Genomic DNA, 144,179 nt, shown 5'->3' on the forward strand with positions numbered 1-144,179 from the left:
TGGGTAGAGCTTCCACGCCGTATTTCTAGGTTTGGAATCAGCTCTGGAATTTTGGGTAGAGCTTCTGCACCGTATTTCTAGAGTTGGAATAAAAGTTGTATCAAAATTAAATACAAAAGAACTTAAATAAAAGTTCTGTACTAACCTGATATGGATGACGTGGACTCCGTCAACTTTAATAAGCTTGGTTCAATAAGCTCGGCTCGGTCTATTCTTTTCCTTTCCTCTCTCCTTTTTTTTTTTTCTCTCTGTCTCTTTTTTGTAAAGCCTTTGGAACAAATATTTTACTTCATGGGTTCTTCCCTATTTTGTTCTGGGGTTTTACAGTGACCCGGGGTCACTATTTATAGAGGGGAAGAGGGGTAGTGGTGTAAAAAGCCCTAAAGAGGGCCAAATCCGTGTAAGCCCTTCTCAAATCTGTGTAAGGGCTTACACGGATTTGGTAAGTCCTTACAAATTCATGTAAGGCCTTACATGGATGTGTAAGGTCTTACACGGATCCTCCCTGTGTCATCCCGTTGTGTGGTGAAAAAGATATTTGTCACCCCGTTACATATTAAAAAAGTACGTGGCACCTCGTGAGGCTTTCAAATACCCTGTGGCACCCTCTTACACCTCTAGATACTCCCCTAGACTGGGTAGCTACTCCCTAGCCTAGGCGACAGTAGCCTTTGGTGGAAATCTTATCAAGTAGGTTGGTCGGCAAGATAGGGTTTGGTTTAGGGTGGTTTGGTTTGGTTTAGGTTTAGGTTTAGGTTGGGTTTAGGATTTGATTTAGGGTTCAATTGAGGTTAGGGGTTTTGGTTCAGGTTTAGGGTTTAGTTTAGGGTTTAATTTAGGTTATGGTTTTGGTTTGAATTTAGGATTTGGTTTAGGGTTTAATTTAGGTTATGGTTTGGATTTAGGATTTGGTTTAGGGTTTAATTTAGGTTATGGTTTGGATTTAGGATTTGGTTTAGGGTTTAATTTAGGTTAGAGATTTTGGTTCGTGTTTAGGATTTGGCTAGCTTAGGGTTTTGGTTCGGGTTTAGGGTTTAATTTAGGTTAGGGGTTTGGTTAGGTTAGGGTTTTGGTTCGGGCTTAGGGTTTAGTTTGGTTCAGCTCTAGTTTGGTTTGGGCTGGTTTGGTTCAGGGTTTGGTCTGGTAAATCTCCAACGATTTCTCTTTCCTTCTTCTATTTTTTTCTTTATTTTCTCTCTCTTCTTGTGCAAAAACCCTCTTGGATGATTTTCTATTCCTTGCTTTGATTGATTTGGACAATCTTCTATTTTAATTGGAATTTCCATCCATGCCCTTGGCCTTTAAGTAAGTGAAAAATAGGAGATCTTCAACCAAATCTCCAAGAAAATAGGAGAGAGAATGTCTTCATCACACAACGGGGAGGAGAGAGAGTGTAGCACCCTCTATGTGGGTCCCTCCATCTTTGTTGGCATCTTGGAATGTCTCTTATACCCCTAGGACAGCTGCAAAAGGACTGGGCTTGCATCTCGGTTCTGTTCCGGTCTATTATTCTTTTTCTAGCCTGAAAAGAATAATCACGTGTACGGGTGCCAAAACGAATGTGTACTTTTAATGCAACACGTCCATCTTACTCAAAATTTTGTCCCCTTCACAGCCATACAAGAAATGGGACATCTTTACGTGTAAAATTGGAGATATGGCATCTGATAGTCCCTAAGGCCTCTTAAATACAAAACCTACAAAAAGAGAGAAAAATCCAAGGTAGCTCCATTCTAAGTATGTAAAAATGCATACTTTACAACCTAAGATTTCACACATAAATGTGTTCATCACTGCCCACGAATGAAGTGACCGGTATGGACAATAGTAGGGTTCCTCCCTTATATAGCCTAACCCAAAACAGACCTTAGGCCTGTTTGGTTAGGGCCCTTAATTAAATTAATTAATTAAAACCCTTATATCTCCATGTGGACCCCACTTCCAGCTCACCGGAGAGATGGTGTACAATCAGCATATGGACCCCTATTTGTGAGGTAAATAGAGTGCGTTGATGTGTAGGGCTGTGGGCCCCACAAACAAAGGATGCAATTTATTCTGCAGACAAGCCCTCCGGCAGGTGTCACTGGATGCCTGGTGGTCAGGCAGGTGACCTATCGGAGACAATAAAACTTGTCAACAAGTAGCCCTAACCGCTTGGCTTTCCAGTCTAGTGGGAATATGGCCTTGTGTATACATTTTTAGCCATTTTATCCCCTTGTTTGGCATAGTTGTACTACCAAGTATTCCTCCTTCAGTGCAAAACTTGTACTGGCCTAATTGGTTAGCCAGTTGCCCATAGTGCCTGCCAGGTCCAGACACTTGGGCTCTCAAATGCTTTTATACAAGGTACCACATTGCCTTCTTGAAAAAGACAGAGTCCTTCTTCTTCCACCTCTTAGCCAGCATGAATTCCCCTTTCATGCGAAAGAAATTGTGATCTAGCAAGAACCATTTGGAGTTGTTCAAGTGGGTGGCAAAGCACTTAAGATTAGATAAACAATAGATTGACTGATTACTACTTGTCAAAATGTATATACATACAAGTATACTGAACAGTGAGAGCATTACTGATCTAAAGACAAAGGAGTTCCCCTTTCTACAGTCTCTATCACTAAGCACTTAAGATTAGATAAACAATAGATTTATTGATTACTACTTGTCTCACTGTATATAACCTGACAACTAAGGGACTGTCAAGATTGACCTAAGATATTATATTAATAGCAACAAAAGAAGAGCTTTGTCCTTTAAACAATGCATTTGGGAAAGTGTTGTTTTATTTTGTCAAACTGGGAAACTCCACTGATACAAAAATTTCAGCAAACCCTTGTTTGAAAATTTATAATTGTCAAAGGAACTTCGGAATAAAGAAATCCAAAACTCGGACAAAAGTAATCTAAAAAAATTAAAAAAAGATTTGACACCAAACTATTCCTGGTTTCTTCAGCATAAGTTAATGGTGCCTCAATGCTCAACCCGTTATATGTTTCACTACAGTTTAGAGATCCACCCACAAAGAACTTAAACCCATCATAGGTGAGAACAACAAGACTAAAATTGAAATATTAGTTTTGAAAACCAAATCACATAACGATTAACGATTGAAACTTACAAGATCATCCCCAACTTAAAAGTATTTTTGAAAGCAAAAGGGGTCTAGGGTTTATTGCGATGGACCATTTCTCCATATCTCTAAGCGATTCTTTCATACATTGTTTACCTCTGAACTAAATCAGTTTCAATGATCAACACTATAATAGCGTATCAAAAAGAAAAATAGAGATCGTGTGCGATTGAGGAAATTTGAAAAGGAAAAAGAAAAAAGAAAAGAATGAAGGAAAGAAAATTGAATACCTTCAACTTGCAGAAGCCACAATTTCCATTTCCCCAATTCCTCTTATCCTCTTTGAATGAATGCCCAAGGCCCACGGAAGAAAGTAGGGGTATTCACAATTCTTCACTAGTTCTGCAAGGTTTCTCCTAGGGGTGTCAATTTTGAGCCCACATCAGCAGGCCCAACCGAGCTAATCACATTTATGGCCCGACTTGAACCAACTCATTGTAGCCTGACTGAGCCCGACCCCCTTTAATCCTACATAAAATTCCTATTTTTCCACTGATAATAAGAGACCAAGAGAGCCAAAATTACAAACCTCATCTAGATCATAATAGGATGCTTTTGGTGAATTCCTTTGAATGTTAAGATTTGAGTCATATGACACAGTCACACACAATAATGGAACTTCCATCCATCACATTGTCGTGATGGAACAGATTCTTCTTGTGATTGCTTGAGAGTTGAATTTTTATTTCTTCTCAAGTCACAAAGTTTGGCACTGCAGATTTGTATCTCATTTAGCATCTTTGGGGAGGTCTTCTTTTGCAAGGGCCTCCCTTGTGTTGTACTTGCTTTTCCAAGTAAGAAAGAAAGAAAACCCACATCGACATATAATGATTATAATCCACTTAGAAAGTTCACAATTTCAATTTATGGAAAAACTTGCTTAGAAATTGAGAAAAATCCAATCAATATTTCTTGACGAATTTAGTAATGTCAATTTTCTATGGTGTCATAGTTCTTATGCAAGATGCAAACTTCCAGGGTAACGTTAATTTTCTAATATAGCCAATTTTGTAATGATACATCTATGGCCTTTAACCCACTTAAGAAAAGACTTTTATGTTAGGCACGTTTAGAGTCCGTTTAGACTTAAATAGATTAGTAGCCCAATTAAAGCCCGCTTAAGGTAGCCCAATTAAAGCCCGACACTGACTGGCCCAATTATAAACCACACCATGCCCCCCCAAAGCTATGTTTGTTTACTTAAATGGGCATTCACAGTGCAAAGCTTCCAAGTGGTCAAGCCCAGTTAGGCCTGACCGAGACCAGCCCAGCCTAACTAATTGACACATCTAGTTCCTTCTACAATAGGCGTTATTGCTGACTAGAAACCATGCTAGCAGAAAACTTTGTGGAGAAGCATCATAATTTTAGGTGCCAGTTCTGAGATGAGAAGGAGATAAGGAGAAGAGAACGAGACCAGCTTTGAGATGAGAAGGAGAGAATGAGAGAAGGAGAAGGAGCAAAGAACAAGAGTCTACAGATAATTGGCAGGGAAGAGGGAAGGAGGAGATGAGGAAGCGAGTCTCAAGTCTCTCACTATTAGCTGCTCTGATAGATTTTCCAAATTTGTTTTACCGACAAACTTTAGGGCAAAATTTCCATTCAATTTTTCGGAAAAAAATTTTACTTGAATGAAAATTTTCCAAACTAAAAAGCAAACACTGGAAAATCTAATTACAAATTTTATTGTTTTACCAGCTATTTTACGTCAAAACAAGTGGAGCCTATGCAAAAATTTTTTATATATAAGGCTCCGTTTGTTTCAACATAAAATGTTACATGTGAAAAACTTTACATGTAAAATCCTACAAGGAAACTTTTCCATATTGAAAAAATTTCCGTTGTTTGTTTTAGGTGATCAAATATTATGTAAAATTTTCCCACAAGATTGTTCATGCAACAACTTGGTGCGACTGTTGATTCAATTATTTTATCAAATACTCGGTGTGCATCTTTGATTCTCCTTACTTTGAAGAGGTCACAACATAAAGAGTAATTCAAAAATCAATCACTTTAAAATATTGAATCTCTTTAAACTAAGAATTCTTAGGAGTGATAAGACCCTCCTGCAAAACATGGGTAAAGCTCCTCTTTATTCTCCTCCAAACCAAAATTTCATTTCAAGTTATCCAGTCATTTGAACTCATTGGCCTTAATAAAACTCTCATTAGAAGACCCAAATCAGAGAAAGATTTGAGAGTGCTGGAGAAGGTAAATTCATCAGCAATTACTCACTCAATAACTATCCTTCCAAAAGTCGTACAACTTCTTTGGTTCTCTAAGGCGAATATAAGCAGAAATCATGGAATTCCAGTCGACTATGTGCCAATGGGGCATTTCATCGAATAGTTTACATGCATCATCAATATCTTTGCACTTAAAAATTGAGTCTCAGATAATTTTTTCGTTGAGTTGGACATAGTTATCATAATGGAGACAAATACTAGAGAAGTGAGATCAAAATGGAGCTGTTGTTCAAAGAATCTGTTGAGGCCTACGGATTCCTTATCGAAAGTTCTCTATATATATCCAATTGTCATTTCAAGAAGAACAATTAATTTGGGAATTCATTTTTCGACTCCACCTCACACAAACATTTCATGCATCTTTGCTTCGTACTGCTCGTGAACATTCTTGATTGATCCTCTCGAGCTCTTAAGCTTGGATTCACTTGTAATGAGAGATGTCACCACCAGCAGCACCTCATCAACAGGCACCAACACCGGCATCGGAAGAGAGGAAGTGAGGAGAAAAAGAGGAGGGAGGTCGATGGAAGTAGACAAGGTTTCTTGCAACCAAGCGATAGGGGATATCAAGATCAAACTCGAGGTCATTAGCGGCCATTAGCTCTATGCATTGCTCTACAAAACTATTGAGTGATCGGGGAGACATTTACAGGCAAATTTTCTATTTAAATTTGTCGACCCTTTTCTGAGAAAATGCATACGTTCCGGTAAAATTTTCCTTGATACAAATTTTACAAAGTCGAAACACAAACAATGAAAAAATTTATTTTATTGTAAAATTTTCATTTTCATCTATTTTACGTCAAAACAAACAGAGCCAATCCTGGCAATGTGATGCAAGAAACTCTCAGACTTGTGCAATCACAAAAAAAATCATGTTATCCCTCCCCTATGTGCACTCAAGATGCTCCAATGCGCCCTCTCATTGGCTGGTGCATCTAGCGTACCCTGCGCTGGACTTTTGGTTTTTTTACATCAACCTAGGACAAGGGGATTTGCTTGTTCTTCTTGACTGCATAGGAAACCACCAGGTGACACGTGGAGATATATCCATAATTGGAAGACTGATTTCTTCTCGCCGGAGCTAAATGGAGATCAATTTGTCCTCGCGGAACGGAGACAAAGATACCACCCAGGTCGCAGATCGAGAGAGAGAGAGAGATGGGTTTGGAAGACTTGGGAGATTTGGCCCTTCATCTCATCATGTCGAAGTTAGATGCGAAGGAAGCAGCTATTTTGTCCTGTGTGAACAAGAGGCTTAGGGTTTCAGCCTCGGAGGAGAGACTTTGGCGTAAGTTCTGCGCCGATGATCTCGACCTTTTAGCTCCAGAAGACCCTGATGGAAACACTGTCCCTTCTTTCAAGGTCTGTATCCTGCGTTTCTTCCTTTTCTGATTCATTTATTTCATCGGTTTTTTCCTTATCACAGTCCGAAGGAATTCCTTCGTTGATTGATTCTCGAAAAATTCTTTTTATTTATTTCCCCTTTTTTGAGTGCTTATATTGTTTTCTGATGATTGTGTTCTCTAACAGAACGGGATCATTTTCTATAAAGAAGTGAATCATCGATGGAATTAAATTTAGCTGTGCATTACCCTGTTTCATTCAAATCGGAATGCTTGAATGGGACTCGGTAGATATGGTTAAACCTACCTGTCAAATAGGTTTAATCTGTTTACCAGGATATCTGATCAATGGTATGACGTTTCATCAGGTCAATCAGGTTATGTGGTCCCTAAGTTGCACTTACCCACGAGAGGGGTATGGTAACCTGGTTTACCAGCTGGACCATCTGGGCTATTGCAATTGCAGTTATCCAATACTTTAATTTCAATTTAAATGATTACTAATATAATCATGTGAGGGCTTGGATATCCGGGGGTAAAATTCTGGACCAAATATTAGTTCATTATGGCATCTCAGAACTGTTGCCATTCCCAAGACTTAAAAATATTCAAGTCAAGACATTGCCACTGTGTTCTGTGGAAACTGACATGACTGCAGATAAGTTTGGACATGGATACAGAATGTTAGAAGGCAACTCCCCAAATCTAGTCTTAGGGGACATATCTTTGTCAATTTAATTGATCATCTATGATTGACATATTTTTTTTAATCTTCCAAAATTGGTTATTGTAGGGTTCCTTTCCAAATATAATGATGCCATAGGATTCATTTTCAAAAGCACAGTGCTGAAAATATGTCCATTAAATTCCTAAATAAATTATTATTTATGCGTATGATTGCATGGCATTGATGGGTTGTGGTTGTCCATAGGTTTTTACCTTAAATATTTTCATGACTAGGGACAAAACTGGGATTTGGTTAAAAAAAAAAAAAGCAACCCAGTGCACGGGGCTTCTGCTACTGCAAGGTTTGGGATTTGGTTCAATGGTCATCATTTTTTTTTGGGTGAATAAAATAATTCATTGCCAAGAGGAAAAGAAAAATACAGCCCCAATCAGAAAAAGGGGGGAGGAAAAGAGGAGACAAAGCTTAAAAATGAGAACCATTCCTGATGATGGAGCTGGGCAGCTCCCTGGAGTTTACAATATGATGATTTCTAGAACTGGGGGAACAAGTGGTACAGATCCGGGAGGCTTTTGCCTTGACATCAAAGGAGATGGAGCCCCAAATCTTATTCAAAGAGCGAGAATTGGAGGTCCATTTCTTGTGGTTTCTTTCCATCCACATTTGGTTGATGGTGGCGTAGAAGGCGAGCTTTCCCACAAGGTCACAGATTGATTTACCTTGAAAGGTCATATCCATCTAAATCCACTCCCTTTGTAGAGGAAGAATTCTTCTGTTTGCTGGCCAGCATTTGGAGAGAACCCCTTTCTAGATGGAGTTGGAGACAGGACAAGTGAAGAGGTGATCAATATCTTCTGGCTTATTTCCACATAGGATACATATAGGGTCAACAGGGATACCTCTCTGAATAAGGAAAGCTTTCGTGGGCAAGGCTTTGTTGAAGACTCTCCAGAACGTAAAGCTCTGTCGGGGGATGTGGCGAGGGAACTATATGAGTCTGTGCCAGGGAGTGATAGGGTTGTGGGTCCTGACAAAATCCCAAGCAGATCTGGAGGAGAAGAGCTTTAAAGCAGCCGGAAGCTAAATGATAGAGTCCTTTTTCTAGGATGGTTGGATTGGGGGGGGGGGAAGGGATCTCCAAATGGCATCAAGCTTTGTAGAATGACTTGGGGGGACCATCTCCCGGAAGAGATAATATAGGCCACAAGAGCGTACTTGGGAAAATTGGAGCTGTAGATGCTTTTAGCCGAAATGGAGTGATACAGGATTCCATTGGGGTGCCATGGATCAAGCCAGAGAAGAGTGGAAGCTCCATCGCCAATTTTGGTGGAGATAGTTGAGGAGATTGAGGGCCGGGTATCTAAGATATTCCTCCAAACCTTAGAGACATCCACAAGCATTTTCATTGTCCAAAAAGAGTCCTTTTTGAGGTGGTTTGAATACACCCAATCTACCCATATACTCTTATGTTTTGATATAACTCTCCAAGCAAGCTTGATTGTACTTGCAAGGTTGACATCCTTTATTCTTTTTAATCCCTGACCTCCTTCATTTTTTGGGAGAGACTCGAGACCAACTAATGGGGCGAAGGAATCTGGAGCACTCGCTTCCTTTCCACAGAAAACTGCAAACATAGATTCAAGCTTGGCAATGATGGATTCCGGGAGCCCATATATACCCGACCAGAAGATATAAGAGGCTTGGAGCACAGATCTTATGAGCTCGAGACGACTAACAAAAGATAAAAGCTTCCCTTTTCAAAGTTGGACCCTCTTCCTAATGAGATCCAACATAGGAGTGCAATGATGGGCGGATAATTTGGCTGGAATGAGAGGGAGCCCTAGGTACTTCACCGGAAGGTAGCCCAAAGAGAAACCTGATTGGTGAAGTAGGGAAGCTGTTGCTGTGTTAGAGATCCCAGCTAAGAATATGAGAGATTTGGCCAGGTTGATACAGAGGCCCGACATGGTTGCAAAATGAGATAAGCAATTCATGATACTTTGAAGAGAGGAGGGCTCAGTTTTGGAGAATATCATCAAGTCGTCAGCAAAAGCAGGTGGGTAAGCTTAATAGCTTTGCACTTGGGAATGGTAGAGATGAGGCTCTAATCTGTGGCCACTTGCAAATTTCTAGAGAGGACTTTCATGGCTAGGCAAAAGATGCAAGGAGAGAGGGGGCATCCTTGTCTGATTTCCACTGAGGAAGCAAAATAACCCGTCGGACTGCCATTAACCAATGCAGAAAAGTTAGGGGAGGCAATGCAGTGGTGAATCCAATTGGTGAAGATTGGAGGGCAACCCATACTGGATAAAACCGAAGTAATGTAGTCCCATCTGAGAGAGTCAAAAGCCTTGTGGATGTCAATTTTCATGAGGGCTGTTGGAGAGTGAGCTTTTCTATCAAATCCTCTTGGAAATTCATGGCAATGAATAATGTTATCCCCTATACTCCTTGGAATAAATGCCGACTGATTGTTGCTAACCAAAGAGTCATCCACTTTCTTGATTCTGTTTGCTAGGATCTTTGCAATGAACTTATATAAGAGGTTGCATAGGGAGATAGGCCTGAAGTCATTCATAGTGTTAGCATCCTTTTTCTTAGGTATGAGGCAGAGGAAGGTGTGGCTGATCCCATTGAGGTGGCTAGGGTTGAAAAAGAAACTTTTAACAGCCCTGGTCGAGTCCTCTTTGATGAGGTCCCAAGAGGAGGAAAAAAATCCCATATTGAATCCATCTGGGCCAGGAGCTTTGCTTGCTTTGTGGGATAGGATGGCATTTGTGATCTCATCATCAGTTGGGATAGACCTAAGTAAATCAGCCATAGGAGCCGGACTGAACTTATTCAAAAGGCGAGTTGGAATTTGAGCAGTAGGAGAAGGAGCAGGATTGAATAATTTCTTGAAATAATTTGCTGCCTCATTCTTGATCTCTTCCACTTTGTGAACTTGGATCCCTTCCGAAGTGCTTAACATGAGGATGGAATTAAAATTGTTCCTTGCTTTTACAGAATTATGGAAATAGGCTGTATTTGAATTCCGCAATTCTAGCCAGTTAATCCTTGATTTCTGCTTAAGGAAACTCTCTTCTTAAGCCAAGAGGGAGGAGAGAATTGTAGCCTCAGACTTCTCTTCCTTAGCCAGAGATTGATTGTGGCGGTTCGATTGCAGCTGAATTTGGATAGAAGAGAGCTTGTTCCTGCACACATTTACTTGAAAAGAGATATCCTCGAAGGAGTTAGTGTTCCAAGCTTTAAGAGCTAGCTTGACATTTTTCAGCTTCTTGGTCAAGCTAAGAGGGGCATGGAGAAGGCATTAACAGGCTTCAACCATGCCTCCTTAACAATGGAAGGGTAGTTTGGATGAGATGTCCACATCAAAAAATTTGAAGGGTTTTGGGCCAAAGGATGTATAAGGATGGATGGTAAGGAAGATGGGACTATGGTCTTAAATACCAGAGGGCTCAAAAGAGGCATGAGAGGAGGGGAAGGAAGTGAGCTAGGCTTCATTCACTAGAAATTTGTCAAGCTTGCAAGCAATGCGGGATTGACCTGACCTTTTGTTATTCTAAGTGAACTTGTTTCCAGACCATCTAAGTTCGTTAACAGTGATATCTTCAATGCAAGCATTGAGAGCATCAATACTATTAGTGTCTAAAGTTCCCCCTCCTTGCTTCTCATGAGAATATCTTACCATGTTAAAATCCCCACAAATCTCCCAAGGATGGGATCCAGTTTGATTTGCTAGCAGCCTAATATCATTCCAGAGGCTTTCTCTGCCAGCCATATTGTTGGAGGCATAAATGGTAGTTAGATAAAAGGAGTTGCAGGAGGTATCTAAAATATGGAGGTGAATGTATTGGGAAGAAGAAGAAATAAGGGAGACATTCAATTTATCTTTATTCGACAAGAAACAGATGCAACCATTGGGATGACAAGAGTGGTTTGAGTGGAAAAGGCAAGAGGGAGCAAATGTGGTAACAATTCTGGCCATGGATGGCTCCTTTCTATGGGTTTCAAGAAGGCCGCAAAAAGAAGGCCGCAATTCTTTTAGAAGAGATTTAACTGCAGCGTGCTTCGAAGGGGAATTGAGACCCCTGGAATTCCACACAAGGCCGTGGGACATTAGGAACAGGTTGGAGAAGGCAACATCTGCTCCACAGTGGGCCGTTGCACTTCTGTCAAAGGACGGGATCGACTTCTTCTCTGGTAAGAGTGAGGGGCAAGGAAGGGAGAAGCATGCGATAGGGATTGGGCAGGGGGCATAGCTTCAGGCACAGGGGCTTTGGGATGCTTGGATTTTTTCCTTTTTCCAATAGAAGGGGAGGTGGTGAAGTCGGGTGAGGAAAATGTGTTTTGGGTAAGAGTCTGATTTTGAGGATCTAGATTCAGACCCATGGGTGAAGGGTTTGGGTTGGCTGAAAGAGAATTTACATTCTAAGGCTGGTTTTGGTCATGGGTTGAGTGCTTGGATTTTGAAGCCTGAGGGTCTTGGGGAGGAGAAGGGATTATAGGGCATGGTTGGTAACCAGGGCTGGGCTTGACAGTGAGCCTGAATGAGGGCTCTCAAGGATGGAGGTTAAAATGTTTAAGGGGGCTATGGGTCTAGGCAGGGCCGAAGTGACCATGGGGGCAGGCCCAAACGAGGGTGCCAAAGCAGGAGAGGCCAACTCAACCATCTCAATCTGATGTGGCCCGACATTCCTTAAAAGGGGGGCTTTAGTCACAGAGCTCATCTCTTTGGAAGATAGCGTGGCGAGCCTCGAGGGGGAGGGTGACGATGGTGACGTCGACTGAGAAGCTAGAATCTGAGTCTTCAGAGGATGAATTGTCATCATCATCGTCCGAGGAGCTTGCATCGGTTGCCGAGCCAGAGGATTGCAACGTATCCTCGTCGGAGGAGGAAGATGAGTCTAAGGAGGCGGCAGTATCTTCCAAAGCAGGGCCGACAAGAGGGGGTTCATGCAAGTCGATTTCTTTATCGCCTGATGGTGTTGGATCATCAAGGCAATCGGTCGAGTTAGCCAGGATGGAGAACCTGTTCTGTCCAGCGGTCGCAGTTAAGTCAAGGAACGATGGGTCCTCAAAGCGAGTCTTGTTGGAAGTTGTAGTGGTGGATCTTTCAGGGGCTCTGACTTGGGCATAACCTCTTCTTCCTCTCCCTTTACCTCTAGTCAAAGGACGAGGAGAAGGATGGGGCCCAGGCTCTGACATTTTTGATCGATCACGAAGACCCACAAATTTCTCAAGTTTTGTGAGCAGCAGATCATCGACTCGAGTTGGAGTGGCTGCCCGAGAACAGGAATTCGAGCTATGCCCAAAGACTTTGCAACCATAGCAGTGGGGAGGCTTCCAGTTGTAAGAGACCCGGTGGAGGAAGAAGTCGCCATCCTGAATAGATTTGGAGGAAGGGAGCTCATCGTCAGTCTTCACCTCAATGCAAATGTGAGCGGACGCAAGTCTTCCTTTCTTGTTTGTTCAAGCATCAGTGCAGAGTGGGGTACCAAGAACCGACCCAACGACACTCAATCCCTCCGCACACCAGAAGTGCAGGGGAAGACTCGGGAAGGAGACCTAGATTGGCAAGGATGTGAACTCAGAATGATTCAGCAACAGATGCCTATGCCAAGGACGGAGGAAGATAGGGGTTCGACCAACCAGCCAAGGCGCACCTTCAAGGATTCACGAACGATCAAGCTCCTCAGAGAATCTAAAAAGGAAGAACCCATGGTCAAGAAGAAAGCAATCAACAACTCCAATAGGATGCCATTGTTTTAGCAGGAAGAGTTTGACGCTATGAAAGGGTGGTCTTTTGCCAAGGAATTGCCCCAGGAGAGAAGTATTCCAACGAGATGCCTCAGAGTTGAGAAGACCCTTTGGACACACAACGACTCGGGAATCTCCATGAAGGACAGGGAGGACAAAATGGAGGGGGAGGCTTTCTGTAGGGGGAGGGTTGAAGACTTGAAGTGGGAATTCTAGGGGGCTGTTAAAGGGGGAGGGGAGGAGGAGGGTGATGGAGGTAGAGAGGGAGAGGGAGAGGGAGAGGGAGAGGGAGAAGGGTATGGATTAGCAGAGGGCTAGTGGAAGGAATTTCCGGCGTAGGGAAAGTCTCGGCAGAAGGGTCAGCCATAGCCAGAGGTCAGGGAGCAACCATCACGATAAGAGTTGAGATGGCAAAGTTTATTTGGCTATCTAAAATTATATCTTCTCTTTAGGGATTCCCAATTTAGGGTCAATGTGATTAAACATTTTTTTTTTAATTAAAAGAGAGAGTTGTTCAATGTACACACAATGAGTGTCGTTGGGTCGATTATGTCATCATATCGTGTATTTGTGTGTGCGCATGAATGTTGGTTCAGGGACACAAATATGAGTACATATTCTGTGTACATTAAACTTGATCACATGAGAATCTTAAACGTAATACTATCAATTGTTCGAGCATAAGATTCTCATTAGTAGTCTTCAATTGGTCTTCAGACCTGAGAGGTTCTGATCATTGCAACTAAGCATTTCGGGTTTTGGAGTACCAACGGTTGATGTCCCTTGGATTATATATAGGTGCGTTAGATTCATGGTGTTAGACTGCGGACGAAAGAGATGCTTAGAAAGAGAGAGTATTTGGACATGATTGGATGAAAATTCGGATCCAGTGTCGTATTTTATAAAAGTTTTGTAATTTTTTTTTTTAAATATTAACATGTATTAATATAATGCATAACTAGTTTGCAAAATGTTTTGGAAACATTTTGAGATACCCAATCGGAAACTTAGATTCTCTATATGACATTTGACAAACTTGGGTCGTGATAGTTATTGTTTCCAAGCCTAGAGGTTTGTTATTTGATATTTTTTAAGTGCAGAGACCTTGTCGATGGTCAACTATCACAACTTTGGGAGGAATAATAGTTATATCCACTTGTAATGTACTTATTGGTAAATGTCTTCAATTAGGAATTGTCGACATTATCCAATAGGTATTTGTGGTGGATTTTCTCATTGGAATTATACTTTTTCCCATTATTAGTGGCTGAGGACCATCACCGGTAGAGTAACCACAAATGTGAGTAACCAGTATGCTAGGTTAGTTCTCCTACCCCATTTCCCCCATCCATTTTGTAGATTGGGTAGGTGGGTGGGGGGAAATCGGTTAGGGTTTTCCTACTTTAGCTTAGGTCTTAGAATGGGTAGGAGAGAGAGATAGATATATAGCAAGTAGAGAGAGAGAGAGAACTCTCCCCTTTTCTTCCTGCTCCCTTGATCTCCTCCTTCCTCTTCTCCTTTCTCCCTTCTCTTGCTCTTGAGTTGGTAGGAATGAAATGAGTGAGCAAGAGGTTCTATTTATAGTAACTTAATTTACATAAGGGTTGTTTGGGGAAATAATGAGTTTTCACTCATTACTGGGTTAATCCCTAATTTGTCACTAGCGGCCCAACTCGGGGTGTCCCAATGCATTAGTCCATCCCCTGATAGGTTGTACCAATTGTTGGGAGTGGTTTGAGGTGCACGTGTGTGAGGGCTTGGGCCCGAGGCCCACGGCCAAATAATCTAATTTTTTCCAGTACCCCATCGGAGGGTGTTCACCGGCTGGTGTCCATCCACCGGTGACCATCAGCCGGTGTGGGCTGCTTTGGTCCACTTTGGGTGGAACAAGACATGTTGGCTGTGTGGAGGGCTCCTTAGGTGTTTGCAAGTGTGTGGGCCCTTTCTTGGTGCATCTCACTATTGGGGTTCGGTAATTCCCTTAAATGGTAGAGGACTTATACTAAATTGCTTCAGTTGTTTAAAGCCCTTCCACTTGTCCCGGCATGAGTAACACTTGCAAGTGGGATTAGTCCTTCCCTCATGGCAGAACACGGATGCTAGTAGTTATTGGTATTGGCACTATCTTGTGATTCACCTGCAGCTAGTCACACAAGGATAGTCAAGGTACGTGTATAACACCTATATAGATAGGTAACTTCTAAGGAAGGGAAAAAGCGTAAAATTAAGTAACTAGGGTGAAAACGTAAGGAAACTAGAAAACCTTGATTTGCGTGACCAAACTTTGCGGGTTCCATTTAGGGCCTAAGTGGATGAATTGGGAGAATCTCTTCGCCGGGCCCAATATTGTTCCAGCCAATTGTTCTAGAACTCGGCTGTTTTTGCCTCTAGAGTGCTGGCTGTCATTTCCGAATTGGGGTTACGGCCCCCGTGATCGTAGCAGAGTCAAAAGTTAGGGTTCCAATAATATTGCTGAAAAAAGCTGAAAATTTAGGAAAATCAGTCAATATCTTCGGCCGAACCGTGTGGTCTTTTGCCGGTCCAAATGCTCTAGGAACTCCTCCGAGTCCTCCTCTACATCATCAAAGCTTGGTGTCCCTTTTCTTGTCCTTGTTAGACCCTCCAAATATGGGGCTGCAGTGGCCCACAGGTTTGGGAGATTTGAGGGTTCAATTGCTGCTCAGAAAACTAGCCTTCAATGGCTGTCGCAGGTCTCGGTAAAAATCTTAGATCTCAACAACAGTAGAGTATGATGTGGGCTTATAGATAACCTTCTAATAGAGCTTAGACAAACCTAATAACACTCAGAAAATATAAGACTAAGAAAGGGTGGAAGGGAAGATCGATGGAAAAAAGGTGGATAGTGGTGGCTCTCTTGACTGGGTCTCTCACCCACAACTCTTTCGGTTATTTAAGCCTATCTCAGGACCATACTTGTGCAAGCAAAGCTCAGAATTTCATTGAATTAGGAACCTACTCCCAATTGAACCACCATGTGCCTTGCTGCCTAAGTCTTTGAATAAAGACAAAGTAAGCCTCCAAACTGAAATCGGTAGAGGGAATTTAGTCCCTACAGCTAGCTTCCATTAACTTGGGTTGGCTTGACCAGCTGTGGATCGATTGGGACTGGTTGTGCCTGTCTTAGGTTTATTTTTCCTGTTGTATTTCAGTCCACTAAATCGATCTACATCATCTCCCCCCTCTTAAAATCATTCATCTTCGACGAATGAAGGAATGGCATGTAAGGCTCGTATAGATCTAGATAGAGACACTTGAAGTTGTCGGCATGGATCCACGTGCAATCCTTGATAGGTTTTCCCTTCCATTTGGCGAGGAAAGAATAGTATCCTTTACCATCTCTCAATGTAATAAAGTTATTGCTGAGCACATCTTTAGTTTCATCATCATTTGGGGTGCAAATTGAGGGAGCCATGGTGTGTGTTCAGTGTCACCCTTGTTCGTATGGTGTCCCACATAAAAAGTAGGTTAATTGCATTGGAATGTTGCTAATCTTCATGTCCATTGGTAACTCCAACATGTAGGGATTAGTACCGATGTGTTTTAGCACTTTGAATGGTCCCATTTTCTGAGGGTGTAGCTTGTGGTTGGTACCTGCAGGAAAACGTTTGGGAGTAATGCAAACCATCACCATGTCACCTGGTTGAAACTCCATGAAACGATGATGCTAGAATGCGGTAGCTTAGTAGCCTTTATTGGTAATGGCACCTCCTTAATATGCCTCAAGAACTCATCCATATCAGTACTAACTTGTGTGTGAGGGGGTAACGATACCAAATCCATGGGTCTTTGAGGTTGAAAACCGAGCACAATCTCAAAAGGTGTATGTCTAATGGTATTGATGACGGAGCTATTGTCCGCAAAATTAGCAATATCAAGTATTGAAAGCCATGTCTTCTCATGATCACAAACAAAACATCGGAGAGTATTATCGAGGCTTCGATTCACCCCTTCTGTTTGACTGTCCGTCCATGGGTGGAATGCCAAAGAGAATTTCAACTTCGTATTCGTCTTCATTCATAGTGTCTTAATACTAACAAACTTCACATCATGATCAAAGACTGGATTCTGGCAATCCCTGGATACATACCACCTCTTTGAAGAAAATATTGGCAATGTGGTTCTCATCAAATGTCTTTTGACCGGGTATAAAGGGAGCCATTTTCGAGATCCTGCCCACCTAAAAAAATATGGAGTCATGCTGCTCACGTGTCGGTGGTAAGATGAGGAAAAAGTCCATGCTAATATGTAGCCAAGGTGCATGTGGTACGTGTAATGGTGTGTAGTCTCGTATTTTGCTTGTCTTCTTTGGCAAGTTGACATGCATGACACCAACGTGCTGAATTTGCTTCTGTAGATGTGGCCAATTGTACAAATCAGCAACTAGAGAATGTGTATTATCCTTGCGAAAGTGTTCCCATTCCCCCTCCATGTAGCTCTCGTACTAAGATGCTGCCTCAAGGATGTTTTAGGAATGCATAGACGCCTTTCTAGGGAAAGATATTTATCATGCAATGAATATTTTACATCACTACCTCCTTGTAAAATTTCAAAGAGTTTAGTTAAATCAGCATCCAGTAAATACTCATCTTTTATGTGTTCAAGACAGGTGTTGTGGCTGTGAAGGTATTTATTAGTAGCACTTTACAACTTGATGCATCGGCCACTTGGTTATCTTTTCCAGCTTTGTACTTCAAGGCAAAAATAAACTCTTGGAGGTAGGCAATCCATTTGACGTGGCGATTACTAATAGACCTCTCAGAGTGTAAGTGCTTGAGGGCTTCATGATCAGAGTAGAGGATAAACTCTTTGCCAAAGATGTAGGGCTTCCAATGCTTCAATATTTATATCACAACATAGAATTCCAAATCATAGGTGGAATACCTTCTCTTTGCATCACTAAGCTTTTCACTATAGAAGTCAGTAGGGTGTCCTGCTTGCATCAACACACTACCAATCCCAAGATGGGATGCATAGTTGTTACGACGTCAAATCGATTCAAGGCGGTGGAGGGGTGGCTAATCGATTTGGCGATGAATCGCCTGTTTTGGTGTTGCCATGGCGGTCAAATCGCCCATGTGTCATTTTTTATTTTTTCTATTTTCTAAAATTATTTTGTATGCTATTTTTTTATTTTTCCTATTTTTTAAAGTTATTTACCATGCTACAAGCCTAGAATATATTCCTTATAACATACAAAACCAACATTAAGTAACATCAAATCATCAAAAAATCAACATAGCCAAATCGTGTCATAAAAAATCAACATAAATTATTGACTTATACAGTTATACATCAAGTCATCACTCATCAAGTCATAAAAAATCAACATGTACATCACACAAAACTAAAAAGTAAAAGGCTAACATGTGACTGAAGCTTGAAAGCAATGATTGGAAGTGAGTGAGCAACCTGAACAAAGTAAAAGGTATATATGTCAATATATCATATATGAATCAGAGAAATATATTTGGAAACCTAAGAATAGATCAAATGATAAGATAAGTGGCTAACCTGTTAAGCTATTAATGACTTACTGAAGCAATGAAGCTTGATAGCAAATGAACTCAACATAAAATAAAAAAAGAAAACATAACTAATCATCCAAGTTCAAAGTTTAAGTTTAAGTTTAAAGTTTAAAGATTAAACAATACATAAAATCCAAACAGTGAAACACAAATAACTTAATTATCATAATCATCTAAAAAATCAGTAGATGGCAGATTCCCTTGTTGTCCGCTAGAAGCATTTGTATTTTCACCAAAGTTATCTATGACATCCAAGTCATCATTCACATCATCCTCTTCTTCCAAATCTTCTTCCCCATCTGATTTTGATGACTCCCTAACAGCCCTCCCTCTACCATGGTGTGTGTAGCACATATTTCCTCTGGAGGTTGATGATTGAGCTCTCTGTCGATTGGGCCCCTCCAATGTTGCCCCCACTGCTCTACTAGCAACGTCCTATGTGAGATCAGCATTGGGATGGGCTACATCATCCACTTGCTCACCAATCATCCACTCACTACTCCAATCTAGTTCGTTAAGCACAAGTGGATCATAATTTCTGTTATCGAGATGCCTTTGTTGAAACTTTTCTTTTTGGCGGCGATTGTATTGAACATAGACTAGATCATTCAAATGTTGATGTTCCAGCCTATTCCTCTTCTTGGTATGAATCTGAATTCATAAACAATAGAGAATAACAAACAAAGTTATTTTTCCAAAAATAAAATGTCTAAAATATGAAATAGATGTAATACCCAGCTCCTTACAAACTCAAATGTGCTTCAGTTGCGCCTGCAACCAGAAGAGGAGCAACAAAGCCCTAGAATACGTCTTGCAACCTTTGAAAGCTCAAAAGCATGACCTCCAAATGAACCCCACCAAGTAACTATAAAAAATAAATATATATAAAAATAGCTAGATTAATATTTAATATATCACACAAACAAAACAACTAAACAATGTACTTATTAGGACTCATGGTTGCCCGTGATCTAATCACCATATCCAAGGCAAAACCACCTCGAGAATATCTATACAAAGTGGCTTGAGTATTTATCTTGTCTTGTAAAGCTGGTTCATGTATCATTCTTTCAATGACTTCATTAAATGCAAGCTGTAGAGAAGATATAATTTGGTAGCCACCATCATCACATTCCTTATAAGAAAAAAATTTGCCAGGATTAAGAAATAGTGCTGCTCCATACAAAGGACGCCCCATCTGAATCTCCCAACGCCTATTAACAATATCCAACACTTTCTTGTAGTGCCTTTCTTTATCTCCAAAATTTTCTTTTATTTTCTTTTTTGCCTCATCCATGGCAAATTGAACCTCAGGCATAGAAGGCCTCTCATCACCATCCACAATCCTCAAGACAGTAAGAAGTGGCTTTGAAGCTCTAAGACAATTTTCCACACCATTCCAAAATGCTACAACAAACACCGTCTCAACCACTTTCTTCCTAGCCTCGGTCTTTGCCAAATTAGAACTAGTCCATTCTTCAGAAATAAACAAATGTCTTAAGTCATCTTTATGTTTTAACAAGCTTTGAAGTATCAGAAATGCAGTTGCAAATCTAGTAGCTGTAGTCCTCACAAGATCTCTCCTATTTGTTCTAGCCCTCATTGCATCAAGAATGCGTGTGTGCCTGTAGATGAAGTTGGTTACTTTTATTGCCTTACTTATCACATTCCTACTAAATTTCAAGAATCCTATTTCCTCCAACATCAAGTCAATGCAATGCGCTGCACAAGGAGTCCAATATAGCTTTGTCCTCTTCTGCATCAGCATTGTACCGGCTAATTTATAAGCCGATGCATTATCTGACACAACTTGCACAACATAGTCCTCACCAATTTCTTGAACTTTGTTGTCAATCAATTCAAACAACTTCTCTGCAGTGCAGTTTGAGATATACTAGATGCATCAATAGATTTCATAAAATAAGTCCCCTTAGGACAGTTAACGAGGAAATTAATTAAATGCCTCCTCTTTTATCCGTCCACCCATCAGTCATTAGAGTGCACCCATATTGCTTCCAATACTCTTTATATTTATTCTTCATCTCTGCAGTTTTATCCTTTACTGCCTTTAACAATGGCACTCTCACTTCATGATAACATGGGGGTTTATATCCTGACCCTTATTGTGCAATAGATTCCACCATCACTTTAAACCTCCTTGACTTGACAACATTGAATGGAATACTACACTGATAAACCCAGTCAACAATGTGATTATCATCTCTCTTTTTTTCTTCCGCTGATCTAAACCGGTTCTTTATAGTAGTCTGAGTACTACCTTTAAGATGCCTCTCAGCAACCACTTGCTCAGGAGTCCATTTAACATGAGCATCCATGGGGCCTCTTACTTGTGGCTGAATGACTACTTTCTTTCTCTTAGCAGCTATCCCAGAGCTAGGAATAAGTCTAGAGGTTGTAGAAGGAGTCCTACTAGATTGTCTTTGACCTTCAACTTCTATATCAACATCCACATCAGCACCAGTACTAGCATCAACATCAACATCAACATCATCATCATCCAAAATGTCTTGCATCATTTTCTTCTTATTGCGCATAAGAGCTGCATTTATCTCTGTAGCAATCGCTACAGTTGTCTTGGTACACTTAGCAACATCTCCATATCCACCCACCAAATGTTGTTTTAACCTTTTAATTCCACATTTGAGGTTTTTTCCATAAAGAGTGCATTTAACAAGGTTCTTGTCCGAAAGGTCAGGCCAATACCCATACTTCCACCCAGGGTCATTTGATTTGGCCTTTCGGTTGGGTCTTTGGACAGATCATATGCAGCCGTGCTTATATTATCACCCCCACTACTACCACCAACAGTACCATCCATTATGAACTCCTATAGTCCTATTATCCTACGAGTTACAAAACAGAGTAACAAAGTATGTTAAGTGTTAACCAATAACAATAACATGATAACATAAAAAAGAAAACAATCAAAACACTTACAAATCCAACTTAATCATTTCACTTAACACAACCAAGACCATTGTCAAGTTCTTATATATATATATATATATTTTTTTTTCCAGCAATCTAAAATATATCATTTCCCACCTTTAGATCAAGCTCTAGATAGTAGATATACAACTAAAGAGGAAAACATATTATAAACATCCAAAAGGCTAAAACAACAAAGAACAGAAAATGGACTTGAATCCATCTAAACCCATATGATAATTCCTGCATTTCTTTCAACCCACCAAAAAACAAATAATAGAAGGTACTGAAAATGAAAAAATCAAAGAGAAACTCAATCACCAAGAAAGTATGGCTCTGCTAACGTCGCATCAAAAGAAAAAGAAAAGTTAAGAGATGGGTTTCATTGATTACTATGTTCTGCAAGCAGAACCATACCTGGACCTTGTCAATCCTCTCATACTCCATTAGATTTCTCTTCTATCTCTTTAGCTCAGTCTGGCTGTGCTGTTCAGAGAGAGAGAGAGAGAGAGAGAGAGGGAGGGGTACAGGGAGATCTTACCACTCTGTGTATTTTGTAGCCCACTGGACTGAAGTAAGACAATCGTCAAAGACGAAGCGTCGGCGATATTTTGACTACTCAGCAAAGGAATCCCCGATTTAATTGGTTTTTGGCTCGGCGATTTTATATTTTATATTTTTCAAAGTTTGACTAAAAGTTATTTTTGATTAACATTAATTATGAACAGTGACAGCAGTCTATCAACGCACAAGAGAAGAGAACCAGAGGGCAGAGGTTGCAGAGAATAACCGGAGCAGAGAATAGAAGGAGGAGAGCTGCATAAAAGAAAAGAACTGGAGCAGAGAAAAAGATCAGAAGGAGGAGAAAGATCGAAGTTGCAGACTCGCATGTGGGGCCCTTACCTGGTTGTTGTCGCTCTTGCTGCCGGAGGGTAAGACGTAGCAAGCGGTGGCTGCTGGCTGTTGTCGCTCTTGCTGCAGGAGGAGAAGACGTTGTAGGCTGTGGTTGCTGGCTGTTGTCGCTCTTTCTACCGGAGGAGAAGACGTCGCAGGCGATGGCTTATGGCTGCTAGTTGTTTTCACTCTTGCTGCCGGAGAAGGAGAAGACGTCGTAGGCTGTTGTCGCTCTTGCTGCTGAAGGAGAAGATGTCGCAGGCGATGGCTGCTGGTTGTCGCTCTTGTTGCCGGAGAAGGAGAAGAAGAAGTCGCAGGCGGTGGCTGCTGGCTTCGAGGGTTTTGTTCTCTTTGAGCTCGAGGGTATTGTTCTCTTTGGCGGAGAGAAGGAGAAGAAGAAGAAAATCGACCGCCTAGTGAATAAAGCGTGGTCTGGCGTCCATGGCAGCATCATGTCGACACCTATCAGCCAATGACGACTGCCATTTGTGAGTCACGCAAATAGTAGGACTACCATGACCTCTTTTTTCCGCTGAGACGCCAAATTGCCGCCTAGGCGTCACCATGACAACTATGATGGGATGCGTCAGTGGCCACTTCAAGCATGAGATCAAAGTTGGGAGACGAAGTACGGGTGCTTCCATCATTTTGGAGATGAAGTACGATTGCTTCCGTCATTTTCTCATTTTTATCAAATTAAAAGCTTTAGTGGTAGCCGGTGTCCATTGGAATGTGCTTTTACCTACTTTCATGCACTCAATTATGGGACCCATTATAGCGCTGAAATTCCGAAGGAATAGCTGGTAGAACGTGACTAGGCCGTAGAAACTTCAAACCTTCGTTAAAGTTTGTGGTACTGGCCGATCTACCACACACTGCTTTTCAGGATCGGCTTCAACTCATTGTGATGATACAATAAACCCAAGGAAAACCACTTTAGGTAACATAAAGGAACACTTCTTGAGGTTGATGTAGATTTTTCATCATGTAGAACTCTCATTACACGTCTTAAATGGTCAAGATGTTCTTCTTTTGCGTGATTGTAGATAAGGATGTCGTCGAAATAGACTACAAGGAACTTACTGATAAATGGTCTGAGCAGTTGAGTCATAACTCTCATTAAGGTGTGCTCGGGTGTTCGTAAGACCGAAAGGTATGATTTTTCACTCGTGCAGTGAAGGCTGTCTTCTACTCATCAACAGGACAGATGAGAATCTGATAATAGCCATTCTTGAGATCAATTTTGGAGAAGATAGTGGTTCTGATCAACATATCAAACATGTCATCAAGACGAGAAATTGGAAACCTATACTTGACCATGATTTTATTATAGCTCTGTTGTCAATGCACATCCTGAAACACTGATTGGAAACCTATACTTTTTTTTTTCTCTCCAAGAAAAAAACTGATTTCTCTCTATTTGTGGAAGAGTTGAATTGTGTTTTTGACAAGCGTTGCCATCGGTGATTGCTGCGTACCTTGGGGCTATATTGGAGAAAAACTACAATTCCTTAGGGGTGTTGCACTTGTGACACTCAAGGTAGCTATTCTCCCAATCCATATGATGGATGTTTTAATGTAGAACTAGGACTGACAAGCAACCTAATCCCAACTGCAGGATTTTATAATCAGGGAACAACCATAAACCAAACTATTCACACAGTAGAAATCAGATCAGAGAAAATTAGGAGAACACAAGTATAACGATCCCAACAGCGAGTATTCTCTTAGTCAGATCAAAGTACTGATAACAGGGGCTGATAAGTAATTCAAATAGGTTCAAATCAACTGAACATCATGAACCATAGGTCAAAAACAAAAGGAATTGAATCTAACACATCGATTCCAATTCTGAACTTCAGACCACTAAAAGACAAAATCAAGGAGATTTTGAGTATCTTAAAAACCAGAGGTCAGAAAGGGCTCATAACTGGGTTGAGTTCCTCCTTGGGTGAGGGGAACCTTAGGTTAAAATTTCAGCCAAAACTGACCGTGGGATAGGCCTGGGCAGAACTTGAAATTTTTTCACAGAATTGCCTATCGCTGTACAGAACTGAGAATAAGGAGGACTGATCTAAATACCTGTAGCTGCAGGGCAGTAATAGAGCAATGTAAATAACCTTAAAGAAGAAGAAACTCTTGAAGAAGATCCTCCTGGGCTTCCCACCGTAAGGAGTCGAATGGATCACACACCAAACCCTTCTCTTTGATCAAACACAAAGAACACTCCAGAGGAGAAAACACAGCAGCATATCTTTTTGTTTATGAAAATTGTGGGCTATAATGAGAGCCCTCTCTTTATTTATAACATTGATGGGGTGATTACAAATTAGTAACTCTCATAGTTAATAAAAACTGAAATAGGAAACTAATAAAATAGAAGGTTTTCTAGTTACAAAAACTGAAGTTAGAAACTAAGAAATTAGAAGCTACAGAAAATAGCAACTATTGTCTACTGAAAATAGAAACTAAATAATGCTGAATTTAGAAACTAAGAACCCCATGAAGTCATGGTCGACTCCTACTAGGCATGGTGGTCGACTCCTCTCTTCTTCTTCCTTGCGTATGTCTTCAATGCTGCATCGTGTTTGCTTTTGAAATCTGTATCCCTGCAAATGGCTTGGTCCTGATTTCTAATTTGATTAGAAAAACATAATTTAATTTCCACTGCACCTTAATATACCAACACAAAAGGTGTCCTAACTTCGAGACTTTTTGATAACTAGATTTTTGAAAAGTACTTTCAATTCTCTTCCTAATTTTGGGACTTTTTGATACCTAGATTGTTAAAAAGTACTTTCAATTCTCTTACTCATTGAGTAATGTAAAATTATTTTATGTTGTTTTAAATGTAAGGCAACAAACATCTTAAGGCAAGTCTAAAGGAGGCAATTCACCAGAAATTTAGGGTAGAAGTATACAACAAACCAGGACTATTTTAAAGCATTTTTTTGTACCACGAGTTTGCGACATGTGTGGAGGCAAGAAATTTGAAGTTTCCGATCAATAATTGTAGTCCCCCTACTAATTTATGGGATGCCATGATCATGGAATGGTACAAGCGTTGGGCCAACTCTATATTTGGTGATTGGTATCAAGGAAAAGGCTTGGCACTCCATCAGCATGCCGCAAGCTAGTGGGCGTTCTCTCTCTCTCTCTCTCTTCCCCCTTTGAAATGAACCCCCAATGCCCCGTCCCGTGCCCCCATTAGTGCCACTCGCTAGCTTACCGCACACAGTTGGTATCCCTATCCCTATCTCTTTATATTTTTATCATATGGCTTCTGTTGTCAGTCTACTTGTATAGAAATCGATTAAGAGATTTGGCGTAAATCATGTCTATAATGTTACATTCTTCATTTCAAGAGATTTTGCTTTTTCATAAAGGTTGAAAATGTAGAGACGCAACCCTAAAACGATGCAAAAGATAATGGAAAAACAAGAACAACCAATGCACATAGGTTTACGAGGTTTGGCAAGATTTCCTACGTCCTCGGTGAGATGAGATCCTGCTTCACTATCAATGGAGAATAGGGTTACAACGCTCGTCCTCACACCTCTCAGTATTGCTTGCATTACAGAAAAAGAAATATTCGCTACAAATATATAGCGCGGAAGTACAAAACTGCCCTCAAAGAAACACCGTTGTCCTGCCTGTCGAGGCGCCTGCACCAGTACTCCCTGGGTTAAACTGTGACGAAATACAAGGCATCATACACCAACAGAAAACCTTCTCTTAGGTTGGGAAATTCATTAATATTTTAGCACCTCTCTCTTGGTTGTCTTGAATTTTTAATACTTTATTTTGCAGACTTTTTTTTGTCTAAAACTTGACATCTAAGCAAGGAACATGTGGTCTACCTTTCCATGAATTTCAGCCCTATGTAATCTACCATTTGTGAGGATTTAGAGACACTATCTTGAGATTAGAAAAGATTATCTAAATAAATCATTACATAATTGTTTTGTGTTGTTTCCTGTCAAAAGAAAACTTTATTCGGACATCTTTTACTTAATATTGGCCGTCAAACATCTTAGATGGTGTTTCATTTTTCACCAAGTTTTAGGGTGTTACTGTCCCTCCATCCCCGTAGGTTTATTTGATACATTTTGCTAGATTAAGAACAAAGTGAGTAATATTTTGTCAGGGCATTCCTTTAATCTGAGTATTATATGTATGTAGTAGTACCATGGTTTGAAATCCCGAAATTTCAGAATTTCGGTGTTTTATTTTTAGCCAAAACAAAACAAGGCCCAAGATAACATTTGTACAAAATTTCAGTTGAAATTTCGGTATTTCGGCCAAAATTTCGGTCTCATTTCGGTATCTCGGTCATCTCGGTCATCTCGGTCATCTCGGTACATTCTGTGTTATAAATACCATATCTCAGTTGAAATTTCGACTCTGTTTCGCCTATCTCGGTGGTTTCGGTTCCATTTGCATATGTTGAAGGAAAAACACTCCAAGTCTCCAACAAGCCTCTAATTAGCTACATCATCACACATTTTGACTTCCATTGGACTCCTACACGATCTACACATTTAAAGCTTAGGAAAGGTAAAGTTCTTTATCCAAAACCAGGTAAAATTTTTAGAACAGTTCGACTGTTGCTGCCAAACAAAGGTGCAACTCTAAAACAATGTCATGTCATAATATTTTTGCATTTTTATGTTCTAACCATGTTTATTAACTTTAAAATAAGTTACCCACCAAGTTTCAGGTCAAAATATGGCCGTTTGACTATTGAAACAGTCAACCGAAACAAAAAAAAAAATATATCATTTTGGCCGAAATTTCGCCGAAACGAAACGAAACGAAACTGGTGTTTCTGAACCCACCAAAACACCGAAACGAAACGAGATTTTGAACCTTGTGTGGTACCAAGAAGAAACCATTTATGATGAATGTACAATAGGCATGCCCCCTATCATATGGTGGTTGGGAAAAATACATCTGATCTTAGTATTGTAGATGTACCTAGAAGAAACTTCACATCCCTACAGTATGAACCAGGGCGAAGGGCAGTGCCACCATTCATTCCACTGGTTAGATGATGAGCCCAGCTTATGGGTTTAGTTTTAGATGGTTGGAAACAAATTCCAGTGGATGTTCAATAAAGTAGAATGTGGGTAAGTGGTCTTACATTATAGCTTTTTAGATTAAATTTATTTTTGTGGTAAGAAGAAAGCTTTTAAGCTTCATATGCTAGTACTCAGTTTTAGTTTTAAGATTTTTTTTTTCTGTACAGGCAGCTTATCAGATATGGAGGAAGGTTTTTATTATGTCTCCCTGGCTCCTTATCAGGCGGGTGAAAAGATGTTGGAATACAATTAAAAGTTGGATGGCTGCAAATTTCCCGGAGGCTGGGGGTACGCTGCGAAAGGGTGCATCTGAAGCTGAAATAAAGGAGATGGAGGATACTTTGGGAGTGAAATTACCTCTTCCAACAAAGGTTCTTTATCGTTTCTGTGATGGGCAAGATATAACAAGTGTATTTTCTTCTGGAAGTGAACGTGGTAGCTCCTTGGGCCTTATAGGAGGCTACTCTTTTTATGACCATGTAGTGAATGTGTACCTCTTACCTCTAAGTCAGGTAATTGCAGAAACGAAGGAGTTTGTACGTCACCTTGGTTTTTCAAACAGATCCAAGTACATTGTTGTGGCAGCTTCTTCCACATATGGTGAAAAGTTGTTCTTCCTCAATTGTTCAAATGCTCAACTTTATGTGGGTACTAAGAATCTCTCTATAGATGGAGAAATGATTGCATGTGTACCTAGTACATTAATAAACTCAGTCCACAATTTTCATGGCAATCAGCAGCAGGATGCCATGTTGCTATGGTTAGAAGAACATGGTCGCCGCTTACACAGTGGCATTATTGGGCTCCGTGGGGAAGGAGATGTTAGAAGCATTAATTTGTTTCCAGAAAGTCCACCTCTTTGTTCGACTGCTGCAACGAATGGTGTTCAGGTAATTTGTAAGTAATTACTATGAAGCTTCCCATCCTCTTAGAAAATTTTCAACCTTCACCACGTCCCCTTTTCCAGCCATGTGCGAGAATCATGTGCCCATTAGCCTGACTCTCCAACAGGAAGGAGCTTTACAGGTTGGCCAAGGTTTAGTGCCTCAACTCATGCTAGTTCTTTAGCCTATACCATACAATGAATTCTTCTCTATACCAAAAGTTTTCAATCTTTTCTTGGCCTATATACCGTACAGAGTTAACCCAAATGAGCCTCTTGCCAACTAAATGGGGCCTATATAGTACACAAGATGCTCCTAATTTCAAATGTTATTGCCCTAATGGTTGGCACACCCTTATCTTTCAATAATTTCAGAGTTCTCCAATCTTCTTTATTGGCCATTTCTCTGTTTTGAGTCTTTGAGAGCCATGCTTCTTGTGATAATCTGATGTGGGAGCATGATTGCTACCGTTGTATTTGTTTTGATCTTCAGTCTTGGGCCTTTGATTTGTACTATGTATTTTGGGTGTATTGTAATAATGTTGGTTCAATACATAGGATAGTTCTTAAATTATTTTGTCTTTTTTTAATTGTTGATAGTAATAGCAGTGGGGCCCATTAGCTATTAGTTTGGAAGTTATTTTATATTTAAAATATATTAGCTTAGAATCTTGTGGAGCTGTTACTTTTGTCTTGTTAAGCAAGTAACTATCTAGGAGAGTCCTATGTTTAGTTTGTTAAGTTAATAAGGTTCAAGCTATCGGGTTTCGACCCTTGGGGAGACCGAAATTTTAGTCGAAACCTGGGAAATTTTGAGGAAACAAGGGAATTTTTCCCGGTTGGGTGGAAACTTTGGTTTCGACCCCCAAAACAGTGTTTTTTTTTTTTTGCCCTGATTTTTTTTGTGTACATCCTATTTTAGACATTTCTAACTCATTCACATAATTGGTTTCATAAAAAAACACAAAGTCTACTTGTGGGGTGAGCCAAAAGTTTGGTAATGTATGCTGAGTCGTTGACTGAAAGTCTAAAACTATAATACATAATTACATAATCTACAACAATGCATAATACATAGTACAAATGATCCGAAATAAATAAAAATAATACAATCATTATGAGTTATCTCTCAATATTTAATACTGTAGATTGGCCAATGGTGTTTAACACATATTAAATTGAACACCAAACATCAACTATTAACCCTATTTTTTTCAAATATATGTTGTTGGTAAATACATTTTTAAAAACAGAAAAAAAATTAATATGCAAAAAAAAATAAAAAAATAAAAAAATTGGACACTATGGATGCGTAGATCGGGTCATTTTAACTAACATATAAAAAATTTACATCATTCTATTCTATTTACAACTATATTCTATAAAAAAAATGATTTTTGGGGAAGTTGGGACTTACCTTTTTGGTCTAAGCTGCCTTCCTTATGTAGATCAAGCAAGATCCAACCTTAGATTCAATTTTGTTGGGCACAAAGGGGAAATCTTGAGTGTTTCCCCAAGTTTCCCACTCCAAAGAGAAAAAAGTAAGGGGAGAGGGTCGAATTTTTTAGAATAGGAGCCTTGGCTTCTTTTCAAAGCATCTTATAAAAGAGCTGGTTCCACCCAAAGGGTCGAACCACGCGGTTCAGCTGAAATTTCCCATATTTAGGTCGAAATATGGGATTTTTCATCAAAACCTATCGATACTTGTTGAAACCTGTGACAAGATATATGGTTTCGGTCTCTTGCGATACGATCGAAACATGCGAAATTTCTACCGTTTCGTTCAAGTTTTTGAACCATGATCTTTATACACGTGTATTGATCAGGGGAAGAAAATAAGGAAAAAAAATTTTGTGAAGAGTAAGCCGCAACTTACTCTCTTTCCCCACTAACGGATCTCTCTCTCTCTCTCTCTCTCTCTCTCGCTGTGTCAAATTTCAATTCATATTCCTCTCATTGATCTTCACATCTGCATATGATTGAAGAATGGCCTGAGATCTCTTTTGAGGACACGTTTACCCTTATGGCCTTATATGTTTTTTTTTCGGGTGAATAAGAAATTCATTACCAAGGTGAAGAGAGCTAGGGGGGATACAGCCCCTACGGGAAAAGAAAAGGAAAAAGAAAAACCACCAAAGGGAGGCTAAAACCCAGAAGGGGAGGGTGCCGGGGGGGGGTTGGGAATCAAATTAGAAGATAGAAGTTCCCAAGAGGTTGCAATGAGATTTTTCCTGGGGGAGCTAACAATCGGGAGGGCAGGTATGAGAGAAAGTTTGGAGGAGACATCGAAGTAGATGGCATTCCAAATCTTGTCAAAAGACTTGGAGTTGGAAGTCCCATCTACGGGGTTTCTTTCCATCCAAATGTGGTTAATGGCCGCCTCGAAGGCTAGTTTCTAGCAGTGTCGCACATGGACTTGCCTGCAAAAGTCATGTCTATCCAAATTCATTCTCTAGAGGGGGAGGGGGAGCTCCTAGAAGGTCAGCAATAGGTAAGGACTCTTTTCCAAGCAGAGGTTGAAAAGGGGCAATTGAAAAAAAAAAGTGGTGGTTGATATCTTTTGAACCATTCTAGCAGAGACCACAAGCAGGAGAAACAAGGATATGGCGATGGATGAGAAAAGCTTGGGTTGGAAGGCAATTAGAGAGGGCTCTCTAGGCAATGAAGCTATGAATGAGGGATATGGAATTTGAACCAGGTGATTTTTCACCCAAGGGCAGGTGTTGCCCTCAGTAGGGACAAGATGCCAAGCGAAGGAGGAGAAGTTTCAAGAGGAGGATGGAGATTGGATTATTTTGTCTTCTCTGGGGGAGAGAGGGAGGATAGGAAGGTCGATCAGAGGGGGGAAAGCGAGGAAGATGGGGGAGACCAGGCACCATTGTAGATAATGGAAGAGACTGAAGAATCTTTGGCAAGACCAAAGGAGTAGACGGTTCTAGGCCCCATAGTAAGAAAGAGCACCCAATAGGTTGCCAGTTATCAAGCCACTAGGAAGTGAATTGCCCATTACTGATCTTACAGTGAATGGCCTTCAGGGCAAGCCTGCAGAATTTTACGCCAAACCCAGGAGGCATCCTGAGAAAGAGGGACAGTCCAAAGAAAGTCTTTATGGAGGAGGTAGGAGTAGACCTAAGAGACCCATATACTGTTTTTCTTGGAAGCAATTTTCTAGATGAGCTTAAGGATGCCAGCCAAATTGGCATGCTTAATCCTTTTAAGGTCAAGTCCTCCCTCATCTTCGGGGAGGCAAATAGGGTGGAGGAATCTTGGCGAATCTCACCTTTCCAGAAGAGTAGAAGAGAGACTCAATGGCCTTGATGGTGGCCTTAGGGAGGGCAAAGATGCCAGACCAGTAGATGTAGGAAGATTGGAGCACAGATCTGATGAGCTCCGGCCGACCAGCATGGGATAAGAGTTTTCTTTCCAAAGTTGGAGTCTTTTCCGGATGTTGTCCAGCATTGGAGTGCAGTGATGAGCAATGAGTCTAGTGGAAATGAGAGGGAGGCCCAAATATTTGACCAAGAACCAAGGGAGAAATGTAAGCTGAAGGAGCCGGGCTTTAGTGTCTTCACAAACGCCATAGAGGAAGATACTAGACTTTAGAAGATTGATGCGGAGAATAGAAATAGATACAAAGAATTAAGGGAAGAGAGGATGGGTTGTATGGAACAGGGATCAACTTTGGAAAATACCATGAGATTGTCAGCAAAGGTAAGGTGGGTGAGCTTGAGAGATCTACATTTAGGAATGGGGGAGATGAGAAGATCATCAGTATGAGATTGTATGGATCTAGACAGGACTTCTAGTGTAAGGGAGAAGAGAAGGGGGGGATAGGGCAACCTTGTCTAATACTAGTAGAAGAGGCAAAATAACCAGCTGGGGAACTGTTGACAAGAACAGAGAAATTTAGGGAAGAGATACAAGCAAAAACCTAGTTAACAAAGATTGGGGGAAAGGACATGGAAAGGACATTACCGATAAAGTCCCATCTGATAGAATCACAGGCTTTGTCGATGTCGATCTTGAGAAGATGCAGGGGAGTGGGATTTTCTACCAAAGCCACAGACAATTTTATGGCAAAGGATGATATTTTCCGCATTGCTTCTACCAGTAATAAAAGCTAATTGATTGGGACTGACAAGGGAGGAAGTAAAGGAGGTTGCATAGGGATATGGGCCTGAAGTCAGACATGCAGGAAGATCCTTCCTTTTTGGGGAGGAGGTAAAGGAAGGTTTGGTTAACCCCAAGGATTTGGGAGGGTTGAGAAAGAAGCTCCTAATAGCAGGGATGATGCCGTTCCAATGATCTCTTAGTAAGAGGAGAAAAATCCCATGTTGAACCCATTAGGGCTAGGGGCTTTGCTGGGCTCGTGGGAGTTGATAGTAGTGAGGATGGCTTTGAGGAGAGGAAGGAGGTGGCTAGCAACGTATTTGTTGAGGAGGTGATGGCATATTTCGAAATCTCCGAAATTTTAGAATTTTGATTTTTTTTTTTTCTGGCCGAAACGAAATAAGGCCCGAAATAACATTTGTACAATATTTCGGTCAAAATTTCGGTATCGTTTCGGTATCTCACTTCTCAGTACTTTCCATATGTTATAAATACCATATCTCGGTCGAAATTTCGGTATTCCGGTCGAAATTTTGACTTTGTCTCGCCTGTCTCGGTGGTTTTGGTTCCATTTGCATATTTTGAAGGAAAAACACTCCAAGTCTCCAACAAGCCTCTAATTAGCCACATCATCACACATTTTGACTTCCATTGGACTCTTACAAGATCTACACATTTAAAGCTTAGGAAAGGTAAAGTTCTTTCTCTAAAATCAGGTAAAATTTTCAGAATAGTTTGACGGTTACTGCCAAACAAAGGTGTAACTCTAAAACAATGTCATGTCGTAATATTTTTGCATTTTTATGTTCTAAGCATGTTTATTAACCTTAAAATAAGTTACCCACCAAATTTCAGGTCAAAATATGGCTGTTTGACCACCAAAACAGTCAACCGAAACAAATAAAAAAAATACACCATTTCGGCCGAAATTTCGCCGAAACGAAACGAAACGAAACGAAACTTCAGTTTCTGAACCCACCGAAACGAGATTTCGAACCTTGGGTGATGGTAGGGGGTAGGTGATCGGTGGGGAGGAGGGCAAAAGATACTCCTGAAGAAGGAGACCGTTTCAGATTTGATGTCCTTTAGGCTATGAAGGATAGAACCATTAGAGGTCAAAAGAAGGGGAATGGAATTAGAATTGGTTCTGACTTAAGGGTTTTGTGGAAGTAGGCAGAGTTTGTGTCGCCAAGCTCAAGCCACTTGATGTGGGATTTTTTCTTAAGAAAGCTCTCTTCTTGAGCTAACAGTGAGGAGAGCTTATGGGAGAGAGATTTCTCCTCTAGGGCAAGAGAAGGGTTAAAAAGGTTAGATTGGAGATGGGATTGGGTGGAGGCAAGCTTTTCTCTACAAGAGGAGACATAAGACAAGATGATCCCAAATGTGGAGGAATTCCACTCTTTGAGGGAAAATTTGACATTTTTAAGCTTGCCACCGAAGGCAATGAGGAGGGGGGGGGGAGGAGAAGGAGTTTGAAATAACCTAAAGAGGGGGTGAATAGGTTATGCTAATGGAAATTTAAATCTTTTCGAAATAATATCCCAAGTGTGATTGCGAAATAAAATATGCAGAGTAAAATAAAGTTCACAACCACACAAGACTAAGATTTATAGTGGTTCGACTCAACCTGAGTTTAGTCCACTCCCTACAAGATCCTCTTGTAAGGTATTCCACTAGCCCTTCCCTTTCAGTATAGTATGTAAGGAGGAAAACCTTTACATAATCTTTTAAGGATAAGTGTATACGTACAATCCCCTTTCAGGTAGAGAGGCACCTTACAATCTCCTTTAAGGATAAGAGGATCATTACAATCTCTTTCAAGGATAAGAGGGTCCTTATAATCTCTTAAGGATGGGTGGGTCCTTACACAAGCCTAAGTACAGTCTAGACTTGATGTAAAATAGAAAATGGAGAAGTGGAATAAAAGAGAATTACTTCTTGTGTGGTGCGTGAATGAAATGCAATGATATAAAAGAATGCACCTTCAAAGTGTTCTTAATGTTTGCAATGCAAATTTCAAGATATAGATGAAGACTTGTAGATAACCTTGAGTTCCTCTTGAATGGAAAATGAAGAACTTGAACTCAAGAGATGGTATAGACCAATCTCACTTCTAATGCTCAAATAATGCTCCTCCAAAGTTGGGATTAATTGTTTTTTAGTGAGTAGCATTAGAGGTATTTATAGGTGAGGTTAGGTGGTCATTTTAGGCAGTAAATCAGGGTCTAATGGTCATATTTTAGGTCCACCGGTTGACCGCCAAGAGCCGTTGAGGCAAAATATAGCCATTGGAGCTCATCCAGGTAGGCACCGATCGACCAGGGGTTTCATCCGGTCAACCGCCTACGGCCTCGGACAGTGCCAGTCGACTGCCCACAGGCTCTGTCTTGATTGACAAACTACTGTCATACTGAGCCGTTGTCAATGTTTCGGCCGTAACTTTCTGGTCCGATCTTGGAATGACTCGATTCCAGTTGCGTTGGAACCATGAATCGATTTCCGACAACTTTCATGAAGGGTCCATGTCCTGATACCAACTTTAAGGTTACCCAAAATACCCTTGAGTCAGGTCAAGGTGGTTTTTACCAAATTTCACTAGAACATATTTTTGTTAATATGTTCCATACCACTTAGGGACTTTCATACTTGGTCAAAGTACGTCCTAAGGTCATTCTAGTATGGTGCAATGCACATGCATTAGTGCACGTATATATGTGGAGGTTACAAATTACATTAAAAATGACCAATCTATCTTAGTGGTCTTCTTCTTCACTTGAACCTTTCACTCTTTGGCACTTCATCTTCTTTTCTTCTTGTTTGCAATTCCATGTCTTGACATCTTGAAGCTTGAATTCTTATGATATCTTCTTCAAGCATTGATACCAACTTGTTGATACTCCTCATTTGATGACTTCAATCTTTATTTCTTCCTTTCATTCATCAAATTCGATCTTTGATATGAAGTCTCTACAAAACAATACCTGAAGGCAAATTGTGAATTCTTTCATATGTTTGTTATCATCAAAACCAATTATAGGAGTGTGGGCATATCCCTAACAGAGTTGATCGTCTTAAGCCAGGCAGATTGGACAATAGGGGTGTCCACATGTTAAAGAATTTGAAGGGCTTGGGGTCGAAAGAGATATAATGTTGGATGAAGAGAGAGATAGGACTATGGTCAGAGATGGAGGGGGAATCAAAGTTGGCGCGGGAGGAGAAGCAGGTGAGCCAAGCTTCATTGACAACAATCTCGTCCAGATTGCATGCAAGACAATCATGACCAGATCTTTTATCGTGCTAGGAAAATTTAAGACCAGACCCCCTTAGATCATCCAGGCCAGTGTCGTCTAAGTGAGAGTTAAAGGCATCCACTAAAGCGTGGTCTATAGGGGTGCCTCCAATTTTCTCGTGGCCAAAACGGACCACAATGAAATATCCTCCCCAACTTAGGTAGCAAGGGAGCAGAGGTTATTCTAGAGGGAATTCCGGTTAAAGTTGTAGTTGAGGCCATAGATAACAGTGAAGAAGGGGTTCCCTCCACTAGGGCTAGAGGTGGATTTATTAAAAGGAGTAAGAGATAGAAGAAATTTGGATTTTGGAAGGGTTCCAAAGGATCCAGATGCATCTGTTGGGACTGGAAGAATAATTGGAGAGGAGAAGGGAGGGGCAAAATGGCTCCAGGGGGCAAGGAGGATGGGAAGCCGATTTGCTTTGAATGCGCCTACGATATTCAATGATTGAGGGGGACCCAGGGGTAGAGGAGGAGTGGAGGGAAGGGGGAGATAAGGTAATAAAAGGAAGGATTGAAGAGGAAAGGGGGTTAGCAGAGAGATAAGGGAGGGGGTTAAGGCTCTTAATAGGAGATTTACGGGAAGGCTTGGAGACCAAGGAAGGTGGGGAAGGGGGAGAGGGAGTGGTTGTTTTTGAAGAGGAGGATTTCTTCTTAGAAGATTTAAGGGGAAGGGAAGACTTCTTAGCGGAGGTCTTGGAAGAGGAAGATAAGACTGAGCAGGAACCCTTAGACTTAGTCGAAGCAATAGGGGGTAGTGGTAGGGTCTTGTTGATAGTGTCCGCAGCAAGGGAGGAAGCATGAGGAAGGGTGGAACTCCAAGGAGAAGAGGAAGGAAGGGGGGAGTTGTCATAATAAGGGAGAGCACTGTTGGTGAAGTCATAGTATGGCCCTGCTGTAGGGAGATCATAATAGAGCAACGCAAAACTGGTGAAGTCGTGGTATGGCCCTGTTGGAAGGGAAGACTTCTTAGAGGAGGTTTTGGAAGAGGAAGACAAGATCGAGTAGGAAATTGAAGAAGCCTTGGACTTAGTCGAAGCAATAGGAAGGTAGTGGTAGGGTCCTGTTGATAAGTGTCCACAACAAGGGAGGAAGCTCAAGGAAGGGTGGAACTCCAAAGAAAGGAGGAAGGAAGGGGGGAGCAGTCATAACAGCGGCATGCACTGTTGGTGAAGCTATGGCATGGCCCTGTTGTAGGGAGATCACACTAGGGGAAGGCAAATCTGATAAAGTTGTGGCATAGCCCTCCTTGAGGGAGATAGCAATAGGGAGTGGCACATTTGATGAAGTCGTGGCATGGCCCTGCTGGGGGGAGATCATAGTAGGGGAAGGCATGATTGATGAAGTCCTGGTTTGGTCCTACTGGAAAGGGCTCATAGCAGAGGAGGAAGCAGACGATGCAAGTCCTTGTGAAGATGTGGCGGCAGGTAGAGTCATAAGAGGAGACAAAGCAAGGCCCTGTTTGAAAGAGGTTGCAACAGGGGACGGAAGCGCTGTTGAAGATGTCGTGGCATGACCCTATCGGAAAGAGGTCACGGTAAGGGAGGAATCCTCGATGAAGGCGTGGCATGTCTCTGCCTGAATGAGAGCACAGGGGAGGAAGCAGCTGAGGGGAGCGATGCTGATGATGGCGTGGCATGGCCCTGTCAGAATGAGGTCATGGCAGGGGAGGAAGTAGCAGAGGGAAGCATTGTCGATGAAGGCATGGCATGACCTTGCCGAAATATGGAGCGACAAGGGAGGTAGCAGCTGAGGGGAGCGATGATGATGGCGGTGAGGCAAGGCCCTGTTGGGACGAGGTCGTAGCAGGGAAGGGTGTAGCAGAGGGGCCACAGTCAATGATGCTAAAGGCGACGTGGTAAGGCCCTACTAGAATGAGCTTGCGGCAAAGGGCAAAGACAAGGTTGGAGGCAACGAGGAAACCATAGGGGAGCGGGGGCCTCAGAAGGGAAGGAGGCGAGGAGGAGAGCACAGGAAGATTGTCCATTAGCAAGCTGAGGTTTATAGGGGGCAGTCGGGGGATGGGGGGCAGAAGAGATAGGAGCATGGGTTGGAGGATGATCTGAAATAAGCAGAGGGGGGTTGGGAGGATTTGATGAGTCTTGTATATGACCCAGCAGGTGTGGTTCGTAGACTTGGAAAAGGAGTTGTCAAATGGGCTTGGATCAAACCTAGCTGAGAAGGGTTCCAAGGGGTGTCAGAGTAGTAGGAAGGCTGGCAAGGATTATCCAAGAGAGGGGGAGGCCATTAGGAGAATGGGCTGAACTAAAGTGGGCTAGGCCGAGAATGGTTGAAGGATGGGCCGTCCAAAAGGAGGGGAGGTGAGGTGGCATGAGAGGAGGTAAGGGTCACGTGATGGAGGGAAGCGTGTGAAGGTGGGAGAAGGCTAGATGAGTTATCAGTGAAGGGATGGTTATTAGCTAAAAGGGGTTTGGAAATTAAAGAGTTGAGATGGGTGATAGGAGCAGGCAAAAGAGAGGGAGGGGCGTGAGGTGCCAGGAGACATGGAGCAGCCAAAATCGTCAGTGTCAGGGGAGAGCAGAGAATCAGTTACGTCCAGTGGTTAAGACACTAAGATCCGTTGTATCAAGAGCATGGTTGTGACATATGCAGCAGGAGCTTTCATCGGAACAGATTTGTTCCTAGTGCGAGGTTGTCAGCAGTGGCTTCGGTCACGGAAAGAGCCAAAGCGAGGTTGGAGACTCATACAATAGGAACCAGGGGAAGGATCAGAGATCGAAGCAGAGGGCATATCCATTGTTTCATTGGCAGAAGGGGGGATAAGCTTGGAGCAATCCTTGGAATGGTGACCAGACATACGGTAGGCAAGCCAGCCAGTGAGGGGGAATCCAATTATATCTCTTGGTGAAAGGAGTGTCTATCCATTATGATGACAGAAGGAGGAGTTGTCTCTGCAGAGACCTCAACACATTCTTGCGAAGGAGTCTTTGCTTCTCTTTGGTTCTTGAATCCGAATATAAAGGAGTTCCAATGACTGATCCTATCAAACTCTGACCTCCTTTCCCCTAGAAGTGAAGAGGGAGGTTGGGAAGTGCTATCCAGAGGGGAATAGAACGGTAGTCCTTTAGAAACGCAACCATAAAACGATACAAAAGACAATGGAAAAATAAGAATAAACAATGCACACAGGTTTACGAGGTTCGGTAAGATTTCGTACGTCCACGGTGAGATGAGATCCTGCTTCACTATCAATGGAGAATAAGGTTACAACGCTTGTCCTCACACCTCTCAGTATTTCTTGGGAAAAACCCTAATCCGGAAAGTACAAAACTGTCTGTTGAGGCGCCTGCACCAGTACTCCCTGTATTAAACTATGACGGAATACAAGACATCATACACCAACAATCTCCACCTTGGCTTGAATTCTGTCGAGCCTTCTGTAAAGATAACCTGTAGACGTTTTCATCCCTGTACATCATGAGAGGTACAAACCCACAGCTATTTGGTGCATCCCTCATCTTCAACAATGAGTAATATTAATCAAGTCCAAACAGGACTCGAACTTCTCTGTAGTAACTGGCTTGGTAAGCATATCTGTAGGATTGAGATCTTTATGAATTTTTCTCAAGTGAATACTACCTTCTGACACGAGCTCCTTGATCTTGTGAAATCTCACATCAATATGCTTTGTCCTTGCATGAAACACCTGATTCTTTGCAAGATGCATGGCACTCTGACTGTCACAATGTAACACTATACCTCCTTCAACCCCAACTCACGAACCAATCTAGCCAACCAGACTCCCTTGGCTGCCTCAATTGCTGCCATGTACTCTGCCTTTGTAGTGGACAATGCAACTGTAGACTGAAGCATCACCCTCCATGATATAAGTCCACTAGTCAATATAAATACATACCTTGTAGTAGACCTCCTCCTGTCTAAATCACCAGCATAGTCAGAATCAACATAACCTGCTAACTCTGTGGAGCTTCCCTTACCATTGAACATAACACCTATATCTTTAGTCTTGCTCAAATATATGAAGATTCACTTAATTGCATTCCAATGCTCCTTCCCTGGATTACTTATGTATCTACTAACAACACTGACTGCTTGAGATAAATCCGGTCTGCTACAAACCATAGCATACATGAGGCTCCCAACTGCGCTACCATAGGGGACCTGAGACATTTGCTCCACCTCCTCATGTGTTGTAGGGATTCCCTTTTAGATAACTTGAAGTGGTTAGCTAACGGAGTGCTAACCGACTTAGCCTTTTCCATGTTAAAACACTCTAGGACCTTTTCAATATACCTCTTTTGAGTATCCTAAAGTTTACCTGCATTTCTATCTCTAAGGATTTCTATGCCAAGGATCGTCTTAGCAGCTCCAAGATCCTTTATCTCAAATTCAGCACTCAACAAAGATTTCAAAGAGATTATATCATATTTATTCTTTGCAGTAATGAGCATGTCATCAACATAAAGCATTAACAAACTAATGGAATTATCACTTGACACTTTATAATAAACACAACTAACATACACATTTCTTGTGTAGTCAATCTTCATCATGTGGGAATCAAAGCACTTGTACCACTGCCTAGGAGATTGCTTAAGACCATAAAGCGTCTCTTAAGCAGACAAACATGATCTTCCTTTCCCTGCACTTTGAAACCTTCAGGCTATTCCATGTAAATCTGTTTCTCCAAGTCTCCATGAAGAAATGCAGTCTTCACATCTAGCTGTTCAAGCTCCAAATCATACATGGCCACCAAAGCAAGTAGTATCAAGATCGAAGTGTGTTTCACCACTGGAGAGAATATTTCATTGTAATCTATCCCCCTTTCTGTGCATAGCCCTTGGCTACAAGTTTGGCTTTATACCTTTCATGCTCTTTCTTAGATGCTGCCTCTTTCTTATGAAATACCCATTTACACCCAATGATTTTTCTTCCCTTGGGTTTTTCCACAATCTCCCAAGTCTTGTTCTTTTACAGATTCCATTTCTTTCATTATAGTTGCCATTCATTTATCATGTTATGCATCACTCAAAGCATCTTGGTAGGAAGATGGATCACCTGTACCTATAGTGAGGGCATAGGCAACCATGTCCTGAAACTCGTATCTCACAGGTGCTTTATGAGTACGTTTTCCTTTACCCTTTGCCACAGTATAGGGAACTTGTACTATTTCTTGTTGTCCTTGTAAGTCTTTGGATGACTCATTATCTCTTGTTGTTTCTGACTCACCTAACTTCACCTGCACAGTAGAACCTTTTTTATTTTCATTAAGTGCTTGTGAACAGCAATTTTACTTCACCATATGGGACTGATCAAACACAATGTCTCTTCTAACCACAATCTTCTGTGAACTTGGATCCTACAACTTGAATCCCTTTACGCCTTTCTTAAAACCAGATACACTGTTTAGACTTTGAGTCTAACTTAGAATGCTACTGACTCTCCACATGAGCATAGGCTGGACAACCAAATATTTTAGAATAGAATAATCTACTAGTTTTCTTATCCATACCTCTTCGGGAATTTTACAGTCAATCGCCTTTGATGGAGATCTGTTGATGGGGAAACATGTCATATTTACTGCTTCTGCCCAAAATCTCTTGCTCAACCTTGCATTCAGTATCATACTCCGAGCTCTTTCTAGAAGTGTCCTGTTCATCATTTCAGCTACATCATTTTGCTGTGGTGTTTTTGGAACCGTGAAGTGACGTGTAATCCTTTCAACGTTGCACAATTCTAGAAATGGCTTGTACGTGTACTCCCCTCCATTATCTGTTCTCAAGTACTTAATTTTCTTTTCTGTCTTCCTTTCTACCTCAGCCTTCCATTCCTTAAATTTAGTGAACACCTCACTTTTATGCTTTATGAAGTAAATCCAAACTTTCCTTGAGTAATCATCAACAAAGGTCACGAAGTATTCTGCCCCACCTTTAGATTTGATTGTTGAAGGACCCTATACATCGCTGTGTGCATAATCAAACACCCCCTTACTCTTATGTTTTACAGTTTTGAAACTAACCTTGCACTGTTTCCTGAACACACAATTCTTGCAGAAGTTCAGTTTATAAGCTTTCACCCCTTCAATAGTTTCCTTTTATGAAGTTCCATCAATCCTCTTTCTCTCATATGCCCTAGCCGCGTATGCCACAGATGAGTATCATTTGTATCAGATCCTACATCTGTAGTCACAGATGCTCCACCTGTAACTGTGCTTCCTGTGAGTCTGTATAGGTTTCCTATTAGCTGTCCCTTCATGACAACCAGAACACTTGTTACAATCTCAGAAACCTGTAACCAAACCAGAGAACACCTGTTACAATCTCAGAAACCTGTGACCAAACCAAAGAAAGAAGAAGAAAAAGAGAAGAAGAAAAGAAGAGAGAAGAGAAGAGAGGCGAGATCGAGATTCTCCCAAAAGAGGGGAATAACCTGCGATCAGACCAAAATAGTATAATCGCAGGTTATACCCTCAATATATATATTTCAGAAATAAAAACAGGTACAAAAATATCCCTGAACTCACGCTAGTCAGCCCTAACACAGAAATAGGGATCGATGAGACATAATTGCCTATATCGCCCCTGTCGCTGATTGAGCCTAACGCCTCAATCTTAACACTCCCCCTCAAGCTAGAGCATATACATCACCCATGCTCAGTTTGTTATAACCATTACGAAAACTAGGAGCATATAGAGACTTATTGAACATGTCAACCAACTGATCTGAGGAAGGAACAAAGGGAGTCTCGACTAGCTTCTTCAGAACAGAATCACGAACAAAGTGGCAGTCCACTTCGATGTTCTTGGTCCTCTCATGGAAGACCGGGTTACTAGCAATGTAAACAGTAATTTGGTTGTCACAGTACATCTTCATAAGCTTAGTCACTGGAAACCCCAACTCCAAAAGTAACGACCGTAACCACATCAACTCAGTAGTGGTGTGAGCCATAGCTCTGTATTCTGCTTTAGCACTAGACTGGGCAATGGTAGTCTGCTTCTTACTTCGCCATGTAATCAGATTACCTCCAACAAATGTGCAACACCCTGTAGTGGACCTACGATCACTAGCAGAGCCAGCCCAATTAGCATCAGAGTAGCCAACAAGATCCATATGCCGATTAGGACGATAGATCAGCCCTTTATCAGGAGCACCCTTTAAATAGCGAAGAACACGAACAATTGCATCCCAATGTGCTTTATGAGGAGATTGCATGAACTGACCAAGAACCCCAACAACATAAGAGATGTCAGGTCGTGTGACTGTAAGATATGTTAACTTGCCAACTAAGCTCCTGTACTGAAGTACATCCTAGAGAGGTTCACCGTCACTAACACCAAACTTTTGGTGAGGGTCCATAGGGATATCTATAGGCGTTGATGCAAGCATACCAGTATCAGATCAAAGGTCCAACACATACTTCCTGTGAGATAAACTGATCCCCTTCTTACATCAAATCACTTCAATCCTGAGGAAATAGTGAAGCTGATCTAAGTCTTTGGTTTGAAAGTGCTGCTGTAGGTAGTTCTTCACATCAGAAATTCCTGTCTCATCATTCCCAGTGAGAATAATATCATCCATATAAACCACTAAGACAACCAACTTATTACCTCTGCGACAAACAAAAACAGAGTGATCAGAATAACACTGAGAAAATCCACAAGTCACCATGGTAGTGCTAAACTTGTCAAACCATGCCTGAGACTGTTTAAGTCCATAGATAGCCTTGTGTAAACGACACACGACCTCTATGCTCCCGTTGAGCAACATAACCAGGAGGTTGCTCTATGTACACCTCTTCTTGTAGATCACCATATAAAAAGGCATTATTGATGTCCAACTGAAACAAAGGCCAATCAAAGTTGACAGCAAGGGAAATAAGTAGGCGAAAAGAGTTCAGCCTAGCAACCGGTGAGGTCTCAAAATAATTAACCCCATACGTCTGATTATACCTCTTGGCAACCAACGGGCTTTCAACCGCTCAATAGAGCCATTAGAATGATACTTAATAGTGTAAACCCAACAACATTTCACCAAGTCCTTACCCGGAGGTAAATCTACTAGGCTCCAGGTAACACGATTTAAGAGAGCATCCATTTCTACATCTATGGCAGCTTTCCACATAGAGATATGCAAGGCGTCAACATGAGATCGGGGAATGGTGTTAGTAGAAAGAGACAAGGCAAGGCCATGGATAGTTGATGGGAGATGAGACAGGGAAACAAAGTTATCAATGGGATCCGCAGCCAAAGATTTTTGTGTGCAAGTTCGTGTACGTTTACGTTGAGCAATTGGTAAGTCATAAGTGATAGGAGGGATAGGAGCTTCACCAGAGGAAGGTGGCAATGGAGGGAGCGAATAATCTGGAGTATTGGTATTGGCACTAGGCTGTTCAAGCTTCTTGCGCTGGTAAACCTATAGAGGAGGTGTGTCACTGGCACTAGGAATATCAGGAAAAGGAATAAGAGATGGAATGGGAGGAGGAGTTGGAGAGTTCCACTCCATCCCAGACTGGGATGCTTGAGGAGAAAAAAATGATGTACCCTTTCTGAGTATGTGAATAACCTAAAAAAATGCACTTAGTGGACCAAGGAGATAGTTTATCTGACGGTGCATGCAAATTATGAACAAAACACACAACCAGACACGAGGAGGAACTGAAAAACTTGGCAGATTAGGGAATACAATAGAAAAAGGAGACCGATCTGAAAGAACCGAGGAAAGAATGCGATTAATCAAGTGACAGGCAGTTAAAACCCCATCACACCAAATTTTTTTTGGAACATGCATATGTATCATAATAGCTCGTGCTACCTCAAGAAGGTGCCGATTTTTATGTTCAGCTACCCCATTTTGCTGGGGGGTATAAGCATAACTAGTTTGGTGTATCATCCCATGGTTAGCACGAAAATCAGAAATCTCATTTTGAGTATACTCTAAAGCATTATCAGACCTAAAAATCTTAATTAAAATTCCAAACTGAGTTTTTATTTCATTATAGAAATTCTGAAATACAGATAAAAATTCAGATCGATCTTGTGTTACAACCATGTAAGATGAGAATGATCATCCACAAAAGTCATAAAATATCGAAATCCAAATCTATTGCTGACTCTGCAAGGACTCCAAACATCAGAATGTACTAAAGAAAGTAAAGACGGACTATGAGACACGGAGCGAGATGAGAAGGACACACGGTGATGCTTTCCCAACTCACAGGCTTCACACTCTAACTAGAGCATAAACTTAAAACTAGGAAATAAAATTTTCAACCTAGACAAAGATAAGTGTCCTAAACAATAGTGCCATTGGAAATGAGTCATATCCCCAACAACAGTAGCAGCAGCAGAAGAAGCACGAGTGCCACAATTGAGATAATATAAACCATCTTTTTTATGCCCTCCACCAATCGTCTTCGTCATGTGAAGATCCTGAAAAACACAATAAGAAGGAAAGAAAGTTATTGAGCAATTTAATGACCTAGTTAATTGACTTACAGAGAGGAGACTTAATGGAAATTGGGGAACATGTAACACAGAAAACAAATTAAGTGAGATGTAGGTGAGATAGTACCATGACCTAACACCGGTGTTGAAGCATCGTTTGCAAGAACAACAGATGTAGAGTTGGTACTAAGAGAAAATGACTTACACAGGGATGACTTACCAGTCATATGAGTAGAGGCACCTGAATCAATTATCCAGGGAGTAGAAGTAGTGGTAAGAAGGGCTGAGGTACCTGCATGAGCCAAGGTAGCAGAGGATGTAGACACACCTTTGGATGTATTAGAGGATGCCTCAAGAGTCTGCAAATGCCTTAGTAGTTGATTAATGTCATCACATAGACTGGTAGACGAATCTCTTGAGGATGTTCTCGGTTGTATCAGTGGGAGACACTATGTCAGTACCATTGTTTGACACTGCATGATTGGCTAGCTAGGTTGCCCACTTTGGCTTGTCGTACTTTGCCCAACAAGTTTCTACAGTATGGTTGGACTTCTCACAGTAAGTACACTAGCAAGAAGACCTATCAGATGGTTGTCCATTAGAACTTCGACTAGCAGACACACAGCCTCCCCCACGACTACAACCATGTCCATGGTTGGCAAGGAAGGCTGAATTGTCTTTGGACGACTGATCAGGTTTGGTGGATGTAATACGCTGAAGTCTTGAATAAGTATCATTCAGTGTAAGGACAGTATCGTTAGCAAGTAAATGACCCTTCACTGCCTTCAAGTCATTATTCAAGCCAGCCAGAAATTTAGAGACAAAATTAATTACGCTGAGCCTTCAATTTGTCAATATCTGTAGTCAAAGGCTGGAACATATTGAGTTCTTCAACCATTACCCTGATAATACTGTTATATTCTGGAAGGGACTTGTCAGACTGGAAAAATTGGAACTTCTCATAAATATCATAGATGCGAGTCATATTATTTTCCTGAGAATATGTTTCCTTCAAATCATTCCATACACCTTTTGCAATAGTGTGGAACATGACATTGGCAACGACATCTGGTTCTACAATATTCCACAACTAGATTAAGGTCAAGGCATTTTCCTTCATCTATTCATTATAGCCTTTATCATCAGAGAGAGGAGGGTTAGAGTTAGTATATTGAAGTTTATCTTTGGCCATAAGATAAACCTTCACAGATTGAGCCCAAATTAGGTAATTCGAACTTTGAGCTTGATGGAGGTAATCTGGACATTCACATTGTCTGAAGAAGATGTAGTAGCCGCTGGGGTAGTAGTTTTCTTTTTAGCCATGAATGACCAAAAAAAAAAAAAAAAAAGAGAACATATAGGGTCGTAAAGAGAATAAAAAATAACACCGGAATCACGACGACTATTAGCGACCCCACTAAAGTCGAGTTGGGCAGAAGAGATGGTGGCTGCGATCTAGGGTCTTCAAACTTTAGTTCAGCAGTAGCATATCACGATCCATAGACAAGAAATCACTCCATGTGATTTAATCCACAGTAAATGCAGTAGTAGGTGGCTGCACACCAGAAGGGTTCAGCGGATGAACGAGATCAGTAGAGAGTGAATCTAAAAAACCAAGGCTTGATCACAGAGGCTCTGATACCATGTTACAATCCTAGAAACTTGTAACCAAACTAGAGAAAGAAGAAGAAAAAGAGAAGAGAAGAGAGGCGAGATCGAGATTCTCCCAAAAGAGGGGAATAACCTGCGATCAGACCAGAATATATACATATATATATTTCAGAAATAAAAAACAGGTACAAAAATACCCCTGAACTCATGCTAGTCAGCCCTAACACAGAAATAGGGATCGATGGGACATAATTGCCCTTATCGCCCTTGTCGTTGATTGAGCCTAACGCCTCAATCTTAACAACACCCTTAATAACTTTGAGAACTCCACTTTCTGCTATGTTCTTGCAGCCATTTAAGTCAAATGCCTCCAAAGATACTAATTTTTTCCTTAATTCTGGTACATGTCACATTTGCTAAAGTTCTTACTATTCCATCAAACATCTTGATTGTGATAGTGCCTATCCCAATGGTCTTGCAAACAACATCATTCCCCATTAGTACAGACCCACCATTATATGGTTGGTATGTATCAAACCAATCCTTATGTGGACACATGTGATATGAACATCCAGAATCTAAAATCCAAAAATCAGAAGGTTGATTCTTACCTGATGATATAGAGAGTACATCTCCATCATCTCTATCTGAACTATCAGCCACGCTAGCTTCCTCAGATGCCTTATCTACACCTTTCTTCTTCAAGTCTGCCTTCCTCTTCAAGCACTCTCTCTTCAGATGACCTTACTTTTTGCAATAGTAACAAGAGACCTTTGTCCTTGTCCCTTATGATTTCGATCGACTCTTCTTAAATCCCTTCTGATTTCGATCGACTCTTCTTAAATCCCTTCTGATTTGATCTCCCTCTTTCTTGCTCATTGTCACCTCTGAAAAGACCTCCTTGAGATTTCGTGCGGCTGGACTTCTTCCTTGTATCATTGGACATGAGGGCAGCCGCGATTTCATCCGTCTCAAGGGTCTCCTTCCCGTACAAGAGAGTTGCTTCCAGGTGATCATACGATTCTGGGAGCGATGATAGCAACAGTAATGCTTTGTTTTCATTCTCGATCTTAACCTCCAGGTCTGCAAGTTTATTTACGATCTGATTGGATGTGTTAGGATGTTCTAATAGATCCGTACCTTCATCTGTAGAGAATACAATTGCTTCTTCACGAACAACTTGTTCGTTAAGGACTTCGTCATGTAGATGCTTTCAAGTTTCACCCATAACTGTGGTGCAGATTTGATACCCACAACATATTGTAGGGCATCATTAGAAAGATTCAATCGGATAGCGCTTACCACTTTTTCCTCAATCTCTTCTTAATCTTTGTCAGTAATTTTTGCAGGTTTCTTCGACTTTCCCAACAACGTTTTCACCAAACCCTGTTGTATTAGAAGATCATCCTTTGATGCCAAAGGGTAAAATTGTTCTTCCCATTGAACCGTTTGATATCATACTTGACATTCGATCCCTTCCCTGCCATCGTAATAGTAAACCCTAGAAAACGAAAACCTAGAGCTCTGATACCAATTTGTAGAAACGCAATCCGAAAACAATGTAAAAGACAATGGAAAAATAAGAACAAACAATGCACACAGGTTTACGAGATTCAACAAGATTGCCTACGTCCTCGGTGAGATGAGATCATGCTTCACTATCAATGGAGAATAGGGTTACAATGCTCATCCTCACATCTCTCAGTATTTCTTACACTACAAAGAAACTCTCGCTACAAATATATAGCGAATACTGCCTGTCGAGATGCCTACACCTGTACTCCCTGGATTAAACTTTGACGGAATACAAGACATCATACACTAACAAGTCTAACTTGTGCAAGAGCATGAATTGATTCCATTGCCGGATAAGTTTTGCTTCTTTCCAACCTGTCAAGGACCGCTGTCATGGGCAAGGAGCATGCTTTGCTCATTGGTGAAGTTGAAGTGGAAGACACCATTTTCCAGGATATGAATATCCAACAAGCTGTGGGTGCGCCATTGGTTGCATAGAGACCTTTTGATGATGGGGAAGGGGGGCCTCTTGCCAATGATGTGACCTACTAGGAAGAATCTCCATTTGGAAATTTCAGAGTCAAGGAAACCAGCTGGACAGAGGCCGATCTTTCTGTTTCCAAGGTGAGAGGGTGGGACAAAATGAAGCTTGAGGGGGTCAGAAGTTTTGAGAAGGGAAATCCAAGGTTGGATCTAAGGGGGAAGAAGGATGAGCGCAAGAGGGAAAGGATTCAGGAACGGAAGAGAAGTTGGGGAGAGGAGGAGAAGGGATGGAAGGATTAGAGATAGGGCCAGGAGGAGGGAAGGCTGGGAGAGAAGGGGATGGTGGGGGAGGATCAGAGGCCATGGCCTCCGATGGGGAAGGAGATCAGTTACCCTTATATGTCGATCAACTATAAATTGTTTGTATTACCTTGTCTGATCGTCCCATGGTTGGAGACCACCTATTGATTTCTAGGTCATTGATCATGTTTTCCCCCATTGAAGTATTATGAATGTTCCTACTCCTTGAAAAATCTGAAAGGAAAGGACCTCCAAAAATCCTTCTTGTGAACATCTATAGGCAAATACGTCGTATCTGATCTTCTGAAGCCAATGTCCCATCATCCCGAACTTAGCTTCTGTTGGCTCCAACTATAGAAAAGTATGAATAAGGTAATGGTTGAGCACCTTGGATCTCTCCGCCTTCAATTAGCAACTCCAATTGTAAGTTAATGGATAGGATATATAGCATTGCCCTACCTATAGTTGATAGTCATTCCGTCTTCTCTTCAATGCGAAACTCCTGATTCCTCGGCCTTTTTGGGGTTTTTTTTTTTAACTCTCTTTTAGGGGTGGAAGGTGATGGAGGGCCGGTAAGGGTAGGAAAGGATTCTCTGAGATGGGTCTCAGAGTTGTAGGGGAGAGGGAGAAATCGCATTGAGAAAGAGGGGAAGAGGGGGGGGAAGAGTCGCACACATGCCCGCAGGCTCTCAAACACTTTACTCGATTTATATTTTTCTATCTCTGTTCTTTAATTGAGCATTACAACATTTAAATAGTAAAAGAAAACCAACATTAAAGGGAAACCTACTATAAATTGGAAACTCAGATTAATTGGAAACTAAATCCTAACAGCTATCACCTACCTAAGTTACCAATATAAAAGATTGCAGGAGAATAAAATAATATCCTAAAAGATTCTACTGGTCAAAGACTCAATGTGGGTCCGGTTCATTGCTCGTTGGATACCCAGATGGGTATGGATCGGTCCATGGGTGTGCATCTACATCAACTCCCCTGATGTTGAGAAAAACTCATCCACAAGTTTTGTAGAACGAAAGAATCAACACAAATTGGTTAGCATCCATCCTTGCCTGTATGAAGTCACCATCGAAACTAAGATCAAATGATATGAAATCCATGACTCGAAGTTCATTGGTGAAGTGGTGTCTTGGAAAAATAAAATCGATCGGTTCACTGATGAGATCAGTTGATTTAAATTTTTCCACAAGTTGATCTTCAACTTCCAATGGGGCCATCTCATCTTCTATCACTGGTGATTCATCTTCTGGTTCTTCTACCTGTTGCTCGACAACTGAGATCACATAGTTGAAGGTAGAGTGTATGCAACTAGCTGTGACCATTGTTAGGTCTTTGATGTCCTTGCAGTGTTGTTGCATCTGATCGAGCTTCTTTCGTACCAGTTGCATCTATTGACGAATATCCAATAAGGTCTAGATTCATCGCCTAGGTTGTTGGAATCACTATGGATAGATATTTAAAGCAAGGAGTGAGGGCAGAATGGTAAAATAGAAGTTGAGGAGACGATGGCACAACTGTGAATATTGAGGTTCAACTCTTTTTTTTTTTTTTTTTGGGTAGAAGTTCAGCTTGAAACTTAAAAAGAAGAGGACATAACGTATGAGGGGACCAGGGTATTCTTGGAAAGGCAAGAAAAGAGGGTGGAGAGGTAATAAAAGGTGGGGCAGGGGTACTTTAGGAATAGAAGAAGAAATAATTAAAGAAATGCAAATCGTTGGGTGTAGGTTTTACCGACAAAAGGGGAAGGGGATCTTCATTTTTGGAGATGGAAACCAGCAGCGGGAGTCGGCTCCGATCAAGAGAGAGGCTGGCAATGGCTTCGCAGGTATGTGGTCCTCTCTCTCTCTCTTCTCGACTTCTCTTCTTCTTCCTCGTCTTCTCTCTCTTTTATTTTCAGTTTCTCTGCTCTTCTCTTCTTCTGACTCTGTTCTTCCTGTTTTTTTTCTTTTTGTCGCTGCGCAGAATCCAGGGATTCTTTGTCGCTTTTTTTTTTCCTGCTTCTGCTTCTTCTTTTCTTTTGCTGCTGCTTCTCTTCGACTTCGACTTCTCTGTTTTTGTTTTTTGGCAGAACCCTTTTGATCAAAAGAACAGGGAGAGAAGGCGATGGGGATATGGTAAGGCAGAATCGAAGGTAGCAGGATTCTGGCTCGAGGATTCTTTCTCCATTTTTTTATTTTTTCAGTTCTCGGCAGAACTGGCACACCAAGGGAAAGAGACGGAGGGAAGAAGAGAGTGATGAGGAGGATCCTTCGCCTCTGATACTAATTGATGGAGGGTCGGTAAGGGTAGGAAAGGATTCTCTGAGATGGGTCTCAGAGTTGAAGGGGAGAGGAAGAAATCGCACTGAGAAAGGGTGGAAGAGGGGGGGGAGAAGAGTCGCACACACGCCTATAGGCTCTCAAACACTTTACTCAATTCATATTTTTCTATCTCTGTTATCTAATTGAGCATTACAACATTTAAATAGTAAAAGGAAACCTACTCTAAATTGGAAACTCAAATTAATTGGAAACTAAATCCTAACAGCTATCACCTACCTAAGTTACCAATATAAAAGATTGCAGGAGAATGAAATTATATCCTAAAAGATCCTACTGGTCAAAGACTCAATATGGGTCCGGTTCATCGCTCGCTAGATACCCAAATGGGTATGGATCGGTCCATGGGTGTGCATCTACATCTGAAGGGTTCTCTATTTTATTGTTTAGATTGAAAGTAGAAATTCATTTGAGGAAGAAGTTAGAATGTAAAAATGGAAGGAGAAACAGGAGAACCAGAGGATGGAGGGTTGGAGAAAAGATTCTCTACCACATATATTATTTCAATAACAAGATGTAAAGAATTACATACATGTCCCTAGGGAGGCAAAAGGGAAAAATATATAATAAGTGACAAGAATATAATACACTTGACCCTAAAGTACCCTTATTAAACTAACACTCCCCATCAAGCTAGAGAATAAATGTCTTATATTCCCAGCTTGCATAAAATGGTACTAAACTGGTGAGGAATGAGTCCTTTGGTGAAGAGGTTTGCCAATTGATCACCTGTGATGGAGGGCAGGTAGGGATAGGGAAGAAATCCCTGAGTGAACTTAGAGTTGCCGGGGAGAAGAGAAGAATAGCACAAAAGAGGGGGGGGGGAAGGGATCAAACATCTTGCACCATACCCGATGATACACCATGAAATAACCTCACCAATAGGCGTAGGACATGTGGCGCTCAACCACAGACCAAGGGACTCCTCACAACTCAAGGTAGGTCTACAAGGGCAAACAAGTCATTTCACCCCCTATGGGGACTAGGGTTTCACTACATCCACCCTATAAAGGGAGAAAGAGGTAACTCTCACTCTCTCTCTCTCTCTCCACTGCTCCAATAAAATATTTTGTTGACTGAAATTGATGGAGGCATCAGAGCCTCTTGGCTGGAGCACCCCTCCAGGCTCCGGCCTCTGTTTTGTAGGTTTCTCTCCCGGTGCCGACCGTCGGATTTCTGCATCAACAATGGCACCATCTTTGGGAACGAAGGAGTAGTGGAGGCGGACAGAGAAAGGATTGAGAACCTGAGCTCTGACCTCGATCATTTCTTTCTCTGAAATATCAAGAATGGTTACTGGTTCATGCCCGAGATCCAAGGTTTCTTTGTCCCGATCCAAGGTTCGTTCGTCTTGATCATTTTCATTCTCTGAAATATCAAGAATGGTTACTAGTTCACACATGAGATCCAAGGTTTCTTCGTCTAGATCATATTCTTTCTCTGAACATCAAGAAATTCTAAATCCCTTGCAAGTAGCGGCAACGACATCTCTATTAGAATGAGGTTCTCATCACAGTAGAGACGTGGTTTACTTCCACCGCCGCCTCTGTGACTGTTGAAGATCTAGAAGGGAAGTGTGGCGGCAGAACTGAATTTCTTCTTTTAATCTCATTCTTTACCCCCTATTTACTCATCGGTAAAACTCCAAATCCCTCTGGTTTTTCAAGGCGGTTTGCAAGAATGCTTCTGGAACCGGATTTCCAAAGGTGGTTTACGGAGTAGTTTTTCAAGGTTATTTTCTATAATGATTTATGGACCACAAATCTGATTTTCAAAAACCCAATCCCCTCTTTGTAGACACAAAGTTTTCAACCATCAAATCTGAAATTCATGGCTCTTGCATCTTGTTTGCACCTCAGCATTTGTCTCCATCTTTATTTCTCATGGATCTTTAACCTGGATCCATCGTTGAAACCCCCAACCTTTTTGTGGTTTTAAAGGGCGGTTTTACGAGGAGGATTGCAAAGAGGTTTCCTAAAATGATATGAATGGCGGTTTACAATACTGGTTCTCCAAGAGGTTTACAAAAGATGCTTTGACCCTAGTTTTCTCCATCGTTGAAACCCCTGATTCTTCTGGATTTTCACTGTAGCCTGCAAGTGGTTGACATGTGTAGTTTGTAAAAGTGATTTGCAAGAGTGGTTTATACAAGTGGTTTAAGGAAATGGTTTTTGAAAATGGCTTACAAAATTGTTTTGCAGTTGCTTTACTAAAGTTCGTGGTAAGGTGGTTTGCAAGACCGGTATTCCAAAATCATTGTACAGAGCTGGTTTTCTAAGTGGTGTGCAAACTGGGTTTTGCCACCTAACCCTCCAGCCAAGCCAAATCGCTTATGTGCTAAGGTGATTTTTGCCACTTGGTCCTCTAGTCAGGCCACACCTAGCCGGCGACTCATCCTGGCAGATTCAAAGATCTGAAGTGCGATTTAAAAACAAGAAAGAGCACCAAAACCGATCATCTTATGAACCATATATCCGAGCACATCATAGTCGAACTCCCTATGGTCAAGCACCCATGTCCAAGTCTCTCGCAACCAAGCACTCTCTCCGCCGACCAAGCGTTAGACAACTAGAACCCTTGTCAGAGCAAGAAGGCAGGGTGTCTGTAGAGATGTCGCAGCTCGCGGCGTGCTCGTTGGTCACTGATATTCAACTCACAGCATGATTGGTGGTCGCAGGTACGTTGCTCGTACCTCTACCTTCCTCTCACATTAGGCGCCCAAGGGAAAGAAGAATGTAGGGAAGCTGAGACCAAAGACTCCATGATCAGTGGAAAGTCCCGAACACTCTGCCACTGGGCCTGAAAAAAAAAAAAAAAAAAAAAAAAAGTTAGCCAATGAACCATGATCCTTGTTAGTTGTAGAAGATTCACATCCAAACTCAGCCCATACTGAGCACATCCAAATACCACGGATGGCTGGTCGTCGAGATACATGCTGAGCACATATGACACTCTCCTTGAAGCCACCGCAGCCAATCAGCCCATGGCCAAGCAACCCAAAATCGAGCGGCTTGGATTACATCCAGTCAGTCATTGCATTAAGTGTTTTGGTTGTCCTTTTCCCTCTCTTTCTCTTGTAGTAAAAAAGAAGCACCGGCATACATACATGGTCAACAACTTAAATACCGATCATGCATACATGGTCGTCAACTTGGATATCGACCAAATATGGCATCAACTTCGAAACCAAGCATTAGTGGTACTCTCCTTGAAGTCATTGCAACCGAGTTCCAAACGACCACTCTGCAACCGAGCATGTCCTCTTACCACCCAAAAAAAAAAAAAAAAAGAGAAGAAGAGACCAACCGAGCTCTCCACATCAAAGCTCTTTGCAAATGTGGAAAGGGCCATTATCTAAGTAGTGGTACACTGGTACCGCACAACATAGACCTCAGGCTCAAATGTTACACCTTGTGGGTCCCAAGACACAACTCGCCGCCTCATCCTCGCAACTCTCACCTCACATGACTGTCCTTACAGCGAAGGCAAGGAACGCCCAAAGGAGACCGATCACACACCTTGAAGCCCAGTACTCCAAAAGAAAATGTAAATAAAAAATAAAGAGGAAGTCGAGCACCAAAACCAGCCACCGAGCACCGACTAGCCGAGCTCCACACTTCCATATTGTCATTCTTTCCATGCAGCTCATCACAACGGAGCAGTTCATCACCGGATTGGAGCTAGCTCGTCACAACTCGTCTCATGTCGAGCAGAGACCCTTCGTAACTAAACTCTTTGCATCCAACCTCAACATGGCCGAGCATACGCATAATCAACGAGATTGTAGCCGCATATTGCATCCAAGCTCCTATATCCGGGAGATGAGGGTCGACACTTGCACGAGGCCTCTCGGAACATTGTTCGCTTGTGAAGGGTTGCCTTCACACGTAGTTGATTGTCGAGCACCCCATGGCCGAGAACTTTGAGCCGACCAATGAATCTTCACAGGAGCTGATGGACTTCATAAATTCTGCTCGTTGATATCCAAATCGAGCACCTCTCCTTTTAAGAGCATGTTACGACCGAACACATTGCCAGTAATACCATCCCAAGACCAAACGAATCACAGCCGAGCCGACCCGACCAGCACGCATGGGAAATCATCTCAAAGCCGACCAGCACCTCGCAACCCAGGCCAAGTCTGGTTCCCTAGGTCTGATCGTCGATAATAACACCGAGCACACAATCAAGTTCAGCAGTGCAATCACACAACCTACAACCGATCAGCTCGGGCTACATACGATAAGTGATTTGATTATTTTAATTCTCTCTCTTGTTCTCTGTTTCTCTTTATTTCTCTTGCAGCAAAAAAGGAAGTCAAGCACTGAAACCCACCACAGTGTGGCTAGCACTCCGCATACCTCTCACGTCCAAGCTCTTTGCAATCGAGAAAATCGTGCACACAAGACAAAGACGTGCTATCGTGTTGCAGAACTGATTCCAATGTTGCTCAGAATGTCATGTTCGGTTGGTGCCCTGCTATTAACGAGCCACAATTGTTTGGGCATGCTACCTATTCGAAATTCATCATATATGAAGGCCAATATGTTGATCACGTCTTGCTCTCTAAGCTCAAAGCTGCAAAGAAGTAAAAGAACGAGATTTCACTGCCCATATCACACCAGGCTCGTCATTTTTCTCGTTGATATCCAAATCGAACAATCTCTCCTTCTACGAGCAGGCGAGCACATCGTCGAGTATACGTATCAAGGCCGAATAAATTACAGTCGAGCAGACTAGCTTGTAGGGAAAACCACCTCAAAGCCAATCACACTGCGGTCAACCAACCATGCTCGACTACTTTTACACTTTGCAACCACTCGGCACATTCCGTAGCTTGAACACAGGTCACAGGACGCGACTCATCCTCATGTTATTGGTCGCTACTCATAGCCCATAGCCCAGCATACCAAGCCCAAAAAAGAAAAAAAAAAGGGGGGGGAGAAAAGGGTTATCTCACGAGGCCTACCCAAACACCAATACCAATGATTACTTATGTTAGGCCTATCCGAGCCGAGATCTTTTTGACTGAGCTCTAATACATCGTAGCCAAAGATGGACTTTGACTATCAACCTTCGCTCGTCCTCTACGGTATCATACTTCAAAGCACTTCAAAGCTTTTCATGCAACCCGCCACACAAAGAAGCAGCCTGAGGCTCGCCATAGCTTATCATCGCGGATCTTAACTCATTTATGAAAATCACCCCTAGGACCAATTCACGGGGCTGCACCCGTACAGGGAAGACTTTTACTCCCATTCCTTTCACTTCAGATGCTTGAAACTATGTTTGAGATTGCCCATGTTAGAGCTACCCATATTAGTAATTAAATATAATATAAGGATTATGTTATAACTGGCAGGCCCATTTTCTCAAATAGATGAGTCACCATTGTTTGATTATCTACCGCGTGGAAGTAACTCTCTAGATGTGGCTTTCTTCTTAGGTTGCAGGGAGTGCCAAGTTTTTTCATTTATGCTTGGAGCTTTATAAACCAAGTCTCCATCCGGTATTTCTGGGCTCATTTGAGAACAACCAAAATAATATCTTGTCTTCAACAAAACCTTTCCTAGGAGCAATCATATACTCCCTTCCCTTGAACTCTGGTAGAGCCCAAGGGAGTGGGGGCATCTGATACACAAGATTTGGTCCTCCACATCTATTATGAGCACAACATCTGGTCATCGACATCTATTATGAGTACAGTATCTCTGATACGTAAGATTTGGTCCTCCACATCTATTATGAGCACAACATCTGGTCATCGACATCTATTATGAGCACAGTATCTGGTCATCAACATCTATTATGAGCATAGTATCTGGTCATCGACATCTATTATGAGCACAATATTTGGTCCTTAACATCTATATTACTTCAGATGCGTGAGCGACCTTGAGACACTCGACCTTCATCAAGGTACGAGCTCAAGCATAATGGCGACCTTGAGACACTCGACCTTTATTAAGGTACGAGCTCAAGCATAATGGCGACCTTGTCTCTCGACCTTCATCAATGTATGAGCTCAAGCGTGCCAAAAGGCCTTGATTCCCTCGACCTCCAACACGATGCGACCTCAAGGGTGCCAAGTCCTTGAGTCCCTTGAACTTCATAAAGACACGAGCTCAAGCGCATCCAAGACTTGAGCGTCTCGACCCTTCATTAAGGCACGAGCTCAAGTGTATCCAAGACTTGAGTATCCCAACCTTTAATTACGGTACTAGTTCGATTATAATCATGAGACAAGACTGAGCATTGACTCCCTCAACTTCCTCTTCTAGGAACTTAAAGGAGTGGGGGGCTTATGATACCCCATGAAATAACCTCACCAATAGGCGTAGGACACGTGGTGCTCAACCACAGACCAAGGAACTCCTAACAACTCAAGGTACCTATCTACAAGGGCAAACAAGTCATTTCACCCCCTATAGGGACTAGGGTTTCACTACATCCACCCTATAAAGGGAAAAAGAGGTAACTCTCACTCTCTCTCCACTGCTCCAATAAACTATTTTGTTGACTGAAACTGACGGAGGCATCAGAACCTCTTGGCAGGAGCACCCCTCCGGCCCCTGTTTTGTAGGTTTCTCTCTCGGTGCCGACCGTCAGAATTCTGCATCAACACCTGACACTAAAAACTTTCAAATCAATTCATCATTCAACTCTGTCTACTAAATTGGGTTACATGCCTTTATATAATAAATCGAAATTAAAGCTTGCCTAATCAAAATTAAAAACTGAAATAGCAACTTCTAATTACTTCCTAAATTCTAACTAGTAAAATTAGAAACAAAATAAAACTTAAAGTGATAATTCCTTAATTGACTATCAATTACCCAAATTAAAAGATTGCAAATAATTTCCAAACAAAATAAAATCCTAAAGATCCTAAGGAATCCAAAAATCCAATTGGACGGGGTTCATCTCGGTTGAGATTGCCCGAAGGGTCAACCCAGTTCAACAGCATCAATTCTGCATCAACTCCCCCGATGTTGAGAAAAACTCGTACCCGAGTTTTAAAGAATGATAATAATAAAAACTCACGACCGGGTGTGAATTGCTCGTCTTCTGCATCGCGAACAAAATCCATGATGTGAAGCTTTGGAGGTGCATTCAAGTTTGGAAAATCATGGGGAAAAACGAATTCATGATGCGGAACAAGTGGCACTGCATTGATGTCCATTGCTTGATCCACAATTTTCTCACTTTCTGTTGTCATCACTTGGTCCACAATAGGACGGTCTTCCACTTGTGTTGATGCTTCTGGTTCATCTTGTGGTTGTACTAGGTTATCACTTTCTTTGGCTCGACCAGTCCATGAAGATCAAATTTTCGACGCATGTGGTAAGCCTGGAGGGTACACACATTGTCGTCACGATCAAGAATACCGTCCCGTTCCAACCAGCCTTGACCTAATTTAATGATGCTTTGAGGAGAGTCAAACACTTCACAAAAAGCACCATTATAAGAAGTAGGAACAGAAAATTCAACAAATACATTGTCCTCCGACTAAAAAAAAATTTGACTGGTCTCTGACAACATATCCACCACAGATCTAGAGACAAAATTGTCATCTAGTCGCTCATCAATTAACAATTTAGCAGGCTTTCCATTGGGCAAACGAACTCTGAACTTGAACACAAAAGATTCCATGACCAAATTTGTACTCAGTTCACTTGATGCGGATCCGGAATTCCAAAGACTGAAATCGGATCGCTTATGGGCCCACAATTAACAACTAAAACAATTTTCAAAGAAGTAGGGGCATTCTTGTGAATTCAGGCACAACTCTAGAACTTAGAAGAGATGAAAATAGATACTAGGGTCAAACTAGAATATAAAAGCAGAAGAGGAGGGGTATTCTGGAATTTCAAAAGATGAGGGAAAATAATAGAACACAAGTTTAGGAATTAGGGGTTTAAATGTAATATCAAGAATTATGTCTAATTAAAACACAAGTAATACTTATCTTCTTCCTCCCGATGGAACTCCAAGGCAGTAGAACAAGAAGGATTTGGACAGTAAATCTCGACTTCTAGAGCTGGTTTCGACCTCAAGCTTCAGGTACTGAATCGCACCAGCAGGGGACTATAGACCTAGCTTTGATAAACTTCAAAAGTTCCCAAATCAGAACTGTTATGAACCTGCAACTGATGCTGGCAGTAATCCTCAGTTCAGACCTGAGGCTGGACTTCGATCTTAGGTTAGAAGAAGGCTTTGGAGCTGGGACTTTGGGGGTTTTTGATGCCCAGGAGAGACCTGCCTTTGCTCAAAATTTCAGTCCAAACAGATCATGCATACCCAATAAATCTGGTGAGGATGAGTTCAGACTTTTTCTCTTCTGGAAGAGACTTATATGCGAAAATCCTCTCAACTTTGGTAAGCCAGTCAAGAAATTCCTCAGGTCCCTTTTCCCCACTAAACTCTGGAACCTCAACTTTGATGCCATAATCTCTATCAGAAAATTTCTAGGTAACATCTTGGGTTTAACAGGATCACGTTGCACTCGGTGAGGTGTATCTTCAATCCGTAGGGCATTAAACTGAGGAACTGGTGTAGATGGTCCTTCATCGACTTGTGTTTCAGAATTTTGCATAAAGGTAAGAATCTTAGTGAGGGAACCTTGAGTCTCATCCATGAACTTGTCATATTTTGCCTTTTTTTTCTCAACCTTGGCATTAGTTTCCTTTTGGTTCTCAAGTATCTCACGATACAACTTGTGCAACTCAACATTGGTGATGTAACCTATCATGGTTAGAGAGGGCAAGAAATTTGCTCTAATACCACTTGATGGAGGGCAGGTAGGGATAGGGAAAAAATCCTTGAGTGAACTCAGAGTTGCAGGGGAGAAGAGAATAGTACAAAAGGGGGGGGGAAGGGATCAAACACCTTGCACCATACCCGGCACTAAAAACTTTCAAATCAATTCATCATTCAACTCTGTCTACTAAATTAGGTTACATGCCTTTATATAATAAATCAAAATTAAAACTTGCCCAATCAAAATCTAAAACTGAAATAGCAACTACTAATTACTTCCCAAATTCTAACTAATAAAATTAGAAACAAAATAAAACAAGTGGTAATTCCCTAATTGACTATCAATTACCCAAATTAAAAGATTGCAAATAATTCCCAAACAAAATAAAATCCTAAAGATCCTAAGGAATCCAAAAATCCAATCGGACCCGGTTCATCTTGGTTGAGATTGCCCGAAGGGTCAACCCGGTTCAACAGCATCAATTCTGCATCAACCTATCTTCACAAAGGGTGTGCAAATGTTGCCGGAGTTGGTCATCTCTTTGATGAAATGCCAGTCAACTTCACTGTGCTTTGTTCTATCATGCTACACTGGACTATGGGCGATGCTTATAGTTGCATTGTTATCACAGTAGTGATGCATAGGTCCTTCAGTGTCATTCCCCAACTTAAGAACCAGCCATTGCAACCGAATGAATTCGTAAACTCCATGAGCCATTGGCCTGTACTTTGCCTCTGCACTAGATCTAGCTGCAATAGGTTGTTTCTTGCTCCATATAACCAAATTACCGCCCACAAATGTGTAGTAACCTGAAGTAGATCGTCTGTCAAAGATGGATCCAGTCCAATCAGTATCAGAATAAATTTCTATCCTCGTGCGGTTGTTTTGGGCATATAAATTCCTTTTCCCAGATAGAACTTTAAGTATCTGAGGATGTGGCACACAATATCCAAGTGCCCACTCTTGGGAGCGTACATAAATTGGCTCACTGCTCCCACTGCATAAGTAATGTCTGGGCGAGTTAAAGACGTGTAGATCAGCTTCTCCACTAGCCTCTAGTATTTTCCTGCATCAACAAAAGAAGAACCACCGTCTTCCCCTAACTTGTGATCCCAATAGGATAACTTGCCGATTTACATCCCAACATCCTTGTTTCTTTTAACAGATTTAACACAAATTTCCTTTGTCATATATTGAGTCTCTTCTTAGACCTTGACACTTCAATTCCCAAGAAATATTTCAAGTGCCCTAGGTCTTTGATCTCAAATTCTTTGGCTAAGTAGGCTTTCAACTTATCTATTTCATTATTGTCATCTCCAATTACCTCGATATCATCAACATAAACAATCAAGGCTGTGATGGTACTGTTACCTCTTCGGGTAAATAATGTGTTGATCTGCATGACTTTGGGAATATCCGTTCTTCAGAATGGCCTACCTGAACCTTTCAAACCAAGCCTTTGGTGTTTGTTTAAGACCATATACTGCCTTCTTTAACAGACACTTTACCATCAGTTGCCGGAAACTTAAATCTAGGAGGGGGCTGCGTATGCACTTCCTCCTCTTAGTCACTATAAAGGAGGGCATCCTTCACATCCAACTGATATAAGGTCTAATATTTGCTTAGCGCCATAGATAAAAGAACACTTATAGAGTTATGTTTGACCTAGGGGTGTAAATTTGAGCATGACGGCTCGAACCTGCCCTAAATCGCCCTGAGCCCGAACAAGGCCTGGGCCAAGTTTTCTGACCCTGAGGGTGGGTTAGGGTTAGGGTTGAAAAACTGAAACCCTGGGTCAGGGTTGGGTCAGGCCTAGGTTGAGGCCTCAGCTCGGCCCAACCCGACCCTGACTTTAACACTCATTTATATACTGTGTTAGCAAGCTGTTGCTGCCAAAAACCCCGCTAGTCCAACCTACACAAACACAGACGACGGAGGCCCGGAACTTTGTCCGGGGTTAGTCCTCCGACGCTCAAGTCAGGGTCGGCCGCACAGTTCAATAAGGGAGTAATGGTGAGGGTGTCAGAGCTTACCTTCCCCTTTCTTCCGTGCCTTCTTATATAGCTCTTTGGCCTTAGGGTTTTTCCCCCTTCGGCCTTCTTAGAGTCCTACTCGAATACGTCCAACCTTCTGGAGGGAATATTCCCCTCATGCAGACGACGTGGTCCCGCATGATTCTGCGGGTGTGCCTCGGTGATTACGCGTGCTCGAGTGTGAGTGGTCTCTTGGAACCTTCGTCTGGCGGTGGACACGTGTCTCAGAGGCGACACGTGTCATGGCCCCCACCGAGGGGTTATTTTGGCTATATCACAAGCCCTAAACCTAAACCTTTTCATTCTTTCATTTTCTCCTTTAGCAGCATGGCCGCCACCCCTTCAACCCTTTCTCCTTCTCCCATCTTCTTCATCACAACTTGTGATGGTCTCACCAGATCTGACATGTATTGGAAACTCATGGTTTGCTTCCCGTCGCCGTACACAATCATTGGCTCCTTCCTTAGTGCCTTCTATCTGTAACAATAAGTAAAGAAATTTAGAGAGAGAAGAGAACCCATAAATTTAGAGAGAGAGGGGAAGAGAACCCACCTGAGCAACAAAATTACAGACGGCATAACCATCGTCGATGCACATACGGGGACCATTGTTAGATTTCTGTTTATTTGTTTGTTTGATTTTCATGAGTAGTAGCGACGATTATAGGAACATGAATTAGTTTCTTCGGTAAATTTGGTGAAAAGATCGGATTTTTATAGCCGTAATTACCAGTAATCGTTGATGACTTTGAGGAATATTGTGGGTTTCCAAATACGAGTTCAGATCATATAATTAATACACTATCTGAGCTCGTCGATGGGTTCTTTTAATGTTTTAGCCCATAGGAGTAAAGCAATTATGACCTGCAGAAGCCCTCGTCAGAACTCGATCTACCTAGGCTTGGCTTTATCAACTACATCCAGTAAAGATTCCAAGGAAGGTGATGGAGTCGGGGCTAATCAGGGTCATCCCAGACCGACCTTGAGGGCGGGTTAGGGTTGGATTTTCCAGGCCTCGAGTCAGGGTTGGGTAGGGTCCAGGCCCAATAATGGGGATGCCGGTTTGGGCTAGGGTTTTAAAAACCCAGCCCAACCCAGCCCTGTTTCACCACTAGTTTGACCACAGGAGCAAAGGTTTCCTGATAATCAATTTCATACACCTGACTGTAACCGTTGGCTACCAATTTGCCTTGTACCTCTCAATAGCACCATCTGATTAATATTTGATTGTATAAACCCATCTTCATCCAACTAGAATTCTCCCCTTGGGAAGATCAATCAGTTTCCAAGGGCAGTTCTTCTCAAGTGTCATCATTTCCTCAGACTTGGCTTGCTTCCACTTTGGGTCTGTTATAGCCTCAGTAACAGTTTTAGGAATGGAAGCAGAAGAAAGAGCAGCTGTAAAGGCAACACTTGTTGTAGAGAGAGCATCATAGGAAACAAACTGGGCTATAGGATTAGTGCAAGCTCTCTTACCCTTTCCAACTGCAATAGGGAGGTCTAACTCAGAAGGAGGAGAAGAGATGTTACCTGACTGAAGAAGCTCAGGATGTGGATCCAAAGAAGACTCTTGACATGTCTTCTTTGTCCTTCTTGTGTACACAAAAGGCTCCTTCTCTTTACAAGGACCACTAGTATCAACAACATACACAATATCAACATAATCCACCGACCGCTTTATGTTTCCCAATATTAAGAGAAAAGGTGTAAAAGGTGAGAGGAAGAAACGGAATGACATCAACAGCCTTTTCACTCTCATTTCCATTCTCCCCTGAAGAGGATGTTGATGTGAAGCAAAGACAAGCACAGGCTCAAGGAAGGTGACATCTTTGGAAAGAAGTCTCCTATGAGAAGAAGGGTGGTAACACTTGTAGCCTTTGGTAGTGGAAGAATACCCGAAGAAGAGGCATTTGAGAGCCTTGGGATCGAGTTTGGTGTGGGAAGATTTGTTAACATGCACATAACAAACACAACCAAACACCCTGGGAGGAAGAGAAAAAGCAGAAGTCTGAGAGGAAAAGAAAGCAAAAGGGTTTTGGGACCCAAGGATTTTGGTAGGGATACGATTGATGAGAAAAGCGGCAGTACGAACAGCTTCAGACCAAAAAGGTTTAGGAACATGCATACCAAACAGAAGGCCTTCTACCGAATTCTAACAAATGATGATTTTTTCTCTCAGCTTCCCCATGCTGTTGGGGTGTATCAACACAGGAAAGATGATGGATATTCCCATTGTCAGTAAGAAAGTCCTGTAGACCACCATACATGTACTCCCCTTTTATCAGACCGGATATTCTTACTTTTTTGCATTCTACTCATTCAGCCCTTCTACAGCTTGGATTTGAGTAATTGGAGGTTGACGTTAGTTTCCTTTCCTCAATAGAGCTAGTGTACAGCAACATTCAGCGTACAATAGCAAACATGAGTCCAAAACACAAGTACTATTTTGTGTTTTTTTTTTTTACTAATTCATGTAATAGGTGTAAAATGGTAAAAATAGGCATAAAGAAAAAAGGTCAAAAGACCATTTTCTGGGCCTTGGAACCTAGGATTCAATTGTCCCAGAAAAATCCCAGGTTTTGACCGAAACATGAGAAGTTTTGGTTTTGTCAAGGTTGAAACCAGCCTCAAAACTGAAATCTAGAACCTTTCTTCCAAGTATAATGCACTCGATGCACAATTCCCACTTTAAGGGGGTAACATGGGAGATACGTAGTACTATCCTATATTTGTCATTTACTTCAAGGGGGTAACATTCTTTTTAGCTTCCATGAAATAAGCAATTAACTCTCCAAACAGGAAGGGTAAGCGATTGCAGTTTTTCATTTTTTGACACAAATGATGGGTCCAAATTCTTTTGATCTCTGCCTGATTGTGATTGTCATTCCCAAATGATGTTTCATTGTTGCTGCTATTGTGGCTAATTTTCGTACTGTTATTAATATAACCATTGTCTGCTGACTGACAAATGATTTGTTTTTAGACTCGGGCTTCTTCCTTGTTAATTCCAGAATTATGTGATCCACAAAAAGAGTCTGAAAAGTACTGGTTTTCTTACTCTATCCGCATGCGGCTCCTGCCTGAGGGATGCATTATAAATGGGACATCTTTTGGCTCATGTCAACTCTACTGGCGGCGTTGGATCATCCGAGCCAATGACACTGTTATATCTGATGTTAATGATGAAGCTGTAATAGGAAAGGTACAGTTTGACCAATTCTGGTCTTACCTATAGGAATTATTTAATCATTCTTTTGAGTAAAGACATAGATCTGGTTGCTATCAATGATCAGATTTTGTTATTTTCCTTTTGATGCATCATTGGTTCTCATATGGCTTGAGAAGGGCACAGTTTTGTTCCTCATAATATCCATTTTCCTCCTGAAAATTCTTAAAAAGGTCCCAGTTGTTTCTAGTCATTTCCTTTCATTCAAGCACTAATAATCACAGGATTTGATAAAAATTGTGATCATCCAATAAAATCAGAACAAATACAAACCTGAATGGCCGTTTCGGTGGCCAAACGACCATAAAATATATAGGTCTTCACTTTGCAGAAAAAAAAAGTGACACAATGGTGTTATAAAGTTGCACCATTGTTTGGCAGTAAATGTCGAACTGAACTGTATACATTATGTAGTATTGCCTATGCTACATATTGTTTTAGTACTATAAGACAGAGTATGCTAGTAAAACAGGTAAATAATGCATCCATGCCATTAAGAAGCATATTATTGGTTAATTAGTTGCGACTTACGACATAGTGCTACAGAATAAAGTATGTAGTACAAACTACAAAGCAGATTCACAGACACCCAAGTCTGCCAATTCCCAAACAAATAAACAGTACAACACTGAGCAGTATGACTGTCTACTGAAATGAACTATGATATTTTGGATCAAGTCCACTCTGATTGCAAAATAAGTGCATTCCATGTCATTGTGTGCGTGAAGCAATGAATGTAGTCCTCAACAGCTGCCATATAAACTGACTCATCTACGTACTGAAGGTAACCTATCCTAGGGTATAGGTCACCGCAATATGAAGAACCTGCCGCTGAGCCTTACGGCTGAGCTAGGTAGGACAAGAAAAGCTGTCCCCAAAGGACGATCCAGTCATAGTTCTAAATCTCAGTCGAAATATTTTCCCAGTTTCAAGTAGTGTTGAAAGGAAACCATGGGACGAATTGAAAATGTTTGTTAGATAAGGATTAGTGTGCCCCTTCTCCCCTTGTTGTCACTAAATCCTACCATCGTCGTCCCCCTGGCCCTTGGAAATCTGGTTCGGTTAGCTGCTGCTTTGCTTGCTCTGCCCAAATGGAGCCTTTGTTGCACCCCTCTACTAGTTCTCAATGAATCAAGGCCTTTTTTGGAATTCCAGGGGCCTCAATTCCCCTTCCAAGCATGCCTCTGTCCGCTCTCTCCTTAAGCTTCATCACCCCAATTTTTGCTACCTATTAGAAACTCGAGTAAAGGAGCCAAATGCTGCCCGCATTGCCTCTTATATTGCCCCTTCCTGGTCATTCTTATCTAATTATAGCCATCACATTAATGGGCGAATTTGGTTCCTTTGGGATCCCCAAATGCTAAATGTCTCTCTCCTTTCCTCCACTTCCCAATCCCTCCACCTCAAGGTTTCCAACACCCTTGGAAATTCCACTATTCTGCTCACAGTCATCTATGCATCCAATTGTTCCCTGGATAGGGAAAACCTTTGGGCTGATCTCCGTCTCCTTGGAAATCAGGTTGGGTCCCTTCCTTGGGCTATAGGAGGTGACTTTAATGTTGTCCGTTTTGGGCATGAAAAGCAAGGCAGTGAACTGATCGATGCTATCTCAGTTGGGGACTTCAATGATTGCATTGAAGATGTTGGAGTACAAGATTTGAGATGGTCTGGGCTGAAATACACTTGGCATAACAAGCACAGTGGGGATTCAAGAATTTCATGCAAGTTGGATCGCCTTCTTGTCAATGAAGCATGGATTTCTTATTTCCCTTCTTCACATGCCTCCTTTGAGGATCTAGGTCTCTGATCACTGTCCTATTTCTCTCCTTATTCAGCCATATGTTTCCTTTGGGTCCAAGCCCTTTAAATATTTTGATTTGTGGTCCTCCCACCCCACCTTCCTTGAAACTGTTAAGGAAGCTTGGGACAAGCCTGTGCATGCTTTCTCGTGCCCCCTTATTGCACTTTTTAGGAAGCTGAAGAATGTTAAATGTGCCCTCAAAGTGTGGAACACAGAAGTCTTTGGAAACATCACTTCTCAGGTCTGGGATTGTAAGAACAGGCTGGCTTCCATTCATTTCAGGTTGCAGTCTGATCGTTTGAATAGTTCTTTAGCTGAAGAGGAAAAGGTTGTGTCTCAGGACTTAGCTTCTCTTATTGCTCAAGAAGAGAGCTTCCTTAGGCAAAAATTATCGTTCAAGAAGAGAGCTTCCTTCGGCAAAAATCCAGAATCAAGTGGCTCAAACTTGGTGACAGCAATTCGGCTTATTTTCACCGATCGATGAAGGTTAGATCAAATCTGAACTCCATCCCTAAGCTCATTATCTTCTATTGGGCAGCCTATTGTGAGTGTTGAGGGCATCAAATCTGAGGCTGCAAATTACTACAAGGTGTTATTTAACGCTCCTTCCACTATGTTGGGATCAATGACTGATGGTCTCCTCAACAAGTTCATCCCTGAACATCACCTCAGCTATCTTTATAGAATCCCTTCTGATGATGAAATTACTAATGCTGTGATCTCTCAGAAATCCAACAAGGCTCCGGGTCCAGATGGCTTTAGCATGGGGTTTTTCCTGGCCACTTGGGATATTATAAAAAATGATTTGATAAAGGCCATCAGGAGTTTCTTCTTCAACCCTTGCCAAATTAGAGGGATTAATCATACTTTCCTTTGTTTAATCCTAAAGAAGGAAGGAGCTGATTCTATGTTAGACTTCAGGCCCATAGCTATTTGCAATTTGTTGTACAAATTTGTTGCGAAGATCCTTGCCACTAGGCTCAAGTCTGTGGTGGAATTCCTGGTTAGCGATAATCATTTGGCTTTCATCCTGGGCAGAAGTATCTCGGACAATATCCTTCTTTGCAATGAGATTGTTAGAGGTTTTGATAGAAAATCTCATTCTCCTGTGGCTCCCATGAAGATAGACATCCATAAAGCCTTTGATTCCCTAAAATGGACTATATTTCTAATGTTATGCTGAAGATGGTTTTCCCTCAAGTGTTAGTTCACTGGATCAGATGTTGCATCTCTACCCCCAGCTTCTCAGTCCTTGTGAATGGCAACCCTGCGGGTTACTTTTCTTCTTCAGTTGAGATCAGACAATGATGCCCTCTATCCTCCTATTTATTCACTTTGGTCCTTAAAGTCCTCTCCCGCAAAATTCAGATTTGCACAGATCAGCAGCGCATCTCCCCCATCCCAAAATGCAGAGCCATCAAGTTATCCCATCTTGCATATGCGGATGATCTTATGATATTCTCCAAAACCAGCTCGGATTCCTTGGAGAGCATTATGGAATGTCTTCATTTCTTTGAGAGCCTCTCTGGTCTTCGATCAACCAGTAAAAATCTCTCCTTTTCTTAGTCGGGGTGTCTGATGGTGTCAAGAACACCCTCACTGCCATAGCCTTATTCTCCTTAGGCCTTCTTCCTGTGAAATACCTGGGATTGCCTTTGATCCCCTCAAGGTTTACAGCTCACCACTGCACTCCCATGCTTGATCTCATTAGAAAGAAGCTTCAGCTTTGGAAAGGAAAGCTTCTCTCCTATTTGGGTAGGCCTCATTAAGCATGTCCTCCATGCTTCCCACATTTACTGGTCTGGCATCTACGGGCTTCCTCAATCCACAATCAAGCTCCTGGAATCTCTTGTGTCTGCCTTTTTATGGAAAGGAGCTGAGTCTTCAAGATTTCTTCGCCCCATTAGCTAGGCCAAGATCTGTTTGCCCAAGTCTGAGGGTAGTCTAAGATTATGGCGTATAAAAGATGTCAACTCAGCTGGAATTATTAAGCTAATTTGGAGGATTGCTTCAAAGAGGAAAGGTATTTGGGTTGATTGGATTTATTCGGGCCGCCTTTGTTCGCACTCCATCTGGACAACCCCTGTTATGTCTGATGCCTCATGGTTCTGGCGCAAAATCTTATTGGCTCGGTCCTTGGTATCCGGGGCTATCTCCTCCAAGATTGGTGATGGATCCTCCACCTTCCTTTGGCTTGACATTGGCAACTCCTGGGTGTTCTCCTTCATCAGGTCCCTGCTAGATCCATTTATAGTGCAGGCCTATCGAAAGACTCAAAGATCTTTGATATCATCAGCGATGGTAGTTGGACCCCCCCAACCCTCTCCCCCCTAGCTCTTGCCCACATTTGGGACAACCTCCCCACTACTAGCCCCTATGGTGGGATCGACTATCTTATGGCTTTATAATTCTTCGGATGTTTTCAGCTCAAAAGCAGCCTGGGACTTCATCAAACCAACATGAATTATTTTGCCTTGGCACAAGATCGTATGGTTTAGATATCACATCCCTCGGCAAACCTTCACTACTTGGAGGGCCCTCTCCAATTGCCTCCCGACTCAATCCTTCCTTATTCATCTTCAGATGCCGGTCTCCCCAATCTGCACCCTTTGTTGGAATGGAACTGAAGACTCAGATCACCTATTCTTTGATTACCCCATCTCAATTGCCATTTAGAAAGGTGTCTTAAAGAAATGTTGGCCTGTTCGGCGTAGAATCCTTCCCATCCAGCAGGAATGGATCTGGGTTGATATGACTTTTGGAGGATCTTCCTCTATCTACGATGTGGTGGGAAAGCTTGCTTTCAATGCCTCCATTAACCACATTTGGATGGAGAGGAATATTAGGAAATGGACCTCTAACTCTCGGCCGTTGCAAAAGATTTGGGATTCCATCTTCTTTGAAATCAAAGGAAACCTCTCCTCTATCTCTTCTACTTGTGTTGACTCCCCAAGGAATAGGCATATTGTTGTCACCTGCAGACTCGCTCTTACCTATCTTCGAGCCACCCCTTGAGGGTGTGCTGGTTTTGTGTTTTTTCTCCTTTTTTTTTCCCTTTGGGGCTGTATTCTTTTTCCTTGGTAATGAATTTATTTATTCATCCAAAGAAAAGGGATTAGTATGCCGCAGGGGCATATTGGGGCTTTCCCCCCTCCACCGACCCTAATTAGAGTCGGGTGGCTGGATGGGAGGTATACTTGTAAATACTTTACATTTTCTGCTTTCTACTCCTATCATGACTTTTTCATGATTTTATATTATAAAAATAAGGGACTTGTGTGATCAGTTAAAGATACCCAAGCATGCTCCCATTCTTCCTGTTAACATGGTATTAGAGCCTAATTTTTTATCTAGGTTTTCAATTTCCAGCCCCTTCTTCAAGAATCGCAGACCTTCACCTTCTCTTCCATTACTTTTGTTAGCCTCCATCTTGTCCTACCTTTGTCCCATTCATAGGGCAGCACTAATGAGGTGATTCATATGAATCTAGTAGCTGTCCTGGACCCTTCCTCATGAACTAAAACACTAAAAACCCTTGCAAGAAAATTTAGGTTATTCACCCTCTATGATTTTTTATTCTTTTATTTTATGGAGTGTGGTATCTTCCATGTTAAGGAACACATTTCTACCTCTTGAAGATCAAGTACAGCTAATTGGAAGGACTCATTATTATCCACAAGATCAAGATCTACACAAATCGATTTTGTGCAAAAAAAAAGGTTTTTCCTCTAAAACCCTGACAAAATCGATTTTTATAACTCCCATAGAATTTTGCTAAATTTTTTGAGATCATCATCACCATTACAGAGGAGATCGACTAGACTTGTGGTCCCATCTGCCAAGTCTCTGTATCAATTCTCTCCTCTCTTCTTTGATAATTAAGGTTTTCTCCTAAAACCCTAATTTGCTTATCTCAACATTTCTTCATCAATCCTAATATTATTTGTGGTACCTCACTATCCTTACTCTGGGCAATTTGATCCAAGTATAGACACTTTCTGACAGTTGATTTTGAAGATATGGTATTTCTCTCTCATTGTCAATTTTTTACGAGTTCAATCATGTTTGAAGTAACTACTGTGATCCCTAGGTCTGATGGACAGTCGTAATGACTACATGCCTTTTGGGACTAGTTCTGTGAAATTAGAGGGAACTAATTACCTCGTTTGGTCTAGATCTACATATCTTACCTACTGGTAGAGGTCTCACTGGGCACATTACCGGAAAACTGAAGAAACCCTCTGATGAGGGTACCCTCAGGATAAATGGGTCACTAATGACTCCTTGGTAATGTCTTGATTGGTTCCATTCATCAATCTATTTCTCGAGGATTTTTACTATTAGATACTGCTTCTCAAATTTGGGCTGCTGCTAAGGAAACTTATGGGCAACTAGGGAATGATGCCCAGGTATTTGATCTTGGCAAGAAGGTTCATACCACTACCCAGTAGGAACTCTTTGTGTCCAAATATTATGTAGAACTTCGAACTCTATGGTTTGAACTGGATCACTTTGTTATCATCCCAAAAATGTTGAAGACAATACTGCTTACTTCAAAAGAAGAAATTAGAGCTTTAATATCATCCACAATGTGTCCAATGCTAGGCTCGGGTTTTGTTGGAGCACAACTTCCACACTGGATTGTCTGCACCAAATATGTGGATAAAATTAAGGTGTATGATTCCTTGGCAGTTTGAATGCCGAGTATGATTAGATTCGTGTTTAGATACTTAGCCAATCTCCCTTCCCTACTCTGGAACAGTCCTTTGCTATGGTTTATACGGATGAATGTCATCGTAACTCTATGCTACATACAACTACTATTGAAAAATCAGCCCTACCAACTAGATCCATTACTACCTTTGAGGGAGCAAATCGAACTGGTGATACTACCAAGGAGATTGTTAATGTGAACACTGCCACAAACCATACCATACCAAGGCCAACTGTTGGAAGCTCATGGAAAACCTGTTGATTTTGAGGCAAAACGTGCTCGTTGTCAATCCAAAACTAAAGCCCATCAGGTTGAGATTGTGGACACTCCAATTGCAACTGATATATGACTCTCTCAAGAGGAACTCTAGGCTTTTAGACATATGCTTCAGGTTTTCAATTCTTCAACTCCTGCCAATTCCGTCCTTTCAGGTTTCAATTTTGCTCACCCAGGTATTTTATTTGGTGGTCATTGTGCATCAGTCGTCTCCACTCCCTGAATTATTGCCTCCGGTGCCACTGATCACATGACTGGTTCCTCTAGTTTATTTCACCAGTACTCACCCACCTTAGGCAGAGATAAAGTTAGGGTAGCATATGACACCCTATCATGTCTCTGGAAAGGGTTCTATTAAGTGTTCTTTTATAACACTGTCTTCAGTCTTACATATCCCTAATTTTACTACTAATTTTCTATCCATTGTAGTCTTACTAAGGACCTAAACTGTAAGGTAACCTTTTTTCCTTTGCATTTTTCAGGATCTGGTAACGGGGAAGATGATTGGATGTGGTAAGGTGCGGGGTGGTCTTTATTTGCTTGATGATGGTTGTCTCCCTACAACTGTAGCATCAACAACTCCTCATTAGCTACACTCTACTTCTTCTTAATTGAATCAATGGCATTGTCGTTTGGGACACCCACCAATTTGGACCTTATCTTTTTTATTTCCGTATTTAATTAAATCATGTACTAGGGATGAACTCTTTTTTGTGAGACCTGTGCTCTGGCTAAACAGACTCATTCTAGTTATTTACCTTTAAATAAAAGCTCTTTTATTTTTCATTTGGCTCACTCTGATGTATGGGGTCCATCTCGTTGGACATCTAATTCTGGAAAAAGGTGATTCGTGCCCTGTATTGAGTGTCACTCTAGAACTACTTGGATTTACATAATGCAACACAAAAGTGAATTGTTCGGTTGTTTTTAGCGGTTCCATAAAATAATTCTGACTCAGTTCAATGCAATTCTGGAAATTCTACGTGGTGATAATGGAAAAGAGTACATGGAGGGTCAGTTTCAAAAATACCTAGTTGATTATAGGATTCTTCATCAGGCAAGTTGTGTTGACACTCCTGCTCAGAATTGGGTGGCTGAACGCAAGAATAGGCACTTGCTGGATATTGCTCAAGTCATGATGTTTGCTAGAGAGGTTTCATCTCAGTGTTAGAGTGGTGCTGTCCTCACAGCATCCTACCTAATCAATCATATGCCGACTCGTGTCCCCAACTCTTGAACTCCCATTGAGGTTCAACTTCAAGGGAATACATCCTTCTTCGTTCTTCCAAAGACTTTTGGGTGTGCTTGTTATTGCTAGGAATCATCATTCATCATGAAAATTGGAACCTCGAAGTACTAAGTGTATCTTTTTTGGTTACTCTCCTACATAAAAAGGATACAAGTGTTACCATCCTCCTACCCGGTGTACAATAGTAACAATGGATGTTGTGTTTCATAAATCTGTTGGTTACTACTGATCGTCACCTCTTTAAGGGTAGTCTGGAGTTACTAGTGAAGAAGAGATTACTCTGAATCTACTTGTTCCACCAGTATACCCATCATCTTCACCTCAAGATCCTCATGCTCCACAAGATAGTGAGGGGGTAGAACCTATTGTTCCAACTTAGGGGGAGATTACATCAGTTCAGAAAACCATTAGTGAATTCCAAAGACAAATGATGATTCCACTCTTTAAGTTTATAGTATGGGACATGCTAGAAATAAGCAACTTCAAACCATCACCTCTACAACACCACCTTTACACATCCCTTCGCTAGCCTGGATCCAGAACCGATTGAGCCTCATTTTCAGGTTTAATGTCTCCTTTTGACCAACCTATTGCCCTCAGAAAAGGCACTAGGATCTGTACACAACACCCTATATCTCATGTTGTTTCATATGATTACCTTTCTCCCTCCTATCGTGATTTTGTGTCTTCTTTTTCATCTACTTGTGTCCCTGAGATTGGTAGGAAGCTCTTGTAGAAAAGAAAAAAAGAAAATGGAAGGCCGCAATGGAGGAAGAAATGGATGCTTTAAAAAGGAATGCTGCATGGGAACTTGTGGTTCTTTCATTTGGGAAGAGACCTGTTGGCTGTAAGTGGGTGTTTATGGTAAAACAGAAGATCGATGGTTCTATTGAAAGATATAAGGCCAGGCTTGTGGCTAAAGGGTCCACTCAGACTTATGGAATCGACTATTAGGAGACATTTGCAGTAGTTTCCAAGTTGACCTCTGTGCGAGTGTTATTCTTATGTGTTGTGAACCTAGGATGGGAACTCCAACAACTTGAAGTAAAGAATGCTTTCCTCCATAGAGAGCTCGATGAGGAAGTTTATATAGAAATTCCACTAGGTTTCTCTACCACAACGTTTCTCTAGCACAACAACTCAAGGCAAGGTTTTGTAAGTTGAAGAATGCTCTATGGTTTTAAGCAATCACCATGAGCTTGGTTTGGAAGATTTCACAAGGCTATGACATCTGTGGGTTATAAGCAGAGTAATGCTGACCACATATTATTCATAAAGAGGTCTAGTGAAAAAGTTAGTATACTCATTGTCTATGTGGATTATATCGTGGTAATAGAAAATAATAGCACTGAGATTGATCATCTTAAGGGTTTTCTAGCGAAGAATATGAGATAAAAGATCTTCGAAAGTTAAGGTATTTTCTTGGGATTGAAGTTGCCAGGTCCTCAAAAGGCATCTTTCTCTTTCAAAGGAAGTACATCCTTGATCTGCTGTCCGAGACAGGTTTTTAGGTTGTCATCCTTCTGATATTCCTATAGAAGCTAGTAGCCGTCTCAAGGAAAAGGAGGGGGAACCAGTTGACAAAGACCGCTGCAAACAGTTGATAGGAAAACCGATATATCTCTCACATACATTACTAACATTGTTGTGGCTGTGAGTTTGGTCAGTCAATTTATGCATGATTCATATTCCTCTTATATGGAAGCTGTTATGCGTATCTTACGATACTTGAAGTCAACTCTAGGAAAAGGGATCTTCTTATCTCCTCATAATCACCTCTAAGTTGAAGCTTATACAGATGCTGATTTGGCTGGTTCACCTGACAGAAAGTCTATCTCTGGTTATTGTACCTTTGTAGAAGGGAATCTTGTCACTTGGCGCAAGCAGAATGTGGTGGCTAGATCTAGTGCCGAAGCAGAATTTCGTGCCATGGCATAAGGGATTTGTGAGTTCCTATGGTTGCATACACTTTTGGATGATATGGTGTACCTGTTCGTCTTCCTATGATTCTTTACTGTGATAACAAGGATGTTATCAGTATTGCTTATAATCCAGTACAACATGACTGATCAAAACACGTGGAGATTGATAGACACATCAAAGACAAGTTGGATGCTGGTTTGATTTGTGTTCCTTTTGTGAAGTTTAGTGATCAACTAGCTGATATGTTCACTGAAGGGCTGGTTGGAAAACTATTTCATCCAAGTTTAGTTAAGTTGGGCATGTGTGACTATATACACCAACCTGAGGGAGAGTGTCAGAATAAGGATTAGTGTGATCTAAGGGCACATTGGGGCTTTCCCCCCTTCATCGACCCTAATTAGAGGGGCGGTTGAATGGGGTATACTTGTAAATATTTTATATTTTTTTGTTTTTTATTCCTATCATGACCCTATCATGATTTTATGTTATAAGGGACTTGTGTGATCAGTTAAAGATACACATTCTCCCATTTATCCCAACTAAATGGGGTTGGCTACATGGATCCATGAGAATATATATATAAAAAAAAGGTGACTTTGGTACATCTATGGTTTAAAGTACCTCCGATACCGATACGATACCCTCCAATACGTATCTTAAATTTAGCCAACCGATACGATATATGAAAATTATAAAATCCTTTCGTATCGATATATATCCTTCGATACATACCGATATGCATCAATACACATCGATACGATACGAATGCACCGATATGACTATGGAAAATATAAAATCGAGGTGAAATGTAAGTTTCGGTATGTATCAATACGTATCGGTATGTATCGATCAGTACGAATCGGTATGTATCGATCGGTACGTATCGGTGAGTATTGGTATGTACTGATACAGTACGCTACAGCCATATAATGGCCGAAATGGGTAATTTTTCGAAAAAACACGATTTTTTGAGGGGTTTTTGTTCCAAAGATGCTGTCAGTCCTATTTCTCTCTAACTAAAGTGGAAATCAAGGTTGGGAACAAGGATTTTACATTTATGGGACAACTACAAACCTTGAATTCTTAGTATGATACCCTCAATTTAGTGTTTATACATAATACATGTTATCAATAGCTTTTTTTAACAAATTCTTTATGCAAAAGTGTTTAAAAAAATGTTTCCTATCCATTTATGTGTGTATCTTTAGCGTATCTTAACGTATCTCTGATAAGATACGATTCCCTCTGATACGTATCTTAATTTTGGTCTACCGATACGACGACCGATACCGATACTTTAATCCTTGTGAATAACATCCCACTCACGAATCGACAACCCGGATCTTAGCCCTCCACGTAGCTCTGTTAGATGCCATACTTGGGTGAAGACTTAACTTTTGCATTTCTCTCCTTACTAACTCATCAATGGTTGTTTTTGGCCTCCCTCTAGCCCTTTTAGCTCCATCCATCTGCTTCTGGTCACTACTCCGTACTGGGGCATCCAAAGGCCTTCTTTGGACATGCCCTAACCAACGTAGCCGACACTCTCTGAGCTTATCCTGAATTGGGGCAATTCCTAAATCGGATCTAACCTGGTCATTTCTTATTCTATCTCTCAGGGTTTTACCGCACGTCTATCTCAACATTCTCATCTCAGCCACACTTAACTTATCTACGTTACGCTTCTTGACTGCCCAACATTCTGCACCATCTATCATAGCTGGTCTTATGACTGTTCTGTATAATTTTTCCTCAAGTCTTAGAGGAATCCGTCGATCACATAACACTCCAGATGCCTCTCCATTTCATCCATCCTACTTTAATTCTGTGTGAAACATCATCATCAATCTCACCTTCCTTGTTTAAGATAGAGCCCAGATATCTGAAGCAGTCACTTTACGGGATCTCTCTCCCCTCAATTTTCACTCCCTCGCTATCGATCCTCACTCGACTAAGGTTACACATCATGTATTTCGTCTTCGTTCTACTTATCTTAAGACCTCGTGATTCTAAAGTATATATCTATAGTTCCAACTTATCGTTAATCTCTGTTATAGTTTTACTAACCAGCACAATATCGTCAACAAAAAGCATACACTATGGGATCTCTCCTTGAATATTTCTTGTTAAGTCATCCATGATAAGTGTAAACAAGTAAGGGCTCAATGCGGATCCTTGATGTAATCTGATTGTAATTGGAAACTCAGCACCTTGGCCTCTCACTGATCTCACACTAGTCACCACATCTCCATACCTGTCTTTAATTATATTCACGTATTTACTTGACACCCGTTTCTTTTCTAAAACCTGCCATATTTAATCTCTGGGGACCCTGTCATAGGCCTTTTCTAAGTCAACAAAGACCATATGAAGATCCTGCTTGTACGTTCTGGATTTTTCCATAAGCCTTCTAAGAAGGTAAATCGCTTCTATAGTGGATCTCCCGGGCATGAAACCGAATTGGTTCCCTAAGATATTGGTTTCTCTTCTTAAGCGAACCTCTATTACCTTCTCCCATAGTTTCATAGTATGACTCATGAGTTTTATGCCTCTATAGTTGTTGCAGCTCTGGATATCTCCCTTATTTTACCAGTTTCAACTAGTTTCAAAAATATTTCATATATTTTGGTAGTTTCGATCTGTTTCGACCAATTTTGACCAGTTTTGTCATACCCTCCAAAAGGCACGGGTATGCCGGCACTGGATACCTTACCTAAAACCCGGTCAGCTTGTTTAACTAGGCTCCTACTCTAGGAGAGTCCACAACACCACAACCACATATACTAAAAGTCATGATCATTAGAGTTTATAGCGGATATTATAAAATCAAGTAAAGATTATACTCAACCAATGCATCTATGTGGTACCTATTATAATCTGTACAAAAATTTTCACAAGCCACTTACAGTAATCCATAAGATTACAGTGATCCAAGTAATACCATATATATATGTGGTACCATATGACTTACATTACTATATTATTAATACTTATAGGTACCCATCTTTAATTTATAATTTTTAATTCCATTATTTTATTATTCATCCTTTTTAGACATATTAGACCCATAGAAATAGGTCCACATGTCAAGACTCCAAGAATGGGACCCATTTCAGACAATTCTGGGCATTCTGTTAGGTCAATGGGCCAGCCGGTCGTGTTCAGAATTCTCCTGTCTATTGAACCAGATTTGTTCCTCTTGAGTCTGGTTAATCCCTTTTTATTATAATCCCTTAAGAAAAGTTAATATAAATACCTGTTGGTCCATTTTTCTTGTTGTTTCTTCCAACACTATTGGCAGAAGGCATAGGTACATGATAGGTCATTCTTTCCTTCCTGGCATTCCACTGCTGCCAGCCAAGCTAGTGTTGGCCTCTCCAGCTTGTTACTCTTGCTTGTTCAGTTAATGCAAAGAGGTTAGATTTAGGATGTTACAAGTTTTGAGTCTTTTGACCAGCCCAGTTTCGACCCATTTTTGTAGTTTTGACCGACACATGACATGTTGAATTTCGCCCAAACAGTACCAGGTTTCTCAGGTTTGACCCATATCTCGGTTTCAAGTTGGGTCAAAACCTGCCTCAAGATCGAATTTTTTATCCTTGGATCCAGTCTGTCCTCCCCATGACTGGGTGACATTCTCAAAACTAAAAACGGATGAATCAGATGCATGTCCCTCCACGCTAGTCAAATGACCATAACCACCACCATCATACTTCAACCATGCTCTCTCCATCAAAGGATGCATTATCACTTCCTTTGTTGTGACTGTCTCATCTACTCAAACTCAATCTGCCAATAATGTTAGACATGCTATCATTGTCCATATAATCAGTCTGCCCATCTCAACCCTCTAATATAGCCTGCATGTAAGGAGGATGGATGTGCACTGTGATCCATATCCTGTGTGGCATGATCAAACTGGGTCTCCCCAGTGAATCACAATGATTTTGATTTCGGCTTTGGCTTCGGCTCTGCCTGGTCATACTCTTCTCAAAGTCCTGCATATCTATCACCACCCCATCACCATTATCACCATCATCATCATTATCATCACCTTTATGATTAGATGTTGACGGTATGCGAGCTTAAGTCTAGGTCTGATCACTTAAGGAAGTGGACTAGTCAGGGTGGTCCTTACGGCATGCGAGCTTGAGTCTGGGTCTGATCACTTGAGGAAGTGGACCAATTTGGGAGGTCATCGTCATTGCCAGGTGCGGGGTTGAATAGTCAGGGGGCCTGTGAGTGTCTCCTACTCTTTATAGCTATGTAATCATCCACATCAGCACCCGTTTGTTTCGCTGTTTGTGGGTTAGGTCTACCCCTAGGCTTATCCATCACTAGGTCCAGCGTCACCTCTATCCCTCACTCAATCCACTAGGGGATCCTCGTCATCTGACTCAATCTGAATAACATCGGCGATCTCGATCTGGTTCCTATCATTCTCCATACCCATGCATATGTGTTGCATCTTCCGCCTCATATTATAATGCACATACACCAAGTTATTGAGATGCTGGGAACCTAATCGGTTTAACCTCTTTTGAGTGGATGAGCGAAAATGTACTCCAGTTTCACTCACAACTGGAGGCAGAACATGTCTGGGAGAGCACTTCGATTGCAATCTTCCTCAATTCTTGTGCCCTCCCACCATTCAGTTGCATTACAACAATAAGTGCGACATATTATTTGCATTTCACAAGATTTAATACATGTTAGAATAAGGTACTAAAATCTGAATTATGTACCAGCATCAGTATTTGCATGGCCCACAATTGCAGCAAGGGCTGAATTTTTTTTTAATTTATACCCATTTGGAAAATTGTTAATGTTAGTTGTTAGCAACACATTCGGAGTATTTACTTATTAGATTCCTACTGAACTACACAACTCACCTCATTGTTAGCGATAGACTGTAGTTTACTGCTTTGCTGCAACTTGGCAACCATCTGCTTCACTGCTTCTATAAGCTCTAGATTCATCCCAAATCTATGGCTAACTGATAGTTAGCTATATGACACCGAAATGTTTAGCGAAACCTTGTACCATGGCTAAGACCTGGTCCATTAAGTGGACCAAAGGCTGGCTGGTTGGGCTGGCTGAATTCTGTTTTGGTCTTCTCTCTTATTCATACTTCAATTTACATTGACTCTACTCAAGGAACAACTAAGGAATGGGTCCCACAAGATCCCTATTACAACTATTATAAGATAAATCCTTACTGGGGCCCACCACATTAAATTGCTTTTCTGGTATGCCCTTTTAGACTGCCGCTTTTGGCTTATAGTTCAACCCTTGCAAATAAAACCCAAAAGAACTTAAAGCCCATACCCAATAGATATTAAAATAGGACCAATTTTTGGGCCGGTCATGCATTCCCCCTCAGTTTAAAAAAAAAATGTCTTCATGTTTTATTGTAAATAGGATGAATAAGAACACTTTGAGTGGTGCTTGCAACAACCAATTTGCAGCTCGAACAAATTTCAGAATCTTAAGCTTCGATGCATTTGTGTCTTGAAACTTGTGAGGAAGAACAAACTCATGATGTGGAATGGCTTTCACTTCACTAGCATCTGTCATTACTTGAACCACAAGCTCGCTTAATAAATTTTACACTATATATAGATATAAATTTTTCTATAATTTTGTGAAAGGTATCAAATTAACTTGAGTTATTTGTATAACTATATTTACGATTATACATATTTTGTTTAGTCTACAGGTTTTTTATAATGATTTTTGTCATGTAAACATTCCTGTAAGTGTTATGGGGTTAATGGAGGAAATGTATTGATAGGGCTTACTTGTGTTCTATCTAAATTTATTACAGTTTTCTATATGGTGAAGAATCGGAAATTGGTTACAGGGAAAGCATTTCAGAAAGCACTACTCCTAATAGGGTTTAGTTGCTTTTACACTTTGCAGTAGCTTATGATTTATTCATTGTGAACTCTTTCTTTGAAAAAAGAGGAGAATTTAGTTACCTACAAAAGTGGGTGTTATTCCAGCCAAATAGATTTATTTCTAACTAAAGGGGTTGACAGACTATTATGTGAGGACTATACAGTTATACCTGGGGAGACTCTAACCACCCAACATAGACTGGTGGTCCTTGATATGTTCCTTAGTATGCAGAAGCATAAGATGAGGGATCCTATGTACCCTAAGATAAGGTGCTGGAGATTAAAAAGAAGATCCCCTAGGTACATTTACTGATAAAGTGGTCAAACAAGGAAAGTGGGACTTAGAGGGAGACACAAGTGCTGTGGAACGAGATGATGACTTTTATTAAGAAGGTTGCTAAAGAAGTTCTAGGGAAGCGAAAGGTAGTCGTTAAGCCCCTAGGGAGACTTGGTGGTGGGATGATGAGGTCTAAGAGCCATTAAAACCAAGAAAACTTGTTTTAACCCATGGCAAAAGACTAAAAAGGTAGAAAATAAAAAGAGGTATAATGCTGTCAAAAACAAAGCTAAGAAGATTGTGGGGATAGCCAGGGCGAATAAATATGAGGACCTCTGTAATAATCTAAACACAAAAGAAGGGGAAAACATAAGAGAAAGGAAGAGTAGAGATTTCGACTATGTGAATTGTATCAAAGTAAGGATGGACGAGTGCTGGTAAGGGATGAGGATATTATGAAGAGATGAGATGAGTATATTTGCGACCTGCTAAATGGAGATAGTTCGAGTAGGATTGATTTGTAAGATTACATTATTCTTCAAGACTCTGCACCTCATATATATATATATATATATATACACACAGAAGGTTGGAGTGGTTAAAGTTAAAGAAGCCTTAATAAGGATAAAAGCAGGCAAGACACTAAGCCCATCCCAATAGAAGTGCGCAAGAGCTTAGGATTATGTGGGATAACTTGGTTAACCAATATGTTTAACAAAATTATGAGCACAAGGAAAATATCAGATGAATGGAGAAGAAGCATTGTAGTTTTGATCTACAAAAATGAAAGGGTTATTAAGAGCTGAAATAACTATAGAAGCATAAGACTAATGTGTCATATTATGAAATTATGGGAGAAGGTTCTTAAAGTCTGCCTAAGGAGAGAAACTACTGCTTCGGAGAGCCAATATGTTTTTATGCCAAAAAAATCCAAGACAAAAGCTAATTACCTATTGAGGAGGCTCATGGAAAGATATAGAGCCTACAAGAAGGATCTCCATATGGCTTTTATTGACCTAGAAAAAGCCTTTGACAGTCCCTAGAGAGTTAATCGGGCTTGTACTAGAAGAGTGGGGTGTCAAGTAAATATATAGATATGATTAAAGATATGCATAAGGGCGTGGTGACTAGTGTGAGAATCATAAGAGGTCAAGGCAATGAATTCCCAATTATGATTGGGTAACATCAAGGATCAGCCTAACCACTTTTTTGTTTGTGATTATCATGGATGATTTAACCATGAGCATTCAAGACAAGGTCTTGTGATGTATGCTCTTTGCTAAAAGTATTGCTTTGGTGGATGATGCAAAAGTAGGGATTTATGCTAAGTTGGAGTTATGAAGCTCAACCTTAGAAACAAGAGGTTTTAAGATAGGTAGATCAAAGACGAGGTATTTTGTAAAATACCTCGTGGATGAAGTGGAGAGGTGCATCCAAAATGTTGTGTGACTGATGTATTCCTTTAAAGCTTAAAGGAAAATTTTGTAAGGCTGTCGTATAACCAGCTATAATGTATGGGGCAGAATTTTGGGCAGTTAAGAAGTGTCATATAGATAAGTTATGTATAGCAGAGATGAAGATGTTAAGATGGATGGGCAACAAAATTAGGAAGGATAGAGTAAGGCATAGTTTTTAAGGCGGTAAGGCGACAGAGGCGTTTGAGGGTCTTTTGGAGCGCCTTAGCGATAAGGCAGGCATAAAGCGTCGCCTTATTGTCTAAAGCGTTACTGTGTAATTTTTTTTATAAAACCAATCTATTTGGCTCAAATCCTAGTTGAATCCTATTACTCATATGTTAAATAAATATTAAATGTTCATATTCATACCAATGTAAGATATTCATCAAGAAAACAAATCAATAAAGTGAATAAACTAAGTTCATCTTCATCAATCATTAATCATCAATATTCAATCATCAATCATCAATCATCAATCATCATAACATATTAACATATAATATAAATACATAATTATGAAACAAAATTATAAATATAAAGAAAAGAAGACATAAAAAAATACAAGTATTTATTATACTTATCTCAATGATGCCAAAATGAGTGCCTAAGCCCTAAGGTCATCCACTATATTTCTACTCCTGTCAAAGAAGAATGAAGCTCACTGCTGCCGGAGCAAACTCACCGCTACTGGAGCAAAATGGTCGCCTGGATCAGTGGTTCTTCCTTGTTCCTTGATTCCTTCTCAAAGCCTTTCTTAAAACTCTGGACAAAATCCAAACCTTATTTGTGAATCGTGTTTTTGTTTTGTTTGTTTTGGTTATTTTTGGTAGAGTAAAGTTGATCCCATACATCTCAAGTGTTAACAAAACCATACACCTACCAATAAAAAATCTATATTTGGAATCTTCATCAAGTAATTGAAAAGAAAAAAACAAAACCATACACCTACCAATAAAAAATCTATATTTGGAATCTTCATCAAGTAATTGAAAAAAAAAAAAAAAAACCCGTAAGGCGCCATTTCACGTAAGTTGGAGCACTATCTTATCATCTCTAGACCGTATCAGCGCCAAGGCGCTGCTAAGGCGTCGCCTTACCAGCGCCTTAAAAACTATGGAGTAAGGAATGAACATATTAGAGCTAATTTGGGAGTTGCCCCAATCTATGATATGTTCCAAGAAATTCATTTGAGGTGGTTTGGCAATGTTTAATGGAGGCTTGGGGATGCACCATTATGGAGGAGTGATTTGATTGTGATTGAAGGAGCTAAAAGAGCTAGGGGTAGACCCAAAATGACCATAAGAGTAGTAGTGAGGAAAGACATGCATAGTCTAGGTTTTGTCCGAAGTATGACCTAAAATAGAGCCATTGGAGAGCAAGGATCGATGTAACCGACCCAATTTGGCTGAGATTTTTCTGATTCTCTGTTGTCGTGTTATTTTCCTTTTACTTTCACTTTTCCTAATTTGTTTTTGCATGGATCCATGTGGCTGACCCCATTAAGTTGGGATAAAGCTGAGTTTTTTGTTGTTTTTTCTAAGGAGAAGTTAACTTTTGGAAATGCATGCCTCAGTTAATGCAATAATTCGGAGGTGTTCAGTTAGTAGTTTGAGGGCGGACCTTGGTGTAACAGTAAGGTTACTGGTCGTAGGTTCGAGTCAAGAAACAGCCTCTTCGCAAAGCGGGGGTAAGGCTGCGTACTTTATGACCCTCCCTAGACCCTGCAATGGCGGAAGCCTCATGCACTGGGTGCGCCCTTTTTTAGAGTTTGTAATATCTGCTTTAATGTGGCTGATCTTGATTCCTGAACAAGAGTTAAAATATATTTTTTTGCTGCTAATATTAAACGCCATATTGTGGATATTGATTAGGAAGTGAGTGGTCTGCTGGTTGAACAAGTGAATCGTTGCTGCTAATATGGAAAGCCATTTTGTGGATATTGGTTAGGATGTTACTGGCCTGCTGGTTGGACAAGTGCATCTATGTACACAGATGATATGAATGGACACAAACTAAATCTCATGAACGGAAGATTTTTTTTTTTTCTAAAACAATGAAGATTGAACTTCCTAATTTTGCTGAACTTGGCAATCTTGCCTTTATATTACATATACTGTTCTCTCTTTCTCTTCCCTTGTCCTTCTTTAAGTGGCTGGTCATCTTGAAAGTTTTCCTTATATTATGTGGTTGCAGTATCCCCTTCTGTATCCAGATGGAAAAGAGTTTGTCTATGAAAGTTGCACACCTCTGACATCTTCTTCTGGTTCTATTGAGGGTGCTTTCACATTTGTCCCTGGCAGGTACTTCCATTGACATTTGGTGCAAATTTGAAAGCTAGTAGTATTAGAATCTTAGTACATTTTCACACTGCATATCTATCCTGGGAGCTTTTTTCTGCATGCGCATCATTGAAAACCCTCGGACTCCTGCCTATTTATTTATGGATTGGGCCTATGTTTAACATCTCATGGGTGATTATGAGATGGTTGGGTCAACCTGGCACCCGCCTGATAAGTGGATTGGGTATGGGCGGCTCGGGTCCTGAGAATATCATCTACACTCCCCATGCTGTAAAAATGCCTACAGGTTCTTGTGACACAATTCTGATATCTGTGCCTAAAACATCCCTCAGTGTTTATTGGTTATCATCTGCACTTTCAGTACCATTATGCCATTGCTTTCACAGAATACCACTCCAAGTTAATTGCTTCCGATGATGTACTTTATTACCATTATGGCATCACTCCAACAGAATCTTGCTTCCACATTCCATCTTAGCCGAGGACTTCAGAACTCTTCGTTATTATCAATATTCTCATGGACCAGTAGTTGGATGGATGAACCAAGCTTATCAGTGGGCATGAACCAACCGTGGACACTCAGAATTTTGAAGCTTTTTAAAATTTCCACTTCCTGATTCTTGCCCCATGCTTTGGTCATTAGGTTGTGAAAACTGTTAATGAATTGCCGGTTGTATTTGACCCAGTTACGGGACATCCCTGGTTGAAGAAAAATGACAATAATTTTGGTCATGTTCAATTATATATAGGGGAGATGGTTCCCCACACCGCCAGTGTAGGAGGAATTTCCCATGCCAACACCAATCACTGCACGGGAAACAGTTTGGTCAACAAAGGGGCTCACATAGTTAGGGAGGGGAAAGAGTGTTATTGTGGGTCCCACATGATCAGGATGTGAGAAGGTGTGGGATAGGATCCCCACGCCGACTATATATTTATATATTTCTATATGTAAATATATTTATTTTCATTAAACCAATAGTTAAGAAAATCTCACATTGCAGATCTAGATGATCTCTTTGTTCTGCTTTTTCTGTGATCTTTGAAAATTAATCCATGTTTTACATTTCCACTCTTTATAACGAACTTTTTTTTTTCTTCGAGAGAAAAAGGGAATCTCCTTTTACCATGTAATTTAATGATGTCTGACAGCTGGGTTTTTCATGTCATTTAATATAATCCTTCTAATCAGGTCAACAAGGTTTCTCCAGCAACATTTGTCTGATAATCCCTCGTCGACATTGTCTGCCCTTTGAAAAAGCCGAAAGTTCGAGTGATGAAAGCATAACACATCTCCTTATTTTTCAATATTGTGCTTCCGTAGTTATCTAAACTCTCTTCAAGTTGGGTAATAAATGAATTTTCTATTAAATGCAAGAAGGAAAAATAGTCTACTTGTTTAAGGCTCATTGCTTAATTTGTGAATTGGACAAACAATTTGGGACAGCCAAAAATGGATATGTCCATCTTTGCAGAAGTGCTGTTTTGGAGACTCAGTGACTTCAAATTGCTTGAACCATCCGGGCATGTGCACACTAATAAACTATTATTTGAGCAGCTCAGTGATTCTTAGTTACAACCTGCTTTTGTTACCCATACAGTTGGAGAACTAGATGATATCATTGCTTGAGTTATAAAATTCCTTCTCATAAAGATTTTCTAGGAGCAAATAATGGCAGTTAATTATGGTATAGTGGAGAATCTAAGTTCTCTCAAAAGTAAACCTCAGATGAATGGGATCAGATTGATCTTGCATACTAACAAGCACAATCTCCTTTGTCCTTTGTAGGTTGACAGAGCCAAAAGGCATGCCATTTGATGTCAAAGTGGCACGATTTCTTCTCAAAGTTCCAGACTATGTATTCTAAAAACAAGATCCCCTGATGTTGAATTGCTGAATAACTGGATTTCTTTTTAAACTTGATCTCATAGGGATTGATGATTTAGTTGATCTTGAAGTTATATGTTTCAACTTGTAATGATATCGGAGGTGTTGTACAAATGGTACTAAATCAACTTTGCTTTGAAGGTTTGCCCTCATGGGAATGGTCATCAATGTTGATGGAGGATATATGATGCCAAAGACAATCAGGAAATCCATAAAATTGAATTTGGAGCTGCAGGTTGAAATGTGCCAATGCTGCCTCTCAACAAACGGTAGCATAGATTCATGCGATTGCTCGTCATATGAAGGATAGGTGTTTTGTTCTCTCCCACCTTCAAAGAATGAAGCATAAAGACAGCCACCTCTTTACAAAAGAGAATCTATCATATGTTCAATAACTTTTTTTTTTATTCGAAAGAAAACCTTTAGATTAGCGGAGAAAATATACAAATCTACACTTTGAGTTCAGTGCTTTTAGCGCCCAAGTTTTCAAAAGCCCTATTTGCAGGTTGTCATTCACAAAACAAAGAAATTTAGAGAGGATGGGGTCCATTTCCACTCTCCAAGCAAAAGTAGTTCAAGGCCACTTCAAAAAATTATCACTTTTCACTAAGGGATCAAGTCCCTCCAAGTCAATTAAAATGCTTTGAATTTCCCATCCTTTCAATCGATATTCTTGTAGCCCAATCAGAAGTCCCATTGCCGCTGCATCAGTACCTTGTCTTGTCATGACAAATTCAGCAAGAGAGAGTAAGCAACAGGGATGAGAAAACACTGATAGTGCCCACCCAGAGATGTTTAAATATTTATCGGTTACTACTGTTTAGCCTGGTGTAGTAAAGGGCAATAGTTGTCCACGGTTTAATCAAAGAGGGCTGATCTGTTGGAAGTTAGTGTCACATAGTGCAGTTAGGACGCACATTTGCAATTCAACCATTCACCTGCTGTATTACATGAGCTGGTAAAGGGGTGAAATCCCCCAAGGTGACCTTGTTTCTATGCATCCATAACAGATAAGTTATTATTAGAAAAGTAAAAAACAGAAGATAACTCAGTCAGAGTTAAGTTTCAAGAGTTAAAAGAATATATTATTGATCTAGCTACAGAAGGCATGAAGGTCTTAAGCCTAAGGGTCCGGCCGCCCAAATCCTTTGAGCAAATTCACAAGAGAAGAACACATAGAAGAGATTTTCCTGCCCTTTGTGACATAGACCACAAGTAGTGTTTATATCCATCCATTTATGTAGGTTTTCTTTTGTGGGTATTCCATCCAATTTTAGTCGCCAAAAGAACAACTTAAATTTTGGCAAAATTCTGAGTTTCCAGAAAAATCGCCATCATTGTGAGCAAGGTAATAAACATGAGCACCTGTTGGAGTATCCATTAGTGTTAGTACTAGAGTTGGACAGAAGATATCTAGTAGCAATTCTGGTCGTTAGAATACCACTTTTGGAAGTATGGCACCGCCAATGATCATTAGATGATTGAATGGGAATATGCAAGATAAGATTGGCAACTTTCTTAGGCAGCACAGATCTAATCAAAGAAGAATCCCTACTGTTGTTAGAAATAACATGACTAACTAAAGTCAGGTGATTAGAGGTAGTAGAGTTACCCTGAAAATGAGCAATACAGGTAGTAGAGTTAGTGTAAATCCATGGGTTCAGTCCAAAAGAAAGTATTATTTCCATCACCAATGTTCCAATGTTCAATAACTTTCTCATTCTATTAGCCCTAGAATAGTTGGCCAACTTAAATTGTTGGATTTATGGGCTAAATTAATTATTCGGGTTGACTAAATGGATGAGAATCGAATTGCATGAACCGGTTTGGTCCACTCTCAAGTTTAGAGATATGCTGGCCCAACCCATTGTGGATTAGGGTTTTGGGCGCAGGACAGTATTATAAATACTAGGTTTTGGGTCCCTACAACCATTATTCACTCTTCTCCACTTTACCACTAAAGTGAAAGAACCAAGGAGGTATAAGGGGTTGTAGAAGATCCATAGCCAAACCAAGAAAGCGAAAGTGGGAGTGACCAATATCAATCTTCTTCAACATACTTGGTGAAAGGTACAATTAGATCCTCTATAATTTTATTGCATTCGTGTTCTTGTTTCTCTATGTGGTTTCTTCAATTGGGGTTTTGAATTCGAACCCCATAGGGAGATCTAACAAGTGGTATCAGAGGCATCCATATGGAGCTAGAATCGATTGGTTTTGATTTTAGAATTTCACTGATATTGGAATTGAAAGATGTAGAATTAGGTTGCTTGATATTGATGAAGGTTGATTCTAAGACTGGTTATGATTATAGTTCCCCATTTATAATAATGAATTTAACAAAAAAAAAAAAAATTCATTTGTGAGCAAAGCTTGCGGTCGAAGCCGCAGACCAAACCTTTCTTTTTCAGTAGATCTTGCAGCCAAGGTAGCGACCCTTGCGGCCATTGACGATATTTGCATTTGGTCAGTTCAATTTGATGAAAATCATTACATTAAAGTGGGTTTTATTTGAGTGTTTTGAATGTAGCATATGCTTACTTGAGATTGTTGTTAATTACTGAAATCGGGATCATTTAAAGTTTTTGTTTTTAGTTGAAATCGGATTGAAGAAGATGGGTAATCCCTTTATATTATTTAATTAAAATAATAATAATAACAATGATAAAAAGGTTTTGAAAATCATAACATGATGTGATTTTTCTTATAACGGAGATGAAAAGTGGATTTGTAAAAGATAAGCATTGGATAATTCGGGTGACAGTTATCATTAAAAAAAAAAAATCTGAAAAATATATTTGCAAGTTGGCAGCTGTTTTACTTTGTTAAAGAAAACCAGAGAGAAGGAATAGGTTACACGTGGTGAAGATTTTGGGTTTATCATTGTTTAAGTTAAGAAAAAAAAAACCTGTAACTAGTGGCGGCTAAAGGGAAGAAAGGAAGAAGATGTTAGGGTGGTTGCTTTATTGGGAGTGATTTTACCATCATACCCCTTTATTTGAATGTGTTAAGTGTTAAATGCCTTAAGTCATTATTAATGGGCTAAGCCCAAGTTATTTACTTTATGGGCTTGACTTTATTTAAGGTTTCATGGGCTTAGGTCCAATTGTTTAAAAAAAAAAAAAACCTTAAAGGCTTGTTTGGGTTTTATTTAAACCACTTTAAATGTCATTTTAAGGATCGTTTTAAAGCCAAATTGAAATCCTTTTTTTTTTTTTGCTGTGGATTCCTTGTCTCGGGTCACATTTAATGATCTAATTTTTAATATAACATGTTTATTCAAAATTTTATGTTGTATCTATTTTTAATCATTGAAACAAGAGGGCATAACTCAATGCTTTGAAAAATGTATATGTTATTGGTTACCATGAAATTGGAAAAAGTTTTTAAATTGAGATATGTTAATATGGAAAAGAGTATAAGTTTCTGCTCATTCTTAGCTGTAAAGTAATTTTTTAGGAAACCATGAAAGGATGAGGTGGAATCCACCAAAGTTGTACATCTTATTATTCCATGATTTTTCACAAGGTAGCAATGTATGTGACATTTGCCCAAACGTAATGTCACCAAAGTTAAGAAAATGATAGTAACATAGAGGTTCCTAAGCCCAAAGGTAAGGGGATTTTAAAAGTTATTGTTCTTTTCACAGTAAATATGAATTTGTAAGAAGACTAGTACATTCTTAGCCCAAAGGATAGGAATGTAGTTGCGATTGTGACTCTTGTATGGTTATTGTTGTCCTAGTGACATATTTATATATATATATATATATATATTTTTTTGAACATAAAGATATACATTTTCAATGAAAAATATATGATAGAACTGAGTGAAACTCACAAAAGTGGTACATTTAGTTCGATTGTATCTTCCCCAACAGTAAAGGTAATACTTTCCCAAAGGTTATGTCATTAAGGTTTGAGGATAATTATCCACATTTCAGAAAATGAACATTGAATTAGGAGTTCTTTTGGCCAAAGGTGATTGAATTCCGAAGTTAGTATTGTTTTCACAGTTAAAAGAAGATTATAAGAAGAGCATCAGTTAATTCCTGTCCCAAAGGATAGGGATACATTTTTAGTTGTAACGCTTATTTAAAATATATTGATGGTATTACATGCTTTTATATTATGATTTATATTTTGAAATTTGACATGTATTGTGTTGTTGTTACTGCTCTAGTAGGATGACCATTCCCTCAAGTTATGTATCTTTCATCCCAATGCTCACTGGTAACAACTATCAAAAGTGGATGGAGAAATTAGAATTGCATTTAGGTTTTCTTGACTTAGACTTGGCACTTAGGGAGCATAAACCTGAGCCTCTCACAGACTCGAGCAGAAGTGCTGAAAGGACCAAGTTTAAGAAATGGACTAAAGCAAACAGAAAGTGCATACTGGTTTTAAAAAAGGCAATTCCTGAAATTATACGTGGGAACATAGAGATCAAAGACACTACAAAATAATTCCTGGATGCTATTAAAGTTAGATTTCAACACAACAAGAAAACTAAGAAAACCAAATTGATGACCAGGCTAATGAATACAAGGTATGATGGATGTGAGAGTGTTAGAGAATACATTTTGGGTGTAGCTACTGATGCTGGTAAACTTAAGGATCTTGAAATACAGATCGATGAAGAATATATTGTACACATTGCACTGAATACCCTCCCTAGTCAGTATAAGGTTATCTAATCTACCTACATTGCACTAAAGGACGATTGGAGCCTAAATGAGCTCATTTCCATTTGCACTTAAGAAGCAGAAAAATTGAAACAAACCAGGTTTGAGAGTACACATGCAACTTTCCACAAGGGATCTTCTGGTGGACCAAACAGAAAGAACAAGAATTTTTCCAACAAAGGAAGCTTCAAGCCATATGACAGGACTAATAGCTCTCAAGAGCTTGACACATCTCAAAAAGCTCAGGATGAAGAAAAGACCAACAACATAATGTTTCTGGTACCATAAGAAAGGACATGTAAAGAAGGACTACTTTATTTTCAAGAAATGGTTAGAGAAGAGGAAGAATTTTGGGGCTAATAAACAGGATGATGACAAGAAAGGGTGAGGTAGACTGATCACCAACAATTAAGAGCAAGTAAAAATTGGTCTCATCAAGTAGTTAGGATTCCTTTATATTCAGTTATTAGAAATGCTTGACTAGTGGGAGCTCTGTTTTTGTTTAGTACTTGTTTATGTTTTGAACCTTAGCCCGTATGTTTTGGGGCACAGTTTGATGAATTATGGTTCAGTTTTATCATTTACATTATGTACAGTTATTTCTTTTATTATTTGGTTTATGGTTTCATTTGAGAATGTTTTTATAGGCAGTAATTGTCTTAGCTATAAGCAATATTTTGCTACAGTTCAAAAGGTAACGTTTGCCACATTTTAAGACAGTATTTGTTACAGTTCAAAGGCAATATTTACCATAGTTTATAGGCGAAAAGCTACAGTTAGATATTAACCCCAGATCAAAGGCGATTTGCCACATTGAAGGTTAATATCAAAGTTAAGGACCTATATGGAATGACAACAGTGTAATTTGAGGATATGTCAATGTTTCCATAATAGTATCCCATATAGATTCGTGTTGAGAAACTTACTTATGTTTGTAATGACAGAAAGTTGGATGCCGTATATTGAGGTATATCTTCTGCTATTGTTCGATGTGAGTGATTTTTCAACTGAATTAGAATAAGAGTAGTTAATGTAATGAGATTCTATGGTCACATCAATTTAAAGACATTCTTATAATTAATGTAGCCCAAGTGAGAGATTGTTGGATTTATGGGCTAAATTAATTATTCGGGTTGACTAAATAGATGAGAATCGAATTGCATGAACCGGTTCTGTCCACTCTCAAGTTTAGGGATATGCTGACCCAACCCATTGTGGATTAGGGTTTTGGGTGCAGGACAGTATTATAAATACTAGATTTTAAGTCCCTACAGCCATTATTCACTCTTCCCTACTTTACCACTAAAGTGAGAAAACCAAGGAGGTTTAAGAGGCTGTAGAAGATCCATAGCCAAGCCAAGAGAGCGAAAGTGGGAGTGACCAACATCAATCTTCTTCAACATATTTGGTGAAAGGTACAATTAGATCCTCTATAATTTTATTACATTCGTGTTCTTGTTTCTCTGTGTGGTTTCTTTAATTGGGGTTTTGAATTCGAACCCCATAGGAAGATCTAACATAAATAACAATATATTGTTCCCATAACATTCTTAAAACAATTTAAAGATCAAGAATATGATCAAACAATTCCCAAGCCCAATTCCTCCATTGAGAACACTCCATGTGTTCCATTGGATTAGTCCATATTTCCATGGACTCGCTTCCCAGCAACGGTGCCCTTTTGAATTTTTTGTTGAAAAAGTCTTAGCATCTTATGAGCATCCAACCTCATAGTTTGTAAAGGTGGTAACCAAGTGGTTCTTATGGTGTTAATTAATATGGGTTGGATTGGATCTTGACCTAGTTTTTTCGTGGATCGTCCACTTGGGGTAATCGTAGATCTACTAGGATTAGGAACCTTAGCGAGCCAATTCTTTATAAATAAGAGGGTTTTGACTTGATCACAAGAGCTCTCTTTCTCCCTATTCTCTTCTGTCTCTCTCAATTGAGAGTGTGTGTTTCCATGGATCTCCATTGCAATCATTGAATTTGAAGGGCAGAATATTGCCTAGCAAGATCGCCGGGACCTTTCTTTAGTCACTGTTCATGCAGATCGATGCGTGGTGCAACTCGATCCATTCCGTTGCAAGGAAAGCTACATTGAGGTAATTCTTATACCCATTTATTTTCCGTTTAACATTGGTATTAGAGCGAGGTTTTTGGTTATGCTACGCTTCACCGCCCATCGTCGCATCGCAAATTAGATCCCATGGCTGCTTGTAAGCAGCAATAGCAGCGGTTGTTGCCGCCGACCTCTTTGCCCTTGATCGCCCTGTGCCACTGGACTGGCAGTGACTTTCTCTGACAGTATAGCTGTGCATTATTTTTTGCTGCCGCGCTTCTTGAGAGCTCATATGGTCGTCGTGTGACGACCTTGGTTCAATTTCCTTTTGCAGAGATGTTCGGTGCATGGGAAGGATGATGGTATATCATCATATATTCTCTTTCAGATCATGTGTTGATAATTAAAAGGTAGGATGAGGGTTTTATATTAAATAGAACTCCCTTGTGTGTTAAATGCCTGAAGTAAAGTTGTAATATATTTTTTTTCTTTTTCTCTAAATAAGAAAGTGGGTTGTTTTGATCTATTTCTTATATAAAAAAGAATTTACTTTTTAGGGTGGTACTGTTCATGAACAGTACCCAACCACTTTTATTTAAAATAAAAAAAAAAGTTACTTGTTTCCCACTTTCACACGAATTGGGATCGGTCCAATTAGCCAATATCGATCCGATTCCAATTCGATTTCGTTTTGGATCGGACAGGAATGCATTATAAAAGGTGATGGTACTTTAAGGGTTTTTCACATATTATTAGTTGTGATTAAGGGTTTATTTTTATGATGTAATTTAGGTTTGGGTTTGTGTAACTCTACTTAAAATTATGTTTTTGCCCTTAATGACTTAGGTCAAAGGGGAGGGTTCTTTATATGATTTTCTTGAAGTTGTTGATATGATGATGCATGTTTAAGTTGTTTGCTTTACATTATTGAGATTAGTCGCATGACTCGCACCTGCGACTTTCGTATTATTTAGCCAGATATATTATTGTTTTGAAATGTGTTTTAATATATATATATATATATATATGTATTGGCAAATCATCATACCCTCCCATGGCGGTTTTGACTTGAGACTCGCTCTATTTGTTGGGATGCCTGGTGGATCTCCAACCGTTGACCCATGGTTGTTTATTCTTTTCTTTTTTGGGGGTTGGAGATCATGATTGGTATTCAATTTAAGTGGGCATGTTCATGTATGTACGTTAGAGGTAGTTTTCATGCATGATGTAAAGTGTGGTGTTCTCTACTTAGTAGATTGATGTAGTAGGACTTTTAAAGGATGTAATTATTTTTGGGACAATGTAATTAATTTTTTGAGAAGCCTTGTAAAGGAAAAACGCCTCGCACTGCATATCTTACACTTATACTACATCGACATACCACTTTAAGCACCAATCAGGTTCCTAGGTGGAACCCATACGCACTCGTTTGTATGGCATAGTTTTGTGAATTAGAGATACCTAATTCTCCTCATATTTGTTTGAAATCGATAAAAAATATGTCCTTGACCCACATATGTGAGATTTGATTATGAGACCCACACATGTGAGATTTGATTATGAGCTTAACAAAATTTTTGGTCTTACTATGTATAGTAAGGAACCATTAATTTTAATCAAGGTTTCTGGAATAAATTATTAATGTATACGTAATGTTTACCTTGCACATTCTTATGTGTAGTGATATGGCCACTAATCATGTTGTTGCGGAGTTCACCAAGGGTGACAAACTAACTGGACCTAACTATGACTTGTGGTATCGAAAGATTCAATATTTACTCAATAAGCAAAACTATCTTGAGTATTTGACCACTGTTATGGACAAACCCGCTAAGGGTACTACCGCTTAGCACAGTCGTGATATGGAAGCATATAATTAGTGGGTGAATAAAGATCGTAGTCTACGCTTTATTATGTCAAGCGCTATGCATGATAAGTTAATTGGTGATTATGAGAAACACACCACAGCTAAGTCCATATGGGACCAGCTGAAAATTGACTTCAGATATACACCTACTACAAGGTTAAGGGGTATGACATTGAATTTTGAGATGTACAAAATGGATCCCAAGCACACTATGCCTCAACATCTTAAGGTGGTGAAGAACTTGATTTGAAAGCTGAAAGATGCTGGGACCACCCATATAGATGGCAGTAGGTTCAGACTATCATTAGGACACTACCCGATTCTTGGAGTCCCATAAAGCTCGTTCTCACACACAATGACAACATTAGAAATTTTACTGACACTGCGCAACATGTGGAACTTGAGGCAGAGCACTAAAAGGCAAACCGTGTAACTACCCTAGTCGCCCAGGGAAGCAAGTGCAAGTTCAAGCGCAAAAGACAGGGCAACCCAAGAAATCAAGGTATGGCTCAGAACCAGGTGCCAAAAGAAGGTAAGCCCGCCAAGGTCAAATGCTACAACTGCCAGAAAATGGTGCACTTCGCTCGTGATTGCACTGAGCCGAAGAAGGTACCATTTCTATCACACTCTCTTTGTACATTTGTTTGTACTCATGTTTTGGTTGCTCATACACAGTTTGAATGGATTGTGGCTACAAGAGCAACAAAACATATAGCAAGATCGAGGGGGTTTTGTAGATTATCATGAAGTTTCGGTTGGATCTCAGAACGTGTTCATGAGGAACTGTACTAGTGAAGCAGTTAGAGGAGTTGGTACTTATCAGCTCAAGATGTATACTGGGTGCACCTTGCTTCTTCACGATGTACTTTACGCACTAGATATTCAGTATAATCTACTTTCAGTTTCTACATTATTACCTTTAGGATATTCATTCCATATTGATGGTTGCACTTTAGAGTTTTATTTGAGTAATACTATTGTTGGACATGGATCCTTAATTGATGGATTTTTATATTATATTTAATTGATTCTGCTTCATCAGTTTCTTATGTTGTTATTACATGTGATAATACCGAATCTATTACATGGCATGCTAGATTGGGACACATAGTGTCACACCCTGCCTCAATTTTGCTAAGGTATACGGCATTGGATTCTCAATCTAGTCAGTCTAATCCACCAGGATCACAGATGTAGTACCTTAATTTCACAAATGCCATCAAGATCACAACAAAAATCAAAGTACACTATTAAAATCATACAATTACTACTGGTGATGTACTAAAGTGATAAATTACATTATACAAATTATATGCCTAAAAGCAACCACATGTTACAATTTTACTTACTACACATCTCATAAATATATGCATCAAAACAAATATCTGAATAATAGAAGTGAAGTCCATTAGCATCCCGGTATTACACAGACACAACCTTACAACAGTTGTTGAAATCCCATCCTACCTCAACACTGATTCCACCATCTAAAAATAGTAATCAACGAAGGGTGAGCTTCACAAGACCAGTGAGGGGTGAGTATGCTAGCACACACAACATCATGACACCAACACACTCATAGTATTATGCACAATTGCACAACCACATGATCCATTGTAATTATAAATATCTATTATAGTTACTAAGTCTCAATATTTATGGGTATAAGTGCTACATACAGCGTAGGTGGTATCCCCTTCCCAGTACGTCGGGCCTTAGAGATAGCTGCAAGCAGGAGTCAACCAGTCCCAAAAAGAACCTCGATCCCCCATCCAACCCCTAAATAGTAACCCTTAATAGCCATGGTCCCGGAGTCCCACATCATCATCGGTCTCCCATGTTGTCCGACAGTCATGCGTGTAGTACATCGTACCATTTTGTGCCCTCTCAAAATACAGTACGTCGTATCTGGATGTAGCCAATACCTTACCACCAAGTGGGATTAGCCAATACCTTACCCCTATTGGCAAGAGGTTATAGCACTAGGATGTGATCCTAACCATATGCATCTACATACATCCATAGCATTCACAACATCCATAGCATCCAATCACACATCTATGGTCGCAACTGTAATACTGACCTCTGAGCCCACGGTACCAAAAAAAACCTCGACCACACCGTGCCTCAGACTGTCAATATTACAACCGTCGCCACACAACTAACACACTACACATCCATAAAACCTTGATCACATCAAAGTCGGTAGATATATAAAATAAATCCATAACATGGTAGTCATCACTTCCCAAACGAGCATGCATAACTGAAAATATCAAAACACTCCGTAAAGTAAATCAAGCACCCACTCACTTGATACCCGAATTTGATGCTTTTTCGTTGAATTCCAGTCCACATGTATCCTCGCCAGGTAAATTAGGTTCCTATATGAATTGTGTACCATCATATTAAATATTTATAAGTCCTAACACAACTTAGTGTGTAGGTTCTATGCTGAACCTAACAACCCTCAACAACCCTTATTCTAACTTAAATTAAAGTCTCGGAAAAGCCCCTCGAACTACCCCTGCCCTTAGGGTTAATTTGGGCAAAAAGGTAGGGGACATATCCCACAAGGGGTAGGGTACTAATCAGCCAAATCAGGGGCTGATTGGGCTTAAAACACCTCAACCGGTGGAAGACAACCGGCTGGCCGCTTGCCCAACAAGTGGGAGACAATTTACAGAAATTTCTGCACTCCCAGAGGCTGTTCTACCAATTTCCCTGGCTTGGGCTGCTCATGGCCGATGGGTATTGACCATGGCAACATGGGGAAGGTGTTATAGGGTCTTTAATGTCATTTTATAGCCCATAAAACCATCAATTATAGAAATCAAGATTCCATTCCGATACACTTCCTAATTCCTTCAAAATTTGCATGCCTAATCCATATAATTTAGAAATCAGAAATTTTCCACTTCTTATACTAATTTAATTGGTGCTGAATTTACTTGAATACAATAGCATAAATCTGGTCTTAGCTCCAATTAAATTCCCACAATAAAAATGTTCAGTCATTCATAATCTAAGAATGAAAATTATATTAATTTAGCCCCAATTTAACTACCTTCATATCCACATCACCCAATTGGGACCTTCCTATCCATTTTATCATTCATATCGGGCTGAGGAATTACAAGATACATGGTAGTACCATTCTTCAGTTCCGATTGAGCTCAGGTGGGACAATTCATCAGTTGCAGAGGACAATTGGGCAATTTCTTCCCAATTCACCTAGTAAAATACAACAACAGTATGTCTAAGCTTCAAACATTAAAATCAGTTGCATGCATACGACCATTTCAACTCCAATTTCATAAAATTTTACTTGTATGGCAAAAGCCTTAACATCTAGGGTTCCCAGAGATGGGTCAGAGTCAAATTGGGTTCCTAAACCCACTCTGAAACCAAGGATGCAGTTACTGGGAATTAAAACCCAATTTAAGAACTCAATTCCATCTCACAATTACACATGCAACCGTAACCCTAAGATACTACTACCATTAGAGAATAGTTTCTTACCTTAAATGTATAGGTACAATAGGAATTATATATCAATTTATTCTCTATAATAGAAATTAGCTAAGTTCCCTTGCATGTAGTCCAAATTTTCCAATTCTGGGTGGTTGTATGCATGGGAACCAAGCTGAATACCCTTCCTAATTCAAGTCTAGGTACTGTAAAATAAATTCAAGGATGAATTATGACCTTCAGATGTGTGTACAACAGCTATAAATAAACTAGGAACAGTAACTTCTATGGTTCAATAGAAAACATCCCAGACTGCAGTTCGTTGCTCAGCATCAGATGGATAGCAGCTGTATCCAGCCCCACTTGCATGCATCTCTCTCTGTTTTGTAGCAACAGAGAACCATAGGATAGCAGGAGCATTCAGACAGCAGCTCCTTACTCCTTCCTCTTCTTCTCCTCTTCTCTTCTCCTTCTTCTTCTTCTTCCTCTTATTCTTCTTCTTCTCTTGCCGCTGTTCCACTGAATTGGGCAGCAAGCAAATGAGGACAACACAACCGCCCTATCCCTTATATATAAAGCCAAAACAGACGTTAGGGTCTGTTTGGCTGAATTATTTAATTTCTAAAATTAATTCTGAAAACTACTTTTGAAAACATAAAACTATTTAAACTTTAATTCCCTTTAATGGACCCCACCAAATACTAAGCTTAAACATGGGTTACACTCAGCAAATAGACCCCTACGCATGGGGTAGACATGATGAGTTGGCCTACAGAGAGATGGGCCCCACATAGAAAACTTTTTTTTTTTTTTACATTTAGTTCATGGCAGAGTAGCCTACTTCATATTATGAGCTAGGCCATACCCTTGGACTCAGTTACCTCCAATTTCAGGGTGTTACAATTCCCCCCCCCTTATAAAATTTTCGTCCTCAAAATTTGTGGAGTTGCTCATCTTTGAGGATTAGTACCATTCACTTTACTGCCACTCTTATCCACTGGGTCGCAACATCACATTTCCATTTAGTGCTGCTAACATGGCCATATGTGACTTGTTGTACTAGATGATCTCAGTAACACACATTAACACATCCATTGGCCATATTGGTCTCTTATCCATTCATGTCCTTAATCCCTCGAGAACTTCAAAATCAACATACCTATCTACTTCTCACTTTTCATTATCAACTCTGTTATATCTTCGTACATATACAAATTATTTTCATCTCGCCCATGTATCTTTACCAGGGTACTCAGATCTGATCTCTATACAGATTTACAAAGTCTTGGAACTTCACACTAGTTCTGTATTAGTTGATCCACCATTTCACCCTCTTCACTCCATGAGAATCATACTTGCAGATCCCATTTCCATATCATTTCTCCCAAACCAAACTATTAATTATATTCATAGTATATCCCCTTTTGTTTTATTTTTATTTTAAAGCTTCCATCAAATACCCAACATAGTATCCCATCTTTTACTTGGCTTCACAATTTATCGGGGATTCCTACTTTATTTCACTATACATATACATATACACATACTTAGTGTGTTATTTATTTTTCTTATGAAATCAAACTTCCATACCCTCATTCACACTGCTTGACCTTTCACTACATTCAAAGAAGCTAAATATTTTCAATATTCCACCAATGTCCTATTATCCACAATTCACCCTAATTTAAAATTTAGTTCTTCACAATTCCACTAATCAAACTTTTATATGCTTTCTTCACATATTCAAACATATGTTAATTGATCATGTAATCCAAATCCTCAATGGTCCATAATGTTTTCGCACATTCTCACCCATACAACTTAATCTCAGGTCTACTTGCTTGGATTTGTTATCATTCTCACTATTCCACATTTCTGATACTGACCTTGTCATTTCGATCTAGTAGCAATGGGTGACACCACATTTTATGTATCAACTTCCCGATACCATTCTCACTTCTTTATAACGAAAACCCTCATAACACTTCATTTGCCTTTTCAATACTTACGATTGAGGTCGCCGTTGATTACTAATCCTGAGCAGCAGTAATTGCTGATGAATTCATCCTTGCCCTTTTTCATGACTCAAGGGAAGTCGGTGAAGCAAAGGGTCGTGCCTGAAATCATTGTATGATATTATTTTCGTAGTGTCAATTAGAATTTATTATTCCTAATACTGACACCACTCTATTCTTTTTCCAAAATTTTACACACATGGTGTAGCTTTCATGTTTAGGCCATTGTGAAATCTAGGTATGCTTCACAACCCTTGCCTAACATTCTCTTTATCTAAGGTGCCAACATCACCACCTTTTTAATTTCCTTCACCTTACTTTCTTGGATAGTAATCTGCACATCGCACATAATCTTTGTAGCTCGTAGCCACTCCTTATCTAACACAATCATCAAACTCCTTCATGTCTAACTTGCTCAATTGAGTTATCAAGTTTCGTCCAGGTATGTGGATGGAACATTATAGCTCACATCTCCACCAGTAGGATACTGACTATCAACTTGTGTGCTAGACTCTTTAGCTATTATGTATCATGACAGCAGGGAGTGAAGATACAACAAATGGAAGGTATCAGGTTCCAATATTACACATAAGATTATTAAATAAATAAGATATACCAGGTATAACAATGCATGTAAGGATTTCAACAATGTCAATAGTGTACCTCTAAATATCTCAGATGTAGCCTTGGCCTCTTCCACTTTAATTTGAGAATGCCGCATTCTAAGACCTTGTTACATCAGAAATGATTGACTAGTTGTTGATGTTGAGGGATTCATATACAAGTCTTTTGACATTGTCTCAGAGCAATACTTGGCCATGTGTCCCAGCCGGTTACACACAAAACACCACTTCTTCTGGGGACATGATCTAGCCGTATGCCCAAATTGATTACATCGAAAACACCAAGGTGAACCCTCTGGCTAAGGTACCACTATTGCTGGGCTAGGTTGTTCTGATGCTCTGCCAACTTTTGGTTTGTTGAACTGGGATGCAGTCGGATTAATGTAGGGTCCTCTGATTACCTTGGAGAAATCTTTGCCACCAATTGGTATGTTTATTTTCCTTACTACTTAGGCTTGATAATTATCTCTCTGTTTTTCCTCTATAAACTTAGTTGTTTGAACCACTTCTGCATAGGTCTGCAACTGGTATGCAACTAATAATGCACCAATCCCTGGCCTTAGACCCTTTTCAAATTTCTTAGCCTTGGCTCTATCTGATTTCACATGCTCTAGTGCAAAATAGTACAACTCTTCAAACTTCTGCTGATATTCGAGAATAGATCTTGGCCCTTGAGTTAGAGCCATGAACTCTGCCTCCTTTCTGTCTCTCACACTCTCAGGGAAGTAGTTCCCATAGAAAGCCTCAACAAATTGATCCTAAATAGGATTAGGATGAGTAGCTATCAATATGGGCTTTGTGACTTTCCACCATGCATAGGCTTCATCCTACAACTGGTAGTTGGCACAAATCATCTTCTATTCATCAGTGCAACCCAGCATCATAAATGCCTTTTCCATACCTTTAACCCATTTAGCTAGTGCTAATGGGTCTTGAGCCACACGCTAAAGTGAGGAGGCCTGTGCTTCTGGAATTTCTCCATTAACTTGAAAATATCTGTTCACACTAGTGCAACTGGTTGTGTGTTTGGTGTATGCTTCCCATGGGGTGTCACTCATACTGGTATTGCCTGAGATGATTGACTAGTGTCTGGTCATGCAATAACTAAAACTCCTAGTGCAATAGGTGGTGTAGGAGCAGGAGCAGATGGTGTAGACTGCACAACAGGGGCATTGTACCATAGGTGTCTCCCTAGCACCGATAGCTGTGGCTATCTCAGTCTTCATGTCCTTATGTCGTTATTGAACTTCTCTTTGCTATTGTTAAAGGCTTTGCTGGATGCCTTGCATCACATCATTGATCATGGCAACCACATCCTGAGTTGTCAACACGGGTGGTGTAGGAGGTGGCACAGGTGATGCAACTGTTACCTCATCTTCACCCTCATGTTCAGATTCATATGGAGGGTTAGGATTTGCCCTAAGAGTGCGACTATGCCTTTGTAGTTGTGGGTCATCTTGGGGATAGGAACGCTTCGGCATTTGGGAAATTTTTTGTGAAATGGACTTCCCAAATGATTTATGCATACCATATGACCACACAATCATGCAATTCATACACAGTAGTAATAGGAAACTAATGGTAGAAGAGATTCATCCACTTAATCCACTGGCAAATGACACCAACTAACACCAATCTAATTCCAAAATCCTAACTTGTAATGTAGTTGCACTTATTTAATTCCAGTTATTCTTATCTTGATACATTTTATTTGTCCAACTATATATAAAAGTTATGCTCTTTAAATTATTGTCAGTGAACGGCTTTTGCACCTAAGCTAGTCTCCTATGGTGTGTACTAAAATTTATGCATTTATCTTGAAGTTTTTAAATTTAATCCTAACAATCACCAGTATATACTCAAATCTTGTGCATTTGTGAATTAAGGTAGAGCTTCACGCTTTGATACCATTATATCACAGCCTGCCTCAATTTAGGCTAAGGTATGTGGCACTAGATTCTCAATCCAGTCAGCCTAAGCCACCAGGATCACAGATGCAATACTTTAATTTCACAAATGCCACCAAGTTCACAACAAAAATCAAAGTACGCTATTAAAATCATACAATTACTACTGGTGATGTACTAAAGTGACAAATTACATTATACAAATTCCATGCCTGAAACCAACCACAAGTTACAATTTTACTTATTACACATCTCATAAATATATGCATCAAAAGGAATATCTAAATAATAGAAGTGAAGTCCATCAGCATCCCATTGTCATGCAGACACAACCTCACAACCGCTGCTGAAATGCCATCCTGCCTCAGCACTAGTTCCACCATCGAAAAATAGTAATCAATGAGGGGTGAGCTTCACAAGCCCAATGAGGGGTGACCATGCAAGCACACACAACATCATGACACCAACACACTCATAGTAATTTGCACAGATGCACAACCACATGATCCATTTTAATTATAAATAGCCATTCTAATTACTAAGTCTCAATATGTATGAGTATAAGTGCTACAAGCAGTGTAAGTGGTAACCCTTTCCTAGTACATCAGGCCTCAGAGATACATGCTGACTGCAAGCAGGTGTTAGCTAGTCCCGGAAAGAACCTTGGCCCCCCAGTCAACCCCTTAATAGTAACCTTTGACATCCATGCTCCCGGAGTCCTACACCGTCACGATCTTCCATGTTGTCCGATAGTCATGCGTATAGTATGTCATACCATATTATGCCTCTCAGAATACAAAATGTCATATCTAGGCATAGTAGCCCTCCGTGACCTATCACCGAGTGAGAATAGCCAATACCTTAGCCCCTATTGGCAAGGGGTTATAGCACTAGGATGTGATCCTAACCATATGCATCTACATGCATCCATAGCATTCATAACATCCATAGCATCCAATCACGCATCCGTGGTTGCAACTATAACACTAACCTCTGAGCCCATGGTACCTGAAAGAACCTCAGCCACACTGTGCCTCAGATCGTCAATATTACAACCATCACCACACAACTAACACACTATACATCCACAAAACTTCGATCACATCAAAGTCGGTAGAAATATGTAACATGTGAAATATATAATTTTAATAAAATAAATCCATAACATGGTAGTCATCACTTCCCACACGAGCATGCATAACCGAAAATATCAAAACACTCCATAAAATAAATCAAACACCCACTCACTTGATACCCGAATCTGATGCTTTTTCGTTGAATTCCAGTCCACATGTATCCTCGCTAGGTAAATTAGGTTCCTATATAAATTGTGTACCATCATATTAAATATTTATAACTCCTAACACAACTTAGTGTGAAGGTTCTATGCTGAACCTAACAACCCTCAACAACCCTTATTCTAACTTAAATTAAAGTCTCGGAAAAGCCCCTCGAACTACCCCTGCCCTTAGGGTTAATTTGGGCAAAAAGGTAGGGGACATATCCCACAAGGGGTAGGGTACTAATCAGCCAAATCAGGGGCTGATTGGGCTTAAAACACCCCAACCGGTGGAAGACATCTGGCTGGCCGCTTACCCGACAAGTGTGAGACAATTTACAGAAATTTCTGCACTCCCAGAGGCCGTTCTGCCAGTTTCCTTGGCTTGGGCTGCTCATGGCAGATGGGTATTGACCATGGAAACATGGGGAAGGTGTTATAGGGTCTTTAATGTCATTTTACAACCCCTAAAACCATCAATTACAAAAATCAAAATTCCATTCCGATACACTTCCTAATTTCTTCCAAATTTACATGCCTAATCCATATAATTTAGAAATTAGAAAATTTCCAATTCTTATACTAATTTAATTGGAGATGAATTTACTTGAACACAATAGCATAAGTCTGATCTTAGCTCCAATTAAATTCCCACAATAAAATCATTTAGTCATTAAAAATCCAAGAATGAAAATTATATTAATTTAGCCCCAACTTGACTACCTTCATATCCACATCACCCAATTGGGACCTTCCTATCCATTTTATCACTCATATGGGGCTGAGGAATTACAAGATACATGGCAGAACCATTCTTCAGTTCCAATTGAATTCAGATGGGACAATTCATCAGTCGCAGAGGACAATTAGGCAATTTCTTCCCAATTCACCGAGTAAAATACAGCAACAGTATGTCTAACCTTCAAACATTAAAATCAGTTGCATGCATACTACCATTTCAACTCCAATTTCATAAAATTTTAGTTGCATGGCAAAAGCCCTAACATCTAGGGTTCCCAAGGATGGGCCAGAGTCAAATTGGGTCCCTAAACCCACTCTGAAACCAAGGATGTAGTTATAGGGAATTAAAACCCAATTTAAGAACTCAATTCCATCTCGCAATTACACATGCAACCATAACCCTAACATACTACAGCCATTAGAGAAGAGTTTCTTACCTTAAATTTATAGTTACATCAGGAATTATATATCAATTTATTCTCTATAACAGAAATCAGCTATGTTCCCTTGCATGCAGTCCAAATTTCCCAATTCTGGGTGGCTGTAGGCTTGGGAACCAAGCTGAATACCCTTCCTAATTCAAGTCTAGGTACTGTAAAATAAATTCAAGGATGAATTCTGGCCTTCAGCTGTGTGTACAATTGCTACAAATAAACTAGGAACAGTAGGTTATATGTTTTAGCAGAAATCATCCCAGATTGCAGTTTGTTGCTTAGCATCAGATGGACAACAGCTGTGTCCAGCCCCACTTGCATGCATCTCTCTTTGTTCTGCAGCCGCAGAGAACCATAGGGCTGCAAGAGCATTCAGACAGTAGCTCCTTCCTCCTTCCTCTTCTTCTCTTCTTCTCTTCTCCTTCTTCTTCTTCTTCCTCTTATTCTTCTTCTTCTCTTGTTGCTGTTCCACCGAACTAGGTAGCAAGCAAATGAGGAGAGCACAACCATCCTATCCCTTATATTCAAAGCCAAAACATGCCTTAGGGTCTGTTTGAATGAATTACTTAATTTCTAAAATTAATTTTGAAAACTACTTTTGAAAACATAAAACTATTTAAACTTTAATTTCCTTTAATGGACCCCACCAAATACTAACCTTAACTATGGGTTACACTCAACAATATGCATCGGGCAGACATGATGAGTTGGCCTACAGAGAGGTTGGCCCCACATAGAAAACATATATATATATATATATATATTTTAACATTTAGTTCATAGCAGAGCAACCTACTTCATATTATGAGCTGGGCCATACCCTTGGACTCAGTTACCTCAAATTTCAGGGTGTTACACATAGAGCGAGATAGGATGGCTAGGTTAGCTAGAGAAGGCCTTTTAGGCTTACTCGCTAAAGTCAACCTCCCTGTGTTCGAGCCCTGTCTAGTAGGTAAGACTCATTAAAAGCCTTTGGGAAAGATAGTTTGAGCTACCCAACCTCTAGAACTTGTCCACTTAGATATTTACAGGCTTATGAATGTAAAGGCACACCATGGTGCCTCATATTTTCTCACATTCATTGATGATTATTCATGATATGGTTATGTGTATCTAATTGCTCACCGCTACGAGGCATTAGATTGCTTCAAACACTTTATGGCAGAGGTTGAGAAACAGTCAAGAAAGAGCTTAAAAACTCTATGCACTGACCGAGGACGCAAGTATCTATCTGACCAATTTAAAGAACTGTATGAGGAAAATGGGATTCACAGGCAGTTAACCATTTCTCACACTCCATAGCACACTGGCGTAGCAGAGAGGAGAAATAAGACACTCTTAGATATAGTTAGGTCGATGATGGCACAAGCTAATCTCCTGATATCTTTTAGGAGGGATGCTCTTCTAACTATTGCCTATATCCTTAACCGAGTGCCTTCATAGTTAGCTCCCTCGACCCCTATGAGTTATGGAAGGGCGCAAAGCCAAATTTAGGGCATATGCTACTGTGGGGATTAGTAGGTTATATTCACAGCACCTCCCATAAGTTTGGGAAGCTTGGCCTGTTACACCCATGCCCTGGTTCGGTCTAATTTGAACAGTTGTGATAGGTCTCAGACCGGAGATCGGAAGTACAACTGGGTTTTGGCTCACTACCACTCATGATAGCTCGTTATGTTCTCCGTGCTCCCAGGCATGGTGTACTATCTGTTCTAATTGAGGTAGAAAAACATTTGAAGAAGGGAGGTGACATTGTTCCTACGGTTCTTGTAGAAACATTCAAGGGATTTGATGACATGAGCTATGGCCATAAATTCGGACTAGATCATTATCAAGGAAGCCCTACTATTTTTCAAATTTGGCTCCTAGAGAAACTGAAGCTCACCATCCCATTAAAGGGAAATCCACTAGGAGTTTTTTGTTATCGGGATAAGAGAGAAGTTCCAAAATTTGACCTTATCATTTGATAGGAAGAAGTACTTGCAGGAAAGGACTGTGCAGGATATCCCATGGAGGTGCCAAGGGAAGCCACAAGAAGATTTTTTGATGAAGACCCTTGGCCACAACTATGTCAGACTAATGGGATTGACACACACATCCTCTTATTTGCCTATATATATCAGTCGACAATACGGGCTCGGGGAGACAGACCCAGAAGAGTTAGTGAACTTTCACCCACCTCAAGAATTGTCTCCCCACCTTATTATTCACCTATCCTGTCTGTGGTAGGAAAGTGGTCCCCCTTTTCATGTAATTCACATGGTAATAGAATGAGGAAGTATTTGGATTCTTGTGTAACCCCGATTATTCTAAGTATGACTTGAGTTATGGAATTGATTGTGCCTAAGCATTGCAAGCAAACAAAATAAAGAGGAAGAGAGATTTTCTTTTGTGCCAAAAGTAAGTTTTCATAGAGATGTTGAAATAAAATAATGAACAAACAAGGAAAGGGAAAAAGAAAAAAGAAAGAAAATATCCATGTGTTTGTGTTTTCAGTGAATGCAAGAACAAATCCCTATGGGTCAAAAGCCATCATCAAGAGTCAGATTCTAAACCAAAAATCAAGAACCAAGGAAAAATTAAGAGGAGACATAATTGACCTGGCCCTAGGTGGCCCAATCTCATTTACCCAGCCCCAGGAGGCCCAATCTCATTGACTCAGTCCTAGATAGCCCAGCCCGGTTCGAAAGGACCCACCTGGAAGACTAGATAGCCCTATCTGTGTTTGAAAGAACCCACCTGGAAGACCAGATAGCCTAACCCGGTTCGAAAGGACTAGCCTGAAAGACTAGATAGCCTAACCTAGTAAGAAAGAACCCACCTGGAAGATTAGATAGCCCATCTCGGTTTGAAAGAACCCGCATGGAAGACTAGATAGCCCAGCCTGGTTCGAAAGAACCCGCCTGGAAGACCAAATTCCCTGACCTGGCACATGTGAAGCCCAACTAAGGAAAATAAAAAAATCAAATGTTTTTTATTTATTGTAAGATTGGAAGAACAGAGAATTTCTCTCTTATAACCATAGGTCCTAGATAGTTCAGATTGGCTCGAAAGACCCAACCTGGAGACCGTATTTCCTTGAACTGGCACATGCGAAGCCCAGCTAAGAAAGAATCAAGATCAAGGTACTAACCCTTTTTGTAGGATTGGAAGAGCAGTTAATTCTTTTCCACAATTGACAGCCCCAGGTAAGTCCTCAACTTCAAAGTAGGTAGGAGATATTATCTGTTGCATTTTTTAACTTCGTTATAACTGAGCAAGATGACGACAGTACATGCTCTAGGTGACAAAATGTGGTCATTCTTTTCTTTGCCCTTCGGCAGTTGGCACAAGCCTCAGCCAAAGAGGGGCTTTCTGTAGACACCCAATTTTGTCGCCTTCCTCTGGCTATGATGAAATATGGATCTTGGATGCAACTTCTGACTTCTGACTGACAGAGATGCTAATGGAAACATTCCCCTACCCAAAACCCTGGAAATCCCCGTGCGGGGGAGAGGAAGGTCTAATTTTGACATTTTATATATAAAGGAATCTGGTCAAGATGACCATACAGATGAATAGTGCTCATAAATACAATTCCGATGATATATGATATGCTAAAATCGGACCGACGGATCTCCAGCAATCATTCCCAAAAAATTATGTTTTTTCACGTGCATGTCGCACCTTCATGCATATATGACATGCACACGGACAGTCCCGTTGGAAACCTGGAAAAATCCATCACCTAGCCCAAACACCCTAAAATTCATGCCCTACCTATCCAGATAACCCCGAAACACTCCCGGGTCTGAAACCCTAGAAATCCTTGTGCGGGAGGGATGGGGTCCAATTTTGACTTTTCATATATGAAGGAATCTGGCCAAGATGACTGTACAGATGGATAGTGCTTGGAAATATGATTTCGATGATATATGATATGCCAAAATCTGACCGACAGATCTCTAAAAATCATTCTAAGAAAATCACATTTTTCTGCGCGTATGTCAGGCACACCGACCCGGCCGGCCACCCAACTGGTCGACCCAGCCAAGCCGGCTAGCCCAGCTAGGCCAGCCAGCCAGCCAGCAAGCTTAGCCAAGCCAACCAGCCCAACCAGCCCAGCCAAGCCCAGCCTGGCACAAGAGGACTTAAATGGTGCATGCAAGTTGATTGGGGACTGATCTCTCACATGCAATGTAAAAATTAATATGAAATGCCTGCATGCAACCTTAGATTGGGGATGGATCATGAAAATCTGATCTTATTTCGTGCTTGTGGATGAAATCATGTGAATATGAGGTAGAATCTGATTTTTTTGCTGAAATGAGTAATTATAATTAATTAATTAAAAATAAATGAATGATGGGCAAAGAAAATGGTGAAATTGAGGTTATGGTTCACTGTTGTGAAAATACAGTACAAGAATAGAGCAAAAAAAATGACCAGTACAGATGTATGTGTAAATCAGCAGGGAGAATGGCATAATCAATTATCTGCACAAAAGGCACAACCGGTGGGAGACATCAAACCGGCAGGTCAGGTCTGAGTCTCCTGTCGGTTAGGCTTCTAGAGACCATTTTGCCCTTAGATTTTAACAGAGAATTGTGGGTTTGAAAGTGGTTCTGTAGGGCTTATAGGAGGATAGAAAATGACTCCATTAGGGTATAACTGAACTCAAGTTTATTTAATAAATGAGTGTATAATTTATGATTTTTAGGAATTTCAAATAACTGTGAGGGAACCTATTCAGCACCAGGAAGAGAGATAGTTGTGTCAAATTTTCAGGGTGAGTGGGTGCCCCTCCAACCTCCTTTCTTTTAGTGTGTTTCTTATTGTTGATTATGCATTTATTGTTTGTATATGTGCATATGCATTTATTATTATTATGATTGCATTATGATGGAATTGATGGAATGGAAATGAGGAAGGTAAGACAGGTGACATGGGTCATGTGCAGGTGCCCATGTTTGTTTGTGTGTTTTGGATGGTTGGTTGTGCATCATTTAGTATGCTGGGTTAGATATCACAACCCTAAGTGCTACACCCCTTCTTTGTAGGGGGTTAGATACGGACTAATCCCAACATATGTGGCTGCCTGATCAACAATGCACTTTATGAGAAGATATTTGGTATCAGGTATGGTTGTGGACAGGATATGATGTACTCTATACCTAGTGGATATATTTATTTTACAAGATTACATTTTAGGGGTTAACCAGGGGACTGAGGCTCTAACCGGGACCAGCTAGCTCCTGCCTGCAACGAGCTTGTATTCCTAAGCCCCAACGTACAAGGTAGGGAATGCCACCTACGTTGCGTAGCACTATACGCATAGGTGATGAGACTTAGTAATGGATTAGGGATCTGAATAGTTAAATAAATGGAATCATGAGCACTAATTTTATGTGTGGAGAATGCATTGGATATGGTTACGTGTGCTTGTCCATCCTAGCCTCACTGAGCATTACCAGTGTTTACCCTCTTTCATTTGATTTATAGATGAAGAGAGCAATCACCTATAGATTACTAGTTCTGAGCATGATGCAATGGCTACAGATCAGTTGGCTCGTATATAGGATTTTGATGATTTTATTTATGGACCGATTGCGAGTGTGACGATTGTGTTTATGGTCCAGTATTTATGAGATCTGATTTTATGAACATTCTTTTGTGTACATATGGATGGTTGTAGAACCTAGTTTTTGATGGTTCAGATTATAGGTGGGAGAATTGTTATGTAATTAATAGGCGGGAGAGAGGTTTAATGGTTTGACAGGTGGGAGAACTTTATGTATATATTTTGATACTTGGATTACTATAAGTAAATTGTGAATTATTGCACATATAATATCAGGTACTATATAGATGCACTAGGTGAGTATGAACTTTACTTAATTTTATATTATCCGATGCAAACTCTGATTGTTTTTAGTATATGTGGTGGTGGTGTTGTGGACTCCCCTAGGGTAGGATCCTGGTAAACAGGCTGACTAGGTGTGGTAAGGTGTCTAGTGCCAGCATACTTGTGCCATATGGATGGCAGGGTGAGGTATGATAGGCTTGGTATCAGAGCAAACTCTAGGACTGAAGTCTGACAACCCACAAGACTTAGGGTCATCCAGTGCAATAGGAAGTAAGAAATAATAACTTCAAGATAAAAGCCTAATTGTTGTGAGTTTGATGTGTTTGATAGAGACATGATTAGAATATGACTGATTTCTTCTATTTTTGTTAGGAAATTTTGTATGTGATCAATTGCTGCATTACTCATCCTTGTTGAAAAAATATGTGTTGAGCATTGGGAATGGATACACTATGATTTTCAAGAAATTCCCAAAATACAACCAAAACAGGCTCAACCTCAGCAAGGACCACGACACTGGAAAAGGGGTCGACCTACTACTAGAGCACACCCTATGGGGTCTGTGAGTGATGAAAGGGAAAGTGAGTCAGTATTAGAAACAAACGAATTAGTTCCTGCAGTTGCTCCTACAAAGACAACATCTGTGTCACCTCCTGTACCCCTAATTTTTACAGCTCAGGATGTGGCCACTCTGGTAACCAATATGGTCTAGGGTATATTGCAAGGGCTGCAACAAACAATATAGAAAAGTATGCAGCAACAACAATAGCAATAGAATAGGGTTATTGAAAAATTGGCCATAGTAGTGCATGCTAGGGGACTACCAGTTCCACCTACACCCATGGCACCACCCCCTCTAGTTCCTATAGTTTCTATACCTCAAGTTAATCTAGGGATTCCAGTTGCACAACAGACTATAGGTGGGCAAGCAACTCAGGCTATACCAGCTATAGGTACACAGACAGGATAGCAAGGCTTAGAGAACCCACTAGCAGTACAAGTGTGGATTAACATTAGTAAGCCGATGGAGAAATTTCAAACATATAGACCTCCATACTTCAGTGGTGTGAGTTTTGACCCATTAGCACCTTCAAAATGGGTGGAAGGATATGAAAAGGCATTGGCAATGTTAGGTTGCAGTGATGAATATAAGAAAATATGTGCTATCTATCAACTGCAGAATGAAGCCTATGCCTGGTGGAAGGCTATCAGACCCATACTATTAGCCACACATCCACATCCCACCTAAAATCAGTCTGTAGAGGTATTCTATTGGAACTATTTCCCTATCAGTGTGAGAGACAGGGAGGAATCAAAGTTCATGTCTTTGACTTAAGGACCTAAGTTAGTGTTGGAGTACCAACAACAATTTAAGGATTTATATTATTTTGCTCTAGAACATATGAAGAATGATAGTGCAAAGACAAAGAAGTTTGAGAAAGGTTTGAGCTCTGGCATTGGAGCTATGTTAGTTGTGAGGGTAGTGGCCGGAGATGAGATCGTCTCTCTCTTCCTTCCCCCTTTTTTGGGAGAGGGTGGCAAAAGGATTTGCCTCTCAATTCCATCCTCTCTCCTCTCTCTCTTTCATGAGGGAGGGGGTGTGCCATGTGTGCTTTTCTTGTGGGCCCTGCACCTTCGTATCGCTTGCCGGGAGATACGTGGAAGCCTATTTCGTAAGACTGTAAAGTTCGTCATTCAAGACGAGGGTTTGATGATGGTCCAGTTTAGGGACCAGGATCATGCAAAAGGGTTTGGAGTTGCCACCTAGGGTTATGGGCCTAGGACCCTGGGGTGGGCCCGATTCCTGAGAAAAGGGCCCAAAAATTGGTATGGTCCAGAGATTAAGGGTAAGTTTAGGTTGTAGAATTGGGAAGATGTTAGGCACCCAATCTACCCGGTTTGACCGGTCTTCCTACTAGATGTTTAAGAACGAGTATTTTCCACAATTATTACTATTCCACATGTATGGCTAAGTTATCACACATATATACATTTGAATTTAAATAACTGTATACACTAAAAACATAGTCTATATAAAGTCTACATGATGACGATATGGTTGAGAAACTATACCTGAACTTAACCCCTATTTTGGGTCAAGAGGGGTGAGCCCCTGATTAGTACCAGCTCAGACTGTCTTTCGAATTCTCCTGGCTTAGGGGAAGATGGTCTTGACCTCCAACTTCCTATCCTGAGAGACATTGACTATGATGATATTCGGATAGAGCTTCGGCTAGGGAAGGCTATTTCTGGATTTGGGTTCGGACAGAGCTTCGACTAGGGAAGGCTATTTTCTGATTTGGATTCGAACATAGCTTCCGCTAGGGAAGGCTATTTTTGGATTTGGATTTGGACAGAGCTCTGGCTAGGGAAGGCTATTTTTGGGCTTAGGATGAGGTGGCACTCTGACAGAGCTTTCGCTGGGGATAGGCTAGAGGAGGGCTAGGCAAAGGTGGCACTCTGGTAGGGCTTCCGTTAGAAACAAGTATTTCTGGAAAGATTCTAGGGGCACTCGGACAGGGCTTCTACTAGGAATGGCTAAAAATGGATTGACCTAAAAATGGATTGAAGATCCCCAAAGCCACAAAGAACAATTTGAAGATCCAAATGGAACTTCGGATCTTGAAGTAGACACCCAATTTTGTCACCCTCCTTTGGCTATGATAAAATATGGATCTTAGACGCGACTTCTAACTTTCGACTGACAGAGATACTGATGGAAACATTCCCCTACCCAAAACCATGGAAAGAGACCATGCAGATGAATAGTGCTCAAAAATATAATTTCAATGATATACGATACGCCAAAATCAGACTGACTGATCTCAAACAATCGTTCCTGTAAAATCACGTTTTTCCACGCGTATGTCGCGCCTTCCCGCATATATGCCATGCACATAGACAGTCCCACAGGAAACCTAGAAAAATCCCTCATCGGACCCAAACACCCTAAAATTCATCCCCTACCTACCAGATAATCCCGAAAAACTCCTGGGTTTGAAACCCTAAAAATCCCCGTGCTGGAGGGAAGGGGTCCAATTTTGAGTTTTTCATATATGAAGGAATCTGGTTAAGATGACCATACAGATGAATAGTGTGCTCAAAAATATGATTCTGATGATATATGGTATGCAAAAATCAGACTGACGAATCTCCGACAATCATTCCTGAAAAATCATGTTATTTAGTGCGCATGTCGAGCACACTGGCCCGACTAGCCACCCAATCGGCCGGCCCAGCCAAGCCAAGCCAGCCAGCTTAGCCAAGCCAACCAACCCAGCTGGCCACACACCTGTGCACGGGCTGGCCACACACTATGCGTGGGCCTACCACACAGTGTGCAGGCCCTGCCGCACAGTGTGTAAGCCCCAGCTGCACACCATGCACACATGGCCCGCACACCCTGCACATGGCCTGCACACCATGCACACATGGCCTGCACACCATGCAAATGGCCCGCACACCCATGCATTCGCTCTCTCGTGACATCACCCGCATCCCCGGTAAAACCTTCTCTCCCCTCTCGCTTTTTCGAAAACTACCTTTTCTAGCAAAATTTTCTCTCTTCTCTCGCTTATTCAAAAATTGCCTTTCCAAACAAAATTTTCTCTCTCCACTCGTTTTTTTGAAAACTACCTTTTCTGGCAAAGTTTTCTCTCTCCTCTCGCTTTTTTGAAAACTACCTTTTTTGACAAAATTTTCTCTCTCCTCTCGCTTTTTCAAAAATTTCCTTTTCTAGTAAAACTTTCTCTCTCCTCTAGATTTTTCGAAACTACTTTTTCCAAACTTTTTCTCTCCTCTCGCTTTTCTGAAAAATCACCTTTTTCCAAGCTAACATTTCTCTCTACTCCCCTTTTTCTAAAAACCCTATTTTACCCACTGGACAAAAGCCCTCCCCACCCATTTTTTCCTTCAACCCCCCTTTTACCCATTGGGAAAAAATCCTATCTCTTCCCTTTAGGCAAGAGCCCCCTTTTGTCCACTAGATAAAGGGATTCCCACTTTCCTACTTGGTTAAAAAACTATAAATACCCCCCCTCTCCCTTAGAAAAAATACACCAACAGACACATGAATCCCTTTTAGAGTGAAATTTTCCTCCCCTCCCCCCTATTGATTTTCTTTTGATCTTTGAGCGATCTTCATCAAGATAAAAAAACTCATTCGGATCTTTGAAGTGTTCTTCAGGATCTTGAAGATTTTCAATCCAAAACCTTAGTTAGATCCAGTTATTAGCTAAAAACAGTGTGTTCTTGAGCCACCTCCTTTGAGTGTTCTTAAGTGTTCTTGAGAAAGAAACCCCCCCCTTTTTTGAGGTTCTTCGGGTCTACGAAGTGATGTTTGTTAAGATCTGAAACTCTATTCGGATCTTCAAAGTGTTCTTTGGGACTTTGGAGTTCTTCAATCCTTTTTTAGGTCAGCTTGTTTTTTTTTCGAAAATAGCCTTTCCTAGCCGAACCACTGTCCGAGTGTCCATAGAATCTTTCTAGGAATACCCATTCCCAGTGAAAGCTTTGCTGGAGTGCCACCTCATCCCAAGCCCAAAAATAGCCTTTCCTAGATGAACCTCTGTCTGAGGGTCCTTAGAATCTTTCCAGGAATAGCCATTCCTAGCGGAAGCTCTGTCGATGTGCCACCTTAGCCTAGCCCTCCCTTAGCCTATCCCCAACGGAAGCTCTGCCAGAGTGCCACCTCATCTCAAGCCTGGAAATAGGTTTCCCTAGCCGAAGCTCTGTCTGAATCCAAATCTGGAACTAGTCTTCCCTAGCCGAAGCTTTGTCCGAATCCAAATCTAAAAGCAACCATTTCTAGTTGGAACTCTATCCGTATACCATCACAATCAGCATCTCTCAAGAAAGGAAGTCGGAGGTCAAGACCATCTTTCCCTGAGCCAGGAGAATAAGAAAGACAGTCCGAGCCGGTACCAATCTAGTGCCCACCCCTCTTGACTAGAAACAGGGGTCAAATTCAGGTATAATCTCTCTCCCCATTCAAGCATAATATAGACATCTAATAAGCCTTGTTTTAGTGTACATAATAGTTTGAATTCAATTAATGTATATATGAGTGATAACTTAGCCATACATGTGGAATAGTAATAATTATGGAAAATGTTCGTTCTCAAGCATCTAGCAAGAAGACCGGTTGAACCGAGCAGATTGGGTGCTTAACACCTTCCCAACTCTGTAACCTGACACTTACCCTAAATCTCTGGGCCAGACCAAATTTTGGGCCTTTTCTCAGGAATCGGGCCCACCCCTGAGTCCTTGGCCCATAACCCTAGGTGGTGACTCCAAACCCCATTTGCATGATCCTGATCCCCGAATTGGACCATCATCAAAACCCTCGTCTCAAATGATGAATTTTACACCCTTACAAAATAGGCCTCAATGTATCTCCAAGAAATGATACCATGGTGTGGGGCCCGCAAGCAAAGCACACGCGTCGTGAAGGGAGAGAGAGGAGAGAGGGTGGGGATCCATCCCTGGCCGCTACCCTCACAGTGGTGACTCCACTGGGGACTGATGTCAAGCTTCCAATACTAGATACTACTTTTAAATGCAAGAACATTTTCCACCACATTTGTTTGAAAATGTGTTTGGTTAACCCCATGTTTGTAATTGTATTCGCTAACCGCATCATGCACGTGCTCGAAGTGAAATCATTTGGCGAGGGACTCCCTGCCATGCCCACACCCTCGGGAAGGTTAGTGCATGTCATAGAGAGTACTCTGAGAGGAAATGATACCCACTTCCTATACAAGAATGAAAGGTATCGTCAAACGGTGAGGATGTTGTATTTGTGCCAGTACCCTCGGGGGGGTCCGTGCACTTTATAGCATTCTGAGATCAAATGATGGTTACCCTACATTACACTTTTGCACACAATCACTCACGGTTCCACCACCTCATGGTTGATTGCTTAACCTTGTGTGTAGTCATAAGTAATGGGCAAGGAAGTCACCCCCTTGATCTCGTACCTACGGTTATATTAAAAGGATCACGTACCTTACGTATATAGATCCAGTCAAGGAAGCCTTATGGGTCCTATTGCATCCACCGCATGCTCACATCATATAGAAAATAGATGAAGAAGCTTGGAGCGCCACAAGCTAATTGTAGAACTTGTTTGCAGTCTTGAAAAGGAATGTTCCTACACTATATTCCCGTAGTAAAGAATTGCTTTCCTAAAGTGGGTTTCGGAGAAAAGGTGTCCCTCCTCTTTAAGGAAAAAGTCCAGATACGTGACTCAGGGGCAATCCCGCTAGAGCCATGTCAAGTCCTGAGAAGTCCAGAGAAAATTAGGAGGAAGGACACCTAGTGGGAAAAAGAGTAAGGAAAGCATGAATTTATTACATGGAATGTCTTATGGGAAGACTCTCGATGAGCCATTTGTATGAATCTCCCGCTTATGACATTGGGTGGATCAGGGGCATTGAACCCTATCCACCCCCTATCATTAAGCGGACTAACTTTGGATGGATCATTAGTTGATAATCAAGTGAATGTGTGAACAAGGGGTTGGAAATTCAAGAATCCTAAAATAAACCACATTTGGTTTTGGCACAATTCCCCATCTCAAGTATTCATCGCGGTCCCTTTGGATGCGTCAGAGTGATCGGTTGACTCGCCTTAATCTAGAAACACCTCCGTCATCTCTTCGAGATTGTCTACTACCAAGTGATTATAACATAGTAAGCATGGATCCACCCGACATGGAAACACACGAACAGGCCTGGGTCCGTCCCATGGAGACCTTACAGACAGAAATGGCTGAAGTCAAAAAAGGGATAGCTCAGATACTACATACACTTCAGAACCCTCCTAGAACTAACCCCAGGAATGAGCCGGCACTGGCAATGTGTGATGTGGACTAGAATGGAGCTACAGGTCATCGTGGGAATTCTTCCCGAGTCGACTCAGGGGAACCGAAGCATGTCTGGCCAACCAGTCAGAGAGGATCTTCACCTACCTATCCCAATGGTTAACGAGGGGCCTATTCTAGGGTCCCTCCTCCTAGGGTAGTGATTGAAGATGAAGAAGAAGATTTTGCAGCACACATTCGCTTTGAGCTTCCAAAGACGAAGAAAGAAAGGAATCTCAGAGAGCAGTTAGAGAAGTTGGAGAACATGATTCGAGCAGGAAAAGGCTCAAAAGGCCAAGTGGTGGATTTAGAGGAAATGAGTTTCTTCTCTGGAGCAAGAATTCCAAAAAAATTCAAGCGGCAGACTGATAGATTTGATGGGTCAGGAGACCCCAAGGCTCATCTTAAGGTCTTTCTCGGCATCACCAAATCGTGGAAACTTATAGATAACTAGATGGGGCAAGCCTTCATGTTAACCCTATCAGGACTAGCACTGAGGTGGCTCACACAGTTGGAATCATCACAAACTCAAAATTGGGTGATAATAGTGAAGGCCTTCACCAAACAGTACTCCTATAATACTGAGGTGGATGTGAAACGTCGGGAGCTTGAGATGTTGAGGTAGCAGCCTAAAGAAGGACTCACTGCCTTCTTAATGAGATTTAGAGACAAGGCTGCCAAGATGGTAGATAGGCGTTCAGAAGCAGAGCAGGTACAGATGTTAATAAAGAGCTTGTCAAAGCCCTATTATGATGTTCTTTACTATCAGCATTTGCAAACTTTTGAGGCCTTGATAGCCACGGGCACATGGGTGGAGAATAGAATTCTGAGAGAGGCCCAATATCAAGGATCCTCCCAATATGCAAGCAAGAACACCCAAGTTGGATGGGGAGAGGGTCTAGAAACTAATATAGTAAGTGCAGTTTAGCAGTCAGTCTCACCAGCCACTTCTTCATAGCCCTTCATAATACAAGCAGACGTACCCGACCAGAAGGCTCCTTGCCTAAGAAGATTGTTTTTTGATCTGGGAATGCCCGTAATGGCTGCATATGAGAAGTTAAAGAAGTAAGGATTGCTAGGGACAGTGGCTCTAAGAGTGATCAGCAACCCTCCTCCAGCTTGGTATAGGATCATGAGTATTGTGCCTACCACACTCAGAAGGGGCACAATACTGAAAGATGTTTGGGTTTACATTATGCAATTCAGGACTTGGTAGACAATGGAGCCATTGAGGTCAAAATCAAGCAGCCTCCCAATGTCAATACCAATCCACTTCCCGATCATATGAACAATCTGGATGAAGAAACTACAGAGAGTGACCCTACTTAACTCATTGTGCCTAGAGCTCGGAAGAATCATATGAATTCCACGCTTATAGGAAAATCATGAGTCAAAGAGCTGAAATCATAAGAACCCCTAGAAGAAGAGAATCATTAGAGGAAGAGTTAGAAGACTAGGTGCCCCCCGTCCATCCCTCCTCATCAGAAGAATCCATCACACCACATTACCAGCCTCCGCCACATTATCAGCCTCCACCATATTATCAGCCCCTACCATATCATCAACCATTCCCCCACCATCAAAGTGGAGGAACCTCTTCATCCTATCACCCCCAATCTTCATATCTTACCCCTCACATTACATCATCTTCATACCATCCCACTTCATATCCCTCATCACCCTCATACCATTCCCATTCTCAAGGTTCGATTTATAACCCAAAAGAAGGATGGACAGACGGGTACGATTGGAAGGATATGCTTGCACTACCAGATTCTCCAAAGATGACTTCATTAATAGGGTCAGTAAATGCATTAGGGGAAGACTAGGAGAGTGATCCCACTTCTTTAATTTAGTCTGCTGTAACTTCAGAAGATAATCCAGAGGTAATTGAAGAGATTACAACTTATCTTCTTAGAGCAGTAACCACATTGGCCATAGGGGAGCAGATCAAAGAATACACTTCCTTAATCCATATAGGGAGTGACACAGATGATGATGAGTCAGGACTGGTCCAAATTCGAGCCAGCAATGATAGGACCAACCCTATGAAAATCTTTCAGTCCATACGCTCTGAATACTATGAGCGTTTGGATGCCAGAGAATTTGATGGTCCTGAGAAATCTGATGACGAATTAAGGGGGAGTGAAATCAGCAAAGAAGAGGATGATGACAATGATAATGACAATGAGGAAGAAAATGAAGATGAGAAGGATGGAGATGATTCTGATTCTCGAGAGGATGATGGGTATCCAGACTGGGATGACTACCAGGGGCCTTGGTACAATGATTATGATGATGAGTCAGAATATTACTCACTAGAACATCCGACATATTTCTCAGTCTACGCCATTGGCAGTGATGACCTAATAGCTGATCCAACAAGTGGCATTTACCCTTCCTTTGCATGGAGGGAGATGATTCTACATCAGATTCAGAAAATGAGGGGGAATCTGGAAAGCCGATGCAAGTTTATATGGACGAACAATATTCCACATCTGAGTTGGAAGAAAAACCGTGTGAAGTGTATTCCAACACATTAAGGATGCAAGAAAGGGTAGAAGAAATTGAAAAAATGTTGGGGGAAGTAACCATTAGTGATCTTTACTACCGAGAGCAACTGGATGATCTGGAGGAAATAGGACCAGATGACACAATCGCAAAGGTAGTAGACACTGCATTCCAACAACTTTCTATTGCAGTCAAGAAGCTATGAGCCAGGGCGGTGGATATTTGTGGAGGTCCTTGACTTCCCACCCCAAGCAGGGAAGGAGAATCAGAAGAAGATGATTCTATGGTGGGGATAATCACCTTAACCAATAGTGATGATGAAGATAGTTATCCCACCAAGATTATTGTGAAAAAACCAATCAATGTGATGGAAACTAGAAGTGGAAAAGACTACAAGGGCAAGGCCCTAGTGGTAGAACAGACAAGGGCTAATGAGGCTAAAACTAGCAGTGTAAAGAAAGAGCTAGAGAATCCAGTCTTGGCTTAACTCAAGAAATCCCAAGCAAACATCTCCATTTGGGGATTGTTGATGGCATCCCCTTCGCACTGTGAAGTAGTCTTGAGGTCTCTCGCTAATGTGCAAGTGCCGATCGAGATAAATTCGATGCACCTCGCACATATAGTAGGAGCAACATATGCCGTGCAATCTCTAATGTTCTCAAATTTTAAGCTTCCTAAGGAAACCCAACACAATCGGGCTCTCCACATTACAGTTGAATGCCTTGACAGAGTGGTTCCCTAGGTTCTTGTTGACAATGGGTCCACTTTGAATGTGCTGCCATTGAGATCAGGAAAAAGTATTAGTGTCAACTTGGAAGAAATGAGGCCAACCACCCAAACCATAAGGGCATACGATAATACCAAGAGGAAGATCCTTGGCATCATTACCCTTGCTGTAAAGATTGGCCTAGTGAAGTTGATGTTGATTTCTAAGTCATTGATATACTAGTAACTTTTAATATGCTCTTGGGAAGGCCTTGGTTGCATCCTGCGAAGGCGGTGTCCTCTAGTCTCCATAAAAAATGAAGTTCATTCATGAGGGGAAGGTGGTCTTAGTGGCCGGAGATCCTGAAGTGGTTAACACTCTGGCCAATATTGAAAATGGGGAAGAACAAGACCAGGAGGTGCAACTGAGTGGTTTTGAAATAGACACCACTTGAGCAGCCACTGCCAAAGAAGCTCCAAAGGAGAAAATCCCAGTGAATTATGAAGCCATCTGGAGTCCGCCAGTGAATCAGATGTTGAAGAACATGCAGTATTTTCCTAGCATGGGACTAGGGAAATATCACCAAGGAGTTGCAAGGCAGCCTAGTTTGGTGATAAACAAAGGAAAGAATGGTCTCCATTTTGGGTTTGTATGCTATCTCCACCCAAAGGTGGAGATTTGCAGAGATTTGCCTAACTCTTGAAGAATTTTTGGTTTATATACTATCTCCACCCAAAGGTAGTTTGTTTCAACCCTCTTCGAAGAAAGATTGTTTAGAGGAAGTTCAGGATTTCTTCAGATGGAAAGAAGAAGAAGTAAAGTAGTTTGTCAGATATGCAAAAATCGACATTCTGAAGGTGGCTCAGATCTTCATCCAATATCTACCAATGGGAGGAATCCATCAGCAGCGATCCTTGGATGTTTATTTACTTTGTATGATAGCTCATTATATTCTCCGCACTCCTGGGAATGGTGCACCATCTGTTCTGATTGAGGTAGTAAAACAGTTAAAGAAGGGAGGTGACATCGTCCCTATGGTTCTTACAGAGACATTCAAGGGATTTGATGACATGAGCTATGGCCATAAATTCAGACTAGATCATTATCAGGGAAGTCTTGGTATTTTTCAAATTTCGCTCCTCAAGAAATTGAAGCTCACCATACCATTAAGGGGAAACCCACTTGGAGTTTTTTGTTATCGGGATAAGAGAGAAGTTTCAAAATTCGACCTTATCACCGATTGGAAGAAGTACTTGCAGGAAATGACAGCACAAGATATCACATAGAGGTGCCTAGGGAAGCCACAAGAAGATTTTCTGATGAAGACCCCTAACCACAACTATGTCAGACTAATGGGATTCATAGACACGTCGTTTTATTTGCCTATGTACATCAGCCAACAATACAGGCTCGAGGAGACGGACCCAAAAGAGTTAGTGAACTTTCACCCACCTCAAGAATTGTCTCCCCACCTTGTTATTCACCTATCCCGTTTGTGGTAGGAAGGTGGTCCCCCTTTTCATGTAATTCACTTGGTAATAGAATGGGGAAGTATTTGGATTCTCATGTAATCCCGATTATTCTAATAATGACTTGAGTTATGGAATTGATTGTGCCTAAGCATTGCAAGCAAACAGAAAATAAAAAGAGGAAGAAAGATTTTCTTTCATTCCAAAAGTAAGTTTTCATAGAGATGTTGAAATAAAATAATGAACAAACAAGAGGAGGGAAAAAGAAAAAGAAAATCCATGTGTTTGTGTTTGCAGGAAATGCAGGAAAAAATCCCTATGGGTCAAAAGCCATCATCAAGAATCAGATTCTAAACCAAAAATCAAGAATAAAGGAAAAATCAAGAAAAGACATGATTGACCCAGCCCTAGGTTGCCCAATTGCATTGACCTGACCCTAATGGTCAAATCTCATTGACACAGTCCCAGATAGCCCAGCCTGGTTCGAAAGAACCCGCCTGGAAGACCAGATGGCCTAGCCCGGTTTAAAAGAACCTGGAAGACCAGATAGCCCAGCCTAGTTTGAAAGAACCCACCTGAAAGACTAGATAGCCCATCCCAATTCGAAAGAACCTATCTGGAAAACCAAATTCCTTGACTTGGCATATGTGAAGCCTAGCTAAGGAAAAAAAAAATCAAATGTTTATTTATTTATTACAAGATTGGAAGAACAGAGAATTTCTCTCTTGTAACCATCGGTCCCAGATAGTCCAGATTGGCTCAAAAGACCTAGCCTGGAGACCATATTTCCTTGACCTGGCACATGTGAAGCCCAGGTAAGGAAAAAAAATCAATGTTTTTTTATTTATTGCAAGATTGGAAGAATAGAGAATTTCTCTCTTGTAACCATCAATCCCAGATAGTCTAGATTGGCTCGAAAGACCCAGCCTGGAGACCATATTTCCCTGAACTGGCACATGCGAGGCCCAACTAAGGAAGAATCATGATCGAAGTACTAACCTTTTTTGCAGGATTGGAAGAGCAACGAATTCCTTTCCATAATTGGCAGCCATAGGTAAGTCCTCAACTTCAAAGTAGGTAGAAGATATTATTTGTTGCGTTTTTCAACTTCGTCATAACTGAGCAAGATGACGGCAGTACATGCTCAAGGTGACAAAATGTGGTCGTTCTTTTCTTTGCCCTTCAATCGTTGGCATAGGCCTTAGTCAAAGAGGGGCATTTTGGAAACACCCAATTTTATCGTCCTCCTCTGGCTATGATGAAATATGGATCTTGGATGTGACTTTCAACTTTCGACCGATAGAGATGCTGATGGAAATATTCCCCTACCCAAACCCTAAAAATCCCCGTGCGGGAGAGAGGAAGGCCTAATTTTGACATTTTATATATGAAGGAATCTGGTCAAGATGACCATAAAGATGAATAGTGCTTGGAAATACAACTTCGATGATATATGATATAACAAAATCAGACCGAATAATCTCTGGCAATCGTTCCTAGAAAATCAAGTTTTTTGCGCACATGTCGCGCCTTCCCACATATATGCCACGCACATGGATAGTCCCACTGGAAATTTGGAAAAAACCCTCACCTAACCCAAACACCCTAAAATTCATTCCTTACCTACCTAGAGAACCCCAAAACACTCTCGGGTCTGAAATCCTAGAAATCCCCATGCTGGAGGGAAGGGGTCCAATTTTTACTTTTCATATATGAAGGAATCTGGTTAAGATGACCATACAGATGAATAGTTCTTGGAAATACGATTTCGACGATATATGGTATGCCAAAATCAGACCGACGGATCTCCGGTAATCATTCCTAGAAAATCACATTTTTTCGTGCGCATGTCACCCACACCGGCCCGGCTGGCCACCCAACAGGATAGCCCAGCAAAGCCATCCAGCCCAACCAAGCCCAGCCTGGCCACACACCTGTGCACGAGCCTACCGCAAGCTGTGCATGGGCCTACTACACACTGTGCGTGGGCCTGCTGCACGCTGTGCCAGGTCCCGCCGCACGCTGTGAGCAGGCCTACTGCACGCTGTGCGCTGGCCTACTGCAGGCTGTGTGTGGCCCAGCCGCATGCTGTGCGTGGGCCTGCCGCAAGCTGTGTGCGGGCCTGCTTTATGTTATGCGCGGGCCTGCTGCAAGCTGTGTGCGGCCCCGCTGCACACTGTGCGCGGCCCTGCCTCACAGTTTGTAGGCCCTACCGCACAGTGTACAGGCCCCTGCCCCACACCGTGTACATGGCTGCACACTGTGCCCATACACCATGCACACATGGCCCGCACACCATGCACACATGGCCCACACACTGTGCACATGGTCTGCACACCATGCACACATGGCCTGCACACCCATGCATTCGTGCACCCATGATATCACCCGCACCCCTGACAAAACCTTCTCTCTCCCCTCGCTTTTTCCAAACCTACCTTTTCCTGTAAAATTTTCTCTCTCCTCTTGCTTTTCAAAAAATTACTTTTTTCGGTAAAACTCTCTCTCCTCCCACTTTTTCGAAAACTACCTTTTCCAAACTTTCTCTCTCCTCTCACTTTGCCAAAAATCACCTTTTTCCAAGCTAACATTTCTCTCTACTCCCCTTTTTCTGAAAATCCCATTTTACCCACTGGACAAAAGCCCCCTCCTCCCATTTTTGCCTTCAACCCCCCTTTTACCTATTGGACAAAAATCATATCTCTTCACTTTAGGCAAGAGCCCCCTTTTCATCCACTGGATAAAGGGATTCCCCCTCTCCTAATTGGTTAAAAAAAACTATAAATACCCCCCTCTCCCTTAGAAAAAACACACCAATAGACACCTGAATCCCTTTCAGAGTGAAATTTTCCTCCTCCCCTCCCCCCTCTTGATTTTCTTCTAATCTTTGGGGCGATCTTCGTCAAGATCCAAAAACTCATTCGAATCTTTGAAGTGTACTTCAGGATCTTGAAGACTTTCAATCCAAAACCTTAGGTAGATCCAGTTTTTAGCCAAAAATAGTATGTTCTTGAGCCATCTCCTTTGAGTGTTATTGAGCATTCTTGAGCATTCTTGAGATAGAAACCCCCCCCCTTTTTTTGAGGTTCTTTGGGTCTACGAAGAGATCTTTGTTAAGATCTGAAACTCTGTTCGGATCTTTAAAGTGTTCTTTGGGACTTTGGAGTTCTTCAATCCATTTTTAGGTCAGCTTGTTTTTTTCTGGAAATAGCCTTTCCTAGCCGAACCTCTGTCTGAGTGTCCCTGGAATCTTTCTAGGAATAGCCATTCTCAGTAGAAGCTCTGTCGGAGTGCCACCTCATCCCAAGCCCAGAAATAGCCTTTCCTAGCTGAACCTCTCCCTGGAATCTTTCCAGGAATAGCCATTCCCAATGGAATCTCTACCGAAGTGCCACCTCAGCCTAGCCCTCCCTTAGCCTATCCCCAACCGAAGCTCTATCGGAGTGCCACCTCATCCCAATCCCAGAAATAGCCTTCCCTAGCCAAAGCTCTGTCCGAATCCAAATCCAAAAATATTCTTCCCTAGTCGAAGCTCTGTCTGAATTCAAATCTAAAAGCAACCATTCTTAGCTGAAACTCTATCCAGATACCATCACAATCATTATCTCTCAAGAAAGGAAGTTGGAGGTTAAGACCATCTTCCCCTAAGCCAGGAGAACACGAAAGACAGTCCGAGCCGGTACCAATTAGGGGCCCACCTCGCTTGACCTGAAACAGGGGTCAAATTCAGGTATAATCTCTCTCCCCATTCAAGCATAATGTAGACATCTAATAAGCCTTGTTTTAGTGTATATAATAGTTTGAATTCAATTAATGTATATATGCGTGATAACTTAGCCATACATGTGGAGTAGTAATAATTGTGGAAAATATTCGTTCTCAAACATCTAGCAAGAAGACCAGTTGAACCGGGCAGATTGGGTGCTTAACACCTTCCCAACTCTATAACCTAACACTTACCCTAAATCTCTGGATCAGACCAAATTTGGGCCCTTTTCTTAGGAATTGGGTCCACCCCCGGGTCCTAGGCCCATAACCCTATGTGGCGACTCCAAACCCCATTTGCATGATCTTGATCCCCGAATTGGACCTTAATCAAAACCCCCGTCTCAAATGATGAATTTTACACCCAAAATAGGCCTCCACATATCTCCAAGTGGTGATACGGTGGTGTGGGGCTGCAAGCGAAGCACATGCAACTCAAGCCACCTCCCCCTCACCACGAAGGTGAAGGGAGAGAGAGGAGAGAGGGCGGGGATCCATCTCCGGTCGCTACCCTCACACTTGACAAAGATCTCTTTGTAGACCCAAAGAACCTCAAGGGTGGAGGGACTTCTACTTCTGGTAAAGATCAAGAACACTCAAGGAAGGGATGCTAAGAACATAATATTTTTGTCAAAAACTAGATTGAGTTAGAAACTTGGATTGAAGATCGTCAAAGTCTTGAAGAACACTTCAAAGATCCAAACAAGATTTTGGATCTTGACGAAGATCACTTCGAAGACCTGAAGAAACTCAAAGGGGGAGGGGAGGAGGAGAGGCAGAACTTCACTTCCTAAGGGTGGTTGTGTGGGGATGCTGTTGGTGTGTAAAATCCAAAGGAGGGGGGTATTTATAGGATTTTTGGGCCAATGGGGAGGAGGGAGAATTTTTAACTAATGAACAAAAGAGGGTTTTTGAACTAAAGTGGGTAAAGAAGGATTTTAACCAATAGACAAAAGAGGGTTTTGGACTAAATGGGTGAAGAAGGTTTTTATCCAATGGGACAAAAAGGGTTTTGTGGACTAATGGGAGGAGAGAGAGTTCTTAAAAAAAAGTGGGTTTTTGGACTAAAGTGGGTGAAGAGGTTTCACTGAGCCAGTGGAACACCAATCCTGGGCCATTGATGGTAGCACACAAGGTTGGGCTGAAGTGCATGGGGCATGGCTGGCATGGTTGCATAGGAGGGTATGTAATGTGCACAAGGTGTGCGGGCAGTGGTAGGGGTGTGCGGCATATGACACACAGCTAGGCAACATGCTAGGCATAAGGGTGTGTGGGCAGTGGCAGGGGTGTGCGGCACATGGTGCATGGGGCAGCATGCGCATGGGCGCTGGCAGCAGTAGGCAGGGGCAGCATGAGCATGGGCATAGGCAGTAGTAGGCAGGGGTGGGGGTGAGGGCATGGATGGCAGGGGCCCGTGTGTAAGGTAGGTAGGGGCGTGGGTATGGCTGGTAGGGGCATGCTCACAAGGCAGGCGGGGGTGCAGGCATGGCTGGCGGGGAACGCGCACAAGGTAGATGGGGGCACAGGCATGGCTGGCAGGGGCATGTGAGTAAGGTAAGCAGGGGCATGCATGTGGCTGGCAGGGGCACAGGAAAGCCAGCTAGGTAGCATCTAGCAAGCAACATACGAGCTTGCCAGCAGCTAGTCACAGCATGCGTGCGGGCTGGCTTGCTGGCCCACGTATGCAATCATGGATTTTTTTGGTGACAATCATGGGAGATCCAATAGTTTGATTTTGACGTGTCATATATCGTCAGAATTGTATTTTCGAGTACTATCCATCCGTACGGTCATCTTGACCAGATTCCTTCATATATAGAAAGTCAAAATTGGACCCTCTTCTCTCTAGTGTGAGGGTTTCTAGGGTTTTCAGGCAAGGGATGAATTTGGGGTATTTGGGTAGGTAGGGGATTTTCCCAGGTTTCCAGTAGGCTTGCTAGTGCATGCAGCATACGTACAGAAAAATATAATTTTTTGAGGATGATTGTAGGAGATCCAACGGTTCGATTTTGACATGCCAAATAACGTTGAAATTGTATTTCCAAGCACTATCCATCTATACGGTCATCTTGACCAAATTCCTTGTATATAAAAGGTCAAATTTTAGACTTTCTTCTCTCCCGCATAGGGGATTCGAGGGTTTTCAGATAGGTGGGGGATGTTTTTGGGTTCTCTTAGTCAATCATCATCTCTGTTGATAGGAAGTCAGAATTCGCATCCAAGATCTGCATTTCATCACAGTCAGAGGAGGGTGTCAAAATTGGGTGTCTATAGAATGCCCCTCTTTGGCTGAGGCCTGTGCCAATGACCAAAGGGTAAAGAAAAGAAGGACCACATTTTGTCGCTCGGAGCATATACTCCCGTCATCTTGCTCATTAATGACGGAGTTGAACAATGCAATAGATAATATCTCTCAACTGCTTTAGAGTTTTAGGACGTATTTGGGCTGTTGATTGTAGGAAAGAAATTTGCTGCTCTTCTAATCCTGTAAAAGATGTTAGTACTTTGATCTTTGTCTTTTCCTTAGTTGGGCTTTACATGTGCCAGTTTAGGAAATTTGGTCTCTAGGTTGGGTTTTTTCAAATCAATCTGGACTATTTGGGATTGATGGTTACAAGGGAGGAATTTGCTGCTCTTCCAATCTCGTAACAGGAAAAAATATTTGATTCTTGGATTTTCCTTAACCGGGCTTCACATGTGCCAGTTTAAGGAATTTGGTCTATGAGATCGGGTCGCTCAGAGCCGATACAAAGAAAAAGGGCCACTTGGGGCAGGGTAAATGCAATTGGGCCACTTGGGGCCGGGTTAATGAAATTGTTTCTTTTCTTGGTTTTCCCTTGATTTCTTGATTTTTGGTTCTTTGATTTAGAATCTTGCTTTTTGCCTTTGATTTGGGATCTTGTTTTGAACCTTGCTTTTACCATTGATCTTGCTTTGTGTCCTTTACTCTTGATTTGGAATATTGGTTTCACCATTGATCTTGCTTTTTTGCTTTTGACCTTAAATTTTGACCATGAGAATTTTTTTTTACAAAATTTTGCCTTTTACTTTCCTCTTTTTCATGTGATATAATTTCCACCTACCACATGAATTTGAATTTTATTTTCTTTTTTATCTTCACTTCCCATTTTCATGTGAATTATTTTCACCTACCACATGAATGTGAGCTTTACCTTCTTTTTGATTTTTACTTTCCTTTTTCATGAATTTGAATATTCAACTACCACATGAGTTTTCACCTTCCCTTTGATTTTTTTACTTCCCATGTGACATAATTTGTGATTATCAAAAAAATATTTTTAAACTTGGTATTTGGTGGTAAGAATCTTTGATTTGCACCTTGGGATTGGAATCTCATTTTTTTTTTCTTAAAGAAAAAAAAAACAGCCTAGGTGCTTTGAGAACTTGGAGATTATGGCTCCCAGACTGAGAGATCCTTAGGCATTTTTCAATCCCATAACTACAAGGTGGGGAGATAGTTAGGTGCTCAGGTGCCGACGTCATCCTCTGGGGACCATTGTCCGTTCTCTCCTAAATGGTCTTACTGAGGTATGCCACATTTATAATTAAAATTTCCTTTTATCTTATGCTGTACTTACTTTTCCTTAGATTTGCAGGTCACTTGGAGGCCGTTCCAATCTCTCATGTTTCCAGATTCTGATGAAGTTGTCGTGGCCAGACACTTTTCTGAGCATCAGGTCCTATTCTGAGACATATAGGGCCATGTCTAGTACCTGGGAGAGAGAGTCATACCCTAGTGGTCTAATCTCAAGTTATGCTTCTCCCCATGTCTTCCTCTACCTACCATGCATTGCCCAAAGATCATCCCCGCAGACGAGATTGAGAGTTTGGCTAATGGAGTATGGGATGAATCATTTCTCAACCGGGATAGGGACTATAGAGCCTTCTTGGAGGAGGAGACAGTATACACCCCTCTTGGTCCTGATGGTCCAGTGGTATATTGCCCTTTGTTGAGTATTTCCTTCATGCTTCAACTTCTCTTTGTTTTGGTCTTGACTGATGCTCTTTCAGGGGAGAACACGACATGTAGATCCTCCTATTGTTCAGTTGCATGCCAATGCGATTGATCCTTCGTGAGCCAGATCCTCTACTAGTGCGGGTGGGTCTCTTAGAATAGCCAATATCCCATTCCGTGGCTTCCCAGCTTGGTGCTATCCCAACATGGCCAATCCTAGCCACCCTCATCTTCTGGAGTAGAGAACAAATATGTATGCTTCCCTTGGGCTGCCCGTTCCTTATGACTATGTGAGTATCTGATCATCCTACAATTGACTTTTGACTTCCTTTGGCTGATATGCTCTTTCTTAGGTGTCTCCGAAGGTCTATCACGAGATCAGGAGGATGCATTACAGCCTGTGCGAGGCGATGGTTGCTAAGGTATCTCCAACTTTCCTCATTTTTATTTTTTCCCTTCTTCTTTCATTATTCTTCTTTTTTATCCTTTCCTATGTTCATTAGGATGGAAGGATCGTCTCCTTGGAGAGCCAAGTCAGATCCTACGAGCAAGAAATCGCACAACAAGATGCACTGATTCAGGATATGACACAGAGGCTGGAGTAGACTGGACTAGCACCCATAAGTTCCCCGGTATTCCATGATGGTGATTCAGAGAATGGTTCAGATGATGACCTTACTCCTTAGGACATGTTCCTGTATTTTCTACAAGTGTAAACACATGAATATTTTTTTTCTCTTTCCCTCCCCTTTGTTTGTTAATTTAACATCTTATGAATGAGAACCTACCTTTGGCACAAAGAAAATCTTCATTTTTTTTTTGTTTGTGGTTTGCAATGTTTAGACATAATCAATTCCACAACTCAAGTCATAATTAGAATAATCGGGGTAACACAAAAATCCAAATACTTCCTCATTCTATTACTAAGTGAATTACATGAAAAGGGGAACAATTTTCCTATCATTGAAGGAATAGGTAAGTAACAAGGTGGGGAGACAATTTTTGAGGTGGGTGAAAGTTCACTAACTCCTCTGGGTCCATCACTTGGAGCCCATATTGTTGGCCGATGTATGTAGGCAAATAAAAGGATGTGTGAGTCAATCCCATCAACCTAACGTAATTGTAGCCAGGGGTCTTCATCAGAAAATCTTCTTGTGGCCTTCCCGGGCACCTCCATGAGATATCTTGCACAGTCCTTTACTGTAGGTACTTCTCCCAATCAGTGATAAGGTTGAATTCTGGAACTTCCCTCTTATCCTGGTAGCAAAGAGCTCCGAGCAGGCATTCTTTTAATGGCTTAGTTAACTTTAATTTCTCGAGGAGCCAAATTTGAAAAATAGTAGGACTCCCCTGATAATGATCTAGTTTGAATCTATGGCCATGGCTCATGTCATTGAATCCCTTGAATGTTTCCGCAAGAACCGTAGGGATGATGTCACCTCCTTTCTTCAATTGTTTTACCACCTCAATCAGAAAGGGCAATACACCATGCCTGGGAGTTCGGAAACATAGCAGCTATCATGCAAAGTAAATAAGCATCCTGTGATCTCTGTTGATGGATTCCTCCCACTGGTAGATATTGGACGAAGATTTGGGCCACCTTCAGAATGTCAATCTTCCCATACCTAACGTATTGCTTCACTTCCGTTTCTTCCCATCTAAAGAAGTCCTGTATTTCCTCTGAATAATCTTTCTTCAAAGATGGTTGGAACAACCTTCCCTTGGGTGGAGATAACATACAAAATCAGAATTATTTGAGAGTTGATCAGATCTCTACTAATCCAAATAAAAATACATGCAGATTGGTATCCCAGTGTTGAGGCCTGCCAGAGTATTGGTGATGCAGTCTCACACACCCGGTTTGACTGAGAAATGACATAATCAAGGATTCCAACAATCCTTGTGCCCTCATGTTCATATCCAAGGTCCATTTCCTCAACATCTGATCCAATGAGTGTAGCCACCCAATTTTGTCACCCTCCTTCGACTATAATGAAATAGGGATCTTGGATGTGGCTTCCAGCTTTCGATCAATAGAGATGATGATGGAAATGTTCCCCTACCCAAAACCCTAGAAACCCCATATAGAAGAGAAGGGGGGGTCTGATTTTGACTTTTTATATATGAAGGAATCCGGTCAAGATGACCGTACAGATGGATAGTACCCAAGAATACAATTCCGACGTTATATGGAACTTCAAAATCAGACCAACGGATCTCCCGTAATTGTCACCAGAAAAATCCATAATCATGCATGCTTACTGCCCATGGCTACAGCCCATGGCTACAGCCCATGCCTGCTGCCCATGGGCTACAGTGCATGCTGCCCACCCAAGCCAAGCCCTTGCCCACCAGCCATGCACCTGCCATACACCTACCATGCACCACCCAAGCCAAGCCAAGCCCTTGCCCACATGCCATGTACCACCCATACACCCCCAACCGGCTCCCCACTCATAGGCTGGTGCCCCCATGCCCTGTAGCTCACGCCCCTGGACCAGACTACTCACATGGAGGGCAGAGACCCGTGCCCCCACGGGCACTGTGGCCTGTGCCCATGCCATATGCCTGTGTGCTGACCCATGGGCCAGCCCACGCATGTGCGTGCTATCTAGCAAGCCAGTTTGTACATACCCATGCACCATGTACTACCCAACCTTCCCATCCACGTCCTATGCCTCCACCCCCTTTGCCAGCTGTTGCCCGTACTATGGTATTATGCCACTACCCATGCGCCATGCGCCATGCACCGCACACCCATGACCCTGTCTTATGCACTTCGGCCCAATCATTCGCACCACTGATAATGGTCGAGATTGTTCTTCCGCTGGCTCGATAGGTGAGGGGATTCCCCCTTCACCCACTTGAAGCCAAAAATTCTCTTTTTCGCTAGTTTTTCTCTCTCCAAAGAACGCACTTTTTACTCATTGGACAAAAACCTTTCCCCATCCATTTTGGTCCAAACCCCTCTTTTACCCAGTGTATAAAGGTCCTCTCCCCCCACTTTAGGCAAGAAACCTTCCTTTGTCCAACAGACAGAGAGGTTCCCCATTTCCTATTGGCCGGAAAAACCTATAAATACCCCCACCTTTGGATTTCACACACCAAAATCCCACCTCACTCCCTTGTAGTGAAACTCTCCTCCCCTCCCCCTCTTGATTTTCTTAGGGTCTTCGGAGCGATCTTCGTCAAGATCCAAAATCTTGTTCGGATCTTTGTAGTGTTCTTCAGGACTTTGAAGATCTTCAATCCAAGTTCTTAGTCCAATTTAGTTTTTTGCCAAAAGTAATATGTTCTTCAACCCCCCTCTATGAGTGTTCTTGAGTTTTACCCAAAGTAGAAACCTCCCCTTTGAGGTTTTTCGGGTCTATAGAGAGATCTTTGTCAAGATCTGAAACTCTATTTGGATCTTCAAAGTGTTCTTCGGGGGTTTGGGGATCTTTAAACCATTTTTACGTCAATCCATTTCTTTCCAAAAATAGAAATTCCTAGCGGAAGCCTGTCTGAGTGCCCCTGAAATATTTTTAAAAATAGCCATTCCCAGCGGAAGCTTTGCCGAAGTGCCACCTCAAACTAGCCCTCCTTAAGCCTATCCGCAGTGGAAGCTCTATTGGAGTGCCAACTCAGCCAAGCCCTCCCTCCTACACCTCAACCTAGCCCTCCCCTAGCCTACGCCCAATGGAAGCTCTGCCAGAGTGCCACCTTAGCCTAGCCCTCCTCTAGCCTATCCCTAGCGGAAGCTCTGCCAGAGTTTCACCTCAACCTAAGCCCAGAAATAGCCTTCCCTAGCCGAAGCTCTATCCGAATCTAAATCTGAAAGTAATCATTCCTAGCCAGAACCCTGTCCGAATACCATCACAATAAGCATCTCTCAAGAAAGGAAGTTAGAGGTCAAGACCATCTTCCCTTGAGCCAGGAGAATCCGAAAGACAGTCTAAGCTAGTACTAATCAGGGGCCCACCCCTCTTGACATAAAACAGGGGTTAAGTTCAGGTATAATTTCTCAACCAACTTGTCATAATGTAGACTCTATATAGACCTTGTTTTTATGTATACATGTGTGATAACCTAGCCATGCATGTGGAATAATAATAATTGTGGAAAATGTTTGTTCTTAAGCATCTAATAGGAAGATCGATCGAACCGGGCAGATTGGCTGCCTAGCACCTTCCCAATTCTATAACCTAACACTTACCCTAAATCTCTGGACCATACCAATTTTTAGGCCCTTTTTCTCGGGAATTAGGCCCACCCCAAGGTCCTAGGCTTGTAACCCTAGGTGGTGACTACAAACCCCCCATTTGTATGATCCCGATCCCCATATTGGAACATCATCAAATCTCGATCTCGAATGATGAACTTTATACTCTTGTAAAATAGGGCTCCACGTATTTCCAAATGGAGATACGATGGTGCGGGGCCCCAAGTAAAGCACACATGACACACCCCTCCCTTGTTAAAAAGAGAAGGAGAGGAGAGAGGACGAAATCGACACTATGCCCCTTTTCACAAAGAGGGCAGAGGCATCTCTGGCCGCTACCCTCACAATGGTGACTCCACTGGGGATTAAATGTCAAGCTTCCAATACTAGATGCTACCTTCAAATGTAAGAATATTTTCCACCACATTTGTTTGAAAATGTGTTTCGCTAACCCCATGTTTGTAATTATATTCACTAACTGCATCATGCATCATGCTCGAAGTGAAATCATTTGGCGAGGGTACTCCCTGTCATGTCCACACCCTTGGGAAGGTCAGTGCATGACATACTAAGTGCTCTAAGAGAAAATGATACCCTTTTTCTGTACAAGAATGGAAGGTATCATCAAACGACAAGGATGTTGTAATTGTGCCAGCACCCTCGGGGAGGTCCATGCACTTTATGACATTCTGAGATTGAATGCATCATCAAACAATGAGGATGTTCGTATTTATGCCAGCACCCTAGGGGAGCTCCATGCACTTTATGAAATTCTGAGATGAAATAATGGTTACCCTACATTACACTTTTGCATGCAATCACTCACGGTTCCACCACGCCATGGCCAATTGCCTAACCTCGTGTGTAGTCATGAGTAAGGGGCAAGGAAGTCACCCCCTTGATCTTATTCGAGCGGGTATATCAAAAGGATCATGTACCTCGTATATATAGATCCTATCAAGGAAGCCTTGTTGGTCCTATTGCATCCACCACATGCTCACATCATGTAGAAAATAGATGAAGAAGCTAGAAGCGCCACAAGCTAACTGTAGAACTTGTCTTCCGTCTTGAAAAGGAATGTCCCTATATTATATTCCCATTGTAAAGAATTGCTTTCCTAAGTGGATTTCAGATAAAAGGAGTCCCTCCTCCTTAAGGAAAAAGTCCAGATACGTGACTCAGAGGCAATCCTGTAAGAGTCACGTCAAGTCCCGAGAAGTCCCGAGAAAATCAGGAGGTAGGACACCTAGTGGAAAAAAGAATAAGGAAAGCATGACTTTATTACATGGAATGTCTTAAGAGAATATTCTTGACAAGCCATTTGTATGAATCTCTTGCTTATGACAATGGGTGGACCAGGGGCATCGAACCCTATCCACCCCTATCATTAAGCGGACTAACTTTGGATGGATCATTGGTTGTTAATCTAGTGAATGTGTGAACAAGGGGTTGGGAATTCAAGAATCCTAAAATAATCCACTTTTGGTTCAGGCACAATTCCACACCTCAAGTATTCTCTGCGGTCCCTTTGGACGCGTCAGGGTAATTGGTTGACTCACCTAAGTCCAGTGTCACCTCCATCGTCTCCTCGAGACTGTCTACCAGCAAGTGATTATAACCCAGCTAGTATGGATCCACATGACTCTGAATCACCTGAACAAGCCTGGGTCTGTCTCGTGGAGACCTTACAAACAAAAATGGATGAAGTTAAGAGAGGGATAGCTTAGATATTTCATACACTTCAGAATCCTCCCAGAACTGATCCCAGGAATGAGCTGGCACTGGCTATAGGAGATGTGGATCAGAATGGAGCTACGGATTATCATGGGAACTCTTCTTGGGTTGACTCAGGAGAACCAGAGCAAGTTAGGCCAACAAGTCAAAGAGGATCTTCACCAACTCGCTCAAATGGTCAATGAGGGGTCTATTCCTCAAGGGTAGTGATTGAAGATGAGGAGGAGTTTGCTGCACATGTACGAATGGAGCCTCTAGAGACAGAGAATGAAAGGAAACTCAGAGAGTAGTTAGAGAAGTTGGAGAACATGATTCGAGCAGGAAAAAGCTCAGAAGGCAAGCAATGGATTCAGAGGAAATGAATTTCTTCTTTGGGGTAAGAATTCCCAAAAATTCAAGTGGCAGACTACTAGGTTTGATGGGTCAGGAGACCCCAAGGCTCATCTCACAGTCTTCCTCGGCATCGCCAAGTCATGGCAACTTGCAGATAACCAGATGGGGTAAGCCTTTATACTGACCCTATGAGGACCAACACTAAGGTGGCTCACACAGTTGGAGTCATACGAAACTCAGAATTGGATGACAGTGGTAAAAGCCTTCACCAAACAGTACTTATACAACACCAAAGTGGATGTGAAGTGATGAGAACTTGAGACTTTGAGGCAGTAGCCTAGAGAAGGATTCATTGCCTTCTTGATAAGGTTTAGAGATAAGGCCACCAAGATGGCAGATCGGCCTTCAGAAGTAGAGCAAGTGGAGATGTTGATAGAAAACCTGTCAAAGCCTTATTATGATGTTCTTTACTATCAGTATCTGTAAACTTTTGATGCCTAAATAGCCACCAAAACATGTGTGGAGAATAGAATTTTGAGAGAGGCCCAGTATCAAGGATCCTCCCAAGATGCAAGCAAAAACACCCTAGTCGGACAAGGAAAGGGTTCAGAAACTAATATGGTGAGTGTAGTTCAGCAGTCAGTCTCACTAGCCACTCCTTCACAACCCTTCATAATACAAGCAGATGCACCCACCCAAAAGTCCCCTCACCCAAGAAGGCAATTTTCTGATTTGGGAATGCCCGTAATGGCTGCATATGAGAAGTTAAAGAAGTAAGGATTGCAAGGGACAGTGGCTCCAAGAGTGATCAACAACCCTCCTCTAGCTTGGTATAGGGATCATGAATATTGTGCCTACCACACTCAGAAGGGGTACGATACTGAAATATGTTTGGGTTTACAACATGCAATTCAGTAGTTGGTAGACAATGGGACCATTGAGGTCAAGGTCAAGTAGCCTCTCAATGTCAATACAAATCCACTCCCTGATCATGTGAACAATCTGGATAAGGAAATTGTAGAGAGTGATCCCACTCAACTCATTATACCTAGAGTTTAGAAGAATCATATGAATGCCTGAGCTTATAGGAAAATCATGAGTCAAAGGGCTGGAATCATAAGGACTCTCAGAAGAACAGAATCATCAGAAGAAGAATCAGGAAATCAGACGCTAGTCGTTCATCCTTCCTCATCAACAGAAGGGTCCACAACACCACATTACCAACCCCCACCATACCTTCCATCTTCACCTTATTATCAGCCTCTGCCATATCATCAACCTTTCCCCCACCATCAAAGTGGAGGAACCTCTTCATCCTATTGCCCCCAATCTTCATATCCTACCTCCCATATCACTTCATCTTCATACCATCCCGCTTCATGTCCCTCATCACCCTCTTACCAATCCTATTCTCAAGGTTCGATGTATAACCCAAAGGAAGGATGGAAAATGACCTCATCAACAAGGTCAGTGAATACATTAGAGGAAGACCAAGAAAGTGATCCCACTTCTCTAATTCAGCCCATTATATCTTTAGAGAACGATCCAGAGGTAATTAAAGAGGTTACAGTTGATCTTCTTAGAGCAGTAACTGCATTGGCCATAGGGGAATAGGTTAAAGAACACGTCTCCCTAATCCACATAGGGAGTGACACAGAGGATGATGAGTTAGGACTGGTCCAACTTCAAGCCATTGATGTCAAGACCAACCCTATCGAAATCTTTCGGTCCATATGCTCTGAATACTATGAGCGTTTGGATGTGGAAGAATTTGATGGTCCAGAAGAATCTAATGAAGAACCAAGTGAGGGGAAAATTAGTAAAGAAGAGGATGATGACGATGACGATGAGGATGAGAATGAAGATGAGAAGGATGGAGATGACCCTAATTCTCAAGAGGATGATGGGTATCCAGACTAGGATGACTACCAAGGGCCTTGGTACAATGATTATGATGATGAGTCAGAATACTACTCACCAGAACATCCGACATGTCTCTTAGTCTATGCTATTGGTGGTGATGATTTAACAGATGATCTGATAGGTGGCATTTACCCTTCCCTTTGTATGGGAGGAGATGATTCTATGTCAGATTCAGAAGGTGATGAAAGATCTAGAGAGCCGATGCAAGTTTATCTAAATGAACCCGAATGGGCATTAGAGATGGAGGAAAAGCTGTGTGAAGTGTACTCCGACATATTAAGAATGCAGGAGAGGGTGGAAGTAATTGTCAGTGATCATTACTACCGTGACCAGTTGGATGATTTGGAGAAAATAGGGCTAGATGAAACTTTTGTAGAGGTGGTAGTCGTTGCATTCCAACGGCTTTCTAATGCAGTCAAGAAGCTACGAGCCAGGGCTGTGGATATTTATGGAGGACCTTGACTTCCCACCCCAAGCAGGGAAGGAGAATTAGAAGAAGAAGATGATTCTATGGTAGGGATAATCTCTCTAACAAACAGTGATGATGAAGACTGCTATCCCATGGAGATTATTATAATGAAACCTATCAATGTGATGGAAACTAGAAGTGGGAAAGACTATAAGGGTAAGGCTCTAGCAGTAGAACAACTAAGGCCTATTGTGGCCAAAACTAGCAATTTGAAGAAAGAATCGGAGAACCTAGTCTTGGCTCAACTTAAGAAGTCCCAAGCAAACATCTAAATTTGGGGATTGTTGATATCATCCCCCACACACTATGAAGCAGTCTTGAAGTCCCTCACTAATGTATAGGTGCCAATCGAAATAAATCTGGCACATCTCGCACATATAGTAGGGGCAACATATGTGGTGCAATCTTTGATGTTTTCGGATTCAAATCTTACCAAAGGGGTCCAGCACAATCAAGCTCTCCATATCATAGTAGAATACCTTGACAAAGTGGTTCCCCAGGTCCTTGTTGACAATAGGTCCACCTTGAATGTGATACCATTGAGATCGGCAAAGAGTATTGGCATCGACTTGGAATAAATGAGGCCAAACACCCAAACCATACAGGCATATGAAAATACCAAGAGGAAGATCCTTGGCATCATTACCCTTGCTGTAAAGATTGTCCTGGTAAAGTTTGATATTGATTTCCAAGTCATTGATATACCTGCGACCTTCAACATGCTTTTGGGAAGGCCTTGGTTGCATCCTGCGAAGGCAGTGTCCTCTAGTCTCCTTTAAAAAATGAAGTCCATTCATGAAGGGAAGTTGATCATAGTAACCAGAGATCCTAAAGTGGTTAATACTTTGGCCAATATTGAAAATGGGGAAGAACAAGACTAGGAAGTCCAACTAAGTGGTTTTGAATTGGACACAACTTGTGCAGCCATTGCTAAAGAAACACCAATGGAGGAAATCCCAACTAACTATAAAGCCATCTGGAGTCCACTGGTAAATCAGATGATGAAGAATATGCAATATTTCCAGGACTAGGGAAATATCGTCAAGGAGTTCCAAAGCAGCCTAGTTTGGTAGTGAACAAAGGAAAGAATGGTCTCAGGATACTCCTCCGACCACCCAAGGGAAGAAAGTGCTGAGGATGACTAGGAAGATCTCTGTCTTACTACCCTACTCTCAATGGGTATCTTGTAAAAGAAGGAGAAGATTTCCCCTTTGTGGAAATGTGGAGCCATGGTTTGATGAAGTCACTGTAAAAATACAACCAGGATTTGCCGTGTTTTTCTAAGACGAGTTCGACTGGGTGACTCATGAAGTGAAACAACAGAAAGTGCTAGTCAATGAAAGTTACCAAGATAGTTGCATCACTGGGATAGCAGAAATTACACTGATTGAGATTGGTCTTTCTCAAGTGACCCTACAACATTGATCCAATCAAAGGAGGCACCAAGTCCTTGAGTCCTCCTGAAAAGAGAATGGGAAAAGAAGATAAGGCTCACCTGGAGTTTGCTGCTTCCCATTGATGGGAAAGGCTTCATTTGCCCCCTCCTACGAGAGCCAAGAGCCTGAGAGCTGCATGAGCTCAAGCCTCGCCCTTTCAGAGGAAGAAGCACATATGCAAAGCAAAGGAGAGCCCAAAGAATGATGGTCTATATGTACTATGCTCGAACCAATTGCAATGGGAAGGCTCATGAAGGTGGTTAAAGATGTGACCGAGGCACCAGGATGGCATCCCTTACCAGGCTCAAAAAGATAGACTTCATAGAAAAGGGATTGAGCAGTCTCCACCAATCTTCACCCCTCAAAAAGTTTGGCTTCCGAGAACATGAGATTGATCAGCTGGTATTCATGAAGAAGTGGGCACCTATCCAGAAGAACCGTTATGCCACGGAAGAAGTAGCAGCCATTTGCTCCAAAGGAGAAGAAGGCCCTTTGCCACACCTCCTCATCCATCAAGCCACTAAACCACTCCTAAACTGGACAAGCATTGGAGAAAACTTCAAGTTTTCTCATGCTATTGCGTCAACCAGCCTGAATACCCCTGGCAAAAGCATCAAGCTAGTTATCAAGTCTGTAGTCGAGTTTGTTGTTTATGATTTCGTGTCGGCCTCCCCTCTTGAGGAGAGTCCAGAGTCCTTGTATGTCGAGTCTGTTACTCCTTCTTTTATAAATGAAATTTTAGATTCCAAGTATGACTTGCCTCCTTTTTCTGATGATGATCTTAATAAGTATCAAGAATCAATAAAACAATGCAAACCAAAGAAAGCCCAACTTATCCGTGAGGATACTTGGGTTATTAGTCTAGGAACCAACCAATGCCTTCGAGAGGTAAAAATTGGCATTACCCTTGATGACAAAGAAGCAGAACAGATGATTAGTCTTTTGAAGGAATTTTCCAAGGTCTTTGCTTGGTCTTATGACGATATGCCTGGTATCGACCCTAACATCATGCAACATCAATTGCCGACATACTCTAGGGCAAAGCTTGTAAAGCAGAAGCTCCAGAGAATATAACTAGAATAGAGTGAGAAAATCAGAGAAGAAGTTGTGAAGCAGTGGAATGCGGGGTTTCTACAAGTGGTGAGGTACCCCCAATGGTTGGCCAACATTGTACTAGTACCAAAGAAAGATGGCAAGGTACGAATGTGCGTGGACTTCCGAGATCTTAACAAAGTGAGCCCTAAAGATGACTTCCCATTACCTCACATTGATGTATTGGTGGATAACATGGTGGGGCATGCTTTGTTATCATTTATGGATGGATTCTCGGGATACAACCAAATAAGCATGCACCTGGAAGATCGTGAGAAGATAGCCTTCACCGCTCCGTGGGGAACCTATTGTTACAAGGTGATGCCTATTGGACTGAAGAATGTTGAGGACACTTATTAGAGAGTAGCTACGGCCATATTGCATGACATGATGAACAAAGATGTGGAAGTCTATGTGGACAACATGACAGTGAAGTCAAAAGATTGGCAAGGGCATATTCCTGCACTAAGGCATTTCTTTGAAAGAATCAAGAAGTATTAACTGAAGTTGAACCCTCAAAAGTGTGTATTTGGGGCAACAGTAGGAAAGTTGTTAGGTTTCTTAGTGAGTGAAAGAGGCATTGAAGTCGACCCTATTAAGATCAAGGCAATTCAAGAAATGCCCACACCATGGATTGAGAAGAAAATATGAGGATTTCTTGGTTATATCCAGTATATTAGTAGGTTCATAGCTCAGTTGACTACAATCTGTGAACCAATTTTCAAACTACTGAAGAAGGATCAGCCCACGGAATGGAATGACCAATGCCGGTAAGATTTTGACAAGATTAAGGGATACCTTATAAACCAACCAGTATTGACACCGCCGGTGGAAGGAGAAGTGCTTCTGTTGTATCTGTCTGTGGGAGAATGTTCCATGGGCCCCTAGCAAAGAGCCCAGGAGGAGACAAAAGAAGGGGTAAAGATGCTATATATTATCTCAGTAAGAAGTTCCTGGAGTATGAGACACGATACACATCTTTGGAAAGAACTTGTGCTGCACTAATTTGGGCAATGAAAAGGTTGCAACACTACATGGTTTCTTATTCGGTGCACTAGATCTCAAGGATGGATCCCATCAAATATCTCTTCGAGAAGCCTGCTTTAACAGGAAGGATGGCCCATTGGTTGCTTTTACTATTAGAGTTCGACATCACCTATGTTACTCAGAAATCTATCAAAGGGTAGGCCATAGCCAATCATTTGGCTGCCCATCCCATAGAATATAGAAGATCCTTAGATGATGCCTTTTCCGATAAAAGAATTGCCGCAATGGAGGGAGAAGACACAGTTAATGAATGGCAGTTATTCTTTGATGGAGCACCCAATCAAAAGGGATGTGGTGTGGGAATATTGCTTATCACTCCTGACGGTCTTTATTTGCC

At 41.2% G+C, this 144,179-nt stretch overlaps 1 protein-coding gene across 9 annotated transcripts; it reads left to right on the top strand.

The window, feature by feature from the left end:
- The first annotated feature begins 6,438 nt into the window (after positions 1-6,438).
- LOC122062981 (F-box protein SKIP16) lies at positions 6,439-87,542 on the top strand. Of its 9 annotated transcripts, none has more exons than XM_042626645.1 (7): positions 6,440-6,735; positions 27,799-28,521; positions 65,363-65,581; positions 72,879-72,914; positions 85,396-85,502; positions 86,695-86,850; positions 87,292-87,542. In XM_042626645.1, the coding sequence occupies exons 1-6, from the start codon at positions 6,532-6,534 to the stop codon at positions 86,756-86,758; spliced, it is 1,353 nt and encodes a 450-aa protein (XP_042482579.1). In that variant the 5' UTR covers positions 6,440-6,531; the 3' UTR covers positions 86,759-86,850; positions 87,292-87,542. The 9 variants fall into 9 exon arrangements, with proteins under 9 accessions (XP_042482586.1, XP_042482579.1, XP_042482581.1 ...); XM_042626647.1 differs by having other exon boundaries at positions 86,695-86,845; XM_042626646.1 differs by having other exon boundaries at positions 86,695-86,822.
- Positions 87,543-144,179: the final 56,637 nt, after the last annotated feature.

The sequence above is a fragment of the Macadamia integrifolia genome, unplaced genomic scaffold (assembly GCF_013358625.1).
Source record: "Macadamia integrifolia cultivar HAES 741 unplaced genomic scaffold, SCU_Mint_v3 scaffold1167, whole genome shotgun sequence".
In the NCBI taxonomy this organism is placed as follows: Eukaryota; Viridiplantae; Streptophyta; class Magnoliopsida; order Proteales; family Proteaceae; genus Macadamia; species Macadamia integrifolia.

Bases quoted from the DNA above. Each gene is read 5' to 3' on its own strand.
- LOC122062981 (XM_042626644.1), top strand. From the start codon at position 6,532: ATGGGTTTGGAAGACTTGGGAGATTTGGCCCTTCATCTCATCATGTCG. The intron at 28,522-65,362 runs GTAATTTGTAAG...ATTTGTTTTTAG, and splicing joins CTGCAACGAATGGTGTTCAG to ACTCGGGCTTCTTCCTTGTT. The intron at 85,503-87,291 runs GTACTTCCATTG...TGTCCTTTGTAG, and splicing joins TTCACATTTGTCCCTGGCAG to GTTGACAGAGCCAAAAGGCA.